At 35.2% G+C, this 123,531-nt stretch overlaps 17 protein-coding genes and 2 pseudogenes across 19 annotated transcripts in view; 11 read left to right on the top strand and 8 right to left on the bottom strand.

Moving 5' to 3' along the window:
• Nucleotides 1-9,131: 9,131 nt before the first annotated feature.
• On the top strand, nucleotides 9,132-13,886 carry LOC145614420 (sucrose transport protein). The gene is made up of 3 exons (XM_081669475.1): nucleotides 9,132-10,510; nucleotides 12,599-12,706; nucleotides 13,367-13,886. Exons 1-3 carry the CDS (start codon nucleotides 9,215-9,217, stop codon nucleotides 13,535-13,537), a joined length of 1,575 nt encoding a protein of 524 aa, XP_081525601.1. The 5' UTR covers nucleotides 9,132-9,214; the 3' UTR covers nucleotides 13,538-13,886.
• A 1,371-nt stretch (nucleotides 13,887-15,257) lies between these two features.
• Nucleotides 15,258-19,521, top strand: LOC145613061 (sucrose transport protein SUC2-like). Its single transcript, XM_081668120.1, has 5 exons — nucleotides 15,258-15,707; nucleotides 17,851-18,609; nucleotides 18,708-18,771; nucleotides 18,886-18,929; nucleotides 19,239-19,521. Exons 1-5 carry the CDS (start codon nucleotides 15,258-15,260, stop codon nucleotides 19,380-19,382), a joined length of 1,461 nt encoding a protein of 486 aa, XP_081524246.1. The 3' UTR covers nucleotides 19,383-19,521.
• Nucleotides 19,522-22,570: 3,049 nt separating this feature from the next.
• On the top strand, nucleotides 22,571-25,115 carry LOC145613281 (sucrose transport protein SUC1-like). The gene is made up of 6 exons (XM_081668358.1): nucleotides 22,571-22,981; nucleotides 23,393-23,845; nucleotides 23,952-24,257; nucleotides 24,377-24,440; nucleotides 24,552-24,595; nucleotides 24,732-25,115. Exons 1-6 carry the CDS (start codon nucleotides 22,571-22,573, stop codon nucleotides 24,873-24,875), a joined length of 1,422 nt encoding a protein of 473 aa, XP_081524484.1. The 3' UTR covers nucleotides 24,876-25,115.
• A 917-nt stretch (nucleotides 25,116-26,032) lies between these two features.
• On the top strand, nucleotides 26,033-35,462 carry LOC145613531 (embryogenesis-associated protein EMB8-like). Its single transcript, XM_081668652.1, has 14 exons — nucleotides 26,033-26,483; nucleotides 26,571-26,660; nucleotides 27,661-27,722; nucleotides 28,277-28,377; nucleotides 28,617-28,706; nucleotides 31,207-31,329; nucleotides 32,121-32,198; nucleotides 32,678-32,763; nucleotides 32,905-32,953; nucleotides 33,801-33,857; nucleotides 33,963-34,093; nucleotides 34,176-34,259; nucleotides 34,705-34,774; nucleotides 34,859-35,462. Exons 1-14 carry the CDS (start codon nucleotides 26,221-26,223, stop codon nucleotides 35,306-35,308), a joined length of 1,734 nt encoding a protein of 577 aa, XP_081524778.1. The 5' UTR covers nucleotides 26,033-26,220; the 3' UTR covers nucleotides 35,309-35,462.
• A 3,001-nt stretch (nucleotides 35,463-38,463) lies between these two features.
• LOC145615194 (GRAS family protein RAM1-like) lies at nucleotides 38,464-40,586 on the top strand. The gene has a single exon (XM_081670265.1). The coding sequence runs from the start codon at nucleotides 39,152-39,154 to the stop codon at nucleotides 40,511-40,513; it is 1,362 nt and encodes a 453-aa protein (XP_081526391.1). The 5' UTR covers nucleotides 38,464-39,151; the 3' UTR covers nucleotides 40,514-40,586.
• Nucleotides 40,587-41,852: 1,266 nt separating this feature from the next.
• On the top strand, nucleotides 41,853-44,398 carry LOC145615370 (uncharacterized). The gene is made up of 4 exons (XM_081670444.1): nucleotides 41,853-42,110; nucleotides 43,065-43,170; nucleotides 43,598-43,746; nucleotides 43,836-44,398. Exons 1-4 carry the CDS (start codon nucleotides 41,970-41,972, stop codon nucleotides 43,926-43,928), a joined length of 489 nt encoding a protein of 162 aa, XP_081526570.1. The 5' UTR covers nucleotides 41,853-41,969; the 3' UTR covers nucleotides 43,929-44,398.
• A 744-nt stretch (nucleotides 44,399-45,142) lies between these two features.
• LOC145613060 (cyclic nucleotide-gated ion channel 18-like) lies at nucleotides 45,143-49,277 on the bottom strand. Its single transcript, XM_081668119.1, has 8 exons — nucleotides 48,989-49,277; nucleotides 47,476-47,545; nucleotides 47,091-47,355; nucleotides 46,662-46,850; nucleotides 46,246-46,484; nucleotides 45,979-46,090; nucleotides 45,651-45,887; nucleotides 45,143-45,538 (listed from the first exon to the last, which is right to left on the bottom strand). Exons 1-8 carry the CDS (start codon nucleotides 49,275-49,277, stop codon nucleotides 45,143-45,145), a joined length of 1,797 nt encoding a protein of 598 aa, XP_081524245.1.
• Nucleotides 49,278-54,679: 5,402 nt separating this feature from the next.
• On the top strand, nucleotides 54,680-58,603 carry LOC145613059 (uncharacterized). The gene is made up of 7 exons (XM_081668118.1): nucleotides 54,680-55,027; nucleotides 55,401-55,609; nucleotides 55,825-56,319; nucleotides 56,506-57,540; nucleotides 57,661-57,808; nucleotides 57,897-58,267; nucleotides 58,355-58,603. Exons 1-7 carry the CDS (start codon nucleotides 54,739-54,741, stop codon nucleotides 58,601-58,603), a joined length of 2,796 nt encoding a protein of 931 aa, XP_081524244.1. The 5' UTR covers nucleotides 54,680-54,738.
• A 1,166-nt stretch (nucleotides 58,604-59,769) lies between these two features.
• On the bottom strand, nucleotides 59,770-63,852 carry LOC145613111 (protein SENSITIVE TO PROTON RHIZOTOXICITY 1 pseudogene; annotated as a pseudogene). The gene is made up of 2 exons (XR_014106866.1): nucleotides 63,691-63,852; nucleotides 59,770-61,522 (listed from the first exon to the last, which is right to left on the bottom strand). The product of XR_014106866.1 is annotated as a protein SENSITIVE TO PROTON RHIZOTOXICITY 1 pseudogene (transcript).
• A 2,076-nt stretch (nucleotides 63,853-65,928) lies between these two features.
• On the bottom strand, nucleotides 65,929-71,913 carry LOC145614611 (uncharacterized). Of its 2 annotated transcripts, XM_081669675.1 has the most exons (8): nucleotides 71,542-71,913; nucleotides 69,346-69,516; nucleotides 68,473-68,707; nucleotides 67,326-67,548; nucleotides 67,044-67,230; nucleotides 66,760-66,889; nucleotides 66,206-66,374; nucleotides 65,929-66,120 (listed from the first exon to the last, which is right to left on the bottom strand). In XM_081669675.1, the coding sequence occupies exons 1-5, from the start codon at nucleotides 71,851-71,853 to the stop codon at nucleotides 67,128-67,130; spliced, it is 1,044 nt and encodes a 347-aa protein (XP_081525801.1). In that variant the 5' UTR covers nucleotides 71,854-71,913; the 3' UTR covers nucleotides 65,929-66,120; nucleotides 66,206-66,374; nucleotides 66,760-66,889; nucleotides 67,044-67,127. The 2 variants fall into 2 exon arrangements, with proteins under 2 accessions (XP_081525801.1, XP_081525800.1); XM_081669674.1 differs by having other exon boundaries at nucleotides 65,929-66,374.
• A 956-nt stretch (nucleotides 71,914-72,869) lies between these two features.
• Nucleotides 72,870-77,314, top strand: LOC145613337 (dihydrolipoyllysine-residue acetyltransferase component 5 of pyruvate dehydrogenase complex, chloroplastic-like). Its single transcript, XM_081668422.1, has 5 exons — nucleotides 72,870-73,846; nucleotides 74,238-74,429; nucleotides 74,564-74,651; nucleotides 76,588-76,658; nucleotides 76,772-77,314. Exons 1-5 carry the CDS (start codon nucleotides 72,998-73,000, stop codon nucleotides 76,958-76,960), a joined length of 1,389 nt encoding a protein of 462 aa, XP_081524548.1. The 5' UTR covers nucleotides 72,870-72,997; the 3' UTR covers nucleotides 76,961-77,314.
• Nucleotides 77,315-77,526: 212 nt separating this feature from the next.
• Nucleotides 77,527-80,828, bottom strand: LOC145613336 (uncharacterized). Its single transcript, XM_081668421.1, has 2 exons — nucleotides 78,214-80,828; nucleotides 77,527-78,059 (listed from the first exon to the last, which is right to left on the bottom strand). The coding sequence occupies exons 1-2, from the start codon at nucleotides 80,750-80,752 to the stop codon at nucleotides 77,752-77,754; spliced, it is 2,847 nt and encodes a 948-aa protein (XP_081524547.1). The 5' UTR covers nucleotides 80,753-80,828; the 3' UTR covers nucleotides 77,527-77,751.
• A 617-nt stretch (nucleotides 80,829-81,445) lies between these two features.
• On the bottom strand, nucleotides 81,446-83,490 carry LOC145613057 (uncharacterized). The gene is made up of 2 exons (XM_081668117.1): nucleotides 82,110-83,490; nucleotides 81,446-82,006 (listed from the first exon to the last, which is right to left on the bottom strand). The coding sequence occupies exons 1-2, from the start codon at nucleotides 83,488-83,490 to the stop codon at nucleotides 81,531-81,533; spliced, it is 1,857 nt and encodes a 618-aa protein (XP_081524243.1). The 3' UTR covers nucleotides 81,446-81,530.
• Nucleotides 83,491-84,103: 613 nt separating this feature from the next.
• Nucleotides 84,104-86,100, bottom strand: LOC145615266 (uncharacterized). The gene is made up of 2 exons (XM_081670330.1): nucleotides 84,799-86,100; nucleotides 84,104-84,683 (listed from the first exon to the last, which is right to left on the bottom strand). Exons 1-2 carry the CDS (start codon nucleotides 86,024-86,026, stop codon nucleotides 84,205-84,207), a joined length of 1,707 nt encoding a protein of 568 aa, XP_081526456.1. The 5' UTR covers nucleotides 86,027-86,100; the 3' UTR covers nucleotides 84,104-84,204.
• An 11,001-nt stretch (nucleotides 86,101-97,101) lies between these two features.
• On the bottom strand, nucleotides 97,102-99,303 carry LOC145614931 (uncharacterized; annotated as a pseudogene).
• Nucleotides 99,304-105,184: 5,881 nt separating this feature from the next.
• Nucleotides 105,185-106,919, bottom strand: LOC145615510 (uncharacterized). Its single transcript, XM_081670585.1, has 2 exons — nucleotides 105,809-106,919; nucleotides 105,185-105,705 (listed from the first exon to the last, which is right to left on the bottom strand). Exons 1-2 carry the CDS (start codon nucleotides 106,833-106,835, stop codon nucleotides 105,230-105,232), a joined length of 1,503 nt encoding a protein of 500 aa, XP_081526711.1. The 5' UTR covers nucleotides 106,836-106,919; the 3' UTR covers nucleotides 105,185-105,229.
• Nucleotides 106,920-110,733: 3,814 nt separating this feature from the next.
• On the top strand, nucleotides 110,734-117,629 carry LOC145613162 (putative magnesium transporter NIPA4). Its single transcript, XM_081668225.1, has 9 exons — nucleotides 110,734-111,334; nucleotides 112,722-112,778; nucleotides 113,687-113,777; nucleotides 113,865-114,025; nucleotides 114,193-114,320; nucleotides 114,446-114,583; nucleotides 115,654-115,746; nucleotides 116,952-117,057; nucleotides 117,154-117,629. Exons 1-9 carry the CDS (start codon nucleotides 111,175-111,177, stop codon nucleotides 117,255-117,257), a joined length of 1,038 nt encoding a protein of 345 aa, XP_081524351.1. The 5' UTR covers nucleotides 110,734-111,174; the 3' UTR covers nucleotides 117,258-117,629.
• Nucleotides 117,630-118,910: 1,281 nt separating this feature from the next.
• Nucleotides 118,911-119,432, top strand: LOC145613054 (uncharacterized). Its single transcript, XM_081668114.1, has one exon. The coding sequence runs from the start codon at nucleotides 118,911-118,913 to the stop codon at nucleotides 119,430-119,432; it is 522 nt and encodes a 173-aa protein (XP_081524240.1).
• A 3,072-nt stretch (nucleotides 119,433-122,504) lies between these two features.
• The window catches only part of LOC145614631 (histidinol-phosphate aminotransferase, chloroplastic-like), a 4,089-nt gene continuing 3,062 nt past the window's right edge, over nucleotides 122,505-123,531 (top strand). Inside the window, exons 1-3 of the mRNA XM_081669692.1 lie at nucleotides 122,505-122,660; nucleotides 122,815-123,058; nucleotides 123,338-123,421. Of these exons, the coding sequence (XP_081525818.1) occupies nucleotides 122,825-123,058; nucleotides 123,338-123,421 (318 nt within the window). The 5' untranslated portion in view covers nucleotides 122,505-122,660; nucleotides 122,815-122,824. The remainder of the gene's footprint in view (nucleotides 122,661-122,814; nucleotides 123,059-123,337; nucleotides 123,422-123,531) is intronic.

Raw genomic sequence — 123,531 nt, 5'->3', positions numbered from 1 at the left:
TGCCAGGTTGCAGCAGACTAACCAGATTTTATATTTTTATGCTGAGGGCGTTTATTAATTATTTTGTGCTCCCGTGTGTGTCACGTGTCGCAAATCACGTATATGGTGTATATATGTCGTACACACATTGAATAGTGACGTGCATAATGATAATTATACAATCGGATGTATAGACCTGTTCTCTTCAGCTTAAGTTCAGTTTAGTTCAGTTCAGTTCAGCTCCGTTCAGTTCAAATCAGTTCAGTTCCCAATTTCACTCTCTCATAAACAAGTCATTTCAGGTTTATTCAGTTCAATTCAACTCAATTCAGTAAATTAGAACAAGCCTTGATAACATGTGTATACCCTACTTAGCTTTTCGCTTACAATATACGAAATATATATTACTAGTAGGAACATATGTTGTCTTTCATTTAATCTAGAAAATTTGTTCAACATGAGCTGGACTTTAGGGTATTTAATTACTATTTAGCTATCTACACATATGATGGTAGCCTGCCTATTATCAGACCTTATATTTCAACAAAAAATAATGTGGCCTACATATTATATACTTTCTCCGTTTCTTTATACTTACAACACTTCCCTAAATTGAAAATGTATGTCATAATTGTTGTAACACACTATAAAAGGAAAGTGTTAATGGTAAAAATTGCTAAACTTCGTTATAGGCCTTTATAGAGGTATCTGTATTTTTATCTTTATTTAAAGCTCATGGCCCACTTTTTATCAAAAAAAAAAAAAAAAAAAAAAAAAAAACTAATACACTTGATTATATTTCTAACAGCCTTTTAAACCCATTTAAAATGTATTTTATCACATGATATCCACTTTTCTTAAATATCTTGATCTGATAAAGTGTATGTTACAATTATAAAGAAACAAATGAAGTATATACTATATTGTCATAGATTTTTCTTATTTAAAATCTAAAGTAAGAGTATACTAGTTTATTTATTTATACAAAATTAGCATTTGATACAATCCTTACTAGTGACAAGTTCAATAGATCCATCATCTTAAAATTTCTCGCCAATTTGTTTCTCCTTAATTACATATGTCATATGTGTAAATCGATCATTTGATTCATCACACATTCACACATATATGTAAATGTCGAACCAAATACTATCTCTACGTTCTCCGTTGAGTGAAATTGTTTGACGACGAGGAGTCTCGTGATCAATAATTGTATCAATCGATACACTTATTGAATTATAAAAAATCATCAAAATATCTTATACACATTAAAATCTTAATAATAATTGTCGTGAAGTGTGAAACGTATTAAAAAAAATGGACGTGGTTGTTAAGAGTCTTAAGACTCAAGTTCAACGGTGCAAGTTGATCTTACGCTTTATTATTCAAATTGCAACGATATATATACATAGTAATATCTTTGTACTGTGGTGTTGACTTATACTGAGCTTCTAGTATGAAGGTCGTGCCAAAAACCATAACTACGCATTTGGAGGTTATCTATCAACTCTTACAAATCAAACTTCAATTGGCTGTAAATTGCTGGAAACTTTTTGTTTCTTATTCCTAAAAAAACATATCTTTAAGTATCTTAATTGTTATCTCTATAATTATGAGTTATGGTCATCTAGCTAGCTAGATACCTATAATTGACTATCTATAATTATATGAAGGTGTATGACTATTCAGTTGTGTCACTTAACTAACTAGAGTACGAGTTGGAGACATATAATTGAATCATTGCCCATGCCGTTGGTAAATTTATCTATATACGTCACACATCCCATCATCTGGAATATAACGTTCGGAAATAAATAATGTCACATTTTCTTATATAGTAATGGAATATGATAATGAACTTAAAATTTGCATAAAATCAATCACAAACTTACAAACATAACTTACGTTTTGTACCTTCTATTGATCTAAACTACCTACGACACAATTATAGCTGATGAGAGAAATTCAATAATCCAAACTAAATGTACAAATTTACTATAAAGAAGCCTATTAAGGACCAACGGACTAAATAAATTCCAGAAAACATGTTGGCGCGCGATAATTAAATTTTTAAGATATCATCCATACAAAATTACACACACATGTTTAAAGGTGCTCCTAGACATCCACCAAAGAAATCAGACCTACCAATTATTTCTTCTTACATGATTAATTTGGTATGTATATGATTATGTTTCTATTTCCACGTGATGGTGAAAGCCACTTACATACTGTAACCCTTAAGATGTATATTTGTGATGAACTGCAAATATCACAACATGTGGACTGCAAATTCGTGGTACAATCTACACTCTCATGAAGTCATGAGTAAACGTTCAACAATTCGATGATTACAAATATGGACTATTATAACTTTATAAGTCTATAACATGCTATTATACTTCTTAGCCTACCTTACAAGACTTTTCTCATGCTCACAAGTTCACAAATTATACTAGCTTGTTTTTGATAGGAACATTGCTGCGCTGTATTTTCCTACTTGTAAGACGTCATGGGACCTACCAAGTTGAGCTTGACACAATTGTAAGGATTGTATCTTTAAACCTTAAGGTTAGGGGTTCAAGCTTTACTACTACGATACTTTAAGGGTGGGACACTAGGACCTGTCCCTTAATTTCATTCCCTTAGCTCACTCTTAACACGTATTAATCATGTTATTCGTGCTCAAGTAGGCTAGGATTCCAATCTGATAGGACATTTTTTCAATTTTAATACAACTAACAACATCAACAATAGCAATATCACGGGACCCTATATGTTAGCTCGTAGAAATCCGGGGAAAAAAAAAAAAGAAAAAAAGAAAAAAAAAAAGCGTGATTTAATTTGTGAAGGAATATCACTGAAATTTCCTAGTGAATCTTTTCAATTCAATGATGAAGATGGATCAAAAACAGAAAGATTTGTCGTGTTGATTAGAAATTTTAGGGTCTATTGTCGTAAATTCCAAAGTTGAGATAGAATAAGTTAATTTAAGTAGCCCCATTTTTAAACGGTTGATCAACAACGCAGTCCATAAGTTGTTTGTTGATTGGGATCAATTGAAGTCAATGTTTTTGTTCTTAAATGTAAGCCTTTTTGAAAACAAATTCTGAAAATGAAATTAAAGCCCAAATAATGTTGAAGTGATGATGAAGTCATGACTTCATTATACCAATGAAACATGTTTTATTGTGTCATATATCTAATATACATTTAATATTTATAATATATATTTGCTCAATCAATTTCCCAATGCTCTCTATATCCCATTCTTACCATGTGTAGATATTAATGGAAGGGAGAAGCTAGAAAACTACTTCGTATTTGTTTTATTACAAGAGGAAAAAAAAAAAAAAGTTGGTCTTACAATTTCCAATCTATTCTTTTCTACTATTTTATGTTCATATTAAGAAAAATAAGTACTTTCTTCACTTCACTAGCTTTGAAGTTGTCTGTTCTGATTTACAGAATTGAGCTAAATTGAACTGATTGGAGCTGAACTGAACTAAATAGAGTAGCTGAAATGAATTGTTTATGGGAGAAGGAAATTAAAAGCTGAATTGAACTGAGCTGAACTGATTGGAGCTGAGCTGAACAGATTGGAGCTGAACTAAAATTAAGTTGAAGAGAACAAGCCCTTAATCACCTATGTAAACTTTTTGTATAACGAAAATTGTTTGATAATGAAGTGATTAATTTTAAAATATACTAAGTATATTGTATGTCTTTGAATTGTGCATTTAAAGTGAATAATAATGTCGATGAGGATAATTTTGTCAATTTGGTACATTTCTAAGCGCGTTGAGCCAATTGACAAAAAATAAATAAATAAATAAATAAATAAATAAATAAAAAGTCAAAATTCAAGTCCTACCATAGAAGTGCATGCCATGCCAAATTCATGCTAGGTGTGGATACATTGATATAGCCATTTGCCAATTTGCAAAATTTTGGCATAACTACTCATAAATACGATTACCCCTTCGTCTACAAATAATAGTCCATCATAATTTTTATGATCCATTAGGCTAGTGCGTCATAAATGCTGATGTGTACATACTTTTATGCTTACAGAATTAACACCGTACTTTTTTAAAATTTGGATTTATGTACAACTAAGAGTTTAAGATACAATTTCATCATAGGATAAAAGTAACACCCTAGAATTCGGGGTATAATATAGTATGGAAAAACACAAAAATCAAGAAAAATATGACAAAAGTCGTTCACAACTCCATACTTGATCTGGCTTCATGCATGCAAATCTTACAAATTTAGCAGTAAAAACTCGAGTACGAGTAACAAACTAACTGCATCCAATTAATTCATCAAATTTCATGCACAAATTTCTCTCTCATATTCATATATAAATCAAGATTTTAATAGCTACTAGTCAGAATTTGCAGTTTTTTTGGGGAATGCTGATGAATTCAAGATTGTTTCATCTAATGATGGATAAGGTCAAATGAATTGCCTTTGCCAGCCTACAATTTAAAAGAAAATTTAAATTAAATTATTTAAATTTAATGATCAATGTCCAAGTTTCATGACCTTTGTCGTTGAATAATTTATATCTTTGAAATATAACAACCTAAATATTGAAGAAAATTAGAAAATAATACATTGTAGACTAAAGTACACAATGCAAGTACAATCTATGTATAAATGTCGTTGATCATTCTGATTTCTGAATGAGTCTTCAAGTTCCTTGACCATTGTCAATTGTCATTGATCGCAGCTTGATTTCTTTCCTTGTTTCTCCTTCAAATCAAACTCAAATGATTACTATAGATTGCATAGGTACCTTTGTCGTACCTAATAGTGTACTCGTACAAGTGTTTTCTAAGTTCTAAGGTTTTGTTCTTCTCGACTTCTTTTTTGTCGGACCTAATTTATATTTATTGAATTTTACATCATTTTACTAATTTTATTTGAACTGGATAATTTTTTTTTCTGTTGAGCTTTACTTATATTTGTCAATATATATTTAAGCGGCTGAGAAATAAATTTTTAAGATATGAAATTGACGGTCCAAAAATCTATTTAGTGGCATTAGTGAGAGGATACTCTAAAAAGGAAGATTGTCTCCGTCTCATTGCCAATAAATAGAGATGATCTATTTCCACATTAAGCTCATAAATTTTTCTTGTTTGTATTGATCAATAGCATTTCTAGAAATAATGAGGTAAAAAATCAAGATTACTTTTCAAGTAACGAATATCAAATTCTTTTATTTTATTTTCTGCAAAAAAAAAAAAGAATAAATAAATTGAATTTCTATTATGATAGATAATAAGGGCTTGTTCTGATTTACTGAACTGAGCTGAACTGAACTGAACTGAAATGAATAGAGCTGAGCTGAACTGAACGGAACTGAATAGAGCTGAAATAAATATTTTATGAGAGAAGGAAATTAGGAGTTGAACTGAATTAAACTTATTGGAGTTGAACTGAATTAAACTGATTGTAGCTGAACTAAACTATATTGAACTGAAATGTAATTAAGCTGAAGAGAATAAGCCCTAATAAGGATTAACTTTTATATTGTTAATTAAGGGATGATTTGTTACGTGTCTCACACAAAATTAATTGGTTGTCTAAACTGGTGTACCCATCACTTGCTAACCATGTGACAAATATTTTGTTGCTACAAAAATAATTTGCTACAATATTATTTTAAGAAATGTCTAATTATACAACAATATAATGCAAATATTATAATTTCTACCCAAGCAAATTATTAAAAGTTTCCTCTTTTGCATGTGCAGTGCTCCTCCATGTGCCAAGGCTATTCATTTCTTACTAATTTAATCTATTTCAGCATTGTCACTCGAAATATAAGCCCTTAATAGTGACATCACATACAATAATTCTATTTATATTATAGTAATAATTCTATTTATATTATTATACAAATGGTCTAAAATTATAAAACCTAACCTTAACAAAAAAAGTGCTCAATCCTAATAATACAACACTAAACCTTTCTGACATAACGTCATTTCAGAATTTATGCAAACAAATTGAATAATGTATTATGTATATCAACTAGTAGCAGATAAAATTCTAAATAATCAAATAGGTAAAATAGAATTAGAATCAATTCTCCTGCCGTCTTTTCCTTTTTCTTTATCTTTCTTTTTTCCCTTTTGGTTTATTTCTGTACTGGTTTATATATTTAGAGGTTTATTCATTATTTTATGCTCATAATTTTGGTGCAATTTGCATAGTTGTTGAGTCAATGAATGACATAATATGCCAACAAATTATAGTAATTTATGCTATACATGCAATCATACTACTATGGAGTATTATTTTCCCTTCAGCAAGGGCGATTATTGATGGAATAACTTATTCTTTAAATAATTGATATAACCTACGTTTCACAATTCCAATGCTCTCGATTTTAAATTATTTGTTCTTTTCTAAAACATTATTTTACTTTTTTTTTTTTTTTTTTTTTTTTTTTTTTGAAACCAAAGATTATTATACTTCGTATTACAGAAGGCCGGGATGTAAAAAATATTCAACGTTGGTGTAGATTATCATTTCGGTCCATTTTGTTCCTTATGACTTCAACAACTATGATATATAGTTATAAGCACACAATATTATGCATGTTTTATTTGATGTGCTAGCTAACTAATATAGTTAGATTATGGCCTATTCTCTTCAGCTTAATTTCAGTTCAGTTTAGTTTAGCTTAATTCAGTTCGTTTAGCTTAGTTCAGTTCAGTTCAGTTTCGCCTAGCTTAGTTTAGTTCAGCTCAATTCAGTTTAGTTTCTAATTTTCTTTTCTCATAAATAATTCAATTCAGTTCAGCTCAGCTTAGTTCAGTTCGGCTCACCTTAGTAATCAAAACCGACACTAATTCTTACATAGTATTACTCAAATCACAAAATCGAATCTTAAAAATTGTGTACATTGTTTTTATATATATATATCTTGTTTACTTGTCCTATTTTTTTTTTTTTTTTTTTTTGAAGACTGTTTACTTGTCCTATAAAACAAAAGAAATGTGCAACAATTTTACAAAATATTGATAATACTCCTAGCTACAAGTGAATGAGTACAAACTAAACAATTTAATTTGTAATCAACTCCACACAATTTTTTGTTTATTGATCATAGTCATAAGGAAAGTCATACAAATACACTATATAATATAATATTTACGTATTTACACCCGCCCGAGAGATATAATAATGTTTTTTTTTTAATTTTCTTCTACTATCATATTTTATGAATTTTGAATACACACACTCTCCACACGAAAGCAACGCTTCACCATGATAGATTTGATCTTATTCCAAATCATTAAAATCTAACATCAATTTTTTCTACGGTACCAATTCTTAAGCAAAAGTAATTAATAAGCATAGTATCAAAGATTATAAAAAAATAAAAAAAAAATGTATACAAATTAAAGATCGATATATCCAATAGTATGAGAGCATTGAACTTATGCTTTTAAGTTACTACAAGTACTAAAAAGCCCTTATCTGACTCAGCTCCAGCCATGCATGTCACAAGTTACATATGAACAAGATCAATTTAATTGCCTTATTTTCAAATAAAAGTAACAAAAACAATATCTTATGTAATTAATTTGGCCCTCCTCAGCTCAAAGTTCCATCATCTACCAACAAATTCTACAGGAATTATCCACTTCATATGTTGACTTAATTACATACATCATCCATAATCTTATTTTATGATTTATTAAATTAATAATAATAATAATTTTTTTTTTGACCCAATATAATAATAATAATTAGGAGAAGAGAATATGAAAAAGTTAGTGACTTTTTCTTCTTCTTTATTTCCTCTTCTCTCACTGCTGCCTGATTCCAATTTCACATTTATGGAACTAGAACCACCCTTCTTTTTCCTTAGCAATTAATCATATTACAAAATTAAAGGATAAGATGTAATGAAATTAGCGTTTAAGAAGGGTGAATTTAATTTTTATTTATTAAAGAAAAAGGTATATATTACGTGGTCCTTCAATTTTGAAAGATCCCATTCTCTAGAAGCTAAGGATTATTTATCCATCTCACTTTTAATTACAACATGAACTACTACTTCGTACTCCATTTATTAGCTAAGTACAATTATATACCGTTTTATCATTTTTAATTTACAAAAAGAGTAAGGAAATGTACTTCATTTGTTTCATACTCACTAATTACATGTCATGAGCTTTGAAAATTAACATGACGATACTTTTAATTCTATCATATAACAACAAATTCATCGACAAATCATATGATGGCAAATAAACGTTAATGCTATACAAATTGCGTTATCGTATATTCTTTTGAGAGAAATTACGTAATCATCTACGAGTACAAGTATAAAATGTACTACCGTAGTAATTAATGATAGTTAAGAAAAACTAAGAACGAACATTAAAAAGTTAATGACTTTAATCCTCTTTTTTTACCTTTTGTGTGTCCGTTTTTAACTTCTCCTAGAAGTATAAATTTATGCCTTTTTTCAAACATACAGTAAATATGCCAATGGACCCCATTTTAGAAAATAAATAAGTAAATAATAATCTCCCTCAATAAAGCACAAGTAATATGTTCATTGGATAAGATAATTTTTAACAAAATGTTCTCCAAGAGCCCATTACCTATCAACAAATTTATCCACTTTAGATTAGTACTGTACAATTTACTAGGATTTTTTATTTTTTTTTTTTATTTTAAAACATTTGGGATAAATTAATAATTACTGGCAATATATTACAGTATTTTAGACCACCCTTATTTGAAGCAAGTATGAATTCACCAAACCAAACCAAGCAGAAAAAGTTTGGTGAGACTTTCTTTTCTTCACTAACATTAATTAATCTTGTATATTAATTATTATATCCATTAATAAATGTAATAATGATACACATTATTTCTCATTTGTTTGTTGAAGGTAATAATAAAAATAATGTGAAGAAATGAAATGAAGAATCAAAAAAACTAAATAGCTTTTTACACGTGTCAAAGATGATGTAAAAAATAATGTTACTCCGAAGAAACTTAATTCAAAACGGATAAGCCTATTGACCCGCCTAATGACCCCATCATACTCCCCCCACCCTTTTCCTCTCCTATATATTTTCGGCTTCACCAAACACTTCCTCCTCATATCTTAAACTCACCCACAAAAAAATACTACAAACTCTAACTGAAAGAAAAAAAAAAAAATTGTTGAGAGAGAAAAAAATTTAATACAATGGAAGGAAGAAATATTAAGAATGGTAATACCAATAAGATATCGGGTTCTTCTCTACAATTAGAGAAGAACCCGATATCTCCACCACTAGAAGTCGAGGCTACACTTAAGAAGCTCGGCTTGGTGGCGTCTATAGCGGCCGGGGTTCAGTTTGGGTGGGCCCTACAGCTTTCCTTACTGACTCCGTACGTTCAACTCTTGGGCATTCCCCATACTTGGGCCGCATACATCTGGCTATGCGGCCCAATCTCTGGGATGATTGTCCAACCTTTGGTGGGGTATTATAGTGATCGGTGCACCTCCCGGTTCGGCCGACGTCGCCCCTTCATAGCCGTTGGGGCGGCTTTGGTGGCCGTGGCAGTGTTCTTGATTGGTTTTGCGGCCGATATTGGCCATGCGTCAGGGGACCCGAACGGGAACGTTGCGAAACCACGAGCCATTGCGGTGTTCGTGGTTGGGTTCTGGATCCTGGACGTGGCTAACAACACCCTGCAAGGTCCATGCAGGGCGTTGTTAGCCGATATGGCGGCCGGGAATCAAACCAAAACCCGGTACGCCAACGCCTTTTTTTCCTTCTTCATGGCCTTAGGGAACATAGGTGGTTACGCAGCCGGCTCATACAGCCGACTCTACACCGTGTTCCCTTTCACAAAAACAGCCGCATGTGACATCTACTGCGCCAATCTAAAATCCTGTTTTTTCATCTCCATCACTCTCCTCATCATCCTCACCATCCTCGCGCTCTCGGTTGTCCGAGAGCGCCAATTCTCCATCGACGAAATCCAAGAAGAGGAAGACTTAAAAAACGCAACCGGTGGATGCGCAAGACTCCCATTCTTCGGACAACTAATAGGCGCACTAAAAGACTTACCAAAACCAATGTTGATCCTTCTATTAGTAACCTGCCTAAATTGGATCGCGTGGTTTCCATTCTTGTTGTTCGACACCGATTGGATGGGCAAAGAAGTGTACGGTGGTAAAGTAGGTGAAGGAAAGGCGTATGACATGGGTGTTCACGCAGGTGCCTTAGGATTGATGATTAATTCGGTTGTTTTAGGAGTCATGTCACTTAGTATCGAAGGTTTGGCTCGCTTGGTAGGAGGCGCCAAAAGGTTATGGGGTATCGTTAATATTATTCTTGCCGTTTGTTTAGCAATGACGGTTTTGGTCACTAAGTCCGCCGAGCACTACCGTGACACTCACCATGTGGCGGGCTCTACCGTCCCGCCGCTACCGCCTTCCGGTGTTAAGGGTGGCGCGTTGGCTATTTTTGCCGTGCTTGGTATCCCTCTTGCGGTAAGTAGTTCAATATTATTTCATCATGCATCTTTATTATTATCATTATTATTTTATTTAATGTTTATTACCTTTACCTGAATTTGTTAAACAATAATTTATTTTCCTAGTTTAAATATTTGTTTCCATGTCCGTGAAATGTTTCTTGTTTTAACTTGGCTACGTTTTAATCGTTTTTAAGTGAATTAAAAGCAATTAAGTGTATGTATTATGGTTCTTTAATTATGGTACAATCAAACAAGAGAATATTAATTAGGTGAGTGATTATACTTTGAATATGGTGTGAAGTGTGATGACCAACTTGCCTTAATTTTCTTGTGATTATGTATTGAACTACGAGTCATTTAGTCCTAGAGAATGTCTTTGGTTTTGTTTTTAATTTCATTAGAATAAATTTTTTTTTTTTTTTTTTTTTTTTTTTATTTGCTACTACGTAATAGAATCTTGCAAGTAGGAATGAAACTGTAATAGCGCAATTTAAGGTTTTTTTACGGATCTTCACAATGTTTATCTTATTTTCTCACTAAAAAACAGTAAAGATAAAAGAATGTTTTTGTTTTTGACTTAGTCTAAAAACAAGATTAATGAAAACGGTAAAATTGTATAAATCTTTGTGGTAAAAATAAAATTAGGAGATTTTGTGGTGTACGGAATATACGTTACTTCATTATCAGATCATGTTATTCCATTTTATAACAAGATAAATCAACTATTTACTTGACATGAGTTCACTAAAAATATGCCACTTTTTACATCACTTGAAACAACCTTCTCTAAATTTAGTAAATTATAAAAATAAATAAATAAAAATAAAAAAAAAACAATATTTTTTTATATACATAATTTTTATAAAGTTAGTGTAAAATTATGATAAGCTGACTGGCTCCCTTCCATGCTAAGTTGTTAGCCAAAAGCAACACCGTCCACGCTCAAGAAGCAAGGGAAGATGGGCCAGTTTTTCTTTTGGACTAAAGTGTTAGTTTGAACCAAATTAATAAAATTTGAAAAGTCTTCCTTAATTTAGTAACAAACGCCTTTTGAAATAACTACTGTTTTTGTTCTTGGCAGTTTTTGCCTATAGTCTAACTTCAACTTGTAGCTTTTCTGGCTGTTTTCGCGTCCATTTGTTCATATGACAAAAACAAACATTTCTTTGAGTTTTGAATTGTCTTATACTTCAATGACAATTGAAACTGAATCTGAATCTTAAAGAATTTCAATTTATAGGACATTATTGTGGTAGTATTAGCTTAGATTAGTTGTCCATATCGCAATAATTTATTAACGGATCGATTTTTTAGTTTCTATTTGATGTAAAAAAGACCGATGGTGGATAAATATATATATGCTGACATCATCAGTGTTTTCCGTATAAGTTAAAAGAATAAATTGGTATTTCAGACTACGTGTGTGTATATGTGTTATTCCAGGCCATCTCAATGAAAATGACGTATGTGCTTTTAATTTTTTTACCTAAGAATTGCAATATTTGTGAAATTAAAGATTTAAATACGACAAATATTCTGAAGTAGGTGCAGTATATATGGTTATTATTTACCTATAATAAATTGAATTATTTGTGAATATTAATTGATATTTACATGTGAAAAGAAGAAGATGAGTTGACAATTTAAGAAGACTAGAGAAGTCATCAGATTAAGATCAAGTGATAATTTTCCATGGATTATTCTACTTGTTTCTTGTATTCAAAGATTAACTAAAAACATAGGTCCATAAAAATTAATGAATGAGTCATGAAATTATAATTAATTAAGAGCTTTTTGACCGTAGAGGTCAGGTAACTGGATATAGTTGTTGGGATGTTTGCTAAAACTCAACTGTCTACTTTTTTAATTTCTTGGCTTCAATCAAACCACATAAACAAAGGACGAATCTTATCCAATTTTAATCTATCCTATCACATATATTCCATGACTTTATGTTAAGCTCCTTCTGGTTCAAGCTGTCGAATTTTTTATTTTTATTTTTTTCGCTTGTGAACATTAAAGACATACTCCGTGTATATGTGTATGTATATGTATGTATTCGAGAATACTTATTAATTGTTGTCGTTACATGTATTTACAGATCACTTTCAGTATCCCCTTCGCCTTGGCATCAATCTTTTCAGCAAATTCCGGTGCAGGACAAGGTCTCTCTCTAGGAGTTCTTAACCTTGCAATCGTTGTACCACAGGTAATTTAATACTTTCATACAACATCATTTCAATTGCTTTGACCCATTCGATTTTAATTTATAACTACTATAACCACATATATTAAAACGTACACGTTTTATCCACGATTTCGATCAATTATGTTGTAAAATCAATCTCTAAGGACCCTACAATAAGTAACATATATATGGATATGCCACATACCAACTTCCATGAAATGATGACATAGACTTATATTAAATTTGATCTTTTGCTTTCGATATAGTTAGTCGGAAATTTCGGAGTAATTACATAAGAACTTATATTTCAAGTTATTAAGTTGTAAGCACCGACCAAAAATTAAAAGCGTACATTTTATATGATGGTGCATTTTTAAGAAACAAGGGTCAAGTTGAAATCACCAACTTTTTTCATATTTGAAGCAAAAGATAATTAAAGATGTCATGTATTTGTGGTACTACGTTAAGGCACTACTATAATCTGGTGAAAAGGGACTAAGCAAAATCAACAACTAACTAACGAGAATATTAACTTTTTTCGACGAAGAGTCTAATTTGGGTCAAATTTACAATTTTAAAATGAAACTGTTAGTCCAGTGTCATAATAAATTAGTATGAGAAAGTGTCATGCATACAAGATTTATCGACTAACTTTATTTCCTGAATGCGTGGTGAAAACAGATGTTTGTGTCGGTAACAAGCGGGCCGTGGGATGCATTGTTTGGTGGGGGTAATTTGCCAGCATTCGTGGTGGGAGCCGTAGCAGCAACTGCCAGTGCAATTCTTTCCTTTACATTGCTACCTTCTCCTCCTCCTGATGCCAAGATTGGAGGGTCCATGGGTGGCCATTAATAAATTAAAAAAAAAAAATTATAGATTTGAAAAGAAAAAATTAAAACAAAAAGAAAAAAAAAGTTAACTTGCCTCTGTAATTAGAGAGAAAAAAAAAAAATTGAATGAAGCTGTTAATTTTATGCATGCTTCATTCAAAATGTAATTTCTCTCTACCTTTTTTTTTTTTTTTTTTTTTTTTGGTGTAACTTTTGTGACTTGTTTTTGAGATGATTAAGGAAGTGTTAGAGAATGGGGGATTGGCAAGAAATTGCTGGGGTATAAATATTATCCCTCTTTGTAATTTTCAGTAACATTTGATAGTCAGAAATTGAAAAATCAAACAAAATGAGTTGCTCTCATTTTTCGATCTCTTGCATTGTTTACTCTAATCGTGATTTATTTTGATTTGAGGATATTATGGTTACCGCGATTAACCAAATTAATAAGTGAACAAATGAAGTTGTATATAGTATAATTATTTTTTACTTGATACAATTAACAAGCTAAGGTAGCCAAGAAAGTGTTATGTGACTATCACCATTTATTCATTTATTGTTTTGTTAGAATGTGACAATCACTAATTAATTGCCCAAGACAACAATGCAAGTTTGAAAGTCAAAAAATATATGCAAAGAAAGCAACTCTTACCCTAACAAGTAAAAGAACTAACTCATTTAATTTAGAACGAACTTGAATGTTTGAAATATGACTATACGAGTAATAAGTTGCATTATTCGACGATTCTAGTTTGAGTGTTTGAACATTATTGCCTATTTTACCCTTTATAAAATCATCCATTTATTATTTTGAACTTTGAAGCACACCCATTTAAAGGTTGATCTTGTTCAATCAGGCTCAATTAGGTTTTTAATATAAAGGAGAAATTCAGCACCCTATAACCTACTCCGTATATTATTACTCCTTATATCTCCCTTCACTATTATTCCATCCCTAATTATGGTAGTGATCAAACATAAAAAATCTATCACTTAACAAAATAAATAACGGGAAAAAGTTCTCGAGACATGTTCAATTGATATTCCATCATAGCATCACTGACTCACCGACGATTATGACTTTGCACACCATGATCATGATATTATCTTATTACCAAATTTAAATTTAAGATATTTTAAGCATGCACACTTAAAAATCTAATAAGATCACACATAACAAAAAATTTCCAATACTCCCGTATAATACATTAAATTTTTAATATTTTTTTATCCACATAAGCCATCAATGGAGAGGTATAACATAACATATTACTCCTCTTTACCTTATTTCTTCCGCTTCATCTAATCTAAAATAGTTTGTTTTACTCCGTAGGTAACGTTTGATTTCTTACCATAAAAACCTCAAATTAAGATACAAAATCCAAAATTTGACCAACATTTAATAATAATAAGGAAAATTATGAAGATAATACAAAACATAATTGGAAAGTCCAGCTATTCACATTGCAAAATGCAGATTCAATCAACCAATCCATTAAATTCATATCCAATTTCCATATATAAATCATATACTTTACAAAATTACTCTTATCCCACGTCATTAATTTTAACTTCCCAAAATTATGGACCATACTTTTTATATAAATACATCCAATTTTATCTCTTTTCTATCTCAAATTTCTTACACTAAATTCTCAAACACATTTTTATTGCTTCAAAAGTAATCTCATTTTTTCTTTGTATTCTTTGAGACTTTTTCTTCGTAAAAAAATTACAAAATTATGGATATAATTCAAGTGGAAAATCAAGAAAACGGGCCAAAAAAGGGTCCAGAAAGCCCAACATGGAAGTTAATATTGGTGGCATCAATTGGAGCAGGGGTCCAATTTGGTTGGGCCTTACAACTTTCTCTTTTAACCCCATATGTCCAATTACTAGGGGTCCCACATGTTTGGGCCTCATTCATATGGTTATGTGGCCCAATATCTGGTATGGTGGTCCAGCCCATTGTAGGGTATAGCAGTGATCGGCTGAAGTCAAAGTACGGTCGCCGGAAACCGTTCATCTTCACCGGAACAATATTGATATGTATCGCGGTGATGCTTATTGGGTTTGCAGCCGATATCGGGTTTAAGTTGGGTGATACACTTGATAAACCTACTAAACCTAGAGCTGTTGCTTTCTTTGTTCTTGGGTTTTGGATACTTGATATTGCCAATAACATGGTCCAGGTAACAATTTTTGTTAAATTTTTATTTTTGAGTATAATGTCATAAAAATTTGATTTTTATGTGATTTTTAAAGTTTTGAAATCAATTTTATCTATAGAAATACTTGTGTGGACCTGGTTCACAATAATATTATTGTGGACCCGAGGTTTATACACACGCAACTGACATTATATTGAATATAGTGACCTTTATTTTTAACATAGTAACTTTATTTTTAACATAGTAACCTTTATTAAAAGTTGTATAATGTTTAATACTATTGTGAACTTGAAGTACGACGTTATAACCCTAATTTTAACATAGTGACCTTTATTATTAATATTGACCTTATAAAATATTTTATTAAAAAAATTAACCTCTTATAGCCTATATATTACTAAAAAGACTTTTATTTTCAACATAGTGACCTTCATTTTATTATAGTGACTTTTTTTTTTTAATAAAACAATCATAGTTTCTCTAATGTTAGTGGTCCACAATAAATTAGTGTGAACCAGGTCCATTTAAGAATTTGTATTTTATCTATTGGTACATTTTTTGGTATAGTAATAAAGTGTGATTTGTCTAGTTTATTACTCCAATATTTAAGGTTAGGTTGAAAGGAAATAGATTAGATTAGATTAGATTATGTACAACTTGTTAAGGTGTTAAAATCATACAAGTATCGTTTCAAAAAAAAAAAAAAAAAAAAAAAAAAAAAAAAAAAAAAATCATACAAGTATTAATTTGGGTACATTTAATTTGGTGCTATTGGCCTATTGGGTACAGATGGATCTATATAACAAAGTTTTGGATGAGGATAGATTTAAATAAGTACTCGTATATTATTTCTTCAAAAAATAAAAAAAATAAAAAAAAATTGAACCTAATATAAATCGTACTCGTATAAAATTAATTCAAATAAAATAAAATTTAATGTTCATTATTCTTGTCGGCTCATAATTTATCAAGGTGTATGCAAAATAAGAGAAGATCTGATCCTCCCATCAACTTTGAGATATTCGAAAGGTACCAAATTGTGTTGTGTGCATATAATCCTTATAAATTGATGTTTGGCAAAATGGTGTTTGGTAAACTTTTGATATTGAAGGGTTTTACAATTGGAACCGTTTATTCTTCCCACCACTTTCACATCATCGAATCCATTTATTTGTAACAATCTTTTATGTTAGATAGATTCTCAAAATTCCTTCCACAAAAAAAGTGTTACTTTGTACAACTAAAATATTATATCATGAAATAGTTGTAAATCTTATTTGGAGGGCGGTGACCGATCACCTTTCATAATATCTATAATCCAATTTCTCAACATCTATATGTTTAGTTTTTTTTAAATAAAGTATATTAGGTACAAAATTTGATTAGTTGAATAATTGAATTGTATCTCGTAATTTATATATAACTTTTGCTCTAGTTTTTACCTAAAACATCTCAAATTTTTGATCTAGAAGTAATCATGAGACGATTATGTTACATTATTACTAACGTGTGACGTAGTGCAAACGTTATTGATGTGTAGAGAATGTCTATTGCTTTACTTAGGGGTTAGGTTAAAGGACCACGAGAGATGCTACATCACCATAATATTTGTTTTGTACAAAAAAAAAGGGTCTTTAGCTTTGCATATGTTCTTAGCTGATATGAAATATGACTGGTGCAAAGCATAGTTCAGTTGATCTAGAAATGATGAGATGATATTGTCATTCAACTAAATCATGTGAATTGTTCACATAAATATGGGTGGTCCTTTATATTAGTGGGTAAATATGTGATATAGATGTTTCCAGCTAACATGTACTTGGTATAAATATGACCAAAAAGGAAGAGAATATATGTCCATTACTAACATTTTAAGGACTACATACAAATACATCGTACATGATTAATCTTAATTTAGAAAGAAATAATAATTATGATGCTGATTTTTGCCTACATGTTAGGTAGAATTTATGAAATCAAAGGTTTTGACATTATTATAAACATGATGGAAGTGACATAATGTCGTAAAGTAATTATAATCTATCGAGGTCACCATATAATTTACGTGGTAAAAATCGAATTGGTAAAATAAGTTTATATCTGTAAAAGTAAATACTCGTATTCAGTTTGGTTTTAACACGATTATTATGTTTTTGTGTTGTAGGATCCCGCAAGAGCTTTTTTGGCGGATCTTTCAAGACACAACCACAGGCAAATGAGAAAAGCCAATGCATTCTTCTCATTCTTCATGGCTGTAGGCAACGTCTTAGGCTATGCAGCTGGATCTTTTAATCGCCTCTACAAGTTTCTCCCCTTCACCCTTAACAATGAATGTGAAATATATTGTGCCAACCTTAAAACATGCTTCTTCATCGACGTCGTCTTCCTACTCATCCTAGTCAGTCTAACCCTCTTCATGGTCCGAGAGCCCGAGTTCGAAATAAGATCCGAACATGAGGACCCGTTTTTTGTTCAAGTCAAGTCAACTATTCGTAATTTGGGCCGGCCCATGTTGATGCTCTTCCTAGTGACAGCCCTAAATTGGATTGCATGGTTCCCATACTTGTTATTTAATACTGATTGGGTTGGTAAGGAGATTTATGGGGGTAATCCTACTGGGCCAGATGCCCAAAAACATGTATATGATGACGGTGTTAGGATTGGGTCATTGGGCCTCATGTTGACTGCGGTTACTTTGGGCCTTATGTCATTGACTATTGATCCTTTGTCAAAAGTGCTTGGTGGTGCTAGGAGGCTTTGGGGGGTGGTCAACTTTGTCTTGGCAGTGGCGTTAGCGTTGACTGCCGCGGTCACAAAGATGGCTCAACACGCAAGGAGGTCGTCACCACCAGGGTCCCCACCGCCTCGTGGTGTCTTGGCCTTTACTTTGACTCTTTTTGCTGCCATGGGCATCCCACAAGCGGTATGTGTTACTTTTTTAAAAAGAATTCCTATAGCATATTATGTATAGTACTTATAATAATAATAAAAAAAGTAACATTTGGACCATTTTCGACACAGATTACCTTCAGCATTCCATTTGCTCTAGCATCAATGTTTTCCTCTGATTCCGGATCCGGCCATGGTGAGTTTCCTCAGCTAAATTACCACTATAACTTAGTTTTCAACTTTTGTTTATCTTCTTTACGTTGATATCTTGGATCACATATAATTACAACAAGAATCTATATTTTTCTAGGGCTTTCACTTGGAGTATTGAACTTGGCAATTGTCATACCTCAGGTAAAATTGATTTGTGGTTGCACATCTTACAATTATACAAGTATATCATATTATACACTCCAATACTCTCCATTCAATTCATTTCAATAAACTTGTTAAATATACCAAAATTGTTATGATAAAAGTCTTAAGTACAAATATATGTTGATCCGACATTCATTTTTCATAGCATGATCTATTATATACATAGAAGAAAGTTGATATATTTTTATGAAACAGTAGCACAATTACACAAATGTCATAAGATATAAATGTGCATAAGTACTAATAATACTAGCTGAAATCATATGATTTATAATATTGAAACAGATGTTCGTGTCACTGATAAGCGGACCGTGGGATCAACTGTTCGGAGGTGGTAATATCCCTGCATTTATGCTAGGAGTTGTGGCAGCATTCGTCGATGGAGTTCTTGCTTTCACGGTGCTTCCTCCTCCGAGTTCCAACAGTTAAATTGAGATCGAGACAGCGTTAACTATATACAGTTTAAGTTGCTGGACCTTAGTTATAAGTTAGTTTTTATCTTTTATTAAGTTGTATTTGTAGAAGATTAAGTTACTCTATATGGTTTTGGCTAAGTACTCAATTAGATTAATGGTTTATCAAGTCATCTATAGTAGTGCATTTGATTCATCACCTGATATTTTATTGTACTTAACTTAAGTATCCCTATCAAAATATATTTGAACTCATTCTTTTAATTGAAGTCATCTTATATAATAAGTTAATAACCCAAGTTCATATTACGGTTAGTTTAGATAAGTTTATATAGTTAATAAGTTGAATGTTTATACATTGCCACAATGGTTCCAAGTTCAGCCTACAACTTAAATAATTTCTTTTTTGAATTATTTTATTACCCAAGTTGATCAAAATTAATAATTTTTTGAGAAATAGATAATTTTAGGTCTGGATAAATAGATAAGTCTAAAAAAATTAATTTAGATAATGATAATCCAAATTTAATTTACTACTTAAATACTTTCCAATGATTATTGAAAAATAAGTTCAAGAAGTGAAATTTTGAAATAGCAATGCAAAAAGGTTTACCAAATTTGTTTTTATTAAAAAAAAGTGAATTACAAAATGAAAATATAGTACTTTAACCAAGTTGTTTTTCATCTCTCATTTGAAGATAAAAATGCACTACAATTGAGATCTTTTGAAGCTTGGATATCAGAAGTGGAAGCAAATTCTGTCCTTGTACGTTGATCTTGTAAGCAATTTACAAAGCATAATAGTTAAATAGTTGATGACTTTGATGTCACAAGAAAATAAAAGTAGGAAACCATAATTTAAAACACTAAACACCATCACATAAGGCTTAACATCAATGACAAACTACAACCATTGTAGAACATGTTAAGACACAAGGTATGCCTCTATGAAATCCAAACATCCAATTATAGGAATAGAAGCAATTTATTTACTAGTTGCTGAATAAAAGCATATAAAAGTAATTTTTAAATACACCCAAATCTTGAATGAGTAACTTCTCTGGAAGATAACCCTTAGATACAGTGCATGGAAAATTTGGATGGTACAAAAGTTGTATTATAGCTTTCAATTCATTCACCCACTTAACCTTCCGATAGGGAGAAGGATGTTCAAGAAGAAAGTTGCTGATTTCTATAAACTCTGCAGATTCAGTAGGTGCCGGAGGGAGGCGTAATTGGAAAAAAGTGATCTGTCCAGAAAGTCAGAATGCCTTAACCCCATCCACTTGATATTGACGTAGTCAACGTCGCTTACAGACAAATCTCAACCACCATGCAACCGAGGTACCTCCTTAGGTGGTGTATCCAGAAAGTCAAGAGCTCAAGATCACGGATATCCATATCAGTTGCTGCAACGATAGGCAAATCTGGTAGACATATCCTAAGATTCTTAAGGAACAAATAGCTAAACTTATCCCACTTGACGAGAATAATTAGAACATCATGGACTCAATAAAATTTCGGCATTATCTGAACATCAGGCTCTCCACCGCCACACAAGATAATGCTAGGAAATAATTGACAAAAATGGTCATCCTCTATCAAATGATCAAGTACAATCTTTAAGATCAAGAGGAGTCACTTGATAATTAAATTTATGTTAATATTATACTTTTCCATCATTATTTAACCTGTGATATTATTTTTGGAATAAATTAGTTAATATGATATGACATTTACATAAAACAAATAATATTAAATTTTTTTATGACGTGAAATTATTTATAAATTAACAAATTACGTGAAACATGTATGTATTATGTTGCACATGTTTAATTAACTGCTTTCGTATACGTGTTAACATCCCACTGAACAAACGTGATGTGTTTAGTGAAGATATCCTGTTTAATTAGTCAACTGAACATACTGTTGTAATATATCGTGAAATACGACACATTTGGTTTGCGTTTCGGTAAATTTCTAATATATTTACTCAAATATTGTTCAATATTGATTTGTACTATCTTCGTCTAAGAGCCACAAAAGCAGGTGATGAGACACATTTGGTCTGCGTTCGTTTTGGCATCTTTACTCATATATTGATCAATATTGATTAACATTTGTTTTGCAAATTTTATACTATCTTCGTTAGAGAGCCACAAGAACACGTTTGTTCTGCAAATTTTATACTATCTTTGTCAGAGAGCCACAAGAGCAGGTGATTAGAATTGATCTCAAGATCTCTTGGAATCGGGGGAGGAGCTTTAACAACTTGAGCTATCCTTCACTCTCACTAAAAACATATATAATTATTGGGTGGTTTATGATTCTCATCATGATTCACTTATGCGTTAATACTATTAACACTTACTCTACTTTACAATTACTTTAAAAAGTAAATAATAAAAACCAATTAATGTAAAGCTTCTCGAATAGGTGCTAAAAAAAGAAATGCGCGTATTAAAAGTGGAAGTTTGTTTGTAATAATCCTATTATGATGGAAGTAACCTTCGTACCTTAAAAAGTGAATGTTTATCCGAATAACACCTCAACAAAAACCCAAACAAAATAGTGGTTCAAAGTAGAAAAAAACACTCCTATAAAAAAGGAGTTATTACTAGGTTACATAGTGAGAATCATATTTGCACCAAAAAAATTAAAATAAAAAATAAAACATAGTGAAAATCATTTCTAAAACAAGATAATGTTAGTTTCACTCCCCTTAAAATGGAAACCATGTGAGTTTAATTTATCCAACTAATCCTTATCTATTTTCAGTACTAAGATGTCCGTGTTTATCTCCGTTATTACTTATTTTCACTCTGTCTCAAATATTATATATTTGGTTTACTTCTCTCTAGCTTGACACAATTCAATTGATAATAACCTTGTTAATATCACAATTCGTTACATTCTCTCTTCCTCATCTACATATATACCATTTAATCTACAAAAATTTCCCATACACCAGTTACACCAAATCAATCTACAACATCTATATTGTCTATAGCCAGCTAATAACTAACCAATACTTGCGTACATTCAATTTGTATCATACAAAATTACAACCTATATATTTTTTTGAAAACAAATTACAACCTATATAGTTTCATTAAATTTTTTTTTTTTTAATTTACCAAGTAAAATCAAATTAACTTGGTTAGAATGAGTTCATCAGATGAGCCACAGGCTGTTGAAAAACACATGCTAGTTGAACCAACACCCATATGGAAGCTCATAGCCGTGGCATCCATCGCGACGGGGGTGCAATTTGGATGGGCTCTACAACTCTCACTTCTCACCCCTTACGTCCAACTTCTTGGTGTTACACACACAATGTCGTCCTTGATATGGCTATGTGGTCCGGTTTCCGGGATCGTCGTGCAACCTACGGTTGGGTACACTAGTGATCGTTGCACCTCGAGGTTTGGACGTCGAAAGCCTTTTATTACTATTGGTACTACGTTGATCTGCCTGGCTGTGTTGTTGATTGGGTTCGCGGCTGACGTAGGCTATAGTTTTGGTGACAACCTTCAGAAAAAGACTAAGCCTAGAGCTGTTGTTCTTTTTGTTATTGGCTTTTGGATCCTTGATATTGCCAATAACATGGTTCAGGTTTGTCATTACAAATTTTTTATCATCAATTTTAAAGTTAATTTCGATTTTATTTTAATGCTGATCACAAAGTTATCAAAATCGAGATTCTATTAACTTTAAGAATCAAACATGTTAGATCATCACATTTGACGTGATTGATAAATTTACGACCATTTGTTAGACATCATCAACATTTTAATAATACAATTTCTAATCGATCTTGATTTGATACTTATTGTTCAGATTTCGATATATGTACCCAATGAGTAATTTACCTAGACGAAATAGATCATCAATTTAAAAAAGTATATATAATTGAGTTAGAATGCGCTAATTTAACTTATTTTATATCAACAAAAATATGTGAATGTGTCTAGTAATATACGCGATATTATGAACAATAATGTGTTTTTGAAATGATTATTGCAGGATCCAAGTAGAGCATTCTTGGCAGATTTATCAAAACATGATCATAGAAAGATGAGAATGGCAAATGGTTTCTTCTCATTTTTCATGGCAGTAGGTAATGTTTTAGGGTACGCGGCCGGATCAGCCTCAGGCTTGTACAAATTCCTCCCATTTACAAAGACGACTGCCTGTGACACATATTGTGCAAACCTCAAAACATGCTTCTTAATCGATATCGTTCTACTCGTAGCTGTAGTTGTGATTGCTCTTGTTGCCGTAAAGGAGCCTCCGGTTGAGAGAATTTTTGATGATCAAACCCCGTTTTTCATCCAAGTTAAGACCACCTTTAAGAGCCTTGGAAAGTCTATGTGGTGCCTATTCATTGTTACCGCCTTTAATTGGATTGCTTGGTTCCCTTTCTTGATGTTTAACACCGATTGGGTTGGTCTTGAGATCTACGGTGGTAATCCACAGGTAAATTTAATATTCCGACTTTAATTATAACACGTCTTTTTAAGGATATACATAATATAACACGTAAAGCATTTGTGTAACGTTACATTGGTGCTTTGTTATGTAGGGAAATGCCGGCGAAAAGAGATTATATGACATGGGAGTAAGGACAGGAGCATTAGGGCTAATGTTGACAGCATTGTCACTAGGATGCATGTCACTTTGCATAGATCCATTGTCAAAATTATTAAAGGGTGCTAGATACACATGGGGTCTTGTCAATTTTATCTTGGCTGCTTCTTTAGCTGGTACACTACCATTGACTAAAATGGCCGAAAAAGCTAGGAGACATAAGCCTCTTCATGCTGCTCCTTCTCCTAGCATCAAGAGTGGTACTTTGGCCCTCTTCGCCGCCACTGGTATTCCACAAGCTGTAAGTATTACTCCCTCCGTCCATAAAAATACTCTATATCACTTAACTTGGCTAAGTATTACATATATACTCTCTCTGTCTCGAAATATTAACCTTTATACTCGTTAACCTTGTAACAGGCTACCTATAGTATTCCATTTGCATTGGCATCAATGTACTCGTCTGACAATGGCGCTGGTCATGGTAAATTTATATTACTTGTCATCCTATAATTTCATAAGAAAACATCATTGAATTGAATGAATATATACCTTGGGATCGGACTAATTTTGTTAATTTCATTAATTTCCTCAGGGCTTTCACTAGGTTTGATGAATTTGGCAATTTGTGTACCACAGGCAAGTTACAATAACCCCTAAAATATATCGATATTGTTAATGAGTGCCTACACGGCTACACTTGTTGCATACAATGTACTCGTTGTATACAAGACCTACTAAAGCTGGACTAACTCGAATTTTCTCCCTATTGCAGATGTTTGTGTCATTAATAAGTGGACCATGGGATAAAATATTTGGAGGAGGGAACTTACCTGCATTTATGCTTGGCGCAGTCTCAGCAATGATCAGTGGAGTTTTAGCTCTTACTATCATACCTCCAACAGCTGGCAATGCTTAATTCATCCACTTTTTATTTTTTAATTTTTTTCATTTTTATTTTTATGTATTATTTTCTGGTTTAGTCCATTTTCATCCCTAATTAGGTTGAGGGTAATTCTCTCCTCTAGCTTAGTGGGGTAAATTTATTCACAAGGCAAAAATTACTTTTAACTGTGTACAGTAGAATCACTTACACAGACATTTTTTGTTTGTACTTGCTACCATTTTATGGTCTTAGCTTGATTACAATGAAATAAAAATAAAGATGAAGACTTTTTTGAGATTTTACTAAAATTTGTTCCAGTCATATATATTCAGTTTTGTAGCTTTTGATATCATTTATTAATTAGAGTAGTTACTACTTTTCAATCATGTTAAATTTCTGAAAAATGGAGGTTTATCCTAGACATTATTAACAATTGACAAGAGACAAATGTAAAAGAGAAAGGGTTTCAATTCCTTCCAACTACAACGATCATATCAACACTATATACGAAATATTATATTAGATGTGACATTTTAAACCTTATCACTTTTGTTTCAATTTAATTAGCAAGCTATTCTAATCAACAAAAATCACATTATGATAAATCATGATCAACTATGGTAGTTGAGAATAAATCAACGAATTGAAATCAAACAACTAAAAACTCATTTGTTCAAGCAAAATCTACAAAACTATCGGTTGGAAAACTTGTCATTGTGATACATGGTGTTCTTACTCTGAATTGAGAAGGATTTCAATGTATAAGCCATAATTATGTAGCTCCCATCCTAAATTTCTCAAAATCTTTAAATTTAGAATATTTGAATTAGAAATGATCACATTCCATAAGATTTTCACTGATGATAAGGTTTGAATCAAATATACTAATATAACATCTTTGAATTAGATTTAACATCTTCGAAATTCATACTTAATAATCTAAGTTTATATTTGATGTAGAAAAAAATCACAAAAGACAAACTATGTATGAAATTTGATCTCAAATCTTCACCCCCAATACTTTAACCAACTTATCTAGCCGACTTATATGATTTTATATTCCGTATTTGTAATCCAATGTCACCGTCCATGAAGAATTCCAAGTCCATGAACCATGTGTGAATCCAATCAACAAGCCCAAATTCAGAAATCCGAATACAGTTACACGTAATTGTCAACCACCCAAACTACCAATAAAAAGCGAAATCCAGAAAAAAGGAAATCCACCAAAGCTTGTTTTTGTCTATATTTGCTTCATTTCCAGTTTCTTATGTCCATCAATTTTCTTACTTAACTACTACTGTTATTAAATCTGGAATTAACAATCCCAAATTCCCAATTTCAATTCACTATTTTCAATTTCTAGGGTTCTTCAATCATGCATAATTCTTCCCCAATTTCTAACTTCAATTCTCACTCTCCTTATGAACTAATATTTCAAGCTCTTCTTATGATCCCAATTTCTCACTATTTCATCGGATTTGCGATTATTGTTGCTGTAATTTTGTATAATTTTGTGGAATGGCATTTGATTCGTGACATTTTAACTGGATTTAGAGGTCAACCAATTACCTTGACTTTCAATTCTGAATCCAAACTTTATGAGGGAGTTGTTTCGAAGTGTCGAATTTTACATGGCAGGTTTAATTTTCGATGATTTTGATGTTGCAATTTGATTAGGTTTTGATAATTTGTGTTAATTTGTTGTGTTGTTTTATTGTTTTGCAGATATTTGGCTACTCCTTGGTTAGCTAGTCCCCATATTCAAACTACTTTTTTGAACTTTTTTGGAAGGCCCCCTGTATTCAATTATAAAAGGTGAATTTTTTTCCTTCTATTTTTTCTAACAGTTGTTTTGGGTGTAGTAAATGATTGCTAATGATGTTAAAGATGCATTGTTTGGTGTTCATTGGTTGAAGGATGCTAGGATCATGGTTTTAGAGTGACAATGTTGTTGTGAAATATATGTTGATTATTGTGAAAGTATTGTTGTGATGATTATGATCATAATCATCATATGGTTATCATACTCTTAGCTTTGTAGCTATCGAGTGGGGACTGAGGAATAGGAGTCTTACTTACATTTCGGTTGTGGAATGATTGTTTGGTAGTTAGGAACTTTATACTTCGTTTTCTTGGTAATTGAGTTGATTATGATGTTTGTTTCTATTAAGAAACAATTTGAACTGAGGAATAGAGAAATGGTGAGGTCAGAATATCTAGAGGTGTACTCCTTCCTGGAGTTTAGTATGATCAAGAGTGAAAAAATGTTACAACATCAAATACAGAAAGAAGCTAAAGTGCTTCTGTGTTCAGAAAGATGAATTCAGGCCTAGAACAGATGTAAAACACAATAACTTCCTGTGAAGTGTTGTCTGCTTGTTCGCAGCCTTAATCTTATTCCCTTCACTCTGTATTCAGAAAGATGAATTCAGGCCTAGAACAGATGTAAAACACAATAACTTCCTGTGAAGTGTTGTTTGCTTGTTCGCAGCCTTAATCTTATTCCCTTCACTCTAAATAAGTTTTTTTTTTTTTTTTTTTTTTTTTTTTTTTTTGTATAATCTAGGCACATTAAAGATGCCAAGGTGTTTCATTATGTTTTTTTCATGACAAATTTATGTTTCGTATATGTTAAAGTGATCTGGTTCTTTCTTACCCCTTTAGAAAAAAAAAAAGAAGAAAGAATTAAAGTTATCTCGTTCTTTTTTTTTGTAACAAGTATACTCTTTCTCTATAGGGTTCATGAGGTGTTTTTTATTGCTAAGTTTTGAGGCTTATGATTGCTAATGATTTTTACTTGTCTTTTTAATGTCAGACAAATGTTTCATTTATCTGATGGTGGAACAGTTGCTCTGGATTGGCTTATGAGTTCTGACGGTAATCCTACTAATTTAAAATCCCTGGACTATGCAAATTCACAATCCAAAGAATTTAGTTGAGCTTTGTTTGCCTTGCCATCTGCCACTCTTTCCCCCTCAGTTCCTTTATTGTTGTGTTTCTGGACGTCTGATTTCCCTATGTTGTTTCCTTTGGATATTAGTTTCTTCATAAGATGAGATTGTGGCTTTTTTTATTATTCTCCTTCTTGCATGGTTATTCTACATTTGAGCTTTTTTTTTGTGGTCTCTGTTCCACTGCCTGTCTCGTTTTGTATGCATGGGGATATGCTGGTTATGTGTGTATCTGAAAAGTCCAAAGACATCTATGTGAGATTAACTTGTCAAATACAGTGTGAGAAAAGTCCTTTTTGATTCTCTTTATTGAAGTTGGAATTTTGGTGATTCAGACTGTAGTGCTTCATGCTTATACTTTTTTTTTTTAGTACTTGAGTCAGTTCTGCTGATTTTCCCTACATTCTGCATTGCCTTTTGATTTCTTGTTGTAAAGGACATGTATATGGGCTGATAATTGTCTATCTGTTGATTCTTCAGTGATGGGGCATGCAGTTTACATTGATAATGTTATTCCTAAAGATGATAAGACTCCTATTGTACTTGTAATCCCAGGTCTAACAAGTGATTCTAATTCACCGGTAAGTTGTTTATCATGTTTAGCATTTTAATAGTTGTCATACTTTTAAGAAGCATATCAATTTCTCAAGAAGCATATCAAATTCTTATGCAATAAACTAGAAAATGCATAAACTTATAGATATCATAGATTGTATCTACGTGAATGTCTATGACTTTTTCCTCGTTAAACTCCCTTTTCCCAGTTGTTATTATAGTGAAATGATTGATTCATGGTTGCATCTGATGATGTATCCTACAGTACCTGAAACATCTGGTGTACAACACTGCAAAATGTGGATGGAATGTTGTTGTAAGCAACCACAGAGGTCTTGGTGGTGTCTCTGTCACTGTAAGTTTTGAACAATTTTGTTTATTCTTTTTTCCCCTTCTATGATCTTTGATTCACAATCATGTTTTGCATATTCAGCTACTTTTTTTTTTTTTTTTTTTTGAATGGAATTCCAATTTGGAGAATGGTGATGCTTCTGAATTTGCTTTATAAGAAATCTGGCAATGATACATAGCTTGAAAGAATTTCTTATAGGAAAGTTGGCAATGTTGGCATTGATTTTGCTTTCTAATAAATTTGGCAAATGGCTCAGAAGTTGTGAAAGTGTGATGATAACACCCATTTTCTTTGGTGGAATCCAAAGAATGGATACTACGTACTAAGCATGATTTTGGTCAAAAAGTGGAAAATAGAGTAATAAAGGTGGTAATATGAAACAGCCACATAGCTTAACCAAACTCTTTCTTAGCCTCTTAGGACTTAATACATCTACTGGTAGGATTGTTATGGTTCCAAATCAACTCATATGACCCTAGGGGCTAGTAGATATCCCACAAATTTATTTCTATTTTGGAAAAAATTCTCGAAATTGACCGGAAAGTGTGGATAGGCTTTTGTTTACGACAATTTTACACTTTTTTAATTCCACAAAGGAAACACATCTGGGTGCTTTTTATGGACCCCATGACACCATGAGAATCCATTTGGGTTGTTGGAACCATCTGTTTTGTCTTTAAATTACCAATTTAACCGTTTACAACTTATTTCTCCCTTCATTAACTCAAGGCCACCCCGAGAATCTATATGACCGACTAGTGGTCATATATGGTTCCTATCAACATTATATGACCTCGTGATGCATCCCCTACAATCCCGAGAGTTTTCGGCACCGGGTCCCGAAACCTTCAAATTTGGTCCAACTTTGTGGATTGTAGCCTTCTGTTTTGGACAATTTTTGACTTTTCCGAGATCAGTAAGAGAAAAAGGTTGGGGTGTTTCCCATGAACCCCATAACACCTCGGAAGCCCATTTGGGTGGTTGGAACAATCCACTTTGCTCTATACTGTTAATTTAGTCGTTTATGTACACACATCCCTTAATTAAAGCCACTACAAGCCTTTATGTGACTGACTTGTGGTCACATATGGTTCCTACTTCCTAATAATCTTATATGAACCTGAGGTGCATCTCTTACCATCTCGAAAGTTTTGACACCGGTTCACAAAACCTTTGAAATTGGTGTGAAAGTGTAGATTAGCCCTCTGGACAAGTTTCAATTTGGAGGATGGGTGTGGCTCAATAATCTTTTGCATATTCAGCTACTTAGATTTTTTTTTCCCTCCGTTTTGTAAGATGAATGGCATTTTAATTCGAAGGACAGTGATGCTTCTAAATTGCCTTTATAAGCAATTTGGCAATGGCATGCAAGGCCGGCTACTAGGAGGAGCTCATTGAGCGATCGCTCAGGGCCCCCCTTTTGTGGGGCCCACATATACTAGTATAAATTATTTAAATATCTTTTTTTTTTTTTAAAAAAAAAAAACCTGTTCCTTGATAAATTTATGTAATGTAGTACTAATGACAAGTGTAACTGCTTCTTTTTAATCTAAAGATGAATCAAAGATAAATTTTATTAGCTTAAGTGATTTTTTTGGGTTCAAATGGAGGAAATGAAGAAGCACTAAAGCAGAGGTTTGGTTTATTTGCTTAATTTTCTTTTTGTTTTGTATTTTTAGATTTTCATATTTTCTTTTATGTGAGTTTTCATTTTCCTTTTTTCTTTTCTACTTACTCTTTTAGTTTATTTGTTTGCTTTAATTGCCTAAATTCTACTTCGTATTATGTTAGCTTTAATTACTTAATTTCTCTTCTATATTATTTTTTTCTATTGGGTTTTGAATCTTGACATTTTCTTATTAAATTAAAAAATGAGGTATTGGAAATATAGTTTGTTAGGGTTTGATTGATGAATTTGCTTTAAAAAAAAATGCATGTAGGACTAACTATAATCAATAATTTTGGTGACCTTTATATAATATAAAAATTTATGAAATACATTCTCATAATTTAGGGGCCTCTTTTAAGATTTCGCTCCGGGCCCCTAAAATGTCCAAGACGGCACTGATGGCATGTAGCTTGAAAGAATTGCTTATGGTGGTCTACTATTTCTTGTCTTGTATTCGATGTCTTTGTGGATGCTGGTTGTAGTATTGAATTGCATGAAGTTAAAATAGAATGTAATTCTCATGAATTTTAGATTCTTTCTTGTTAATGTTGATAGGATTTTAAATGATTCGAGAAACTATAGATATTATTTTAAATAGTTACACCCCATTAAATGTCAACCGACAATGTTATTTTTTGGGTATCTCTGTTGTCTACTTAGCTTGTTTAATGATCTTGTTTGTGTCTGGTGCACGATCTCACTTTATTTCGATTCTTCTCAACTTGTCTCACTCGTGAATGTGCTGTTTTAAATGGATCTAGCTGTGCCGTTCCCCCCCTCTTTTGTTTGTGTATATATCTAAATTTTAACTATTCCTATATGGCATTGTTTCAGTCTGACTGCTTCTATAATGCTGGATGGACAGATGATGTTCGCGTAATCATTCATCATCTACATCGTGAATACCCAAGTGCTCCTCTTTTTGTTGTGGGAACCAGCATTGGAGCCAATGTTCTGGTATGTCTGTTGGGAACATTTTGTCAATTGTTATGATTTTGTACATAGATTTTAGTATTCAAGTGAACACTTTTTTTCTTTCTAGTTTTTGTTATTTCGTATCATCTGATATTTAATATGAAATTTTCTTTGTAAAATAGACACCTTATACTTAACGAAACTACCTGAGCTCATACTTTTCTCCTAGGTAAGCAACCTCGTTTTTTATGCATAAAAAAACCTCATTGGCTAGTACAAACTTTCTGCTTCGGTTATCTCATCTCTGGAAAGGTCGCTGACAATTATTTTGTCATGCAGAACACCTTATGTCGTTTTTTTTTTTTTTTTTTTTTTTTTGGTAAAATAGTCAAATATATTATCTCATTGAAATTTGCAATGAGGGTTCATAGTGGGAGAAATGCATCAAATTCATGTTGCTTTCAGCTTAAACCTGCCATTTAGTGGCATCATTATTTTACTACATTCAATTGTAAAATTAGGCAGAGTATCATAGTTATAAGGAGGTCTCTGATGAATTATTCCCTTCTAAAACATTTATTTGTTCCTCTCAACTTTGAAAATTTTGGAAGTAATAAAAAAACTTACCTTCTAGACGCATGGAAGATGTTGGAAATTTGCCTTCTGCTTAGTTTATACTTTATACATCTCGTCATATTTCTTTTTCCTGTTTTCTTACAATATTGTGGTGGATGATAACTATAAGATTTGCTTTATCATCATTTTTGGGGATCACATTTTACCATGAATTTTATATTCCATTCTAGTATCAATGAGGTTTTAAATTATTTCAGGTCAAGTTCCTTGGTGAAGATGGGGAAGACATTCCAATTGCAGGTGCTGTTGCTATTTGCTCTCCTTGGGACCTTTTGGTAAGTTCTTTTTCTTCTATGGTACACATTTTATATAACAAAACATCATAATTCACTCGGTGGGTAGTTTACTTGTACAAAGTAGAAACGCAACTATAAGCCTTCCCCAAATCGCAGGTTTGTTTGATAGTAAATATAGACCACGGTCCATGGATGGGGGTTATAGTTGATGAAATGACAAATTCTGATCTGTATTTGAAGAAATAGGATTGGAGCATGGAGAAGTTCTTGGTTTGTATTTCTAGTTTATGTTCAGGGAGGGTTATCTTCACTTAGATATTAGCCTCTTGGTGGGACAAGCCAGTCTGCCTGTCTCCTATAGTCCTATGTGGTTCTTTAGCTTTATATTATGTGGTTTATCGTCCTGTGATTATCAGTTACAATGAATATTATTTCATTGAGTAGGTTCCCCTTACAATATTTACTGCTTATTTTACATCAGTACCTGTTTCTTCACATCTTATTGTATCCTTGCACAGATTGGAGACCGGTTCATTGGTCGTAGACTTGTCCAGAAATTGTATGATAGAGCTCTTACCATTGGCCTGCAAGGTTATGCACAGTTGTATGTCCTTTTAGCTACTTCAGTGTGATCTTGGTACTAAAATATGGTTTATTATTCTATTTGATGGTGTCCAAAGCATCATGATAATGCATTGCTAAGAGAATATTGAATATTGACTTTGTTTGCATGCTGCCCTTGCAGGCATCAACCCCGCTATTCTCGACTTGCTAATTGGGAAGGAATTATAAAGGTTTGTATTTCCAATGAAACTAATAATTCATCTATGGTAGTTTTTGTGAGCCTAGAGATATGATCATATCAGAGCTGTTAGTAGTCTTAGTACCACCTTATATTATCCAGATTCCAAGTTGTAGTCTTCATCATTAACATTGAGAATATTCTTTATGCATCTCCTCCTCTTGTCTACCCATTGCTGCTAGCCTGCTGCTCTCTGATTCTTTTAATTGGTTTGCAACATTTTGATCAAATATTAGGCTATGCCAAACTGTCATCTCTACCAGAAAGCTTATCATCAAAAACTTGTCAAGCAAGGCCTTAAGCTTATGCTCTAGTTCACATTTGCTGTATCTCCATGCCTTCGCAATATTATAATTAACAGGCATAAGTATTCATATCTTGAACCCACACAGATTTAAACCACTTACTTATCATTGCTATAACTGATCGTCATCATTGTGTGGTGGTAGCTATTAAGTAATGTCTTTTTGCCTCTTATGCGGCAGTTTAATCATTTACTTGCATGTTACCATAATAGATAGCTTGGCCTCCTATCTTTTCTTTTCAAGATTTTGTATGCTTGGTTGTTCTTTCCTTCACCATCCTTGCATTTGTATAGCTGATCCCAGATAACAGGGTGGGTTGTCCTTGTTGACCTTGTGTCATAGTCTCATAGACTCTTTGGTAATTAGTGTCTGCAATAACAATAACTCAATAAGTGTGTATCTGGATTTTGCTCTTTGTTTTGATCATTTGATGATTTAATACCCCGCGGAGTATCATCATTCAATAGGTTCCTGATTCTAATGATATTGTTTGTCACTCTTTACTGATGAAATTTCTTTTTGCATGCATGATAGTCCCGTAGCATCCGAGATTTTGATAATCACGCCACCTGTCTTGTGGGAAAGTATGAGGTAGCATTTGCTTTAGAGTTTATTTCTCTAGTGCTTACATATTGTTTTACATTACCCCGTCCTTTTGTCTTTCTAGTTACTGAAATCATCCAAACACGTTCTCAGACTGTCGACACGTACTACAGGCGAAATAGCAGTACTAACTATGTGGATAAAGTAGCTGTTCCGCTACTCTGCATTAGTGCTTTGGACGATCCTGTTTGTACCAAGGAAGCCATTCCATGGGACGAATGCAGGTCTTGTCGGCTATCATTCTGCCAATGAGTTTGTGACTCTAGTGGGTTGTAGTGACTTTTTTTGAATTACATGTTTATACAGGTTAAATAAGAACATTGTTCTAGCAACGTCACAACATGGTGGACATCTTGCCTTCTTTGAAGGAATAACTGCTTCCAGCCTCTGGTATTCAGCTGCTGCTCAATTATTTTGATACAATTAAATAATTTTGTAAGCTATTACGGCTTCTGAGAAAAGTGAAACTTATCTGACTGATACTCTGGTTAGCCAAATTCCACTAGAGCTACCCTTTTTTCCAGGCTGTTATGTGCAAATCCTGTATAAGAGTGCATTTACTCCTTTTTGAGCCTCCGTTACATCAGGGAGGGTATAGGTTTGGAGGAGGCTGTACATGATGCTAATTTGTTATGTACAATAATAAATTTGGAAATAGTATTGAAAAATGTCGTGTGTTGCATAGAAGCTGATAGAGGGGTATAATAGCGCAAAAATTCAAAAACTTATTTGGGTTAAAAGTTGCATCTAATCTGGGAGGTGTGACATGCATGAGGGATAACTGGATAACTTTAAGGCATTGCTTGTAGGCTAATGAGGTTCTGCATATCTGCAGGTGGGTGAGGGCTGTCACTGAGTTCTTGGGTATTTTACACTCAAGCCCATATATGCATAGACAAAAGAAGGTGAATGCCTCTTTTTTTTTTGGGTTCTTATCTTGTCTATCATGCTTTGTTGTTCCATTTTCTGAAAATTTTGTCTAATTTCAGGTGCAGATCCCTGACCCGATTCCTTCGTCAGAACCTTCCATAGACCAGAGTCCATATATAAGTGTTGCAGAAGATGGGATGGTTGCTGCTGTAGCCAATGAACCAACAAGAACTGATGGGTTTGAAGATTCCTCTGAGTTTATTAAACCAACCATTGCAATGGCTAAGGAGGACCAAGATCAGCAGCTGAGAGAATCAGTGCCAAATGACGTTCCTTTAGAAAGTCAAACCCAAGAACAGAAGTCCAGCACCTGCGATGCTCCTTGTCATAGTGCAACTTCTCTTATTAAGCGGCGTTTGGAACAGCTTACTCGGCATTCTAGAAAATCTATATGGTTGCTCGCTTATGTGGCAATTGTTACAAGTTGGCCCTTGGTGGGTTCAGCATTCTACTTCTTTTTCAAAAGGAAGTTTAAGAACATATCGCCTTCCAGACTACAGAAAAAATAATGACTCAAGCTGGTAACTATTTCCAGAATTCTGTACGTGTCTTAGTGCCTTCTGTAATCCTTGCGTTATTAACATGCTAAAAACATCTATAAATTTATTTATATACTCTTTGCAATATTTCGGTATATCTGAAATTTTGTTATTTTGCAATAAATCTATCAGTGCAAATGGTTATTTTGTAGCCTGCATTTTCTTATTGCAAGTACTGCAGCATGACAATCTGCATTATGTATCATCAAAATGTACCTATCTGTGTGTCCTAGCCCCAGCTTACTGTATGTATATATGTAAGGTTGCTGAAATTGGCTTCAACTTTTGTACGGTCTCTCAGATACTCTTTCACCAGGATATGTCGGCAAACCTACTCTTATCTTTGTAGATCATGGTCTCTTTTGGGATTAATTTAAAACATTCGTGGTGTTTTAGTGGAAGAGTTGCTTTTAAATTGGATAGGAAACAATTTCTGGTGTTGACTATAGTTAAACCCCAAAAGTTGCATGATCCATGCTTTACTTAATCAGATTTAATATCCTTTCTTTTATATAATAATTCATCTTTTAGGTTTTAAAATGACTAAAGGTAGTAGATTGCTATCTTTTTCAGATTATGGATAGATTGATGGTTTACTTGAGGTATAGAAAAATAATAGCAATTATTAAGTATATAGAAATATATGTGTAGAATGGTTAGTGACTATGCCCCCTTTTCATTTTTATGAAGAAAGCGGGCATTCGAAGATTATGCGAGGAAATTACGCATGCGAGGAAGATCCAGACATGATCTAACAAATTCCTTAATATGCCGCCATGTCCTGATAAAGACAAATGTTTAGGTTGGAAATTTGTGAAGAATTGTAGTAGAGATCAAAAGTTCAGGTTGGACAAATGATGTGAGAAACAGAGTTTTCTACCTATTATCTGATAGGTGTACTTTTAGAAAACGAGACAATATCCCTTTCACCAAATGAACGAATATACCGAACCTATGTAGAGAAAAGCCACTAAGTGTGGCTTTACAGTTACAGGATCAGTTTTTTATTGCCAACAGATTTGGCCTCTGACTTTTTCGAATGAAGTTGAGGCAGTTGTGATTGGATGTGATATGTTTTTTCATGTAAAGATTCCTCCTTTTCGTTGTCCTCATTATGATGTTGAAATATTTTAATAATCAGCTGTGTTTAGGGTTTAGGGTTTAGGGTTTAGGACTCATACTATGTTAAGATCATTTTATGCTAGCAGACTTGACTATATGTGTTCTGAGACTTTGCTTGAAAACAGAGGACATGTCTTTCAAAATCTGTTGTTTCGAATTCAGTATATGTTTCACAGCTTCCCTTTCAGAAGATGCTTCCTGATGTATGTTAGTTACTGTCAAAGGATTGATTAGAAGAGTCCTGATGTGTTAGTGACTGTCTAAAAGTGATTTACATTGGTTTTGGGATCAATGATGCTTGATTTATGTTCATAGCCTTTAGGATTCTGGTCATTTCTAATAGTGATGCATATCTAATGTGAGTGACTTGTAGTACTTTGAATTTACGATATTGTGCAGAATGTTAAGCCATATTTTCCTATTATTCAGTATATATCTGTTTTGACCAGTGAGATGTAACTGCATAAAAAACAAGGCGAACAATTTAAAATCACTTAAACGATTAATAATTTTCTGTTTGATTAATAATTTTCTGTTTAGTCGAAATTGGGTGGAGAGAACATGGCCGAATTTCTGAATTTGAAATAAATCATTATTGGTTTTTTGACTTGGTCATCTTTAGAATCAAAATATCTCTTTTTAGTTTGATACTTCTTGCTGTGCTGCATGTTGTCATTTTAAATAGTTTCCTGATGCCCTTCGGATTGCTCCAACCTTCCTAAGATCTAGAAAAAGATGCTGTTTATCAGCTCTTCTTTCATAGTACATTATTTTTAAGGTATCTTATTCTTAGGTACTCTTTGGAGGAATACAAGCAGTAAAATTTGATACTTCTGACCTGAATATCCTCCTCCTCAATTGTGGAAGAGCTATATATTTACCCAATCTTAGTAAAGTGACAGTTATGTGCTAAATGATGAAGGCAGTCCATCAAATAGATAATAATTACTAAATTATTTAGATTTAGGACACTGTTATTAGAGAACTGAAAGTTGACTTTTCTTCCCCTCATTTCTATTGGTCACTTAGAGTAATTGTGTATCATTAAGTTTATACTTCTATTTTATTTTTGTTATGAATGTATACTGTGTTCTTAATTGTTCAAACTTTGTTAAAGAATGTGTAAGAATACTTCGAATAATTTGTAGATATTTTCAATTACAGTCATTATCTGGTACAGGAGCTGACACCTAACCCTTTCTTCTATCTTAATTATCTTAAAATATGGTTTTAATCATTCTCTCTTGCTATTAAGGGGCAAAACTAAACTACAATAATGTCCTCTTATTATGAGACATATTTGTAATTTCTTAAGGCTAATGACCTCGATGTATCTATGTCGCTTTGGAGGTCATATAAACCTTTCAGACTCTTTCAAATGAATATAGACACCTTTACAAACCTTAAATTTCATTCGCCTCTATCCTTATCTTGTACGTTCAGAATTATATTTCTTAAATACTTTACAGTTATCTCTTTACTTTGTCCATTTCCTGTGTATCGAAGACTGCTGATTTTTCTGATTTTGGATCATGATAGACTGAATCACAATAATATTTTAAACTACTTGTGCTTCTTGCTTATTGTGAATACTGAATAGAGGTTAGGTGTTTCGTTTCAGATTAAGGGTCAATTGAAACAACTCATCTCATATTATAGGATAGTTGCGTAAATTTGACACCATACTTAGAGTATCAGGAATATCAGGGTAGAGATATTGATTTTTTCTGTTTACTCTTAAAATGCTTTAATTTCTACCTTCTGTAATGTTTCACCAGTATCTCTCTGACATTTTTTTAGTACTTAAAACTATATTCCCATCACTTGTTGAAGCACATTATATGAAAGATGCATACACTTAATCATTTGTGCCCACATTTTTAATTAAGTAGACTTGTTGGTTTCATATTCCTTCTTTGACTTGTGAAGGCGTGTGTGATTCCCAATCATCAACATAATATATTGCAGAAAATCTGATTCTGAATGTTTGCTCGAGTGCCTATACTGTGACCATTGGTTGAGTAATTTTATAAGGTAGACTGTTTTTGCTGATTGAACTAAACAATTCTTGAATACTTAATTTGTCAGAATCTGTTTGAGATTTGATCTCCGCTGATTGATATCTTCTGTGTCATATCACGGTGGTTGAGTATTTTAATCAGCATTTTTTGGAACGACTTGAGTATTTTTATTAGCAAATCTAAGCAGTATTTGTAGGCAAATGTTGCATATCTCAGAGACAGGTAGGTAAGGTTCAACACTTTTCTTGCTGTTTGTCCTTTGTAAGTGGCACTTCTTGCTTTTCCGAGCTACCAAAAGACTAGTAAATAAGACCCTTTGCACACTGGCCCTTTCAGGTATTGTTTATACTAATTGGAAGGGCTTAGCTGTTCAATGACCCTAAATTCTAAGACAAGGAACCAGTAAAGATTTTAGATACTCTTCCTATATATTAGTGCTTTTGGTGACCTCACTAACCTGAAACGTAAAACGAAAAGCAGGGTCTTCAATTATATATAGATTCTCCTTGTCCTTGGTGCTAATGATAAAGAATTTGTGTTGGGTTATTCCATTCTGCTTTCTATTCTCTCCTCATTATCTTTAAAATTTTCATTATTATTCCTCGATTTCTGAGCTTTCTTAAGTCTGCATTCTTCTGTAGTTCTGTCTGTTATTACAGAATCTGTTACGATGAATGAAGAGGTTTTGAGCCTTAGCTTAGCTCCTGTCGGTCACTCTGACCATGTTGAGAGGACACTGAAGAGGAGGAGGATCGATGATTCTCATTCTGTGACAAGTTCAGTTGAAGACTGGGAAGAAAAGATTTTCAGGCTGCTTGAAGAGAGACAGAGAATGCTGAACATTGAGCAAAGAGGAAAAGATGTTCAAGAAGGTTCAGGTCTTCATCTAATTCATTTATTGCTCGTAGCAGCAACATTAATCAAAGATAATAATGTCAGTTCTGCTGCTGATAATGTGATGGAGCTCTATCGATATGTTTCAGTAACTGGTGATTCAGGACAAAGGGTTGCTGCTTATTTTGCTGATGGGTTGGCTGCAAGGCTTTTAACCCCGAAATCTGCATTCTATAACATGGTAATGAGCAAACCAACACCTGCAGAAGAGTTCATGGCTTTTACTCATATGTACAGAGTTTCTCCGTTTTATCAGTTTGCTCATTTTACTGCCAATCAGGCAATACTTGAAGCATTCGAGGGGGAGGAAGAAAATAATAACTGGGCGTTACATGTGATTGATTTCGACATCTCACATGGTTTTCAATGGCCTTCTCTTATGCAGTCTCTCTCTGAGATGGCTACTGCTTCAAATCGGTTAGTATCACTTCGTATTACAGGTCTTGCAAGAAGCTTGGAAGAGCTGATTGACACTGAGAATAGATTGATAAGCTTCTCTAAGGGGTTTCAGAATATAGCGTTTGAATTTCATGGGTTGTTAAGAGGATCAAAGCTCGTCAACCTTGAAAGGAAAGAGAACGAAACAGTTGCAGTAAATATGGTTTTTCACCTCAGTAGCTTGAGTGATATCTTAAAGATTTCAGAAACCATGACAGCCATACATTCTCTAAACCCTTCAATAGTAGTTTTAGTAGAAAGGGAAGGAAGTCAAAACAGTTGTGGTATCCTCCCAAATTACGTCGATTCTTTGCATTATTATGCTGCAATGTTCGACTCCTTGGATGATTGCCTACCTTTAGAGAGTGCCGAGAGACTGAACATAGAGAAGAACCATCTCGGGAGAGAGATCAAAGATCTGATAGCTTCCGAGGATGAAGTGAAGTGTTCAAGGTTTGAGATAATGGAGACATGGAAAGGAAGGATGGTAAGTCATGGGTTTTCAGGAATTGAACTGAGCTCGAAAGCAACTATTCAGGCGAAGCTTTTATTGAAAATGGGGTGTCATTATCATCCTCATTTTGAAGGGAACTCTGGTGGTGGCGGATTCAGAATTTACGAAAGAGATTATGGGAGGGGTATATCTCTAGGCTGGCAAGATAGGTTCCTTATAACAGCCTCTGCTTGGCGTTGTATATGATTCATAATTTTCTTGTAGAGTTCATTTATTATACAGTTATTTGTAAACAATGTCTCTCAAAACGAGTTTGAACGAACGCAATGATTTGGTATTAATTAAATCTAGTTCACTTTCTCAACTAGCTGTTGTTTAATCCTGCTTCCATCAGATTTCAGACATGATGCACGAATAGAAGTGTATTAATGTTAAGGTATTGCCATTATAAAATGATAACTGATTAAATTAGACTTTGAATTATAAGATGGAGCGTGTTGAAGGGAGGAAAAGAGGAGGGATGAATCCACATAATATGGTGTCTCAAACATGGGTTTGAAAACTATTTTGTACTTCGTATTAAAAATTGCAACATGGTTCTCAATGTTGGATTTATGGCTTTAAAACATTTGGGATGTAAGCATGTAACGGTTTGTTTCTAACATCTACTAACCCTCCATTGTAACTCTCCTTGGTAGTGGTCAAAAATCATTGATCATTTTATTTATCTCATTCAATGCATTGTTTGTCTATATGAGACTTTAAATGGAGTATAAAGAGACATAATAAAATACATAGTAGTAGTTTCCTCAAAAAAAAAAAAAAAAAAAAAAAAAAAAGATAGTAGAATAGGGTATGTGTGTGGTGAAAAAAAAAAACAAAAAAACTATTGTCCTTAACAGATTAATTAGCTCCATTGGATGTTCACTCGAATTGTTTTCCAAAGTTCGTACATTTAAGCTATGATCGAGCTGAGTTGTTCTGAACACGATTATCTAAATTCAAATGGGTGCCACATACACATACATGGCCCTAAACCCTTATTACTAGGCAAAAATGTTTCATCCTTTGCTAATTTTATATCCCAATATTGCACTATAAATCTATATCACACATTCGTCTATATTTCACGGCTATTTGATAAAGAAAAATCATCTTATATGAAGAAAAATAACTTATTAACGTGTATAATTAATGAACCTCAATTCCTTATATAATTATATCTATTGCCTTGTCTTATAAGCAATGATAAATGTATCTCTAATCAGTAACTTTCTTTATACGTAGTATTAAATATGTCTTACTATTGGCTACTTGAAATGTTCCTTATAGATTGATTACAAGGAGATCACCTTAGAGTAACAGTATAATAAAAATAAAAATAAAAAATTACAAATGTACAAGTATATTTTACTCTATTAGAATTTGTCAAAAAAATACTCTATTGAAAGCATCGAAATAAGCCCATCCCAAAATAGCTCATTAATGAGAAAATGAAAGAAATCGGCCCAACTAAAAGCCCAAATAATAAAAAGAGTAAATAATCTTTGTGATTTTCCAGAAACTACTGAAAAATTTTCGATTTCGATTTACAATTACACTTTCGTTTTGTTTGTTCTACACTTTACTGGGTTTCAAAAATCTGAAACTTGAAGAATTCTCTGCTAAATTTCTGTGAAATAGTTTCTTCAATTAATCAGCAATGGATGAAGTGAGATCAGCAATGGAAGATCATATGAATCAAATGGCGGATCTTATTCAGAAGTTTTCTGATGAACTTCGTTCTGGTTTCGCACCTGCTTATGATAATTTCATGGGTTTCTTCCACGCCATTGATTGGAAGGTCTCCCTTTTCTCTCTCTTCAGTTGCATTTAATTTTCCTCAAATTAAATTTGATTGATTATAGGTTCACTTTGTTCTTGGATTTGTTACTTGAATCAGCTTAATTTTTGGTAATTTATCACCCAAGATCTGAAATTTGATTATGCTTATGCTATATTGCATCTGAATTTTATTTAAAATTAATAAATTGTTGATTGTAATTGCTTGACAGTTAATTGTTTATTGCTGTTTTGATGAGAAGAGTGTAACTTGGGAGCTGTTTATCTAGTATTGCTATCTTTGTTTTTATCTTGCTGTTAGAAGATTTAGATTCTGAGATTTTGCAAGAAAGATGCAAATTTTCATACTAATAAGGCAGTGATGTAGTTTTGTTTATAATGATAATTAATTATGCAAATTTCAATTCTATGCTGAACATGCTAAAGTTGCTTTCTTTTCGTTCATTGAAGGTCTCACTAGATGCTTTAGGGGAATAAACAAGTTAGATAAACAGTAATAACAATAATGTATCTTTTAATCTAGTGTGCTTGCTAGAGAAATCAGCTAGTGGTTAATAATTCTTGATTTAGGCATGTTTAATATGATCAACCAAAGAGGATGAGTAATCTTTGGAAAGTTGTTCTATATCAGCTGATAAATTTGTGAAATGTAGAATGAGAGGCAAGAGAACCATGTTGCTCCGTAAATTTCAGTGCTTTCATTATTTACGCAGAACTATTTCAGTATTTCTGCTTGCTCCTCATTCAAAATTGCCTGTTACCAATATGTGAAATTTAGTGATTTGTCTGCATTTGCTTGCTTCTTTATTCTTTTAATGTACAGATAATGCCTTTACTAAATCATTGTGGTATTCCTTTTATCTCAGATGCATTAGTGCTTGTGCTCTTATACTATAGGCGAGATTTTCTCATATGCTCTTTTCATTTTTTATTAACGCTGAAATGGTCTATGCAGGAGCCGTGGTTGATGGGATTATTGGGATTCTATGTGTTTCTGTTGCTAACTATTATCTTCTCCAGGAGACATGTCAACTTCCAAATGTGTCTATTCCTTCTTGCCTGTATGTTTCCAACTCTCTAATTGTATTCAATTTTTGTGTCACATCATGCCTTATTGTTTTATTATATTTTCTTTGAGCAGTCGGAAAATTTTTATAACCACTAACCATTTGGGCCAACTTGGTCCTTTTGTTGTTGTTGTTGTTTGAGGGAGGTGGACTGGGGTTGAGGGATTAGATGGTAGGAAAAAAAGGATTGAGCATACTACTTACTTTCCTTATTCTGTCACTATTCTTTGACAATTGTAGGATGATATTATGGATAAATGTTTTTTTTTTTTTTTTTTGAGCGACCAAATGATGCGTCTTCTTCCCTGCTTTAAAGTTATTGTTTATGTAAACAGAAATAGTTGCTTCATATTGGACTTCAGGTAGGTTTTGAGGCTTGTCACATTTGTGCACTGTCTAACATGATTGCGTTCTGCTGCAGTGTCCGGTGTATATCTTGCTGAAAGATTGAACCGGTTTCTGGGTACTCACTGGGAAAGTTTTGCTACTCAGAACTATTTTGACCCTCATGGACTTTTCCTCTCTGTAGTGTGGTCTGGCCCGCTTCTCATAATTGCAATGTTAATATTGGTTAGTATTCTTCATTTGTTTCTAGCTTTTCCAATGCACTATTCTTGATAACTTCTGTTTTGATACTGCCTTTTCTTCTCCAATTACAGATAAATACCCTCTTCTCATTGTGCCATCTGATTGTTCGGTGGAAAAGGGCTGAGCTCAGACACCGTGCAAGACTTGAGAAGAAAGAGAATTAGGTTTGTATTCAGTACTATGTCGTCAATTTACAGAGGTTGTTCTGTTGATGGATGGCCAAAGAATGCACAGTGCAAGGTGTATGGTCGCAAATGGCCCCCTCTACTTTGTTCTCATACTGAACCTCAGCTTAACACGAGCTGTAAGTTTTGGATTGCTAGGTCATGGTCTTGCAACACCTCTCTTGTTCCTGGTGTTTACCTGCAGGCTGCAGCCAAGTGAACTAAGTTCTTCTGAGTGTATTATTTACATTTAGCTTGTCTCAAAAAGAAAAAAAACCCAAGAAAAGATGGTTTTAGCTAAATCTCATCGGCGCTAATATTTTTAGAATTCTTAGAGTCCATGACTATTTATGAAATTTTCGATCGTGGATGAAAGAAATGGGTTTTTTTTGGTTATCTGTTCAACAATTTGTACATTTTCTTAATACTTGATATTAATGCTAATTAGAGTTCCTCATATTGATTCTTGAGATTGAATAATGTAACTTGATCACAAGTTTTTTCTAACTCAATCGTTCAGATCTGCACTCGATGAAGTGCCTAATGAATTGGAGACGGCTGAGGTCCTTCTGTCCTTGCTTTTGTTCCAATGATCTTATTTTTAACATGTATGTCCTCGTGGTCTCCTCTGCAGTATCCAGTTTTGCATGTAGGTAATGGCTGTAACTTGATCTGTAAGATGAAAGTGGAGCTTAATTAAACATTATACAAGGGTTTTTTTTTTTTTTTTTTAATAAGTTAATTGTCAGTAAAAAAGTTGAGGTCTGCTCATTGATATTTACAAATGATCAATGCCTCATGAACTTATGTTTTTAATTGGCTTTATTAAATAGTTTCAACTGGGAAACCATATACTCCCTCCATTTCTTATTTCTTGCAACATTTGCCATTTTAGAGTGGTTCACATTTCTTGTAACAAACTTATTTTTATCCTTATTTGGAAACTTTTTTCTGTCAAAATGACCAATATACCCTTACTTGCATTTGCATAAAAGCATGCCCTTACTTTTTATTAATTATGCTTAAAAACTTTTGACTTGGGAACCGTGCAACCCCCCTTTGTTGCAAGAAATAAGAAACGGATGGAGTATCTGCAATCTTATGTCATGCTGCAAATGATTGATGATTGGCCATTAACATGAAACTCTGTGAAGTTGTGAGACATAATTGCATTTGCATAAAAGCATGCCTTCATCTTGTGGTCTTGCCCCGAACTAGACAGCATAACGTTGAAAAACACGGCGGAATTTCCCATTGTGATGAAACTGGATAGCCAAGAGCTTCACATCATCAGCTCTCAGAGAAAATGCATCGATACTGGTAAGGCACTTAATTGTTTGAGTTGAAGGTGGGAGGTTCACAGTTGATGTAGTAGGATGTGAACACCATACCAGCAATTCTTTCCCACACAAGTCCCCTGGTCCAAGGATAGTAGGTGGTCCACTGTTGTTAGCCGTAGAAACTCCCAACTGACCACTGTATATAAACAAAATTTGCAGAACTGGCTCGCCTTCAAATGCTACATAAGTGCCTTCATTAATCGAGAATGTCCGTAAGTACCCACATAATGTCATCACAAGATGATCGTCCATCTCTGAAAATAGTGGCATCTGAAACAAAATTGCAGAAAAAATGACGTTATTTATATAACCTACGATTGCTGATTCTGAGGGACAAAAAAAAACCTTCGTAGATACTGAGAGGAGGGAGTTGGAAACTGACAGTGCGGATGATCTCTAGATACAACTCTCTCCGAATCTCATTTCTTATATCCCAAGGAAGTGAATCTAAAAAAGTGTGATCATTGATGCCTTGAGTGGAACTCCATTCAGATTGAATAAATTTTTTGACGTTTTCCTTTAAATGTTTAGGTAACTGGTGATGCTTCATCCATTCCTCTACCATCCTTTGTCTTGCTCTTTGCCTGTCTTCTTTCTGCTCCGTGCATTGCAAGCCAGTCTAGCTAATGTAAGATCAAAGAAAACATATAGTCATTAATTTGGAGCTATTGATCATCTAACAAAGAAGGGAGAAAGTGAAGATTTATCACCTGCATTCGGGCTAACAAATCTCCAAACAAAACAAGACCAAAGATGACTATAAAGAAACTGGCGATTGTATCTATGGGGTATGAGCTAGCACTGAAAATCTGGCCAAAGGAGCTGCATCAAACGGAAAAATCATATGCACAGTTTTTAGTCCGAAGTTTTACCTCTGATTGATAACGGTGTTTACTAAGACAAGACACAAACAATGCAGTAGTATGTTTAAGCATGTCATTCAAAGGTACAGTGTTAGATCAACAACCATTTTGTACCTTAAACTCTTTAGTCCCCAAGCCAAGCAATATGTATACTTCTGAATCAAAGTTCTTGTGCCAATCTTGGCTGTGAAAGCGTCTGAAAGTATTCCAAACTCATAACCATACTTTTTATTACAAAGAGTGAGCAATTCATCCCACACAAGATTTGCTGCATCAGACTCCCTATCAGTTACTGTTTTTCTGCATTGTAGGGCGGTAGAGATGTATAAATCATAATAGCAGGCCCCCATGCCCTGCGTTACCAAGTACCAATAATGAGTATATGCAGTACATATTTCTTGAAACTGTTTAAGAACGACTCATGTTTTGCCATTATTTTTTGAGATTATCATAATACAAACAAGAGCTTTTAGAGGCAGAAAGAGTACCAAATTAACAACTAGAGAAAAAAAAGGGGGGAGAATACTGACATGGCCGGTCATAATGAAATAGAAGAGGTTTAGCAAAGCGCCTGCCCAGGCATTCTTCGTAAGAACACCCGTTGATGTGGCTCTATGATAATGAGGTGACATGGCTATGACTCTGAAAGGAAGCTGTACAAGAATACCGTATGTTGCCAACGTTTCCCATGCTGACGAATATTTCAGTCCTAGACAAACCTGACAAAAAAATGACTAGCTATAAGTTGTGCAGCACACATAATATAAATATGAAATCTATTGTTATATTGCTTCCCAATTGAACAACCATCTCTTCAACTCAAATCACATCGATCTGCTTTGAGCATCAAGATCTCCAACCCAAGGTGACTCCTTTAGTCGTCCTGGGCTAACTAACATTATTTGGCCTTAATACCACCCAATGCTATGCTATAATCAACGGGAAAAAAATTAATTTACCTGTGGAATTTGTAGTACAGCAACCAAATCAACTATAAATGATGTCTTTGTGTATCTTGTCTCCTTCATAAGCTTCTGTCTCTCGACTGGTGTAATTTTAGGAGGCGTACACATAGTGCGTAATCTCATGATCATACTCCCAAGGAAGATAAGATCTACAACACTTCTTAAAATGGCTATGCGGACTCCGAAATGCCAATCCATGTACAAGGAATTCTTGCCTCCAAGACTAGGAATATAAAAGAAAAGGAAGTCCATGAATAAGCTGCACACACCAGCCACCAAAATACATAGCCATTGAATCGAGATTTTGCAATGAGGGTCAAATTTTGTCTTCCAAATCATTTTACTTCTTCATTAAGACTAATTGGACATAATGACATACAGAATATGATTAGAGGTTTGAGGAATCCAAAATTGTTGTTCTCTTTTAGAAATGTCAAGAGAAAACGTTGCTGAGACAACCAATAATAAGGAGAAAGAATAGATCACCCTTCCAAGTGGCATTGTCATATTCCTCTTAATTTTTTTGGAAATTAATAGAGGAAATTGCTAAATGAATTTCACTTATTGACTCTACTCCGTATTTAATTAACACATATCACTTTATTTTCTTCTATGGCATAAACCATAGTAATAGGGACAGAAAGAGAATTTCTTCATAATTTAGGCCCTGTTTGGTGGTAGCGGTTAGCATTTTGACCAGTCAAAACACTACTAGAAAAAATTTGAAAGTGTTTGGCTTGGTAGTGATTTTAGTAGCGGTTAGCGATAGAGGTAGAGTTTAGGTAGCTTTTCTCAAACGTTAAAAATAGTAGCGTTTAGAAGTAGCGGGTAGCGTTTGACAAATTTGTATTAATTTTAAAACAATGTTTATATGAATTTTGATATATTTTGGTATTGCAACCGCTACTTTTGCCAAACATTCATACTATCAACCGTTACTTTGACAGCTAATCTCTACCCACTACTAATTGACCGCTACTCGCTACCTTAACAGCCAGTGGCGGATTCAGGATTTTACGGGTGCTAGGTCACCGTTACCCATCGACCGCATACCAACCATAATTAATGCATTAATATTCTAAAAGTTAATTAAAAAAAGACATTCCAAAAATATTAAATGTTACGGGGAAGAAGAAGGATAATGACAAGTCACTAATGAAACTACCAAAAAATTTTCTAAGAAAAGACATTCCAAAAATATTAAATGTTACGGGGAAGCAGAAGGATAATGACAAGTCACTGATGAAACTACCAAAAAATTTTTGAACAATGACTTTAACAATGTACCAGTTTGAGAACTAAGTAGGTAGTGGTAGATATATGTAAAAAGGAAAAAAAAAAAAAAAAAAAACCGTTGTCCTTAGGAGTCATACCCATAACCTTTGGCAAAAAATACAATGCCTCCCACCATTACAACACTAAGCAATTACTTGTATAATTGCATTGTTAAATGTTTATATATTACATCTTCTTAATGCAAGAAAAAAGGAAGGAAAGTAGCTTCCCCTAGGAGTCGAACCAGTAACTTTAGTCTAAAAATATGAAGCCTCCACCATTGGACTACGGAGTACATATCATTATTAGTTGCAATATTTAATATTTAAACCTTCTCTGTTTTTGTGCTAGGTCACGTGACCTACCGTGCACAAGGGTGGCTCCGCCACTGTTAACAGCTACCCGCTACTTGACCGCTAAAAACTACCCGCTAAAGAAGAAGTAAATTCCAAGCGGCCTAAATGTTTTTCTCCTTTTAGAGTTGCAAATTACTTGTACTTGCAGAGAATAAACATGATAACTCACAACACATTCTCATCCTCCCTCATAAAGTCGATTTTGATAACTCAATCTATGATACATTTTGTGTACGATCATGGGATTTTCCACACTGTTACTGAGGTTGATAGAATTTACATTTCGAGGTTTCTTATCATAGCTCATGTAAATGCGAGAAATGAGCATCAGTGCACCGATTCCTATCAGTACCCCAGCAGACCACCATGTTGCTGCCTCGTTATATAGAGATGAGAGCATCATTTTAAGGAGGACCAAAACCCCCGAATTGGAACGTTTAGATGTTCTCATTTTTATTTTCTTTTCAACTGGCACATAAGAGCGTTGTTCGCGATTGTATACGACAAGCAATGCAATAATATATGTAGCCTCCACTACCCACGCAAACATTGATTTTGTAGTGCTTTATTATCAACCATTACCATGCACTCATCTAATTGCACCCTTCGTAACTCGTAAGTAGGGATGTCAATGGGGCGGGGCGGATGTTGGCCTTCCCATCCCCATCCCCACCTAATATTTTCATCCCCATCCCCATCCCCACGGCGGGTCCAATTTTCATCCCCATCCCCGCCCCACCCCCCACATGGATATCCATCCCCACCTTATCCCCACCAAAGACCCACCTAATCCCCACCCAAGATCCACCTAATCTCCGTATCTCAAATAAACAATCTTACATAATTAATACGAATTATAAAATAAAACATTCTACACATATTTTTGTGTTATAATATAAGTGTCATACAAAGTATTATAATTAATATTGTATTTCACGTAATTATTTATAAATAGTATAAAAGTAAGTAATTTTACTTTAAAAGATATATAGATGTGGGTATGAGGTGGGGATGGGGTGGGTATGAAGTGGGGCAAGTGGGGCGGGGCGGGGATCGATGGGGCGAGTACAACTTAAAATCCACCCCCGCCCCATCACTCATGGCGGGTATGGTTTTTATCCCCATCCCCGCCCCACCACCCGCCAAACCGAGACCCATCCCCGCCCCACTAGGGCGGGGATGGGGCGGGTCTCCTACTTGACCTGCCCCACTGACATCCCTACTCGTAAGTGAGCCTTAACCGGCTATACGCTATAAAATGTCTAAATTCTAAATGTACCATGCATTTAATCATAATAACTACTCCCTCCGTCCCCTTTTGATAGTCCCTTATGGATAAATTTTAGTCCCAAGATGTTCACCTAGAGCTGTCAAAAGTTGACCCGACCCGAAATACCGACCCTAACCCGACCTGACCCTAACCCGTCTGAACCCGAAAAAAATGGTGACCCGAACCCGACCTAACTCGACCTGAAACCAACCCTAGACCCGAGTATTTGAGACCCGAACCCGACCATGAACCGACCTAAAGAGGACCCGACCCAAATGTGACCCGTAAATTATTGACCTGAACCGAACCCGACTCGAACCCGAGAATGACCCAAACCCGATGTAATCCGTCAAAACCCGAATTCAACCCGACCTGTTTCTTACCCGACCCGAGTTCAACCCGACCCGTTCCTAACCCGACTCGAATTTAAACCTGACCTGTTACAAACCCGACCCGAAATCAACCCGACTTGTTATTGACCCGACCCAAATTCAACCCGACTTGTTATTGACCCGACCCGAATTCAAACTCGACCTATTACTAACTCGAATTTTAGGATTTAGGAATTTTTAGGATAAAAAAAATACTCCGTATTGACTATTGAGTTTACTTTTTTTCAATTTATTAACATGGATTCCAATTATAAAACAAAAGTGGTCTTTCTCATCTTACTTGACTTGTCTCTTACATAATTCTCGTCAAAGAAAAACTGAACTGGACAGCAGCCAAAAAAAAAAAATTAAACAAAAAAATAAAAAATACACGGGACCCAGACAATAGCAGGTTTTTATCATCTTACTTGACTTATCTTTTATTATTATTATTATTTTTAAGGGAATTCAAATTTTATTATTCACTTGTCTATTTAATATTTTTTTTAGAAAATGTTTTAAATTACATAATTTAATTTGGAGTTTTAAAAAATTAAAAAATTAAAAAATTAAATGTATCTGGACCCAATATGACCCGACCTGATATCAAACTTAAACCCTATTAATCCAATATTTGATACCTAAAATCGAACATGACCCGACTTGATTTTTATAACCCTAGAATAAAAATACTTGAAAAGGACCGATCTAATTATAACTCGAAAATTTTTGACTTGAACCACACTCGAGACCGACTTGGAAATGACCCGACATGATTATAACCCGCAAATTATTAACTTGCCAATTTGAACTCGAGAATGACCAGACAAGTTTAAATGACCCAACTTGATTGTAACCCGCAAATTATTAACTAAACTCGACTTGAACCCAAGAATGACCAGACTTGGAAATGACCCGATTATATCCCGCAAGTTTTTGACTTGAACCGAACCCGACCCGAACCCGAGAATAACCCGACTTAATTATAACCCGTAAATTATTGACTTGAATAGAACCCGACTCAAACCCGATAATGACCCGACTTGATTATGACCTGCAAATTATTGACTTGAACCGAACCCGACTCAAACCCGATAATGACCCGACCTGATTATAACCCGAAAATAATTGACTTGAACCGAACCCGACTCGAACCCGAACACGACCCTAACTCATTTAAACCCGTAAAAACCCGAATTTTACCCGACTTGTTTTTCACCCGACCTTATATTGACCCAACCTAAACCCGACCCGAGATGACCCGACCCACTCAAACCCAACCCATTTACCTGAATTGACAGCTACTACCCCATTTGCTTTTTCCAACAACCATTAATATTAAATTTTTACTTAAATTCCCTTCAATTTGCAACAATACTTGTGCAAATTTAGCTTTCTCATGTAAATTTTGTTTTCCAATGTACTTTTATTACTTTCTCTCTCTACTTTTTTGCATACCCAATCTCAATTTACTTTTTCAATATACTTTAACTATTCTTATTTATGTTTATTAATTTCCGTGAAATATGCCCATAAGGGACTATCAAAAGGGGACGGAGGGAGTATTACATAAATTCTGAGTTTTAGGAATTTAAATTAGTTTTAGAAACAGCTGCACAGCCACCGCCTAAATCATACAATCATATAAAATTAGTACTCTGATCTTTATACTTAAATCAATTGTTGAATATTATTGTTAGGCACAAAATTTTAGAGTTACAGAATATGATAATTTTTTATGCGAAGTACTCCCTCCGTCCCAAAAATAACGACTCATTTGGGTTGATTACGCGGGTATTTAGGAAGTTAAGTAAAAAAAAGTAAAAGTATATTGGAAAGATAAATTTACATGGGGTTTGTAAAAAAAATAGAGAGAGAAAATAATAAAATAACATGGAAAATCAAATTTTTATATGGGGAAGCTAATTTTGCACAAATATTGTAGCAAATTAGTGGGTGTTTTAATGCAAATGGATCATTCTTTTTGGGACAAAGTTTTGGCCAAATGGGTCGTTCTTTTTGGGACGGAGGGAGTATAACAATATGTGACATGCAGTGAATGTATCCATCATTCCTCCCTTTCGTTGGCTGTTATGTAACATTCAGTTATGTAACTTATCCATCGTCATGTACTCCGTCAAAACAAAAACGCTGTATAATAAATTTATTACAGTACTACGACTGTACTACTACCTCTGTGTGTGTGTGTGTTTTTTTTTTTTTTTTTTTTTTTTTTTTAATTTTATTCATGTACCAAATTCGGATACACTCTATCTTGTAAAAAAGCAAAACTTGTGGTTATTCATGGTTTAAGTAGCCTATATCGCAGATCATACGACTGATACAAGTCGGAAAGTAAAACATACCTTGGACTCAGAGGTCGCGTCTACCTTTAATCTTTTGAGAAACACTTTTAGTAATTCCTCTCTATCTATCTTACAGAGTAATATGAAAATGAATAACTGATACTCTACTTTCAAGTGTTGAATTTGACAGTCACATTCATATATCAATATGGAAATTTGACCAATAATATACTTAATTATCACTAAGTAAAAATTATAAATTAAAAAGCTAATATTGGGAAAATTATACATTGAAACATTTTTAACAAGTATTTACATAATTATATTTCATCTTATATATATGTATTTATTACTGCATTGGTCAAACTATGTACAAAGCATGTGAATACAACAAATATCAAAATAAAGCATTTAAAAGTGTTGAAATATATCCCACCAAAGAACACATGTAAGAGTCTCACATTCATAAAACAAGTGAGAAACTACTCCTTCTATTGCCATATATGGTTTTGGGATGGAACCTTCTTTGGTCTTATGAAGTGAACTCTTTGCTTGGAATTGATTCTCATCACCTTGTTAGGAGTAATGCAAGTCGAAAGATTCAATTCGATCGATTGTATTAAGTTTTTTGATGTATTAAGTTTTTTGATGATAAGCCTCTTTATCCTGCTTTGCCCGGGGGGGTAGGGCGGTGAGAATTAAGCTTCTCATCAAGGTAGTAAACTCCCTATTTTTCGTATCCCAGTTTCCCTGCCAGGGCGAAGCTTCAAACTTCTCCGTATCATTATTTACCCCTGCGCGCCCGATAGGGCTAACTTGCCCGGGCAGACCGGGCAAAGCCTAAAACCTGGTTTTTGAGCTTTGCTTGTCGCGCCCGGTAGGGCGGACTCGCCCTGGCAGACCGAGCGGACCTTGCAAGGACTTGAGAACGCGTTTTTGTTCGGGTTTTGTTTCCTTATTCTTGATTCCTTTTCATAACCTATAAATACCCCTGAGCTATTATTTTTTACATAGAGAGAAAAACACAGAGTATTGTGAAATCCTAAACACAATAAACATAAAACCATTCCCATAAAGGTCTGAGTAGTTCTTGAAGGAATTCCAACCTTCCAATCGGGGTACGGAGTTGGAAGGTAGCTGTGTTACCCTTGGGGAGCATTCGTCACTGAGAGCCTCGTACCAGTGGTGGCGAAATACGCTTTTAGGGCAGCCGTAAAACGCGTCACAGCTTATATGAGATCTGCAATGGAGTATTGTATTTTTGCTCTAATTTCTTTATTATTTTCATGATTACAACATCTTATTTCCAACACACATGCCCTAGCTAGCAAGGTAGCGGGTAGCGATTATTGACAAATTTTAGTTACTTTTTAAATAATATTTATATGAATTTTGATATATTCTAGCATTGGAACCGCTACTTTTGACAAACACTCTATCTATCAAATTTTAATTACTTTTTAAATAATATTTATAAGAATTTTGATATATTCTAGCATTGGAACCGCTACTTTTGCCAAACACTCATACTATTAACCGTTACTTTGACAGCTAACCTCTACACACTACTATTGACCGCTACTCGCTATCTAAACAGTTACCGCTACTCGACCGCTAAAAGCTACCTGCTACTCGACTACTAATAGCTACCCGTTACCGCTACTTTTGCCAAACAGACCTTAGTCTAGGTCTTGAATTATAAATTTTCACTCATCTATGGATCTGTCTATTTTTTTTTTTTTTTTAACTCTTCAGTGTAGTTCGGTATAACCTGATCCAATCTTAGAGCGGCGAACAACCTTAGACTATTATTGAGTATTAATGTATTATCCATAATTCCATAATCCATACCAAAGAAGGCAACTATAGTCCTATAAGATTGTATGATTGAGAAAAAGTATCCGTTACAAAAACACATTTAACGTCCACAGTTCCACGTTTTCAAGATTCAAAAGTTAAATTTTCAAAAAGCTGGAATCAACAAAACCCTCACCATTTCCTCTCCTATATTAAAACCCCCCCAAAATCCTCTCTCTTCCACTTCCGATCATCATCACCGGCGCAATGGGAAACCAGAAAGAAATGCAAATACCAGTATTCACAGTTTGGAAGAACAACGCTATCCTCAAGAACATTTTCTTAATCAACTCCCCTCCTTCTGTAAATCAAATTCAAACCCAGCAGCAAAATGATGAATTCTGTAAAACCCATCAAGAATTTGAAGAAACATTAGTTGTTGGGCGACACCCAGATTGCGATATTCGCTTAGAACATCCCAGTATTAGCCGTTTTCATCTCCGCATTCACTCTAAACCCTCTTCCAATCACCTTTCTATCACTGATTTATCTTCAGGTAATTCAATTTTAGCTCTGATACTTTGTAAAATTCAATTCAGTACTAATTATTGTGTTTATTTGTAGTTTTTTATTTGAATTGTTATGGTATTACTCGAATTTTCGAAGTTGATTTTGTGGGTTTGTTTTGTTTTGCTCTGTAAATTGTGTTATTTGGTATAATAAAAAACATGTGAGTTTAATGGTGGAAACAATCTTGAAATTTTTTGGGTATTTTGATTTCATTTTATGAGGGTTCAATTTCTTGTGGGTGTTGTTTATTTGTAATTTCTATGTTCATTTCATTGTGATTATTTAATTTTCTGTAAGGTTTAGGGTTTAAGAATAATGTGGGTTTTGATTTATAATGCAATTTTGGTGTTTGTGTTTAGTGCATGGAACTTGGGTGTCAGATAAAAGGATAGAACCAAATATTAGAACAAGGATGAATGAGAGTGATAGTTTGAGGATTGGAGGATCGAGTAGGGTTTACAAGCTGCATTGGATTCCATTGAGCCAAGCTTATGATGTTTCCAACCCTTTTGTGCCACCCTTGGACTTCGTGCAGTCGCAAGAAGATGAGGATGAAGGGATCATCAAGGTGAGATTAATTGCACTCTATATCTATTTTAGTATGTATAAGTTTATTGATTGTTTGTTGGTGATAGCTGACTAGATGAAATTGAGATATACAATGAGATCGACATTGGATATAATGTATATTTGCCTGTTAGCTGGAATTGGACATCTAAGCTATGTTTTCTCTAATCCTGCCTAGATATAGCTCTTGATTTGGTTGTCATTTGTAACTTTTAGGATGAGAATTCACGAGGACAGGAAAATGAGGAGTTACAAGCAGTTGATTCTGTTTCAAAGGGTGTAGAGTTTGGTGATTTGTGTGATGATAATGGACTGGATATAGAGAAAGTTGCTCAAAACACAGACGAAAAAGTTATGCCAGTGGACAGTGAGTGTGTTGAATTGGAAGGCACTGATATGGAAGGCTTGATGTCTCTATTTCCGGATGAAAAATCTCAAGCGTTGTTTGCACAGGAGTTAGTGGCTAATGAAAATGTGCAACATTTGGATTCTGCTTTAGATGGTTTGGTGCCTTTATTTCTGGGTGAGAACTGGGAATGGGTTAGGCAGGAAAGGAAGTATATGGCATGTCCCATGGAAGAAGAATATTTTCAGTCAGTGAAGCTTGAAGACGTAGGATCTGTTGGTTCTGTTTTGGAGGGCTTGGATACCTTGTTTTTGGATGAAATTACTGAACAGCTTATGCAGAAAGATGAGGATGAGATTGTCAAGGTGAGATGATTTGCACTCCTAATATTCTCTTATATTTCTATGTTATTGATTATTTGTGGGTTAGATAGATGACTATGAAATCGAGAAACGCAAAGAGTTTTAGGACATTTTTATGGTCTTCTTTCAATACATTTTCCTTCATATAGTTACTGATTTTGTGTTCATCATGTCAATTGGGTATCTTAGGATGATGATCCTCAAGGAAAGGGAAATGAAGAGGTACATGCAGTTGAATCTGCTTCAAAGGATGTGGAATTCGGTGTTCTATGTGATGATGACGAATTGGTTGGAGAGCAAGTTGCTCCAAACACAGAAGAAGTGTGGACTTTCTGGTGTAGATCACCTGCAGCGCTGACATCACCTCTTGCCACTAATGAGGCTCTTCTTTGCCCTGACAACAATCACCTTGATATAGAAAAGCAGTTCCCAGAAATAGTATCTGATACTAGAGTATTTTCTGAAAGGATTTCTTTGGAAAGTGTCAATGTGAATTCATCAGTCAAGGAACACAATGAAGGCAAGCTTTGGAGTTTTTGGTCTGGAAATATGGGGGTGGAGTCTTCAGTGTGTTCATCATTGTCTGATGCAAGCTTCTTATCGGAGTTTGAAAACAAATCATCGAGAAATGGCTTTGATAGTCCACCACTCAGCTCTATTAAAAGGCCATTTGGTAGTCCTTTGATAACTTCAGGTCAGAAGTCTGCAAGTAGCATTTGGTCCCGAAGAGGTAAATTACAAAGTTCTCCCCAGATTTCAACAAGCATGTCTGAAAGAAATAAAAAGAGAAGTGGTCAGAAGGTTGTCAAGCATGAACCTGTTACTAGGGCTCTCTTTCATGAAACGGAAAGCCAAGAAGAGGAAGAAGTCTTTACTCCAGACAAAGAGAACTTTACCCCTAATACTCACAAGTCCATGAGAAAGTTGACTCTGTTGAAAGAAGTAAAAAATTCAAGTTCAGGGAAATCACCCCTTTCAAAGATGATTGGAAGCCCAAAATTCTACTATGAGGACAGCTTGTCTCCTTCATCAGATAAAGAGAATTACTCGCCCAAAAAATCTCTGGAGAAGAAAACAGCACACCGTGCTTCTAATCAAGCAAAATCATCTAGGCTGAGGGAGAAAAAACATGAAAGGATGCCTTTTCAATCCCTTCAGGCAGATTCACCTCAGAATAGTATATCTGAAACTTGCATTGCTGGTGCTGCTAAAGTCTCAAGCAAGGTAGGCAAATGCTGCACTCCCTTTTTTTTTCTTTTTTTTTTTTTTTTATACTTGGATCTCTTTTTATTGTAATTTTGTTATTTAACGAACTCTTTTAATTGTTTATTCCTGATACTTCAGACTGATGTACCGGACAAATGCTTTGGAGAAAAGACCCGAAAATGGAGTATGCTAGTGGACACTACTACTCTACTGAACAAAGAATCAAGAAAGGCATTGCAGCTGCTTGAAGGTCTCAAGGGAACTCAACTCATCATCCCCAAAATAGGTAAAATGAACTGCCTGTTATTTACTGCTCTTACTATAGTAAATCAAATTGTGAACCTTCTATATGTAACTGTTGCTTGTTTTGCCAGTCATAAAGGATCTTGCTTGTTTGAAACGACAAACGAGTTTCTTCAGAAGAAACACAGAGGTATCATCAGCATTAGAATGGATAGAGGATTGCATGATTAAATCAAAGTGGTGGATCCATGTTCAAAATTCTACAGAGGAAGGGCAGTCTGTTGCAATAACCCCTCCAGCATCACCTTACTCTCAAGTCAGTTGTGGGACAACAGCAGGCTCCTTTTCCTTCTCTGCCCTTGAATTTCGAGCAGAACTTCTCTCACCCTCTACAGAAGATCACGTACTTGACTATGCACTCAGCCTCAGGAAGAATAAGAATGACGGACAGCTTGTCCTTCTCAGTAATGACATCAGTTTAAAGATTAAGGCCATGTCAGAGGTAGCCAGCAACTAAACTGCTCCTTTAAATTATAGTCTTATTCTATACTCTTTCGTTATCTTGATGCAAGTTTGCATGGCATTTCAGGGTATAATCTGTGAGCCGGCTGAGGATTTCAGGGAAAGTTTGGTGAACCCATTCTCTGAGAGGTTCCTGTGGGCTGACAGCTCCCCAAGAGGTCAAACCTGGTCTTACTCAGACGACTTTGTTCTGAGAGAGAAATTTTATCCAAGCTCATTGAAGATGACACCCAAGGCTATGGAGAATGTCAAGGGCCTGAAACTGATATTGCTTCATAATTCACAGTATTATGAACGAATGACTGCAATTCATTAGGTGATTTAGCTTCATAGCTGGGCAGGGCAGGTTGTGTAAAAAGCTCAAGTTTGGTCAAAATCAAGGCCTCAAATTTTATACTACGTACTTGAATGTATCAATTCCCTTGATGCTCAGTCCTGATAATTTTCTTCTCCCTAGAAATAAATAAACTCGTTCAATATGAATCCCCTTTATTGCTATTCATGCTAAAAACAAAAAATCTGATCTCTCTCTTACTCAATGACGGGCATATTATTGCAAAATTCCTAAGACGTTCTAATATGGAGGTCTGGGTTTGATTTTCATCCATTCTTTCACTTAAAAAACTTTTGTATCTGAATTATTTTTTACAAAAATGAATTTGGTTTTTGTAAGCTTCTTAGTCGTCAATCTGAATTTGATTAGGACAAAATATCAGTAGAAAACGACCAAAATCAGCATCCCTGTGCCCAACCAGTGACCAAAACCAGTCCAACCATGGCCCAACCGGCTCGAAAAAAATAAAATAAAATAAAAGACAAAAAAATATTATTCAAACTAAATAAGACTATAGTCTTGTTTTGCCTTCAAAAAAAAAACATTAGTTTTGTTGTTTTTTTTTTTTTTTTTTTTTTTTTTTTTTTTTTTTTTTTTACAATTGACCAAATAAGACTACATTAGTCAAACCGTCTATAATTTTATTTTAATTTTCACGAGTAACTTTACTGAGGTGCATTGGTGGTGGGTTGTGACTCCTGGGCCAATGTGTCTTTAGGCTTGGCTAGACCTAACTCACAGCTGATCACACTGGGAGGTTCCTGCAGACTGATGCCTGATAGTTTCCGAAGAGGCCATGCGACATTTTTGGAGAATGTGAAAAAGGTCTGAAGGACTGAAGATGACCCTGCATCATAATTCACAGATAATTTTAAACAAACTGCATTGTAGTAGCCCAGTTTGGTACCTATATGGCTATATGCAGCCCAAATTTCCGATCAACAATTTGATAGTTACTAAACTGTAATTTACAATCACTTCTATATCATGTACTTGGAACCTTTAAATTCAAATGGAAGGATGGTAGCTAGAAAAGCAATTTAGCTTGCTGGATCCCATTAGCGACTCCAACATTAGATTGAAGCCGAATTAATGAAAGAATGAGGCATCCTTTCAGAAAAAAAAAATGAAAGAATGCAGCAGAGACATATCTGTAATGTGCAATGATCATATATAAAGCATTTATTTAAGCTAAGGAATTACAGGAGCTTGAGTCCATCCAATTTGAAAACAAGTCAGGATGATAGAAGCTCCTCTGCACAAAAAACTAAAAAACGCCAACCAATACTAATGAACGTCGTTACTGACACACATCATCCCATCCTTTTCTTCAGAATTGAGGAACGAAAAAGAACTTGGTGAATCGTCAAAATTGGTTAGTGGAAAATCTTGAAGCCCACCAAGACTATATTCGTAATTTAGCAGAGAGAAGAAAGGATCATCAACATTCCCCTTTCCATCCATCATAATCTGTGCACCATTTTCATTAGTACCATTGGAGCCAAAGCTAAATCCCATATTTGCAACAGTGTTTGTTGTTTCACTGTTATCTGAAAGATTTGATGGCACGGATGTTCCTTTATGTTCCTCAGAAGGAATGGCTGGAGTATGACCCTGGAAAAGAGCAATATGCCCAAAAAGCTTGTCTTTTCGAGAGAAAGTTGTTCCACAAGAACACAGCCATTTATCCCTGCCACAGTGCTTTTCATGGGTCTTGAGATCAGCAATGACAGAGAATTTCTTGGTATGGCATCTGCTACAAATATAACTCTTGTCGCAGTGAGTTCTCTTATAATGATTTTTCACACACAAAATAGTTTTCAGAGGCTGAAACTTTTTATGCTCCTTATTCCTTTTGCAACCTACAAAAGGACAGGAATACCTCTTCAAAAGCACCTTTTCTGAGCTAGACTCCTTGTTTGGCTTTGCCAGGGCAGCCGGAGTTTTGTACTCATCCCCATGACCTCTCATGTGCATCCTCAAATTAGCATCTCTTTTGAAACCCTTCCCACAAATGGTACAGAAGTGGGTATGGGGTGCGAGAATTTCTTCCTTTTCTAATTGCAAGATTTCATATGATCCAGGAGGAAGATGCTCTTCTTCCTTGCCATCATCATCATCTTTTAGTTCATGATCTTCTTCCATGTTGTTGCAGTTCATTTCAGTTACACAATTGGCCGTTACCTCCACCTGGTTTGACTGCTCCACTGGTTTAACTTCACCAACAGCTTGCTTTACTTGCCCTATGTTGTTTTGCGACATCATGCTGGTACCAACAGTTGTTGCTGAGGGAAAAAGGGTCCTATTAAGAAGCAAGCTAGAATTAGCAGCAGAGAGGTTATGCTTCATTGATGGAAGTAGACTACCAGCTGCTGATATCAACTGGACTATAATTGAAGTAAGATCAGCTGTGATAAGCTGCTGCTGCTGCTGAATAATAACTTCTTCTTGGTTGCCAGGAACTTGAGCTTTTCGGCCAACGATCACATGAACTAGCTCTTGGAGTTGGTGGATTTTTTGTTCCAAGAAAGAGAGATTATTGAGCATTGCTCTTGGGTCAAAGTTACTACCATCAGGCATCTGATTCATATGAGCCCCATCTTGGTTTGGAATTTTGCCCTGGTTACTTGGATTGCCAACAAGCAAAGATGAGTTCTCGGAAGGTTGGTTAAATTTGGAGAATGAAGAATCTATTCTCATGCTGTAATCAAGTATAGAAGGATCTTCCCACTTTGACGGTTCCTGAGAAATAAAATTGGTGAACGGCTGATTGTTCAGGGATGCATTCTGCTGCACTTCGTTCCCAAAAGCTGAAGGGTCAGTCCAATTTTCTGAATTTGGCCTATCTTTAACGTCCATTTTCAAATTCTAATCAGGTACAAATTTAACAGATGGCCAAACCTGGATTAATCACATAGAAACATTATTATTATTCTAGTGAAAGAAAAATAACTGCACGTCCGCACAGATTAGTAAAAATAACAGTGCAAGTGTTTGGGTGGATCAAAAATCAAACACTTCCATTTTACATAGCACTAGACAACATCAGGGACCTCAGAAAATGAATTCATGACAAATTGTCAAAAAACAACCCTTGTTTTGATCCACTGATATACTTTGTATGATATATGATATACAGTATCATTCTGCACTTGCAACAATATAGTATGTACAAAGCCTGAAGAAGCTAAAATAATACTATATATCAAGTTAGTAACCATTTCAGTAGTTCAACTGTTGACAACATCTGGTGAGCAAAAGAGCAAAAAAATCTTATCAGCCAACGCAGCTAATAAAAACAAAAGTTCATCCTAAAGCAAATAGACTTGCTCTATATTTACGATAGCCATTCAAAGATTTGATATTTTTCCTCAGTTGTTCTGCACTTCTAACTCTTTCAACAGTTACACAGATTAGGTGGTAGATAATTGCTGTGGAAGTCAAGTTAAACTTATCTCATACATCACCCTTTTAAATATTCTCCTTTTAAATATTCCCCATGCGATAAAAAATAAATATAAAAAACCATGTCAATAATTGCATTTCTTTCATGTTTAAAACACCCAAAAAAACCAAAAATAAAAATAAAAAAAAAAAATAAAAAAATCATGATATCCTCCTTTATTCTCCGTTATCTCTAAGCTCCAATAATATCACATTTCACTTACACAATAATGATATCTACAATATTCCGTCACTCTTATGGAAGAATAAACACCATTCCTCTGGGTTGCTGCGCCAGGGTAAATATAACGGTTCAAACTATGGATTGGTCTGTAAATTTGTCATGAGATACAAGCCATATAAAATTTTAGAGCATTTTAGTCTTCATCAAGTAAAGACAAACTTGCATTAATATAAGCCTAGCTCGTTTTGTTTCCAAAAAAATTAAAAAAAAAATATAAAGACAAACTTATTAATTAACACAAATCCCCACCCCCATTCCCCCAGGTGACCATGTCCCCTTTCCCCACCCCAAAATTCCTGGCTTTGTATCCAAGCTCTACCTTATCTTCCAAACAAACCCAACCTATCTTCAAAAACCTGAAAACTCCGTGAGAAACTGAAAACATTAGAACAGTAAGAATCATGATCTTCCAACAATAGGCATCAAAGCAATACCAGCTCATGGGAATAAAAGGCAACAAGGCCAACAATAGGCTGCTACTCGTTACACCCATATGACCTATTTCAACTGCAGAACCAACCTGGTTGAGCCTAGCCATCTAGCCCATCCATACTAGATACTCACAGAAATACTCTTAAATAGTATACTCTATCCATTATAGTGGATTATTCTCCTCCCATGTGATTTACCCTCATTTTGAAGGATTTTAATCTTCTCTATTCTTTCTTATGGTTCTGCTCAAAATTTTATACTATAATTGTCATCATCGAAATTAGATCCGGCCAGTTTTCCATAAGAACATTAAAGATTTTAAAAAGACACCCAAAACGTCCGGAGATCAAAGGAAAACCCCAATTCCTACAACAAAAAAAGGTGTCATACAAGTACAACCACCACCTACATAGATACTCTTGAATCATGATGCAGGTATGGGGCGGTCAAGATGTACACAACCTTACCCCTAACCAATCAAAGACAATGATGCAATTTCTGAACAACATACAATAAAGGATCATTATATTATGACCTCAACATCCAGAACCAACTTCTACTAAGCATATAATATATAAGTCCTTCAAGATGTATCAATTTAACTCAAAACTAGCAAAAACTACAGCAACCTATGACACAATTTCATTAAAAAAATTAAAAAAAAAAAAAAAAAAAATCATCAAAATTCAGCAAAAGTTCAATAAAGATACAAACTTAATCAAATTTTAAGGTCGACCCACAATTAAAAACACACAATTTCAAGAATGTCAGCAATTAAGTGCACAAAAATAAACATCACAGATCTTTCACCTTCACAAAATTCCAGAAATAGAACTTAAAACAAGTACATCAAACAATTTAATAATAGATAAAATAAATCAACTTTATGAAAAAAAAAAAAAAAAAAAATCATCTTTTGTATAAGGAGGTAAAAGAAAGCAGAACTCACCAGATTTAGGGTTGCCCAAGAATCCTTTTTGTCAGCTCAGAGCCCTAATTTCCATCCAAATAAGAGAGAGAAAGTTACCCAGATGTTGAAAAGAGGAATTGAAGTTCAACTAGATCAATTAAATAAGCACCAAACAAATCAAAACCAAAGATAAATAAATATAAAAAACAATTTAAAAAAAAAATAAAAGGGATTCAATGTATTAGTAGCAATTTGGCAGCATTTTATGGTAGTCCCCCCGCCCCAAGCAACAGTAATACACTATGTGGGACCAAGATGAGTCAACTATTTGATCATCACCGTTAATTTTCCACTACATCAAGTCCAAGTCTCAATCACCACCGTTTGTTGGTGGGTCTCATTCTCATAAAACATGATCATCATGATTCACAATTTTATATAAAAACAAAATTAAAGTAAAAAACTAAAAAAGGGATAAACTTTTTATTACCCAGATGATTAAAGTTTTGATCTTTGAAATCTGAGTTGATTTCCCACTTGATAATTGATATTCTAATTATTGGAAGAAAAAAAAACAGAGCAATTTTTTTAGAAAAATATATGTAAAAGTTATGATCTTTGGAGGTTGCTAGGAAACCATGCCACCTGCGAGGAAGGTTCAGAGTGGGAGAATCGATGAACAATTGAAGTTAATTGGAAGTAAGCAAAGTCAAAGTTAACAATTTAATACTGCCAGCCTTAAGCTAATCAGGAGTTAATTAAACCTATTAATTAGTGAATTATTTTGGTTAAGTTTTTGTCGTTTGCTCTTTTTCGACCAGACACAATCACATTATGACACAAATGAGTGAAATGACCAATAGTTATGAAGTTTGAAAATAATTATACTTAGGGTTTGTTCTCTTTAGATTAATTTCAGTTCAGTTAAGTTTTTAATTTTCTTCTCACATAAAATATTTAATTCAATTCAGCTCAGCTTAGCTCAGCTCAGTTCAATTAATCAGAATAGGCCCTTAGACTGTATTGGATTGTCAAGTTTCATCATTCTAATTCAAATTAAAAATTGCCCTTTTTGGATAAGTTCAACTTAAAATTGCAATACCTAAATATTTACATTATTAATAAAAATTACACGTAGAAATTAACAACATTTTAGTTTTAGATAATAATTCCTTATGATGTGGTCATAAATAAAGTGATAAAAATGATAAGTAGGGTTTAGCAATAGGCCACAACATTATATTATATGGTATAATTATTACATTAATTAGTCAAAACAGATAGAGTTTCAAATGTGGATGCAAATTAAACATATACAAGTATGTAGATTAGGGAAAGATTATTTTTATAAATGTAATATGTGATCAAACTCAATTTAAACTCGCTTAAATATAAAACTCAAACTTTTTCCCCGAAAAAAACTCCAAATAAATATTACCCGCTAACTTTGTCACTTTGCTTTAAAAAATTTTAATTACAAAAAAGATGATGCATACTTTATAAAATGTCCACACTCCACTTTGATGATTAGTGTGGGAAGGGTTTTATTTTTGTTGAAGGGGTGAATTATTTGATACAGTACGAAGTACTGTTTGTTAGTTGTTGCATCTTCTCCTTGCTTAGGTCATCTCAATCCAATTAGAGACTAAAATAAGGACTTTTTGATTATCTACAGCATACCCAGCCAATTGCCAAACTTAGGTGGGAAACTAGTAGCACATGTACGATGTTAGTTTAATTAGCCAATCTTTGAGAAAAGTTAGATACAAAACTCTTCAAACAAGTGAAAAGTCAAGTTATTCTGACCACATATTGAACTTAATCTTGAACTTTTGCTTAATAGAGAGCTTTTCAATTGAATATTCAATAGATTTGCCAAACAAGTCGGCCAAGTCATTTTAAGCTTAGTAAGTTCATAATGGATTTCAAGTACATTCGAGTATTGTATATATTGGTTTACTGGTTACTTTAGTGTCGAAATGAATTAACCATGAATTAACTTATACAAGTAATTCCGAAATTCTAATTCCAAAGTTTCGTTCAAAATCTATCTTGTTTAGCCCCAAACCAAAAAAACAGCTAACCCTAAAATCCGTGTAGGGTGGTCACACCTTTCGCCCAATCTATAACCATGCATGACTAGACTAGCCTAAAATGATAAGTAATTCTATAACTATCACACAGGGTACTATCTTTTTCCTTGCCATTCTTAAAGTATCTTCAACCAGAAATTGGTAGGTCCAAAATTCCATCCAATAAGAGATGAAAAGATGAAAATGAAGCCTTAACAAACATGTTTGTAAAAGCAATGGACCCAAAAATGAATAATATGACTAGTCCCTCCCAAAATATGACATTTGCAATGACGAAATTCTGATGTCCACGGGAGCCGCATGCAAACGTCTTTACCACATATTTTTCCACGACTACACCATCCTAATCTCACACAAAAAATTTCCAACTTCGCAACTGCACAAAAGAGAAGACAGCTGAACGAGTAATGAAAATGCCAAATAGGATATACAAAGACAACTTTGAGCAAACAGAGCAATACCCCTGTGCTTGATACATATCGAGCCAATGAAGTAAGCAACAGATATATGACAACGAGTTCAGGATTAGACCGGTTGCAGTGACGCATAAACAGGAGGGCTGCGAAAGATTTTCTTGATCTTTGGCTGTTACTTGTTTGCTTTAAGCAATAAATGGAAAACGGGTGACACCTACAGCGACAATTAAGAAAAATAAAAATACACATCAAAAGCGTGATAGTGAAGGAATCAATAAGGCTGGTGAGAGCACAAACATATTATCCATCTCTTATTTCTGATTACGTTGAAAATGAAGCAAAATGGACAGCATGCAAGGGCCAGCTTTTTAAAATCGATAATGTAAGAACACAAACACATAATTTTGCCTTTGGTCTAAAATGAATCTATGCGTTTGTTGGAATGCCAAGGATCTATCATGGGTACTTGAGGTGTGACAAATAGTGGTAGTAACATAGAGCAACAATCAAATTTACTCGGAAGGTAATAACGATCTTTTAAGCTCCAGTTGCAACTGCATTAGCAGGCCAAAATATAGGTTAAAAGATTGTGATCTTACCGATCCGTTTATCTTCTCTCATGCCATCATCGAAATCATCATCTTTTTTCATTTGGATTACCCAAGCAGGTCTTGTCACCAACAGATGGCAAGAATGGTACAGCAATAAATTACTCAAGCACCCTCTCACCTGCAGGAATCAAATTTTTTAGTGACAGAACATAAGCAATTACAACATAGGTAAATTTAATCAACACTTCAATTTAAGGGTGTGGATGTGTGGGTGTGTTGGGAGTTGGGGGGGGGGGGGGGGGGAATACACTAATACAATGAATAAAACAAACCTTAAATTTGGATATACAGCATATACTTGCATACTCGAGTTTACCATATTGATCAGCAGGATCCTACATCTGAGAATTGAGGATTTAGCTTCCTCTCAACAAGTTATTCAGACTTGCTAGGGAAACCGAATCATTTGTTGTGTCTCTTTTGGATAACCACTCTTCTTTAAAATGCAGATCAATGTCCCTAGAATAAAGCCACATGATCAATCTTTAAGATCTAACTTCTACAGCAATTAAAAGATATACACAACTATATAGTATTGTCATGAGTCAACTCACCTCCTCAAGGAAAGAACTTGGTAGTTCCTTCTAAGCTCAAATGTGTATTTTGTAAGGGCTTCTTGGACATATTGCTTTCCAACAGTTCTCACAGCAGCTGCATTCAATAAATTCTCCAGAGATCCATGTTTTTTAATGAGTTTAAGAGCAGTCTTCCTACCAAATCCTGAAACCAGATTCTGGATTCCAGGAACACCATCAACTTCATCACCAATAATGCATCCTACAAAATTGGAACTCCTTCAGAAAATATTTGTAAGCCAACCTCAAAATACTTATCTGTGATGGAATTCACATTGATGATTATACTTGTGTCAATCAAATCTAAAGTGAACAAGTTCTGAAATTGTATACTTAGTAAAAAAAGAAAAACCAACAGACTCAGAAAAATTTACTAGCGGTGTTCCTTTTAGATAGTTAAATAGTGCTCTTTTTACTGTAAGGGTAAATATTTTAAAATTTCAGTTCACATACATCTACAATATTATAGAAACATGTGTCCTGGTCCTCCTGCCCTGTACAATAGTAGATTATTCTGCAATATTAATGTCCTAACGCAAGCAAATATCAAACTTAGAAAAATTAAATGTTCAGATTAGCATCATAATCACAGCATTTCTCCTTAGAATCTACTTGATGACAAATGCCTTCTAACCATTCCTCCCAAGCTTCATAACAGCTTCAACAAATGCAAAAAGAATGCAAAGTAGATAGCAAATTAAACAGGGAAAATATGCAAGAAAGTCATTTTTGGTTGATGAAGATCCCTAGATTCCCTACAGTAGATGCTACCATGAAATCATGGCTATTCCTGGTGAGAAGTTTTTACATCATTTTGTTGATTTGCTTCATGTAGTTTGTAAGTGGTTCAGCTTGTTGTTGCTGTTATGTATAGGATTGGTGATTGTTTTGACAGTAGGGGACTTCCTGGAAATGACAGTTTTGGGCCATACTCATGTTGAAAGGATCCTGTATTTTTAGGAACACACCCTACACATGGGCAAGGCTCTATGGGTATATTTGCATGCAAGACCCTTTTGTTCTTTGCCATTTAATGATAGCAATAGCAGGAAAGTCATAAGTTGCAAAGACAGCGAAAATAGCACATGTTAACTGAAGATAAAGGGAAGATGATCAGAAAGCTCACGTAGACTTAGATCAGACTGCGGGTCACAGCTATATTGAGCAATATAATGCTTCAGTGTATAAAAGGACCACCTTTCGAGCTCAGGCACTGGTTGAACAAGTTGCACATTTTCTGAAATCAATTGTTTGAAATCTTTATCAGGTGAAGCAATGACCACCCTCTTTCCTCTATCCGAGACTTGGCTAGCAAGGGTAGCAATAACATCATCTGCTTCCTGACCTTCAAGCTTCAAGACCTGTATGACATTAATGTTTAAATTTAATTAGCAAGCTTCCTGACCTTCAAGCTTCAAGATCTGTATGACATTAATGTTTAAATTTAACTAGCAATGATAGGCATCGAGGATCAGAAATCTTGGTTCCCTGTACAACCTCATTTAGAAATCCAACACTAATCCTTCAGTTCTATTGTTTACAGATATGAAGTCTACTATTATTTTAAGATATTCAATTATGTCTAGCTGAAACCAGCAGAGATAGAAGAGGGAGTAAAAGGAAAAAAGCTACACACCATCACCAATCAGTCCACCACCTAGGCACCTAAGACACACACACAACCCCCACCCAAAAGAAGGGGACTGAGAGGAGTCACAGTGCCAGGGATAAAGGAAGACATTGATGTCCTGTCCTTGAGATTCTTAAGCAAACTATATGGTTTATCAGATCAGAACAAGGGCGGTTACCATTCATTTTTGTTCTATATTCCATTTCCTTTTTCTTTGTTTTTCTTTGGCCATGAGAGCATTGATGCAACTTTAAACTAAGGAAACGACATATTATTTTATGATATTCTTTAAGTTACAATTTTACAAACGTATAAGAGATTCAGAAAAATCAGCACAAACAAGTAAAAGGAATACTATTTTCACCTTACCGGCACATTACAGTCTTTCAGAAAATCTACAACAGGTTTAAGTGACCTTCCATTTGAAAGCTGTTCGAATCCCTTTGAAGTATATATACGCCTTAAATATTTGAGCCTGTGTGCTTTATAAGATGGTAATATTTGTTTGCGGTGTTCATGGCCTCCTTCCCCATCGAGTACCTACCAAAGAACAGATCTTTTCCAGGTAAAAATCAACAGCTTATACATAAAAAAGTACCATATCAATAAAGATATTGTTACACAGGAAAAACGTGTTTCAAGTTCCAATGCAAACTATTCGTTGTTTCCCTGCCAAGTTGTTATCTTTCTTTTGAAACATACACAGTCTCATAAAAGATAACCATAGGAAAAACACTTCTTAAGTGTTACAGCAACACCTACTCAGCAGCGATTGTTGCACAATGAGTACAGCATGACAAAGTCAATACTTGGTCCAATGTACATGGTACTAAAATATCCATCGCAATAGAAGCCTTGTTCAATACTTGGTAGAACAATGGTCCTCAGGATATCATCTTAGTGTGAGCAAAGATTTTTTTATACTTCACAGTCAGCCTAAAGTATATTGAAGATTATATTTACAGAAGAATTGACCTTAAAAGAATTACTAGCATAGTAGCATGTACTAAGTAGCATACCCATTTCCTTATATTCAAGCCCACCTTTTTTGTATAAGACCATCCCCAAGATAATAAAACTCTTTTCTTCTACAAAACTCCGTAAAACTTTATTCTTAGTTGTATTTCGCCCATCCTTCACTTCAGTCTCTCTTCAATATTTCATAGCATTTACAACTCAGCCTATTGTTCGGTTGACATACAAAATCATATCATACAGTTAAACACCACCAAATTGGGACATTGAGATTCATGAATGTACAATTTTTAATCCATGATTACTCTTTGCTATAGATAGTAATATAAAAATTATAAGCTCCCTTGCATATAATCAATCAGTAAAAAGTTTCATCTTTTGGAGAAACTAAATTAAGTGGATGGGCAAATCATTTGACATCCCAAAAAGGAGCACTATTAAGTAAACATTGTAAGATAGAGGAAGTAAGTTAATGCTTAAACTAACTATATGAAAATTTCAGTCAAACAAATGATTACATTCACCTCTAACCCTTTTATAAGTTAGAAGGACATGTTTCATCAATTGGCATATTTTGAATTTAAGGCAACCAATGAATCCAATACAACTAACAGTCAACAATCCAGGTTTCTTGAACCAAGATCCAAAATAAATCTGAACTTTTACACAGCATCCATCGAAATATTAAATTGACTCGTGTAGCATAACCCATCCTTTGATGGAGACATTATAAGACTAATAGGCAACGAAATTTACATTTCATAGTAAACATATTCTTGTTCTATTTCTTACACTTCTACATAAGCCGTAGCAGCTTAGCTACTGGCTTAAATTTATACAAATGAAAGCAATCTAGTCTAGCAACAAAAGTCAAATTTAGCAAGATATACCTTACATGAATCATATTCATCTATAAAAACAAGCTTAAAATAAATATCCACTCCCTTCCTTCAAATTTAAGAGCGCATTGATCAATGCTGGTTGAAACACAATCTATTATGCAAGTAACATAAAAAAAAAAATTAAAAAAAAAAAGGGGTATTCCGTAAAACATTGGTGCATACTTCCCACAAATTCCGATAGGAACACTGGCCGCCGTGGCCCAAACAAAAGTAGGAGCATTGGACTTGGAAATTACATATTAAGGCACACCAACTTTTTAGGTTTCAATAAAAATCATACTCAATGAAATTTCTACCTAAAGCTCTCAAATTCAACTAGCAACTCCCCTTCAATGATAAAAATTATTCTTAGCACTCTCCCATCATCCTTCATTCATGCCTTTCCTATTAAATTCAGCAGCCACACTACATTTCTTTGGGGAAGCATATTATCTGATAATTCTCAAAACTCATATGCAACAAAGATTACATAAGAAAGTACATTAACCAATTAAATGAACTTGAAAAAACAATCAATTCAACTCTTTTCTACCAAAATTCTGAAATTGAAATTCATATCCACAATCTCAAACTCAACCCTATTATCATAACATTGATATTTAAACATCAAAATTCCAAAATATTCATCTCAGCTCAAAATCAGTACAGCAGAAGAATCAACCAAAGAGATTAGGATAGAAAAAATTACAGCAATAACAGGATGATTAAGGCTGACTTCAGAAAAGAAGAGAGAAATCCAATGAGCAAAAGATTGTAAACTGGGTGAACTCCCCTTGTAGCAAATAGGGTTTACATCCAAAAGGAATACCCTTTCCTTAGTTTTTGCTAAATTTTCAGGAATTGAAGAAACCTTCTCAGCAATTGTTTGGGTATTTGAAGAAATTGAGGAAAATACTTGGAGTTTCTTGTATTTCAATGGTGATTTGGTGCTCCATTTGTTATTGTGAGGGAAAGAGAGAGGTGTGTGGAAGTGTAAGATGGGCGCTGCAATGCTCAACATTTTCTCACTTCGCCCGCTAACAAGATAAGAAGAAGATGGTTTTGGTCTTAGTTTGGAGTCTTTGCACTACCGGTGGCAGTTGGCAAAGGGAGGTGTGCGAATGACTGACGGTTTTTTTTTAAGCGTATTTAGAGGTGGCAATCAGGTTGTTTGGATTGACTTAATTTATTCATAATCGTCTTTATATTTTGTTGTCAATTGTCAATAAATTTATTATGTAAAAACTATCATTGTTAGTCTAGAAGGTTGGATTTGAAATCAGGTTCACTGATTTTGATTATAGTTTGAATGTTGATCTTGTAATTTGGTGCAAGACAATCTTTTCATGTCTAGAAATCAATTAGGAACTCAAACTTTATATGCTCTCCAAATACTCATAATAGACTATGTATCAACTTTCTAGGTCTTATGTTTACCTTGAACACTTCCTACTTGCCCAAGTGTGTTCAAAACATTCTAATTTTACAAAATTAGTAACTCGCAAATTGAGACTTCCCTAAAAAAAAAATTTACTCTTTACAAAATCAACATCAAAAGGTAGAATTACACATATGAATGAATTGCATGTCAAAACCTTAATCACCTAATGTTGTAAGACTAACACAAATGAATGAATTGTGCCAAAACCTTAACCACCTAATATGTTATGCTCGTATAGACATATTCACATACACTTCCTAAAATTCTACAAATTTATAAGTTTCCCAAGTATAAAGAGAGTTACAAATAGTAATCTAGCAGAGATTTAATCACATGTTTTAGGTATTACCTTCAAGACTTTAACCAACTAAGCTAGTTGACATCCACATAACTTATAATTAAAATTTATAACGACTTATTACATATTTACATGACTCATTACTCCATACTTATTAGCATTAATATACCAAAGTATAATTAATTGAAAAATAACACAATTTGCAAAAAAAAAGATTTTCGCTCCGGCAATAACAAGAATGATCAAAAACAGGTGAAAGTTAGTTCAATTTTCGCTCAACTCTTCTTTCCCCTGCTATTTCTCTTCGATGTAATCGAGGCTCTGTCAAACCAACTACAACACTCTCTTCACTCCCTTCATTCTCTTTCTCTCTCTTCTCTGATCACACTAAAAAAAAACAGAGTAAGAATTACAGAGCTTTCAACAATGGCGAACCTCCTAAATCTCAAAACCACAACATTCCTCCCATCATCCCATTCTCTCCGCCACACTCAACGTCACCCCACCCACCTCCTCGCAACCCGACCCGCAACCCGAATCCGGGCCAAAATCCGCGAAATCTTCATGCCTGCACTCTCCTCCACCATGACTGAGGGCAAAATCGTCTCTTGGATTAAATCTGAAGGCGACAAGCTCTCAAAGGGCGATTCCGTTGTTGTTGTTGAATCTGATAAAGCTGACATGGATGTTGAAACCTTCTATGATGGGTTCCTCGCTAAGATTATTGTTGATGAAGGGTCTTCTGCTCCTGTTGGGTCCGCCATTGCTCTTCTTGCTGAGTCCGAAGCCGAAATCGCTGATGCCATTGCTAAGGCTACGAATGCTTCTCCTCCTGCTTCTAGTTCTTCGGAGTCTCCGCCATCAAGCGGAGCTCCGGTAGTGGAAATTAGGGAGAGTGTCAAAGCTCCGGTGGTGAAGGAGGGAGGATTGAGTGTTTCGACTCATCCGGCGTCGGAGGGAGGGAAGAGAGTGGTGGCGTCGCCGTATGCGAAGAAATTGGGGAAGGAATTAGGGGTTGATTTGAGGAGTGTGGTTGGGAGTGGGCCGCAAGGGAGGATTGTTGCTAAGGATGTCGAGGCGGCGGCGGCGGCTGCAGCTGAGAAGGTTGTTTCGAAGGATGCTCCGGTGGCGAAGACGGTGGAGTTAGGGAAAACGGTGCCGTTTACGACAATGCAGAATGCTGTGAGTAGGAATATGGTGGAGAGTCTTGGTGTGCCTACATTTAGGGTTGGGTATACTATTACTACTGATGCTCTTGATGCTTTGTACAAGAAGGTTAGTTTTCAATTTGATCATAATTTGATTAATTTTATTGTTAGGTTTTAGTTTGATGTTTTAATCTTAATGGAATGATTGGTATTGAATGAATTACAGCTTGAAAATATTGCAAATGTCATTTTGATTGTTAGTGGAACAAATTATATGTTTAGTTGATTGACTAGAGGAATAATAAGCTTTGATCAGATGTTATGTTTAGTTTGAAGATAATTAATTGACTGAATTATGGGATGAATTGTTCTCTTTATGTTAATTCTAAAGACCATAAATAAGATGGTGTGATCACTGTTTTGGTATTTTAACCTGAATAATCCTTGGTTTAATTGATTGATCAGTGGGGAGTGAATCACTGAATGTTTGTTTTTTATATGAATGAATGAATGATTAGTTGAAGTCGAAGGGGGTGACAATGACGGCATTGTTAGCAAAGGCTACAGCTTTGGCATTAGTTAAGCATCCTGTGGTGAATTCAAGCTGTAGAGATGGAAAAAGTTTTACTTACAATAGCCATATTAATATTGCGGTTGCTGTGGCGATGGATGGTGGATTGCTTACCCCAGTGCTCCAAGATGCTGATAAGGTTCAATTCCTGATCATCATTACTATTTTATTTTTGGTTGAAGGGTGGTGATAGTTTTGCTAGTTACTAATTTAATTAGCAGTTTTGTTGAAACTGTCAATGTATCTAATTGTTTTTGTAAATTTTTTTCATAGGTTGATATCTACACACTTTCAAGAAAGTGGAAGGAGTTGGTTGACAAGGCTCGGGCCAAGCAGTTGCAACCTCAAGAATATAGTACAGGTACTCGGTCACATTACTCTGCACACAGTCTAGCAGTCTTCTTATAATGCATCCCCTTTTGAACAAATGAATTTAGGGTCTATTACTCTATTGTTGACAATCTGTTATATTTTCCCAAGATTGTATTTCTTGATGAGACTATGAGAGGGTCACATTACTCTGCATGTAGTCTACCAGATGATTTGGACGACATGATTAGCCAATTAGGCAAGAAATTTGGTCAGCAGTTTTAATTTTGTTTTTGATTGGATTGTGTGACATCCCTCATTTGTAATAATGAGTTTCGGAATAATAAAAAAACACCAATGAAGATCGTATACTTGTATAACAAACCATCTTTTCTGGCTACTCACTGCCAATGCAACAAAATACCAAACTTATCACAATACCAAAACAAACTCATTCCTAGGACTTTATAGACCTATTCATAGGACTCTTATGGTTGCAAACCAACTTATATGACCCCAAGGAACACCCCACACATTCAGTTCAATTTTGGAAAAATTGCCCAAACTTGTCTCGGAAGCGTGGGTTATAGCCTTCAATTTTGGACAATTTTAGACTATTTCGGACCCGTAGAGGAAACGTGTTGGGGTTGCTCTCATAGACACCACAACACCCATGTAGTCCATTTGGGTGGTTAGAACCATCCGCTTTGCCTTTAAACGGCCAATTTAGTAGTTTAAAGCTTACGCCCTATTCATCAATACAAATTCACCACAAGACTATAGGTTTCAAACAACATTATATGATCTCCAGATGGCATCCCCTATGATCCCGAAACTATTCGATACCGAAACCCTGAAATTGGTCAAAATTGTGGATTGTTTTGGGACAAATTTGGACTTTTTGGGATCCAGAATAAACCATCTACTTTGCCTTCAAACAATAATTATGGCCGTTTTATTGGACACCTCTAAACATTGGCAAAAGCCAAAAGGTCACCTTGGGCCTTTATTGACCAACTAATGAACGTACATGGTTCAAATTAACAATATGTGGCTTCATATGTATGCCCTATGATTCAATAATTGGTCGGATAGTGTGTATTATATCCTTCAATTTTGGCTTCTAGAGAATAGTTTTTGACCCTACAAGATTATACATCGAGGTGTTTCTTGGGGACTCCAAAGGGCCTCGGGAGGCCGACTTGGTCCAGAGGCATCTCATTCAAGCATTGGGAGGCCTACTTGTTGCTTGGGGGGTCATGTTGTATAAGATAGTATCTAAATTTTTAAAACATTGTTCTCTAAAATTCTGAAGCCCATCTTTTCCCCTTTTTTTTCATGAAGCTGCAATGTGATAATGATAATGTATGAACAAGTTGAACATGCAGATAAAAAGGGATTGGTAAGCATTCAATAGATTATTTATTCTCCTTTGGAGTGGATGATAGTATCTAAATTTTTAAAACATTGTTCTCTAAAATTCTGAAGCCCATCTTTTCCCCTTTTTTTTCATGAAGCTGCAATGTGATAATGATAATGTATGAACAAGTTGAACATGCAGATAAAAAGGGATTGGTAAGCATTCAATAGATTATTTATTCTCCTTTGGAGTGGATGGTGTTATCAAATACACTTTAGAGTAGTAAATTCAGATTTCGTTTTCTTACACATGTCTTGAACTTCATTTCTCAAGTGGTGCAAGTTTGAATTTGTATGGTGGAATTTGGTGGTCAATTGGCATTTGATGATCCAGGTATTTAGAAAGCATTGTAGTTTCATAGTGGACTCGAGGCTAGGCTCTTTGCTATTTCAGGACATTTATGAAAGTGTTTTTTTTTTTTTTTTTTTTTTTTTTCTCTCTTTGCTTTGCAGATTGCAGTAATCTATGTCTTTAATGTACAATGTACATCTTGTATATCCAAGCATCTGAGAAATTTATTATTCTTGTAATCTTGAGATTCTCATTGTGATACTGGTAATTTACTCAGGTACTTTCACTTTATCTAATCTTGGAATGTTTGGTGTGGACCGCTTCGATGCTATTCTTCCACCCGGAACTGTAAGTTCTTTGAAATGGATGCCCTTTTTTAAATAAAATAATACATTTATCTCAAAGGTTTAACATTGGAAGCAGAACTGATTGAATTTTCATTTGTGAACTTAATATTCCAGGGAGCAATAATGGCTGTTGGTGCATCTCAACCAAATGTCGTTGCCAGTAAAGATGGTCGAATAGGCATGAAGAACCAGATGCAGGTGAATGTTACTGCTGATCATCGTGTTATATATGGTGCTGATCTTGCTGCTTTCTTGCAAACTCTAGCTCAAATTATTGAGGATCCTAAGGATCTGACACTATAGTTTACTCCCTTCTGAATTTAATACATAACTTCCAAGTGTTGAGATATTCATTCCTCAAATGATGCTTCCCAAATTACAAGTGCTGGTAACCCATGTGGAGATTTTAGTATACATTATAAGCTTATTACTGGATTACTGCTGGAATTTTTTTTGAAAAAATTCCCTGTCTTGTGTTTTTCTCCACTGCTGGTCTCCTATGAATCCTGAGACGTCTGGATTGTTGTTTGTCCACCATCATTGTCAAATCTGTTTCATGTATCATTGTCTTTTTATAGTTCTAGCACTATTTGTGATATTTAACCATAGGAACTATTGACAAATAATGTCTAATATAATGGCTACCTTGATTCAAAAGTTCCTACTTCCCATTGAAATTCCTTTTTTGTCAGCAAGTAATGTTGTTACAGATTGCAAAATGTGCTTCTATATATTAACAAGACTCGTTAAATACCCTGTTCCACTTTTTGCGCCTGTGGTTTTTGAAGTATCTGGTACATTTTTTGCTGAGTATGTATCTTATGATCTACTGTTTAAATGAAGAATATTCTGCAAACAATATATGATCATCTGTTAAAGAGAATTCATTGCATATATGAAGCAGTTCTTATTGCTGTGATAGGGATTTCTGTTTATCCTTTCATTTCTAAAAAACACATTAAAAAGAATTTGGTGATAGATGCGTACAGATAGCTACGTATATTTTAAAAGCCATTACCAAGGCCGTCTTAATTTCTTGGCTAATTCAAAATTGACATTCTATAGTTATTAACCCATCTTCTTCTAGGCTGTGGTCATCTTGCATTCAACAGCATCCTTAGCACACTCTTCATCTTTGGCCTTGCCTCTGATGAGGCGTTAATGCAAGCCAGAGCAATTTTTAGTACTGCTAGCATCTGGCTTCTTACTGATGGTGATGTCCGACTGACTCTGAAGTCGAGAATCCGATCCCATTTTTGTGGCTGTGTTGAATTTCTGAGAACCCACTTAGCCAATTCTGTCCCCTCACTAACTGCTTGCTTTCCTGTTAGAAGCTCTAGCAGAATCACCCCAAAGCTGTAGACATTTCCCGCCAGTGTCACCCGCATTGTGTAAGCATATTCTGTAAACCCGAGAAAGTTACAGTTTGAATTTTAGGAAATCAACCAAAACAGAAAGTAAAGTCCAATTAAAAACATATTAAAGCAAAAAAAAAAAAAAATGCATAACCTAGGTAATTTAAGATGGAAAGACTGAATAATATATAGATTTCATACCTGGTGGGATGTAGCCAACAGAACCTGCCACGGCTGATAGGCTGCTAGCGCTCTTTGAGGGGTCAATCACCTTACAAAGCTCGATATCTCCAATCTGCGGCTCCTTTGATGACTTGAGCAAGACAGTTTTGCTTGAGAGGTCAAAAAGCAGAACTGGACCGGTCGAACATCCATGGAGAGAGGCCAGGCCTTGAGCCACCCCGACTGCTATACTACACCTACTCACCCAATCTAAAAGAGTTCCTGAACTTCTATGTAGGGAATCAAACAAAGTCCCTTTGAATGACATTTCATAGATGAGAAAAGCACTATCTGCAGCCAGTGTATAAGCTAGAGGAGTCATGATGTTTGAACTGCTCAGCTTCCCTAGAGCCTCTAGCTCCTGCCCAAAGCTTCCCTGGTTGCTCGGTTGGAAAATCCTGTCGGTGCAGTTGAGTTTCTTGACAAAATAGCTTACTCCTGAGGGCATGACTGCTTTGTAGTAGGTCGAAAATTTGGTCTTCAAGACAAGATTTAATGGGTTTGATACTGCTTCCATGGCTTTAGTAAAATCAATGTTTGATTTATGGGTGCTGTTGGTTGTCAAGATGTGACTTTCTATAGCCAGAGGGACAGGAAGATCCGGTTGTCTTGACTGAACATCTATATCATGAACCTTGTAAAGTAGTCGCATTGAGAGAAAAACCCCAAGAATCGCGATCAAACCACCAAAGAGAGCTGCACTAACTACCACTGCAATTTTGACAGCAATTGACATTTTCTGGTGGTTGGTGTTTGGCCTATCTGGTGGTGGATAAGAAAGACCTGAATTTCCTATGGTATCTACAATGACAGTGTTACGAAATTTTGGAATAACTCCAGAGAGATTGTTATTGTCAAGTAACAACCATGTTAAGCTCACCATTCTAGTTAGAAAGTCTGGAATCTCACCAGAAAATCTGTTGTTGGAGAGATCCAAAATCTCCACGGAAGTCATCAGATCAAGTGATGCTTCGGGGATTCGCCCTTCAAATAAATTGTGGCTGAGGTTCAGAGAATACTGTAAATTTCGGGGCATTGGAGGAATCTTCCCACTGAGATGGTTTTTCCCAAGCTGGAGTTCAATCAGCGAATTCAAGTTGCCAATGTTTTCTGGTATTGGACCACTGAAATTGTTCTCCTGCAAATGCAGGTATCCAAGTTTTCCCAAGTTTGAGATGGAAGGAGGGATTGGACCGCTAAGCGAGTTCCAGCTGATATTTAGGCTTGTCAACTTGGATAGCTGGGTGATTTCACTAGGAATATTGCCAACAAAGTTGTTGAGCTGAAGACTCAAAACTTGAAGCTGCTTCAAATTCCGCAATTCTGTTGGCAAATTCCCAGACAGTTTGTTATCAGCCAAGTTCAACAAGCTTAACTTGTGACATGAGCAAAGATCAACAGGTATTGTTCCATTCAAGGTGTTGTTTTCCAGCTCCAAATATACCAAACTCTGAAGATCACTGAAATTGATTGGCAGAATTGTTCCATGCAGTAAATTGCCTCCCAATCTCAGCCTAACCAAACTTGAAGAAACATTCCCAGGTATCGTTCCAATCAACCTATTGTAAGAGAGATCAACTGTCTGCAAGTTTGGTTGTGACAATAGATCATTTGGTATTGACCCACCTAAGTTATTATAACTTAGGTCCAAGTTCTTCAAAAACCTTGTAATCCCAGATGGTATACTGCCATGAAAACTGTTCCGATTGGCTGCAAATCTCTGTAGTCTTGTGTTATTGGAAAAAATGTCGGGGACCTCCCCGCTTAGATTGTTACCCGATAACACTAGCACTTCCAACTTTGGGAGCTCCTGAATTCTATTAGGAATCATACCGTCGAGCTGGTTCAAACTAAGATCAAGAACGGTCAGATTTCTGTAATCAGCAAGCTCTTCTGGTATAGTGCCTTGAAATTTGTTGGCTGATAATTGAAGTTGCTCTAACCCCTTGACTTCTCCGAAGTTTGTTGGAATGGACCCAATGAAACTATTTGAGCTAAGGTTTAAGCTTTTGAGACTCACCAACGCATTTAATTGCGTCCCAATGGATCCACTCAGCGAATTCTGAGATAAATCCAGGGCTTCTAAATTGGTAAAGCCATTCTCAAAAGAAGGCAGAGAACCAGAAACTCTGTTCCAGCTGAAATTAACTGATTTAAGCGTAGAAATATCGCCACAGCTCGATAAAAACTCACCTGGGATTGAGTTTAGGAGGTTTTTGGAAACATCAAGAACCTCCAAAGATGAAATTTGGCATACAATAGGTAAGAAACTGGAATTGGTGAGTTTCAAGCTAGAGAGAGAGATTTTGACAACAGAGCTGTTGAGGTTATTGCATGCCACACCGGTCCATGTACACGGGTCTTTGCTAGTATCCCATGAGAAAGAGGACACTTGGCTGTGAAGGTGGTCGGAGAGGTTGATCATGGACGATTTCTGCGTGGGAGATAGCTGTGCAGAAACCGAATTCAAGAAAAGAAAGAAGAAGAAGAAGAAGAAAGTGAAGCTGTCAATTTTCATGTTGGATAAATATGTTAGTGTTTGAAGGGAGGAATTAAGAATGAAGAAAGAAGAATCAGAACAGAGGAGCAAGACAGAGGTAAGAGTGAGAGAAGGAGAAGAGGTAAGGAGAAGACAAGAGTATTGGCGTGTTTGAAAAGTTGAATTGACTTGGAAAAATCAGGCAAAGACTTGGATTTTCCCTGTTAAAGTTGCATTGACTGAATTGTGCTACATTACATTTAGGCTATCTATCTTTTCCTAAACCATTTTCCACGTTGATTAGTATTTTGTAACTGCATGACCCCATCTGATAGTAACATCACATGCATTTACGTATTTATATACTTTGTACGGTGTATAAGAATTAGTCTGATTACTTCCTGTATTTATGAATTTTTAACTTATTTTATCGATTTTTTAACTGGATGTTAGTTTCTTTTACCCATAATTGAAGGGGGTTGAAGTTCCTTCTCCTTCTGCCGGGTAAGGCACAGGGGAGGATATATTGGACTACCCATTTTTCTTCCATTTGTATGCATTTCTTTTGACATATTTTATAGTGTAGAATGTGTCCGTGCTTACGGGAAACTCTGATCACTCAATGCTGTGACAAATTTAATGAACAAACTGTCAAACTGATCTACCCCAGGCAAATTGGATACATATATCCAAACTTAATCTAGCGAAGTAGGTGGTGTGGTACACTGAAAATCAATGAAACATAATTTTATTGCATAATTGCATCTTGCATCTAAGATGAAGAGCTGATAAAGTACAGATTAATGGACTGCTTTATTTATGTCAGTGACCTCCTCTGAAATCTGGCAACATAAATAGCTATAGTTACATATATTCTGTTATATAAGCTGTCAATGAAGTTGAAGAAGGCGTATCTCCAAGTATGTTTTAATGCAAGAGTACCACAGACACCCCAAAATCCAAAGTAGAATCCAAGCCCCATACTCACGTACAACCCTATATAGAAGTGTTTGTTTTCAGCTTCTTTTCTTTTCGATGAGCTATCTCCTCCTTCCACAATACCGCAGCTGGTTGTAACTGGTTGTCCACAAAGCTCAAGATTGCCTACAAAAGCTTTCAATTTGAATTTCTGCAGCGTTGATGGAATCGGGCCAGACAGATTATTATATGACAAATCAAGGTAACTCAGTAGTCTCTCTGACCCGAGCATTGAGGGGATGTTCCCTGACAGCTCGTTGCCTGATAAGTTCAAATACGTGAGTTGCATGTCTTCAATAGGTGCTGGAATGGTTCCTGAAGTTGTATGATGATTATGAGAGTTAGAGAAGATATGTATGCAGCAATAGCAACAATATTGAACACGACATTTCAGTAAAAGAAAAGATTGGAATATTACCAGAAAATCTGTTGTTGGAGAGATCCAATAATTTCAGAAAATTCTGTTTAAAAAGTGATGGTGAGATTCTTCCTTGGAAAAGATTGTTACTGAGATTCAGAGCATATGCTGAATTTAGAGGCATGGGAGGAATATCTCCGCTAAGATAGTTGTTTCCTAACTGGATTTCAACAAGGGAATTCAAGTTACCAATGTTTTTGGGTATCAAACCACTTATATTGTTGTTTGAGAAATCTAAGTGTTCAAGGTTTGGCAAGTTTGAGATAGAAGAGGGAATTGAGCCACTTAAATTGTTGCTCGACAAATCCAAGTATAAAAGGTTATTCAAGTTAAAGATAAAATGAGGGATTAAACCACTTAACTTGTTGCTTGACAAATCCAGGTTTCTAAGGTTAGTCAAGTTAAAGATAAAAGATGGGATTAAACCACTTAACTTGTTGTTTGACAAATCCAGGTGTTCAAGGTTAGTCAAGTTAAAGATAGGAGGGATTGAACCACTTAATTTGTTGTTTGACAAATCCAGGTTTTCAAGGTTACTCAAGTTTGAGATAAAAGGTGGGATTAATCCACTTAGCGAGTTCCAGCTCATACTTAGGCGGTTCAAGCTAAACAGCTGTGTGAATTCATGAGGTATGTTTCCAACAAAGCTATTCATCTTAAGGTTCAACACTTGAAGCTGCTTCAGATTACCCAATTCTGCAGGCAGTTCACCAGATAACCTGTTTTTGGCCAAGTTCAAAGACAACAACTCCTGACATAAACCAAGTTCAGCAGGGATCGTACCTGTCAACTTATTGTAAGAGAGATCAAGATACCTCAGGTTGTTGCAATGAGGAAACTGCTCTGCTGGAATTCTGCCTTGGAAATAATTGTATGACAAATCAACTTCTTGTAACCCCTTCAAATTTCCAAAAAGATTGCTAGGAAATGACCCGGCCAAGTTATTCGAGCTAAGTTTCAAGCTTCTGAGAGCCACCAATCCATTTAAATGCTTCCCAATGCTTCCATACAGTAAATTAGAAGACATGTCCAAGGACTCTATGTTGGCAAAACCACCATTTCTAAAAGATGCTAGATTACCATAAAGTTTGTTTTGAGAGAAATTTACCGATTTCAGACTTGGAAGTTTGCCACAACTTGAGAAAAAATCATCTGGGATTGAACTTAGATATGATTGAGAAATATTAAGAACTTGTAGTGACTCAATTTGGCATGCAACTGATATAACACTTGAATTGGTGATAAAAATTTCAGAGAAATCGAGTTGAGTAACAGAGTTGTTGGTGCATGTTACACCTCTCCATGAACTACATGGGTCTGTGCTAGGCTCCCAATTGATAAAGGGTTTGTCATCCGGGAGAAGTTTGAATAGAGAAATCATGGTAGATTTCTGTGTTGGAGATATATGAGAAAAAACTAATAATGGACTCGAGAAAAGATACAAGATCAAAATGAACAAATTTATGGTGACGTATATTTTCATGTTTGTTTCCATACTTAAAAGTGTGTGGTATGTAGGTAGAAAACAAGTAATGACAATGGCTAATACAGTGAGAGTGAGAGAATGCAGATGAGGAAATTAAAGAGAAGGCATGCAGAATAGTATGTGTAGACGTATTTGACAGGTTGAACCGTTGAATATTCTTGGATTGACTTTTAAGTATAAGGGCAAAGACTTCAGAGGTTACTTCTTGTATGGTGCAGTTACAAAATTTGTACACTTTGAAATCATTATTGTAATTATTTACACGCTTTTGAAGAGTTCCACATTGGTCGGGCCATGAAATTATTAGTATGTGGAGCGGGTCAAGAAAAAAATATACTTCGTAAATCGATCTCTGAAATAGTAAATGTTCAACTAATATCTGGGAAGTAAGTGGGAACTGGTTAAAATCACGAAATCAGCTCATAAATTACAGAGGAAACAAAGATCATCTATGCTGTCAAATTTACTTCTTCATTAGTCCAAGACTTGGTGGAAATAAAACTTAACAAGCTCGATAAAAAGTTGGTACATTATTATTAATATGAATCACGAAAACATACGTAGCTGCATCCAAAATGAAGAGCTGATGAGAAACTACAGACTACAATTTTATGTCAGAGAATTCCTCTGAAATCTGGCGACATAAATAGCTATAGTTACATAGATTCTGTTATAAACGGTGTCAATGAAGTTGAAAAAGGCATATCTCCAAGAATGTTTTAATACGAGAGTGCCAAAAACTCCCCAAAATCCAAGGTAGAATCCAATCCCTATACTCACGTACAGACCTATATAAAAGTTATCTTTGCCTTCATTTTCTTCTTGTATGGATGGGTCATCTTCTCCTTCCGCAATGTCACAGCTGTTTGTTACTGGATACCCACAGAGGTTAGCGTTCCCGGCAAAACGATTATATCCAAATATTTGTATCGTAATTGGGATTGGTCCAGATAGGTTGTTGTTGGACAAATCAAGATAGCTGAGACGACCAAACCCGAGTTGAGAGGGTATATCCCCTGACAATGCGTTGCTTGCTAAGTTCAAATTTGAGAGCTGTGACATGCCTTTAAGGGTATCTGGAATATTGCCTGAAATAAACAACCCAGTTAAATTCATGAATATAAAAGGTTGTAGTAGACATTAACAAGCACTAAAGGTGGCATAGCAGGAAATCCAATATAAATTATGTTGAGATGTTATTACCTGAAAGTTTGTTGGAGGAGAGGTCCAGAATCTGTAATTTTTGGGGCATGAGAGGAATTTTTCCAACGAGAAGATTATTGCTCAAGTGAAGTTCAATCAAAGAATGTAAGTTACCAATTTTTGTGGGTATTAAACCACTTAACTCGTTGCCTGACAAATCTAGATATCCAAGGTTAGTCAAGTTTGAGATAGAAGGGGAGATTGAACCATTAAAATTATTGTTTGACAAATCCAGGTTTTCAAGGTTAGTCAAGTTAAAGATAATAGGAGGGATTGAACCACTTAAATTGTTGTCTGAAAAATCTAGATTTTTAAGGTTAGTCAAGTTTACAATAAAAGGAGGGATCATTAAACCACTTAATTTGTTACCAACAAAGCCATTGAACTCAAGATTCAACACTTGAAGCTGCTTCAGATCACCCAATTCTTTTGGCAGTTGACCAGATAACCTGTTTTCCGCCAAGTTTAAAGACAACAACTCCTGACACAAACCAAGATCAGCAGGGATCGTACCTGTCAACTCATTGTAAGAGAGATCAAGATATCTCAGGTTGTTGCAATTAACAAACTGCTCTTGAATTCTGCCTTGAAAATTATTGTATGACAAATCAACTTCTTGTAACCCCTTCAAATTTCCAATAAGATTGCTAGGAATTGACCCGGTCAATAGATTATTTCTAAGGTTCAAGCTTTTGAGGGCCACCAACCCATCAAACTGCGCTTCAATGCTTCCATTCAGTGCATTATCAGACAAGTCGAGGGACTCTAAGCTGGTAAAACCACCTTTATTGAAAGGTAAATTTCCAGAAATAGAATTCAGACTAAAATTTACTGATTTCAGCCTTGGAAGTTTGCCACATATGGTTAAAAAATCATCTGGGATTGAATGTAGATAGTTGTCGGAAACATCAAGAACTTGCAGTGATTGAATTTGGCATGCAATTGATATAACACTTGAATTTCTGATGTAGTAGTTGTAGTAGGTGAGATCGAGTTGGGTAACAGAGTTGTTGGTGCATATCACACCTTCCCACCTACATGGGTTTGTGCTTGCATTCCATTTGGGAGAGTTATAATAATAAACAGAAGCATAATTTTGTGGATTATGGAGAAAGTGAAAGAGGTTGAGCATGACTGATTTCTGAGTTGAAGATTGTTGAGAAAACACTAACATACTCCACAAAAGAAACACAAACAAAAGCGACGAGTAGTTCATGGCAATGCCCATTTTCAACTACGTGTTTGTTTCATCGACTGTGACAATGGCGTTATATAAAAAATATTGAGACTGAGAAAAGGGAGATGAATGAAGATAAGCAAAGGCAGAACGAATGAACTAACAGTATTGCCGTGTTTTAAAGGATGAATTGACTTGGATTGACTTGAAATAAATGAGAAACATACTTTGAAAAATCTTATACTTGGGCTCATGTATTGTATTCTCATTATATCTTCTAGTATACTCGTAGTAGACTAGTGTATCTGTATATCCACACTCCTGGTTTCTTGTACGAGTAGTTATTTTTGACAAGTGGTTTTTTGAGTAGTTGCACCAATACTAGAGGATAATCGAATTGGCACCTCTAAGGGCCTGTTCACATTTACTTAATTTCAATTCAGTTCAGTTCAGTTCAGCTCTAATCAGTTCAGTTCAATCAGTTCAGTTCAGTTCAGTTCAGCTCTTAATTTCCCTCTGACATAAAATATTCAGTTCAGCTCAGTTCAGTTTAGTTCAGCTCCAGTCAGTTCAGTTCAGTTCAGCTGAGTTCAGTAGATGTGAACAGGCTCTAAGTAGTGCTAGGAGTCGAAAATCGAAAGACAATAAAAGAGGTTTTTGGAAACATCAAGAACCTCCAAAGATGAAATCTGGCATGCAATAGGTAAGAAACTAGAATTGGTGAGTTTCAAGCTAGAGAGAGAGATTTTGACAACAGAGCTGTTGAGGTTATTGCATGCCACACCGGTCCATGTACACGGTTCTTTGCTAGTATCCCATGAGAAAGAGGACACTTGGCTGTGAAGGTGGTCGGAGAGGTTGATCATGGACGATTTCTGCGTAGGAGATAGCTGTGCAGAAACCGAATTCAAGAAAAGAAAGAAGAACAAGAAGAAGAAAGTGAAGCTGTCAATTTTCATGTTGAATAAAAATGTTGAGTTTGAAGTGAGGAATTAAGAATGAAGAAAGAAGAATTAGAACAGAGGAGCAAAACAGAGTTAGGAGTGAAAGAAGGGAGGAAGAAAGAAGGTGAAGACAAGAGTATTGGCGTGTTTGAAAAGTTGAATTGACTTGGAAAAATCAGGCAAAGACTTGGATTTTCCCTGTTAAAGTTGCATTGACTGAATTGTGCTACATTACATTTAGACTATCTATCTTTTCCTAAACCATTTTCCACGTTGATTAGTATTTTGTAACTGCATGCCCCCATCTGATAGTAACATCACATGCATGTACGTATATATATACTTTGTACATTGTACGAAGTATAAGATTTAGTTTTATATACCACCTATTTTATGATAAATTACTACGTAGTAGCTTTATGAATACAAGTAATATTTGACGTAGTGGTAAGAATGAGTTTGAATCCTACTAGTTGCGGTTTTTGTGAGTGGGGCTCCCTTAAATCCCCCACCCCCATTTTTATCTTTCTCCTTTCATCTGGTAAGGGTCGTATGGTAGGGAAATTATTACTGGACCCTTCTTTAGGATCTGTGAGAAACTAAGAAAGCAGATTGTTGTTGTAGCATAGGGGACTAGAGATCTAGAGGAGGACATATTATACACATTTTTCTTCCAATTTTGCACTCTGCATGATTTTCAGGGGAAAAAAAAGGTATGTACAGCATATAAGAGAGTAATAAGCAATTATCTCGTTAATTAATTATAACGCAGTAATCCTACAACAAAATCAGAAACAGAAACAACCCAAAGACCATCTATCCCAGGAAATTTTGTTTTATTTTATCTAAGACCACTTAAACATACGTAATTATATATTCAATCCAAAATGATGAGAAACTACAGACTACGAGTACAATTTTAAGTCTGAAATTTCCTCTGAAATTTGGCGATACAAATAAGTACAGTGACATATATTCTGTTACATGCTCTATCAACAAAGTTGAAGAAGGCACGTCTCCAAGAATGTTTTAATGCGAGAGTACCACAGACTCCCCAAAAACCGAAATAGAATCCAAGCCCTATACTCACGTACAACCCTATATAAAAACTATCTTTGCCTCTCTTTTCATCTTGAATGGAAGAGTCATTTCCTCCTCCTGCAACGCCGCAGCTGTTTAATGGATACCCACAGAGGTAACTATTCCCAACGAAAGCATCAAATCCGAATTTTTGCATCGTGGTTGGAATTGGTCCAGACAGATTATTGTAGGACAAATTAAGAGAGCTGAGACGACCAAAGTCTAACTTGGGTCCAATGCTTCCATTCAATGAATTATCCGACAAGTCCAGTGACCTTAAGCTGGTAAAACCACCTTCATTGAAAGAAGGTAGATTACCATCAATAGAATTCCCACAAAAATTTACGGATTTCAGCCTTGGAAGTTTACCACAAATGGTGATAAATTCATCTGGGATTGAATATAGATGGCTGTAGGAAACATCGAGAACCTCGAGTGATTGAATTTGGCATGCAACAGATAAGAAACTTGAGTTAGGTAGTCCATAGGAGAAGAAGAGATGGAGTTGTGTAACAGAGTTGTTGGTGCATATCACACCATCCCATGTACATGGGTTTGTGCTTGCATTCCATTGGATGGGATAATAATTACCATCATAATATTGTTGATCTTGTATAAGTTGAAGGAGGTTGAGCATGATTGATTTCTGAGTTGAAGATTGTTGAGAGAACACTAACATACTCCAAAAAAGAAACACAAACAAAATCGACAAGTAGTTTATGGTAGTGATGCCCATTTTTTAAGTACGTGTTTGTTTAATTGATTGTCACAATAATGGCGTTATATCCTGACAGGAGAACAAGGAAGATGAGGGGAAAAGTAAGCAGATTGGCAGAACAGTATTGACGTGTTTGAATTGACTTAAAATACTTGCTTTACTTATTTTACTGACTAATATTTAAGAAAACTTGTCACGATTATTCTCAACTCTGTTTTATACGCCAATATTAATTACAACTTTAGATTATATATTATATTAATCTGAAATTTATACCTTATCCGCCAATCTCAAGTCCTAATTTAACCAGTCGCTCAACCTAATATTACAAGTTATTAAACATGTAACAACATTCCGTCAAAAAAAAAACATGTAACAACATAAAATTAGTTTAGTTTAAAAAATAAATAAAGTTGTATATAATAAAAAAAATAAAAAAAAAAACTCTTTCTCCATTCCCTCATCCCCCTTCCCTCCCTGGATCCCCACCAAGACCACTAGCCACCACATAGTCCACCATGGCACCACTCCCTCCCCTTCCCCCACCTCCCCGCTCCCCTTTCCCAAAAAACTGCAACTCATCACACCAAACATTGACTCACCACCACCTCCGTCCTTGTCACCACTCGATCACTCACCACAAACCCACCACCAACGACGCAGCCCCACATCTCAAACGCCTGCCTTCTTTGCACTTCGCGCACTCAACGAACAAAGCTAGATTCGTAGAAGAGCAAGCCCCTTGCACAGGGCTCCAATTTTAAAGGATTTTTTTTTTCTTCCTATTCTTAGTTTTTTTTTTTTTTTTTTTTTTTTAATCACGTCTGTTATTTTCCTCTCTTTATTCAAAATTCCATATAAATTTCTACGATTTTTCAAATCCCTCCATCAATTCAGATTAGTATATCATAATTACATCAATTAATTCCATGGAAAATTATATATCATATGTCTCCATTCAAAGATTTTCAATGGAAACAAAAAATATACTCGGTCAAATTCAAATTATTTTTCTTCCATAACAATGGCAATCAATCAAAGTCTTAATCCCATAAGACCATAAGTGGAGTCAGCTAACATGAACCAAATTTGATTATTGCGTGTAGTCGTTGACATAAATCTTTCTCCTCCATCTCTTACGGTCTAATGCTTCATCCTCATACAAACCATATACCTCATATCCTTCCTAACTCCTTCCAAACAATTTATTTTCGGTCTCCCTGTTAGAATATATGCAAATATATTCAGTTGACTTTGTATATAATTAGTTTGGTAATTGTATTTATCCTAGCCTTATTTGTAGCTAGTTAGTTTCCGTAGATTACTCTTGTATATGTGTATTTATACTCAAAGTTTATCAATGCAAAGGCAACGATCAAATTACTTTCATGGTATCAGATTAGGGTTATCGATCCTAGCCTTCTCTTCACCCTCACAAACGGCCCACCTTTCTCACCTCTCTTCTTCCGCTGCTCATACTCACCATGACTGAAACCACCAAGTATCATCCTGCCTTGACCACAACAAATGTGAAATCTCTTATTCCCATTACCTTGGACAGCCATGGTATGTATCATTCTTGGGCTGCACTTTTCAAAGTGCTTTGTAGGGTTCATGATCATCTTCCTCACATTATCCCTCCTACGGAGGCCACGGAGCTAGCAGCCTATGAGGCATCCAAGAAGGCCGACCCTGCTTTCTGGAGACGCTTGGACGCGGCTGTTCTTAATTGGATTTACGGATCCATCTCCCATGACCTCCTTACTGCCATCCTTCTCAAGGACGACACTGCTCAGGGTGCTTGGGCTCGTCTTGAGTCCATGTTCCAGGACAACAAAGCATCCCGCGCATCTCACCTCGAACAAGAACTTGCTGACCTTGATTTCGAGAATTTTTCTTCAATCGACGGTTATTGCAATCACATCAAGTCCCTCGCTGATCGTCTTGCGGATGTTGATGCCCCGATTCCCGATACCCGTCTTATTTTGAAGATGACCGCCGGTCTCCCTGAAGCTTATGCCGGTACCGTGGATTATTACATCCACAATCAAGAGCCTCTGCCCTCCTTTGAAAGCTGCCGTTCTCGGCTCAAATTGGCTGAAAGAACAATTAAAAACCGGTTAGCCAGAGAGAACCACCAGCCGACCACCGACGACCCTTGTCTCCACTGCCGGCAGCAACCAGTCCTCCGAATCCTCGGTGCACTCCTCTGCTTCACGACCTCCCTCAAAGAATAGCAAATCGAAGAAGCAAAATTCCAAGAATTCTGCCAAACCATGCAATTCAAATGGTCAAGCCCAATCTCATCAAGCCCAACAGCAAGGTCCACCATTCTGGCCCAGCTCCTGGAATCTGTGGCTTGCTCAATGGCCCAACCCCCCATGTCCATATCCTGCGGCCTCTTGGACTCCAAAACCTGCTGCTTCCTCTTCTGCTAGTTCTCGGCCAGGTGGGCCGGGCATATTGGGCCAACATCCTCAGGCCTACAGTGCTATGAACCCATCTCCAACCGACATTGAGGCAGCCATGCACATGCTTGCAAACTTGGGGAAACCGGATAGCAATTATTACATGCATGGACACTGGTGCCACGGCTCATATGACCGCGGATCAAGGTATTCTTTCCTCTTATATTAATTCGAGCATTAATAATTGTCATATTGTTCTTGGAAGTGGTGATTTAATACCGATTATTGGTCATGGTAGTGCTACTTTGCCCTCCCCATACCCTCCCTTTACCCTAAACAATATGTTACATGCTCCTAAATTAATAAAGAACCTAATATCAATCCGTAAATTTACCACCGATAATATGGTTTCAATTGCCTTTGATCCTTATGGCTTTTCCTGTGTATGATTTACAGACGGGGGCCAAACTAATGAGATGTGACAGTACCGGTGACTTATATCCTCTATTTCCAACCAATCAAGCCAAATCTTCGGTCAATCATTCAAATTTCACTGCTCTTTCCTCTGATCTTTGGCATAGGCGTCTAAGTCACCCCGGAGATGTCGTACTTAGATCTTTAAGTAGTCAAAAATTTATTGATTGTAATAAGGCTTGTAATTCTTTTTGTGCTTCTTGCCCACTTGGAAAACTTTCTAAATTTCCTTTTAATGATTCTATGTCGCACACTACTTTTCCATTTGATATTATTCATAGTGATCTTTGGACTTCTCCTATTCCTAGTTCTTCCGGTGATTGCTATTATCTATTATTTCTTGATGATTACAGTAAATTTTTGTGGACCTATCCTATTGCTAAAAAATCACAAGTAAAACACTTGTTTCAATCTTTTCATAAGATAGTCCAAACTCAATTTGAACGTAACATTAAGACCTTTCAATGTGATAATGGCACCGAGTATGTTAATGGTACTCTTAAAGATTTTTTTAATGATCATGAAATGCTCTACCGTCTTTCTTGTCCTCACACTTCCCCTCAAAATGGAAAAGCCGAACGCCACATTAAAACAATTAATAATATTATTCAGACACTTCTTGCTCATGCTTCCCTACCTCACTCCTTTTGGCATCATGCTTTGGGAATGGCCACCTACCTTTTAAACATCACTCCAACCAAAGTCTTAGGTTATAACTCCCCTACTCAAGTGTTATACCAACGTAATCCACTCTATTCGGACTTACGTGTCTTCGGTTGCTTATGTTTTCCTCTTTTTCCTTCCACCTCTATTAATAAGCTGCAAGAACGTTCCACCCCTTGTGTCTATCTTGGCCCTGCACCAAGTCACCGTGGTTCAAAATGTTATGATTTAACTAATGGCAAAATTATTGTTTGTAGACATGTGAAATTTATAGAAACCGAGTTTCCCTTCTCTAAAATTCACAAACACACTTACAATGATTATGATTTCTTGGATGAAGCCCCTTCCGTCCTTCCTCCCCATTTGCGAACCACGCATGACACACCAGCCCAGCCCACTTCTCCACAAGTGCGGCCTGGTCCTCCTACCCCTCCGTCTGGGCCTTCTCTCTCTGGCCCAGCGTCTCTCACTTCACCAGGTGCTGTCACACCTCTTCAATTGGGCTCGCCCCAATTCGCTACTCAGCCTGGGCCCACTCCCCAAAGCAGCCCGCTAGCTACTTCCTCACGAGGTACTGGCACCCCAGCCCAGACCCGTGCTGCCACCTCTATACCACACACCACTCCACTCTACGCCACTCCAACCCTCCACCATCACCACATAGATCAGCAGGCCACCCACCACATGACCACCCGTGCCAAAGATGGTATTCATAAGCCTAACCCAAAATAATTTTCCAACCTAAACACGATGACCACAACCTCCATTTCTCCTATCCCAAAGGACCCGTTTAGTGCTATTCGTGACCCAAATTGGAAAAATGCAATGTTAGACGAATATAATGCTCTTATTGATAATAAAACATGGGTTTTGGTTCCTCGGCCTCCTAATGTGAATGTTATTCGCTCTATGTGGTTATTTCGTCATAAAAGGAATTCTGATGGTTCTTTTGAGCGGTATAAGGCTCGTCTTGTAGGTGATGGCAAGACACGGCAACAGGGCATTGATTGTGATGAGACATTCAGTCCGGTTGTTAAGCCGGCAACTATTCGCACTGTTCTTAGCATTGCTATTTCTCACTCTTGGCCGATCCATCAGTTGGATGTCAAGAATGCTTTTCTGCATGGTTATCTCAATGAGACAGTTTATATGCATCAGCCTATGGGTTTTCGTGACAAAGATCACCCTGATCATGTGTGTCTTTTACAGAAAGCTCTCTATGGCCTCAAACAGGCCCCTCGTGCCTGGTATCAGCGGTTTGCAGATTTTGTTACTTCTGTTGGATTTACTAACAGTAAATCTAATAATTCTCTTTTTATCTACAGAAATGGATCTGATACTGCTTATATTCTGTTATATGTTGATGATATCATTCTTACAGCATCTACTGACCGTCTCCGGACACACTTTATGGATCTTATGAGTTCTGAATTTGCAATGAAGGACTTGGGTCCTTTAAGTTTCTTCTTGGGCATTGCTGTCACCCGTAATGATGATGGTCTATTTTTGTCTCAGAAACAGTATGCTTCTTCTATCATTGACAGGGCCGGCATGTCAAATTGTAGTCCTTGTCCTACCCCTGTTGACACGAAATCAAAACTTAGTGCCTCTCAGGATGAGCCATATGAGGATCCCACTAAGTACAGGAGTCTTGCAGGTGCTTTATAGTATCTGACCTTTATTAGACCTGATATTTCATATGTTGTTCAGCAGGTTTGCCTTCACATGCATGATCCGCGCAATGCGCATATGGGTGCTCTAAAGCGTATTTTACGCTATTTACAGGGTACTTTATCTTTTGGCTTGCATTTGTATAAGTCTTCCATTGGCAGGCTTGTTTCTTATACCGATGCGGATTGAGGGGGATGCCCCGACACCAGGCGATCTACTTCAGGTTATTGTGTCTTTTTGGATGACAATTTGATTTCCTGGTCTTCTAAACGGCAGCCTACATTGTCTAAATCCAGTGCGGAGGCCAAGTATCGTGGGGTTGCTAATGTAGTATCCGATTCTTGTTGGATCAGAAACTTGTTGCTTGAGCTTTATTCTCCTATTCAGAAAGCAACTATTGTTTATTGTGACAATGTGAGTGTCATCTACCTCTCTGGCAATCCGGTGCAACATCAACGCACAAAACATATTGAGATGGACATTTATTTTGTTCGTGAAAAGGTCGCTAAAGGCGAGGTACGCGTGTTACATGTTCCCTCTAGATATCAGATTGCTGACATTTTTACGAAGGGACTTCCTCGGGTTCTATTTGATGATTTCCGTGCCAGTCTTAGCGTTCGTGAGCCTCCCGCTATGACTGCGGGGGAGTGTTAGAATATATGCAAATATATTCAGTTGACTTTGTATATAATTAGTTTGGTAATTGTATTTATCCTAGCCTTATTTGTAGCTAGTTAGTTTCCGTAGATTACTCTTGTATATGTGTATTTATACTCAAAGTTTATCAATGCAAAGGCAACGATCAAATTACTTTCACTCCCTCTCTTACGTTTAAGCCCTCCATGGTCCCACTCTTCGAACCGGTACACCCTAGTTTTTATCAAACGGTGGGTTATCTTCCATTATTCTTCAATCATCTATTCATCTAAATCCCAATTGATACACAATCAAACAAAAACAAAAACAAAAACAAAAACAAATTGAAGCAATTAATTTCACTCTTTTTTAATTCTTTTTTTTTTCGTAATTTTTTTTTTATTTTTATTTATTTATTTATTTATTTTTATCTTTTCTGGTTTTGATGAGGTCAATTGAAGCAATTATTTTTGTACGGCTGGTTTCTAATTCTTCTACAAGCCTATATATTTTTTTATTTATGCAGTATGTTCATCATTCCTATTATTTCGAGTTTCATAGCTGGCTGATTTTTTTTTTTTAATTTTGCAACTTGTTATATATGCTAGAATCTTAATTGTTTTTTTTTTTGGCCGTTGGGTTAGAATATTATATCATTTATTTGAAATCTTGATTGTTTGTATGGCCCTAGTATAATTGTTATCATTGTATATGTGACAATATTATTATAAATATAATATTATGATGTTATTATTATACTGTGTTAGATATAATCTTTTTCATCTTTTGTACAATTAGTATTATATACTCCTGGATCACGGTGCTCCACTACTCCATACCAAATATACTTGAGTTATTTTGCCTAAATCTTTTGTTATTTTGCTTAAAACCTTGTGTTATTTTGCTAAAATAATATGTTATTCACTTATTTACTTTAACATCATGTATAAAAAAAAACATGCATTTATTAAAATAACATGTACTTATTTAAAAAATAACATATATATAAATTGAAATAATAAGAGGTTCATATCAATGAATTTGAATACAGTGAAAGGATCAATATTGGAAAAAAAAAACTTGCAAATATAAAATAACATATACTTATTTTAAAATAAAACATATAAATTAAAAGAACAAGAAGTTCTTATTAAAATAACATAAATTTTATAAACTTGGAGGAGTAGCATAGAATTTGCGGTTTTGTATGTGGTTTGATTTCATTGTTATACAAAAGTATTTTCATTTTGTAATGTATCTACTCGTATATACTATATAGAAATTGTGCATTGTCTAAATTATACGGAGTAAATAAATAAAAAAGTGTACTCCCTCCGTCCCCCGATTGATAATCACTTTTGAAGAAAAATCACGGGAATTAGAGAGAATTAAAGAAAGTACATTGAAAAAGTAAATTTACATTAAAGTACATATGAAACTTAAATTTGCTCAAATAATTTTGCAAATGTTAGAGAATTTTGATAAAAAAAAAAAAAAAAAATATTAATGGTATTTTAAAAAAAAAAAAAACAAATTAACTAACATTTTGAATCACTAAAAACGGCAAAAGTGACTATCATTCGAAAACGGAGGAATTTTCACATTATTAAGGCGCTTTTTTCAATTAGAATTTAGGAACAGGCTCCCAAAATTTTTGCTACGGCCCCCAACAGGTCCGGTAACTTCGCCAACAACATCAGCAAATCAGTCACCGCAGCGCAACAATCACCAGCCTGAAACAAAATAGATGAAAAAAAAAACAAAAAAATAAAAAACAAAAATCATCAAATTAAACGAGCAACCACTCGCCCGGAACAAAATAACTAAAACCTCAAAGGGTTAGGGTTTAATTTTGGATTTGGGGATTTAATTTTGCTGGGTTTTGTGGTGATGGAAGGGGAAGGGGAAGGGAAGGGAAGGGAAGGAGGTTCGAGTGACGGCGACGGTCGAAGGGAAGGGTTATTGAGTTGACAAGCGGTTCTTCAGGCCCTTAAAGCTCTAGTCTCTGCTCTTCTGCTGCTATAAGCTTGAAGCATTCTGAATTATACTGTTAGAGCTAAACTACTCCGTAATTGGAAAAATGATTGATTGTGGAATTTTTAGCCTGAAATCAATAACTATGTTTCCAGTTGATGGGGAAAATAACAAATTATACTACCTCCGGTTTTTATTACTCACAACAAAGGAGTAACATAGGGGTATTATTTGTGAGATATAAAATATTCCTTTGTTGCGAGTAATAAAAACCGAGGTAGTATATGAAGTATCGTTTATCAGGGGCAAAAATGGCATAATTTGGTAAAGGTAAATTGCTAATACCATTACCAGTTTTACGACATCACCCCTAAAACTTACCTTTTTGATACCAAAATATGCCATTTTTGCCCACCGAAAATAATTTAGGTTTATTGGGTCCCTTTTATTTTATTTTATTTTTTTTATCTAAACCATTGTTAGTGAAGTCCTTGGTATATCCATGAGTAATGAGTATTACTGCAGTCAACATATCAATTTGAAAACCGTGATCATGAATTTTTAATTTTTTTTTTAAAATGCTGATATTGACCGTTAATAAGTAATACAACTATATAAGGATTACACTAGCTATAAATGGTAATTAATAATGATTTTGATGATTTAATTATCATTATTCTTTATACTATCACTTGTTAAGATGCAACTTTCTACACCCAGAAGGATGGGAAAATCTGGTTGTCTTGAGTAAACTTTTACATCATGAACCTTGCAGCATAGCCGCGATGAAAGAAAAATCCCAAGAATCGCAATCAAACCACCAAAGAGAGCTGCACAAACCACCACTGCAATTTTGACGTGACTTGAATTAGGTTGGTTGGTGTTTGGCCTATTTGGTGGTGGATAAGAAAGACCTGAATTTCCTTTGGTATCTACAATGACAGTGCTACGAAATTCTGGAATAACGCCAGAGAGATTGTTATTGTCAAGTAACAACCATGTTAAGCTCTGCATACTAGTTAGAAAGTCTGGAATCTCACTAGAAAATCTGTTGTTGGAGAGATCTAAAATCTCCACGGAAGTCATCAGATCAAGTGATGCTTCTGGGATTCGCCCTTCAAATGAATTGTGGCTCAGGTTCAGAGAATACTGCAAAAGTCGGGGCATCGGAGGAATCCTCCCACTAAAATGATTTTTCCCTAGCTGGAGTTCAATCAGAGAATTCAAGCTGCTAATGTTTATGGGTATTGAACCACTCAGCTTGTTCTCCTGCACATGCAGGTATTCAAGTCTTCCCAAGTTTGAGATGGAAGGAGGAATTGGACCGCTTAGCGAGTTCCAGCTGATATTTAGGCTTGTCAAGTTGGATAGCTGGGTGATTTCACTAGGAATATTGCCAACAAAGTTATTGAGCTGAAGACTCAAAACTTGAAGCTGCTTCAGATTCCGCAATTCTGTTGGCAATACGCCTGATAAATTGTTCTCAGCCAAGTTCAACAACCTTAACTTCTGACATGAGCAAAGATCAACAGGTATTGCTCCATTCAAGGTGTTATTTTCCAGCTCCAAATAAACCAAGCTCTGAAGCTTACTGAAATTGATTGGCGAAATTGATCCCTGCAGTAAATTACCTCCCAATCTCAGCCTAACCAAACTTGAAGAAACATTCCCAGGTATTGTCCCAATCAACCTATTGTAAGAGAGATCAACTTTCTGCAAGTTTGGTTGTGACAATAGATCATTTGGTATTGACCCACTTAAGTTATTGTAACTTAAGTCCAAATTCTTCAGAAACCTTGTTATCCCAGATGGTACACTACCATAAAACTCGTTCCGGTTGGCTGCAAATCTCTGTAGCCTTGTGTTCTTGGAAAAAATATTAGAGACTTCCCCTCTCAGTCTGTTTCCTGACAACAATAGCACTTCTAATTTAAGGAGCTCCTGAATTTTGGAAGGAATACTCCCGTTGAGCTGATTCAAACTCAGATCAAGAACGGTCAGATTTCTGTAATCAGCAAGCTCTTCTGGTATAGTGCCTTGAAATTCGTTGGCTGATAATTGAAGTTGCTCTAACCCCTTGACTTCTCCGAAGTTTGTTGGAATGGACCCAATGAAAAAATTTGAGCTAAGGTTTAAGCTTTTGAGACTCACCAACGCGTTTAATTGCGTCCCAATGGATCCACTCAGCGAATTCTGAGATAAATCCAGGGCTTCTAAATTGGTAAAGCCATTCTCAAAAGAAGGCAGAGAACCAGAAACTCTGTTCCAGCTGAAATTAACTGATTTAAGCGTAGAAATATCGCCACAGCTCGATAAAAACTCACTTGGGATTGAGTTTAGGAGGTTTTTGGAAACATCAAGAACCTCCAAAGATGAAATTTGGCATACAATAGGTAAGAAACTGGAATTGGTGAGTTTCAAGCTAGAGAGAGAGATTTTGACAACAGAGCTGTTGAGGTTATTGCATGCCACACCGGTCCATGTACACGGGTCTTTGCTAGTATCCCATGACAAAGAGGACACTTGACTGTGAAGTTGCTCGGAGAGGTTGATCATGGACGATTTCTGCCGTGGGAGATAGCTGTGCAGAAACCGAATTCAAGAAAAGAAAGAAGAAGAAGAAGAAGAAAGTGAAGCTGTCAATTTTCATGTTGGATAAATATGTTAGTGTTTGAAGGGAGGAATTAAGAATGAAGAAAGAAGAATCAGAACAGAGGAGCAAGACAGAGGTAAGAGTGAGAGAAGGAGAAGAGGTAAGGAGAAGACAAGAGTATTGGCGTGTTTGAAAAGTTGAATTGACTTGGAAAAATCAGGCAAAGACTTGGATTTTCCCTGTTAAAGTTGCATTGACTGAATTGGATTTTCCACGTTGATTAGTATTTTGTAACTGCATGACCCCATCTGATAGTAACATCACATGCATTTACGTAGATATATACTTTGTACGGAGTAAAATACAGAGTAATTAGTCTGATTTAATTTCTAAAAAAATACGGAATAGTTTTTTAATACGTATTCCTGTTTTTATGAATTTTATTGATTATCTTACTGCATTTTAGTTTCTTTTTACCAAACAAAATGGGAGGAAGGTAAGTTCTTTATCCTATATTTTGAATACACATTTTTATTTTTTTTTTCCATTTGTATACATTACTATTTACTTGCGTTGACATAATTTGTACTGTTGAATGTGTCCATGTTACAGCTTACAGGAAACTTCGATCTCTAATAAACTGATAACAATGTTACTTGTGAAAATACAGTGTGTGTTGAAATTTGATTCAGAATTTTTGTGAGACATACGGTTGAAGATTATTTAATAAAATAATGCACTCGTGAATACATCGTTAAAAATCTTAAAATACGGAGTACAATGATTCAATAATACTGTAACAAGTATTTCATAGAACATGAGAAACCTACTAAAACAGGTAGTATTCATAGAATAGGAGAAACTGCATACAGTTTTAACAAGTCTGAGAATTCCTCTGAAATCTGGCGACATAAATAGCTATAGTTACATAGATTCTGTTATAAACGGTGTCAATGAAGTTGAAAAAGGCATATCTCCAAGAATGTTTTAATACGAGAGTGCCAAAAACTCCCCAAAATCCAAGGTAGAATCCAATCCCTATACTCACGTACAGACCTATATAAAAGTTATCTTTGCCTTCATTTTCTTCTTGTATGGATGGGTCATCTTCTCCTTCCGCAATGTCACAGCTGTTTGTTACTGGATACCCACAGAGGTTAGCGTTCCCGGCAAAACGATTATATCCAAATATTTGTATCGTAATTGGGATTGGTCCAGATAGGTTGTTGTTGGACAAATCAAGATAGCTGAGACGACCAAACCCGAGTTGAGAGGGTATATCCCCTGACAATGCGTTGCTTGCTAAGTTCAAATTTGAGAGCTGTGACATGCCTTTAAGGGTATCTGGAATATTGCCTGAAATAAACAACCCAGTTAAATTCATGAATATAAAAGGTTGTAGTAGACATTAACAAGCACTAAAGGTGGCATAGCAGGAAATCCAATATAAATTATGTTGAGATGTTATTACCTGAAAGTTTGTTGGAGGAGAGGTCCAGAATCTGTAATTTTTGGGGCATGAGAGGAATTTTTCCAACGAGAAGATTATTGCTCAAGTGAAGTTCAATCAAAGAATGTAAGTTACCAATTTTTGTGGGTATTAAACCACTTAACTCGTTGCCTGACAAATCTAGATATCTAAGGTTAGTCAAGTTTGACAACTCCTGACACAAACCAAGATCAGCAGGGATCGTACCTGTCAAGTTATTGGAAGAGAGATCAAGATATCTCAGGTTGTTGCAATTAGAAAACTGGTCTGGAATTCTGCCTTGGAAACTGTTGTGTGACAAATCAAGCTCTTGTAACCCCTTCAAATTTCCAAAAAGAATGCTAGGAATCGACCCGGTCAATTGATTAGAGCTAAGGTTCAAGCTTTTGAGAGCCACCAACCCATCAAACCGCGCTCCAATGCTTCCATTCAGTAAATTGGTAGACAAGTCGAGGGACTCTAAGCTGGTAAAACCACCTTTATTAGAAACTAGGTAAATTTCCAGAAATAGAATTCCCACTAAAATTTACTGATTTCAGCCTTGGAAGTTTGCCACATATGGTTAAAAAATCATCTGGGATTGAATCTAGATAGTTGTAGGAAACATCAAGAACTTGCAGTGATTGAATTTGGCATGCAATTGATATAACACTTGAATTTCTGATGTTGTAGTTGGAGTAGGTGAGATGGAGTTGGGTAACAGAGTTGTTGGTGCATATCACACCTTCCCACCTACATGGGTTTGTGCTTGCATTCCATTTGGGAAGAGTCGAAAGACCATAATAATCATCATAATCATAGTATTTTGGATTATGGAGAAAATGAAAGAGGTTGAGCATGACTGATTTTTGAGTTGAAGATTGTTGAGAAAACACTAACATACTCCACAAAAGAAACACAAACAAAATCGACAAGTAGTTCATGGCGATGGCCATTTTCAACTACGTGTTTATAAAAAATATTGAGACTGATAAAAGGGAGATGAGTGTATCAAGATAAGCAAAGGCAGAACGAACGAACTAACAGTATTGACGTGTTTGAAAGGATGAATTGACTTGGATTGACTCTGAAAAATCTTATACTTTGGCTCATGTGTTGTATTCTCATTTTACTCGTAGTAGACTAGTATACCATACCTGTATATATCCAATTCTGGAATTCTGTCAACTTATTGTAAGAGATCAGCAGGGATCAGCTAATCCATAAACCAAGATATAAATAGCTACAGTTACATAAATTCTATTATATAAGCTGTCAATGAAGTTGAAAAAGGCATATCTCCAAGTATGTTTTAATATGAGAGTGCCACAGACACCCCAAAATCCAAAGTAAAATCCAAGCCCCATGCTCACGAACAACTCTACATAAAAGCTTCTGCTTTCATTTTGTCTTTGTTTCGATGAGGCATCTCCATCTTCAACAACGCTGCAGCTGATGTTCATTGGATTCCCACAAAGGTCACGATTTCTGAAAAATGCTTCATATTCGAATCTTTTCAGCTTGAATGGAATCGGGCCAGATAGATTGTTGTTGGATAAATTAAGAGACCTGAGAGGCCAAAACCCAAGTTGTGAGGGTATTCCCCCTGACAAGCTGTTTCCTGCTAAGTTTAAGTATGAGAGGTGTGACATGTCTTCGAGAAACTCTGGAATATTACCTGAAATTGATCTAGAGGTAAGTTATACTATTAAGTAAGATTTGTCCAAGTATGTGTTTGACATTCACCAAAAACATTTGATACAATGAGGCCTAATCGAAAGTTGAAAAACTTAATATAATGTTGGACACGTTATTACCTGAAAGTTTGTTGTAAGAGAGATCCAATATCTGTATTTTTCTAGACATGAGTGGAATTACCCCACCAAGAAGATTATGGTTCAACCAAAGTTCTATCAAGGATTGTATGTTACCAATATTTCTGGGTATTAAACCACTTAATTTGTTGTTTGACAAATCCAGCTTTTCAAGGTTAGTCAAATCTGAGATGGAAGGTGGGATTGAGCCACTCAGCAAGTTCCAGCTGATATTTAGGTACTTCAAGTTTAAGAGCTGTGTGATTTCACGAGGAATCTTACCAACAAAGTTATTGTGATCAAGGCTTAACACTTGAAGCTGCTTCAGATTACCCAATTCTGTTGGAAGCTCGCCAGAAAACGTATTTCGCGCCAAGTTCAAATACAACAACTCCTGACATAAACCAAGATGAGCAGGGATGGGTCCTGTCAACATGTTGTTCTGCAGATCCAAATCCACCAAATTGTCAACTACGCCACTCAACATAGGTAAGATTGATCCTCGTAGAAAATTGTTTCCTAGTCTTAACATAACCAATCTTGAAGAAACATTGGTAGGTAGTGTACCTACCAACCTATTGTAAGAAAGATCAACAAGTGTTAGGTTCTTGGAATTGGCAAGCTCCTCTGGAATTCTACCCTGGAAACTGTTGCATGATAAATCAAGCTTTTGTAACCCCTTCAAATTTCTAAGAAGATTGCTAGGAATCGACCCGGTCAAGTAATTAGAGCTAAGGTTCAAGGTTTTGAGAGCCACCAACCCATCTAACTGCGCCCCAATGCTTCCAGACAGTGAATTATGAGACAAGTCCAGGGACTCTAAGTTGGTAAATCCACCTTTGTTGAAACAAGGTAGATTTCCATAAATATGATTCTGACTAAAATCTATAGATTTCAGGTTTGAAAGATTTCCACAAATCGTGAAGATATCTTCGGGGAATGGAAATAGAAAGTTGTTGGAAACATCTAGAAGTTGCAGTGATTGAAGTTGGCATGCAATTGACATAACACTTGAATTGTTGATCTCGTAGCCGGAAAGATGGAGTTGGGTTACAGAGTTGTTGGTGCATATCACCCCTTCCCACCTACATGGGTTTGTGCTTGCATTCCATTTGGGAGAGTTATGATAATAATAAGATGTATAAATATAATCTTCATAATCAGAAGCATAATTTTGTGGATTATGGAGAAAGTGAAAGAGGTTGAGCATGATTGATTTCTGTGTTGAAGATTGGTGACTAAACACTGATGAGCTCCACAAAGCAAGGACAAACAGAAATGACAAATAGTGGATAGTGAAGCCCATTTTCAAGTTAGTTTAAGGAAGAAAGAAGAATTACGACAAACAGAAGTAACGGTGTGTTTGGATTGAAGGAAATGGAGAAAAAGGAAGGGAAAGGAAATGGAGAGAAATGGAAGGATGTTTCTACCGCGGATATTTCAAACAACCACTATAGAATTTTCAGAAATGGAGGATTAAATTGTAGGAAATTGATCCCTTCAACAATGGAAAGATTTAGAAGGAAAACTCACAATTCTTCCCTCCCATTCCTTTATTTCCCTTCCGTCCTCTTCTTCCCCCTCCCCTTGTTTTCCTTTCCCTTTCATTATCCAAACATACCCTAAGAGTCAAATCAAGAATAGAGATGGAGGAAACAGGAGACAGAAGAGTATTTGCGTTTTTAAAAGGTTGGTTGTATTTACTTGGATTGGCTTTGAATAATTAGGAATTCTCACAAATTGTGCAATTAATAGTAATTATGTCTATATCTTAATACAATTACTAGAAAAGTAATTTCTTGTATTAGCCTTGTTATATACGGAAATGCTATACATAGCCTTTAGGGCTATATTGCCTATATATAAGCATTAAAGTTACACTAGAAAATCGTATAAATTTAGGAAATTATAAAAATATAAACACTTTTCTTTTTTGATAAAAAAAAATTAAAAAAAAAATATAAACACTAATTACACTGATTTGCGCATGTTTTTGTCATGAATTTTTAATTTTATATTGTATAATTTTCAAGAGTGTATTTAATGCTTATACGCAACCCTTAGGGCTACATACAGCATTACCCGTATATATTTGGTGCTAGTACATGTGTATTGACTTATTGTGCAGAGCGTAAATGTTCTGTTGCTTACTACGTATGCATTATATATCAAGTATCAAACATTCAAACTATCATGTTCTCTTGCTTACTATTCCTATACATTACATATCAAGTATCAAAGTATCACAACTTATCCTTCAATTCTACCATAAATGACGGTACATTTATTTTTCCTCTTGTTTTTTTCCACAAACAAACAGCTTGAAGGACCTTGATGCCGTGTACTTGTAAGTTGTAACGTGTTGAATTATAGATGAGTGCCAAGAATTCCAAGTCAATAGATCTATTGAGGTTAGTAACTAAATGAGTGGTGCTAAATCAGTGTTGGAATAATAATTCCAGGTCAAACAAAAGTTGGGATTTGAATTGAAGTTTCTTCTTTCTCCATTCACCGGTTAAGGAATATGGGAGGATATGTTTTTGTTTTGTGTTTTTTTTTGAAAAACGGGAGGATATGTTGGATACATATTTTCTTCCATTTGTATGCTATATTTTGACATATTATAGACTGCTGGATCAACAACTTTCCATTGAATATATCAGAAACCTGTAATCTATCTGAATATTTTAAATAAGGCCAAATGTCATGTTATGAGCAAACTGAGGACCGTTCCTACTAATAATTGAAACATAGCTTAGCTTATTTAACAACTGCATCAATAATATTGATCTGATAAACTACAGACTGTATTTATGTCAGAGACTTTCTCTGAATTTTGGCAACATAAATAGCTATAGTTACATATATTCTGTTATATAAGCTGTCAATGAAGTTGAAGAAGGCGTATCTCCAAGTATGTTTTAATGCAAGAGTACCACAGACACCCCAAAATCCAAAGTAGAATCCAAGCCCCATACTCACGTACAACCCTATATAGAAGTGTTTGTTTTCAGCTACTTTTCTTTTCGATGAGCTATCTCCTCCTTCCACAATACCGCAGCTGGTTGTAACTGGTTGTCCACAAAGCTCAAGATTGCCTACAAAAGCTTTCAATTTGAATTTCTGCAGCGTTGATGGAATCGGGCCAGACAGATTATTATATGATAAATCAAGGTAACTTAGTAGTCTCTCTGACCCGAGCATTGAGGGGATGTTCCCTGACAGCTCGTTGCCTGCTAAGTTCAAATACGTGAGTTGCATGTCTTCAATAGGTGCTGGAATGGTTCCTGAAGTTGTATGATGATTATGAGAGTTAGAGAAGATATGTATGCAGCAACAGCAACAATATTGAACTCGACATTTCAGTAAAAGAAAAGATTGGAATATTACCAGAAAATCTGTTGTTGGAGAGATCCAATATTTTCAGAAAATTCTGTTTAAAAAGTGATGGTGAGATTCTTCCTTGGAAAAGATTGTTACTGAGATTCAGAGCATATGCTGAATTTAGAGGCATGGGAGGAATATCTCCGCTAAGATAGTTGTTTCCTAACTGGATTTCAACGAGGGAATTCAAGTTACCAATGTTTTTGGGTATCAAACCACTTATATTGTTGTTTGAGAAATCTAAGTGTTCAAGGTTTGGCAAGTTTGAGATAGAAGAGGGAATTGAGCCACTTAAATTGTTGCTCGACAAATCCAAGTATAAAAGGTTATTCAAGTTAAAGATAAAATGAGGGATTAAACCACTTAACTTGTTGCTTGACAAATCCAGGTTTCTAAGGTTAGTCAAGTTAAAGATAAAAGATGGGATTAAACCACTTAACTTGTTGTTTGACAAATCCAGGTGTTCAAGGTTAGTCAAGTTAAAGATAGGAGGGATTGAACCACTTAATTTGTTGTTTGACAAATCCAGGTTTTCAAGGTTACTCAAGTTTGAGATAAAAGGTGGGATTAATCCACTTAGCGAGTTCCAGCTCATACTTAGGCGGTTCAAGCTAAACAGATGTGTGAATTCATGAGGTATGTTTCCAACAAAGCTATTCATCTTAAGGTTCAACACTTGAAGCTGCTTCAGATTACCCAATTCTGCAGGCAGTTCACCAGATAACCTGTTTTTGGCCAAGTTCAAAGACAACAACTCCTGACATAAACCAAGTTCAGCAGGGATCGTACCTGTCAACTTATTGTAAGAGAGATCAAGATACCTCAGGTTGTTGCAATGAGGAAACTGCTCTGCTGGAATTCTGCCTTGGAAATAATTGTATGACAAATCAACTTCTTGTAACCCCTTCAAATTTCCAAAAAGATTGCTAGGAATTGACCCGGCCAAGTTATTCGAGCTAAGTTTCAAGCTTCTGAGAGCCACCAACCCATCTAAATGCTTCCCAATGCTTCCATACAGTAAATTAGAAGACATGTCCAAGGACTCTATGTTGGCAAAACCACCATTTCTAAAAGATGCTAGATTACCATAAAGTTTGTTTTGAGAGAAATTTACCGATTTCAGACTTGGAAGTTTGCCACAACTTGAGAAAAAATCATCTGGGATTGAACTTAGATATGATTGAGAAATATCAAGAACTTGTAGTGACTCAATTTGGCATGCAACTGATATAACACTTGAATTGGTGATAAAAATTTCAGAGAAATCGAGTTGAGTAACAGAGTTGTTGGTGCATGTTACACCTCTCCATGAACTACATGGGTCTGTGCTAGGCTCCCAATTGATAAAGGGTTTGTCATCCGGGAGAAGTTTGAATAGAGAAATCATGGTAGATTTCTGTGTTGGAGATATATGTGAAAAAACTAATAATGGACTCGAGAAAAGATACAAGATCAAAATGAACAAATTTATGGTGACGTATATTTTCATGTTTGTTTCCATACTTAAAAGTGTGTGTATGTATGTAGGTTGAAAACTAGTAATGACAATGGCTTAATACAGTGGGAGTGAGAGAATGCAGATGAGAAAATTAAAGAGAAGGCATGCAGAATAGTATGTATAGACGTATTTGACAGGTCGAACCGTTGAATATTCTTGGATTGACTTTTAAGTATAAGGGCAAAGACTTCAGAGTTTACTTCTTGTATGGTGCAGTTACAAAATTTGTACACTTTGAAATCATTATTGTAATTATTTACACGCTTTGAAGAGTTCCACATTGGTCGGGCCATGAAATTATTAGTATGTGGAGCTGGTCTGAAATAGTAAATGTTCAACTAATATCTGGGAAGTAAGTGGGAACTGATTAAAATCACGAAATCAGCTCATAAATTACAGCCTTACAGGGGAAACAAAGATCATCTATGCTGTCAAATTTACTTCTTCATTAGTCCAAGACTTGGTGGAAATAAAACTTAACAAGCTCGATAAAAAGTTGGTACATTATTATTAATATGAATCACGAAAACATACGTAGCTGCATCCAAAATGAAGAGCTGATGAGAAACTACAGACTACAATTTTATGTCAGAGACTTCCTCTGAAATCTGGCGACATAAATAGCTATAGTTACATAGATTCTGTTATAAACGGTGTCAATGAAGTTGAAGAAGGCATGTCTCCAAGAATGTTTTAATACGAGAGTGCCACAAACTCCCCAAAATCCAAAGTAGAATCCAAGACCCATACTTACGTACAGCCCTATATAAAAGCTATCTTTGCCTTCATTTTCTTCTTGTATGGATGGATCATCTTCTCCTTCCGCAATGTCACAGCTGTTTGTTACTGGATACCCACAGAGGTTAGTGTTCCCGGCAAATGTATGATATCCAAATATTTGTATCGTGGTTGGAATTGGTCCAGATAGATTGTTGTTGGACAAATCAAGATAGCTGAGACGACCGAACCCGAGTTGAGAGGGTATATCCCCTGACAATTCGTTGCTTGCTAAGTTCAAATATGAGAGCTGTGACATGCCTTTAAGGGTATCTGGAATATTGCCTGAAATAAACAACCCAGTTAAATTCATGAATATAAAAGGTTGTAGTAGACATTAACAAGCACTAAAGGTGGCATAGCAGGAAATCCAATATAAATTATGTTGAGATGTTATTACCTGAAAGTTTGTTGGAGGAGAGGTCCAGAATCTGTAATTTTTGGGGCATGAGAGGAATTTTTCCAACGAGAAGATTATTGCTCAAGTGAAGTTCAATCAATGAATGTAAGTTACCAATATTTGTGGGTATTAAACCACTTAACTCGTTGTGTGACAAATCTAGATATCTAAGGTTAGTCAAGTTTGAGATAAAAGGTGGGATTAAACCAGTTAGCAAGTTCTGGCTGATAGTTAGGTGTGTGAGGTTGGATAGCTGTGTAAATTCATGAGGAATCTTACCAACAAAGCTATTCATCTCAAGAAACAACCCTTGAAGCTGCTTCAGATTACCCAATTCTGTTTGCAGTTCACCAGATAACAAGTTGCGCGCCAAGTTTAAAGACAACAACGCCTCACACAAACCAAGATCAGCAGGGATCGTACCTGTCAAGTTATTGGAAGAGAGATCAAGATATCTCAGGTTGTTGCAATTAGAAAACTGCTCTGGAATTCTGCCTTGGAATCTGTTGTGTGACAAATCAAGCTCTTGTAACCCCTTCAAATTTCCAAAAAGGTAGCTAGGAATTGACCCAGTCAATTGATTAGAGCTAAGGTTCAAGCTTTTGAGAGCCACCAACCCATCAAACCGTGCTCCAATGCTTCCATTCAGATAATTATGAGACAAGTCGAGGGACTCTAAGCTGGTAAAACCACCTTTATTGAAACTAGGTAAATTTCCAGAAATATGATTCCAACTAAAGTCTATAGATTCAAGCCTTGGATGTTTGCCACAAATGCTGATGAAATCATCTGGGATTGAATCTAGATAGTTGTAGGAAACATCAAGAACTTGCAGTGATTGAATTTGGCATGCAATTGATATAACACTTGAATTTCTGATGTAGTAGTTGTAGTAGGTGAGATCGAGTTGGGTAACAGAGTTGTTGGTGCATATCACACCTTCCCACCTACATGGGTTTGTGCTTGCATTCCATTTGGGAAGAGTCGAAAGATCATCATAATCATAATCATAATAGTTTTCTGGATTATGGAGAAAATGAAAGAGGTTGAGCATGACTGATTTTTGAGTTGAAGATTGTTGAGAAAACACTAACATACTCCACAAAATAAACACAAACAAAATCGACGAGTAGTTCATGGCAATGCCCATTTTCAACTACGTGTTTGTTTCATCGACTGTGACAATGGCGCTATATAAATAATATTGAGACTGAGAAAAGGGAGATGAATGAAGAGAAGCAAAGGCAGAACGAATGAAATAACAGTATTGCCGTGTTTGAAAGGATGACTTGACTTGAAATAAATGAGAAACATACTGTGAAAAATCTTATACTTGGGCTCATGTGTAGTGTTCTCATTATATCTTCTAGTATACTCGTAGTAGACTAGTGTATTTGTATATCCACACTCCTGGTTTCTTGTACGAGTAGTTATTTTTGACAAGTGGTTTTTTAAATAGTTGCACCAATACTAGAGGATAAACGAATTGGCACCTCTAAGGGTCTGTTCACATTTACTTAATTTCAGTTCAGTTCACTTTAGCTCTTAATTTCCCTCTCACATAAAATATTCATTTTAGCTCAATTCAGTTCAGTTCAGTTCAGCTCAGTTTTGTAAATGTGAACAGACCCTAAGTAGTGCTAAAGGAGTCGAAAATCGAAAGACAATAAAAGAGAAAAGTTCAAGAATGAATTTTTTCGAGTAAAAGAAATAAATACTCCGTGATTTTATATTTTAACTGCCTAATAATGATCCTCTTGTCTCATTTTAAATTATCTTTCGCTCTCTCATCTCTTCCCACAGTAATTTAGTTATGTTTTTCTTGATTTTTTTAATTTTTCAACATACCCAACTTAAATAATAATTTAATATATTTAACCTTTTCTAATTTTAACTCCGAGAAAATTTTTATTGCACTTGAAATTTTGTATTTTCACTCTCTAGACTTTTAGAGTCATGTTCATATAGTCTATTGGTTTTGTTATAATATTTAGCCATTACAAGTACTACCTTTGATCCAAATTCCAAAGTTGCGAGTAATTTGAACCAGAGGTAGTATATCTCAAAGTCATTTTAGTGTGTATAATCTCATTTTTAATTTGAGTTATGCTGATTGCTGAATTATTGTATCAAAAAACGTTAAATTTTGAATTTGGTCTTATTGGATCGGATCGGTTTTTGACACATGTGCCCCACCCCCTATGTTAACAGCTTAACACCCTGATCTTCATTCTTCTCAAATGACAGACTGAAAAAAAAAAAAAGAAAGAAAAAAAAATCGAAAAGAAGAAAAAAGTGAGAAAACCCCTTTAACCCATCGTCTCTTTGTGTCTCTCAGCAGGTCTTTCTCTTTCTTCTCCTTCTGTAATTCTGCAATCAATGTCGGTTCCTTTCACTTAGATCTCCCCTGAACCCTGATTCCCTACTTCTCAACCTTCTCTAAGATCCCACCATTTCTTCCCTCTTTCAATTTCTGCGATTTCAAACATTTTTGTTTAACTTCTTCAAAAAAGAGTAGAACATTTTGGGGTTCGAACAAGATTGAACTCGAATACAATACTGATTTTCTGAAACTGGGGTTTTGTATGCTTATTTTCTGGGTTGAGTAATTGAACTCATCACCCATTTATTTACACTGTATCAATTGTAGTTTGTGTGTTTTGGAGAGGGAAATCAGGGTCTTGAATATCTAGAGCAATGCAAGAATCTGGGGAAACTTCTGGAACTTATAATGGGATGTCTTCTGATAATATTAAAGGGTTGGTTTTAGCTTTATCATCCAGTTTTTTTATTGGGGCTAGTTTTATTGTCAAGAAGAAAGGGTTGAAGAAAGCCGGATCTAGTGGCGTTAGAGCAGGTATTTATCCTAATTTCTGCAATTTGGTTATTGATACATCAAATTTAATTGTATACACTAATTTTTGATTTGTATTTAATACATTTAATTTGCTCATACTTTCCCCATTTTCTGCAATGGTATGCTATTTTGAATTAGGGTTTTTGATTTTACTGCCTACGATTTTTGGGATAATTTGTGGCATTTTGGATTTTATTGGATTCTGAGGTTCTGGGCATTTCTATCATTTTATGCTTTTCCGGGTTTTAGAACTGTTGAAGTTTGGATGAGTGTTCATGGGTTAGGGGTGAGGTTGTGAATTGGACCTCCTTAGACCTTGATGACGTGGAATCGGTGCCGGGTTGTTGTAGTGATAATGAGCAGTATAATGTTGAAAGAATGATAAACTCCGCCTCCCTGTGATAAATGCTATATATAATGTGTAATAAAATGCCATATCAGGTAAAAAGAGTGCATTTATTTCTGAATTATTTGGTTTGTAGCTCTGTAATTAGTATGGCTTGTTGGGATTTATTCAAGGTGTAAATTTTATTAATGGTAATCAAGCGAACTTACGAGAGTTGTTACTGTTTTAGGAACTCTGACATTCTTTGGGGATTACCTGAAATAAAGATTTTTCTTTGGAACGGAAATCATACAAAGTCCATTGTATTGATTGTGGTGCTTAGCTTAACTTGTTTATATGCAAACTTCACTATTAGGTCTATTACACCTTGTTTGGTTGGGTGCAACTGTACTAGGCTACAAGCTAGCATGAGAATTTCAACATCATTAGAAATAAATCAAGTTCCACTAGCGGCTAGCCTTTCAATTTTTGTGTACTAGAAGGCTCTTTATGTAACTACTTCCTACACGGTTTATGATAAGTTGCTTTTTACATAGAAGGGCTAGATTAATGGAACTTTCAATGCTTTTTTCATGCTAAATGTGCCGGTTCCCATAAACAGGTACTTGTGTAAATGAATGAGGCTAATTTTTTCGTTTTGCAATTACGTCAGGAGTTTTGAGGAATTCTCTAAACTTAATTCTTTAACCTAAGATTTATGCCTAATTTGAACCTTTTGCCTGAATAGCTCATTGCACCGGAGGAGTGGTTTTGTTTATGGTGAGTTGGTAAGATTTGCATTGCTGTTCTTGAGTATTCTTTAGGCATTTGACAAAATTGATCAAATTTCTATTTCTATTTTGATGATTGACTGATAGACACGTGACCATCATTTGTGTGTGTGTGTGTGTGTTACCGTTGTGAGATGCTACAGAACATGGGTTTTGCTGATCTTAACAATTATAATAACTGGCCCAATGTAATACCTATATTTCATTATGTCCATGTTAGTTGATATCTGCAATACATATTGATGATACTGTTTCCTTTTAATCGTTGCAGGTAGTGGAGGCTACTCGTACTTATATGAGCCACTTTGGTGGACTGGCATGTTAACTAGTAAGTGCATTACCCTTTTGCATCATGTTTATTTTTTATATTAGTATTATTTATAGTTGTGATGTGCCTTTCGTCTGATATTTCCCATTCCCACCTTCATTAGTATTATCTATAGTTGTGATGTGCCTTTCGTCTTATTTTTTCCATTCCCTTAATGGTTAGAGAAAGCATTCTTTTATCTGAACTTGGCGGTCTGAAAATAATGAAGATTATATAATTGAAATTAAAATATTCATTTATGTAAATGTTAGAATGTCAAATAAATTTTTGGCTGTTACTGCCTTATTATTGATAATATTCATGTTCAACTGTCCTGCAATTTTATGTACTCCACTTGCAAGTCTGATATATTTTTTTCACTAGTAAAAGATGAAAACGTTATGTAGCCTGTTTTTGTATCAGGATAGTCTGTCCATTCTTGCTTTCTTGCGGTTCTAGCCCTATTCTCCTATTTGAATATTTCTCTGCAAGAATTCTGTTAACTCATTGAATGGAAGGATTTACTTGTTACTCGGACTCTTCATTTTACTCAAATGCCCGTGTCGGATCCTCAACCCTTGGTCATGAGTATGAGACTTGGACACTTCATTTTAGTTCAAAATCATAGAATTTTTTAACAAAATGCCTGGACATGGGTACCCGAGTCCGAGTAACATAGATATTTAGTGATCAAGAAGGGTGATATTCTCATTTTTTGCTAAGATGAGCTGTTCTAATTTGTTTTTGCCATTTTTCACATAGTTTAGATGTTCTTATATGATTTTTTTCTTTACCCGAGTCATTTTATTCATTTCACACATTTACTTTCATGTACTTCTTGTGGTCAGCCCATTTAAGGACTTGAATTTGTAACTTGTTCATCAAGCCCTTGCTTTTTAAGGTATCTGATTTAAATGATTTTGCTGCAGTGGTTGTTGGGGAAATTGCTAATTTTGCAGCCTATGCTTTTGCACCAGCTATTTTAGTGACTCCACTGGGTGCAGTCAGTATCATCATAAGGTAAGTAGTTGGATTCAATCAGGCTTGTTTTTCAGGTATATGTTGATTTTTTGTTTATTGAAGTGTTTGCTTATGTGATTGCTTTAGTGCTACCCTTGCACATATTATTTTGAGAGAGAGGCTTCATATGTTCGGGATACTTGGCTGTATACTATGTGTTGTGGGCTCAATAACGATTGTTTTGCATGCACCACAAGAGCGCCAAATTGAGTCTGTTGCAGAAGTATGGGATCTAGCCACAGAGCCAGGTTTTACTCTGTTACCATCTAGATTATCTATCAATCTGATATTGTTATAAAATATAAACTGGCAAAGCATATATGAAAACCTCAGTTACACACTTATGTTTACGTTCTTGTGTGCTGGCTCTAGAGATTCCACCACACCTAAATGTTACTCTCATTCTTTTTTGCAGGTTTCCTTGCATATGCAGTTCTGGTGCTATTAGTAGTTTTTTTCCTCATGATTAACTATGTCCCACAATATGGGCAGACTCATGTGATGGTCTATATTGGAATTTGTTCGCTTGTGGGGTCTTTGTCGGTATGTAGGTGGCATTCTTCTACCTTCATTTTTTTTACAATGTTTATATGGATTATTTTGTAATAGCTTTTTACTTTTTCTTATAACAATGATTTGTGACAAGTTTTTACTCTTTTTTACTACAGGTCATGGGTGTTAAAGCACTTGGAATTGCTCTGAAGTTGACATTCTCAGGAATGAATCAGCTGGTATACCCTCAAACATGGGTATTTGCAATTTCCGTGGTATCTTGTATTATAACGCAAATGAATTATTTAAACAAGGTAATCTTCTTATGCTATATTGTGAAGGATGTATGATTGGTGATAGATGCTAGCTTTCTGAATTTATCTTTGGAACGTACTCAACACGTATTTTGTGGCCTGGTTTGTTATGAAAGAAATTAGTGGGCTGCAATGGTGACTGAAAAATCTTTTTTTCTTCTACTGACCTCGTGACATGTTCCTACATTTCCTTTTTTTAGTTTTTTTATATATTTATATGCTTCCATCAAAGAAAAAAGACTATTAAACCTTCATATCCATCATTGGTATTGCAAATGAGAAAGTACAACGTGACAAGGAAATTAGATATGCGTTGTTTCAAATCGTAGTTGATATTGATGGTTGCATACTTTTAAACTCCTTTCTTGTCTTCAACAAAGGATCATTCAACTTTTGGCAACTTACATGTTTAACTTTGAATCACTTGCAAGCCCTCGTGGTCGATAACCACTCTTAGGTCCCCCCTCCCCTTCCTTATTTGCAATCCATTTGATGTGATTCCTCAATGTTGAAACCAGTGCTCCTTGAATTACGTTGAACTAGTACTTTGATCCGTCCAAGCTATTTGCCATATTAGCTATTTTTCTAAGTTTATTTGGAAATGCTTATGAGAGCTTTAATGCCTACATGTTAACATTAACTTTGGGAATCTATGAGAAATCTTTGAATTCCTTGTTCAGTTGGGTATGTGTTAATGTCTATGGTCTTATCAGTCGCTAGATAAAGTTTACATGTTAGTTTTTGTTTCTTAGCCTTTTGGACATCTTGAGATGATTGCGTTTTTACCTCTGTTAAGATAATGTACTGTTAATGAACATGAAAGATATCCCTCTCCCCCTGGTTGCTTTTTTTTTTTTTAACTCTAATGTATTTACACTGTAAAATTGATGTTACACTCCATGTTATATTGATACTCCACGTTGCATTTTATCTATGATTTGGTGTTCATGATGCTGTTGTTTGTGTCTTTGTAATTATGTAGACTTATAGAGTATGACATTGTTATTTTTTCTATCATCTATTCTTTGACTCGACTGGAAGAAGATTATGATCTTGTCTTCCATGTGCAGGCACTTGATACTTTCAACACGGCTTTGGTGTCACCTATATACTATGTGATGTTCACGACTTTTACCATTGTGGCTAGTGTTATTATGTTTAAGGTAACATATCTTGTTTGGACTGAATTCTGAAGTTATGCTTGGAGGGGAAAGAAACATGTTAAATGATTGTGATTTAGCATTGATCTCCTTATATAGATGTATTTATAAATAGTAATTAGCAAGCTAAGAACTTAAAAATTAGAATGAAGTGCAGCAGCTCGCAAAAAATGGTGCAAGCAGCCTTTCCAGTTTCCATATTGTTACATTTTGTTACTTGGTCCCGTAGTGTAGTTGCAATAAAAATGTGTCTAAATCCCTGTGCTTGAACGTGGGATGTTTTCCTGACAGTACAATCTCTTTGAGTTATTATATTGGTTAGTTTGTATGTATGTACTTGGGAAAATGTGGTACCTAGCAGTGCACACGCTCTTTAGGGTATATTGTATTCCCCTGGAAATTAGCAAGACCAGCAGAATATACCAGTGCCAGAACAATGAACTTTTGTGAACGACCCTTGATTTTTATTTTGGGGGTGGTTTTTGACCCTTTTTTGGTTTTTTTTTTTTTTTTTTTTTTTTTTTTTTGGGGGGGGGGGGGGGGGGGGGAGGGGGTGGGGGGGTGTCAAAGTGGGGTTTTTCGTTTTCCTTTGGTCGATGCCAACAACTTGACACATAGGGTCAAGAAAAGATGTACTTTTTTCAGATATGGGAAGATTTAGTTTGTTGGATCTTACTGCCAGTAAAGCTTTTAAAGTGAAACCTGGTCAATTTTTATAAAATAATAGTATATGGCTCTGAAACCGCTGCTTTGCAAGTTTGCTTAATGATAATGAAGCTACACAATTAATTTTGCCACAGTTCACATTGACCAGTCCAGGCTTTTTCTTTCGTGTGTATCCCTTTGTTATGCTTGTATTGTGGAGAGATAGGAGCTGAATAGTGTTAAATGAACTGTGGTCTTTCTGAGAGAGAATTTGGCATTGAAGTTGTTCATCGGTGCTAAATTGTGTCATCCTTCCTTCAAGTGGATGGGCTATAGTATTAAAATAGGGTTGAAAACTATATGATTTGATTTTAACTTAGTGTTCAGATTTTCTACGTTGAGGGGCAGTATGACAGGATGGGTGATAGTATATGTGCATAAGTGCTTCTCAATCCATTTTACCACTTTTTTGTTCTATCTCGCAAGCACAAGACCTTTTAAAGTCTGAAGTATCTTTATTATTCCCACTTCCCAGATTGAACTTAGGTTTGGTTTTTATGCAGGATTGGGCTGGACAAAATGGCAGTCAAATCGTCACAGAGATGTGTGGATTTGTAACAATTCTGGCAGGAACTTTTCTTCTGCATAAAACGAAGGACATGACTGATAGTATGCCCTTGTTCACTTATTTTCATTGGGATTTTTTTTCTACTTTTTTTGTCTGTTATATCTATTATTCTCTCATCTGATTTTTCCCTTCTTCAGGCCCATCATATTCATTCTCACGAACTCCCAAGCACTCGAACATGGAGGAATTTGATCTTGAAGGTGCCCCTCTGGTGAACCAAGAATTAGCTCGTACATCATAACAAAGCATGTTGCTTCAAAATCTGCAAGCGCCCTATGGTATATCATTAGAGTCGGGGCTCTCACGTATTTTAGTTCAAGTGACTGAGCTCCCATTCTTTCTGATTAAAAATATCAACCGCTCAGCCAAGAAGCACACAACTCAGGATTGAAATCAATCAGGCTGCTTTGCTTTAATGCACATGTCTATGAGCTCTCGCCCTCCAACCAATTATAAGAAATCTCATTCGGGCTTTAAGTGGTTGATGAAAGGATGATGAATGCTTTGTAGATAATTAAGATTGTTCAATACAACTTAATTTAGACTCGAGTGTGTTTCGAGGGGTGTATAAAGATAAAAATTCAGTTAATCATTACATTCATTTTTGTTAATGTCTACAAGATCCCAATGATGTCACCTTTCAAATTTCCAAAATGTCCCTGAAATGCCCCTGTGATATGCATTTCAAGCACGTCACAGTTATAAATCGTGCAAGCTGAAGCCTCTTACTTTGAACAAAGCAGAATGGTGAAAGAGAAATCATGTGAACTTCCTTGTACATTATAATGCAGGTATGACATTGATGGTTAGTAACTCCTCTTTCGATCATTTCACATAAACCTTGCTTTGGGTTATTATGTCACTTTCGAGTGCAATATATAAAGGGTGTGAATATCTCCACACATTTTTGATATGATGAGGGACGCCTCCAAATTCTACAGATGGCTGTAGCACAGATATTCCTAGATTTCTGATAGCTTTTAAAAACAAATCTACCACAAATAATCACATCAAGTGATAACTTGTATCAAACTTTTTTTAATGGAATTTGATTTCTTCTTATACAAAGCAAAATCATTTCACTATTCTTGTCTGTTCTCAACTTCTTCCATGTACTGGATTTTGTCATTGTTGTACTATATCATGATACAGAAATTTATTTACTCTCAGTGTACTAAAAAAAAAAAAAAAAAGTAATTAACTGACGTGCAAAATAACCAAATTTAGACGTTTTCCTCAATTGATCTTTTATTAAAAGAACTTAATGTTACGGGACGAAATAATTTTTTTTATTATTCACTGAATTTTTATATCATACTTGTTTGAAGTGATCCTATTTAAGTTGAAAAGAATAGGGTCTAAGCATTGCACGAAATAATTTTAAAGATCAAACACCGTCACCGTAATCATTACTCAATTGAGTGTACGCCTGTACTACCACTAGTGTAGGAGATAATTAGTACAAACTTCAAAGATAAAAGAAGATAAAGTCTATTAATTTTAGTTGCATTAGTATTGACTTGTAGACCTAATGGCAAGAAATTCTCCACTCTATAACACTAGAAAGCATTGACATTAGTCCAACCCAAAATAATAAAAACTATTTTCTCTCTCTTTTTTTTAAAAAAAAAAAAATAATTAAGTTGGTAAATGCTGTTGTGCAAAAGGTAAATCATGGACTTTAGAGTTGAGTTCTCTTTCTTTGTGGGACCCTACACTATATATGTGTTAGAACAAACAGCTATGACATTCACCAAGAATGCTAAATCATTTGAGTTTTCATAGCAGTTGAACTACTAAAACTTGTGCTTCTAAAATATCAAAACAAAACCAAATCCATTTCCTTAAAAAAAACACCATTTCTTTACAAGAACTACTTGATCATCTACAGCAAATGGAAATAGATGAGTTCACCTTCCCTACCACGAATCCGAACAATAGTCCAATCGATTCTCCTCCTTTATGGCGGCTCTCTCCTGCAGCCTCTCCTACGCCTTCCTATGAAGAAGCAAGAAAAGAGCTCAAGAACGCGAAAATAACAGAAAATGGTAACTTTTATTCTAGGAAGAGTTGCTCATTTTTAGAAGGAAAGTGCTTGACTAAAAGATCAAAATTGGGTGGCAATAATTTTAATGATGATCAAGATCAAGAGAAGATGGACATGCTTTGGGAGGATTTGAATTATGAGGAATTATTCAAAAATAAGCGCGATCCAAGGATGATTGAATTTCATGGTAATTATCCTAAGGGAAGTAATGAAGTTGTGCAATTTGGTTGTGTTCCTACACCATTCAAGTTAGTAAGAACAAGTGCTTTGAAGAATACTAAAAGTAAGAAACCAAGTATGTTGCTTTTAGTTAAGGTTCTTAAAAGGCTCTTTGTTCTTCAACAAACTACAAAGAAGAGGTCATATTGACTAATTTGTTATATAATTAGATTTTCTTGCAATTTGATCTCACTATTATATATATACATACATATAACTATACTTGATTAGTTGATTGTATAATATATAGTTCGTTTGGTTTGAATTAGTAGCTAATTTAATTCAATTTCATACTGATAGATATAATATATGTTGTTAAATGTTATTTACAATTTAGCTTAGATTATGAGTTATAATAAGCATACATATTCTAATGGGTTATTATTTGGTAATTATGTAAGTAAGATACTAATGCACATTGGATATTTTTTTAAATTAAAGGAGAAATTTCGGGATTTTGCAACAGATGATTAATTTAATTTGTTCTTAATAATTATATTGTGTGATTTGTTTCATGATCATGATTGAGTTATAACATGCAAATTGTATGGGGATACTATAAACAATCATACGTTATTTGATTTACAAAATAAAGTAAGAGCAAGTGGTTGAATGGTTCAATTTTAAATTTACATACATCATAGTCAAACTCATGATAATTGATGAAGGGATGTTATGATTTCATTTTAACGTTCATCTCATTGCTTCATTAATGTCAAACTCATGATTGGAGGGGTGTTGCTATGATATCGTTGAAACTTTGATCTCATTGTTTTATTATTTACTCATGATTAGAGGGGTATCGTTATGATCTCATTAAGATGTTTTAGTCTACATTCAATTCACCTTATTTTCACTTATTATAGAAAAAATTGGTCAAAATTAATTCGCGGATGAATAAGATTTATTTAATAAGTTCATTTCACAATTTAAATAAGTTCTTTGGGAAAACCTTCTTTCAATTGTAGAAAGACAGACGGTCAAATCCTTTTAAAACGATAATTACTTGAACACAATAAAATATATACATACGTTTGAAAACTTTTGTTGAAGTTGGTCGACATTTTCATGAATTGGGCTATCATATTGGTTAACGTAAGTCAGGTAATTATAAACACCTCTACATAGGAAATAATTGTAGCAAATAACCCCTTAATAATATTATTAATTCTCTCTCAATAATGTAACAAAAGAATTTAAGACAAGTTGATTCCAAATTTCCAATATGATCTTTCTAAGTCATTTTTGACATTTGCAAAATCTTTTGTTCAAAACTTCTATTGTGAAGCAGTGATAAAATGGGCCCAACTTAATAAAAACATACGAAATTACGAAGTTGTTTATTTATTCTCAAGGCTCCACCAATCTTGTATTGTGTTTTGCTCATTTCCGCGTGATGACCGCAATTGATGGAGGGACAGGGAAACAGTCTTCAAATTTTAAACAACTTAAACGCTACTATAGCTTCTAAGACTGAATTATGGAAAATTCTTTTGTACTTCGTATTATTTTCTACTTATTATTGAACCTTCTTAAATGGTACATGCTCTGCAAACTAGTTATCCCAAAATTAGCCCATAAAATTGGATTATAATCTTTAGTCTTGAACAATTTTCGATTTTTTTGAGCTTTAAAAGTAAAAGTGTGGGTCCCCAAGACACCCCAAGAGGTTATTTGTGTATTTAAAATGGATCATGATGCCTTAAAGCCACTATTTTACTCGTTTTCAACTTACACTCATGTTATTATTTCAAGGCCACCGCAGGATTTCATATAGCTGACTAGTGGTCATATATAGTTCCAAACATACTTATGTGAATTTGATATGCATCCTCTACAGTCCTAAAATCTTTTGTCAATAAGTCCTAAAATCTCTAAAATTGGTCCAAAAGCATGAATTTTGACCTTTAATTTAGGAGAATTTTGGACTTTTTTGGACATCAAAAGAATGTTAGTCAAGGTTCTTCCTAGGACGCCAGTACAATGAAGAGTATGTTGCGTTCAGGGGGAATGATTGGGGGGCCGTGGGCTTACAACACGAGGATGGGGCAAGCAACCTTTGCCTCTTGGCAAGAGGTTTGTTGTCCCCCTCCTTTCCGGTCCGGTCGCGGTACCACAGCACTCCGGGAGACCAATTGGGTGGTTGAAACTATTCACTTTGCCTTCAATCCGTCAATTTAGCAATTTATGTACATGTCTTATTTAATTAAAGCAAGATCACCGTGGGGCTCTATGTAATGTAATCGACTATTATATGTGGTTCTAAACAACATTATATGACCCAAAATAAATATCATACAGTCTTAAGATTTTTCGAAAATATATAGATGAACTATTATCTGATATGATCCAAACCAAGTAGTCTCAATTCATAGCTAAACGTAGACCAGCTATATCTTGCCAAAGTCACGCATAAAATGGACCACATTTGACATTTGTAGCTGTTGTAGGTGAAATTATAGGATGATTAGCCCATTCGTGAAGTTGGACCATGATATACATGAACATTATCTTCAAATAGTATCCTGAATTTCAATTGGGCCTCTTTAACAAACCCAATATGATTCTTTTCCTGTTTTTGGAATTCTTTGTTGGCCAATTTTATTTCTTACTCCCCACTTTTTTGAAATGGCCTTTCCTTTGATCTCAAGGGGCAAGTGAATGAAGTGATTATGAAAACAACGTGAATATGGTAGTATTATATACACTCGGGACTCGGGTGCATACTGCACCAAGGGAATTATTTGATCATTATGATAATTATTGCTTATGTTATCATCAAATGAGCAAACAAATACCCTTAGGTGTACCGTACACCCAGATATATATAACAATCTCTTTGAATATGATGTTTTTTTTTCCTTTTTTTTAGGACATGAATATGGTGTTTATAGAGTATATAAATCAACCTATCTAAAATACCTACACAAATATTTATTTTTACTTTTACAACGGCACACACAAAGTTATTTTATGTGGAGTAAAAAAGTTTTGTCAAACTACCTCAATTGATATAGTTGGATTTTTTTTTTTTTAAAAAAAAAAAAAAAAAAAAAAAAAAAAAAAAAAAAAAAAAACCCTCCTAGTGAGTAGTGACTAATTTTAGTTGCCATTTGCTTAGTGTTGACATAATGCATGATGTAGCAATTTATTATGTTTATTATTGACAATTTATAATTGCATTTTTTCGTCCAAAGAAAAAAAAAACGAATCTTTCAACAACTTGCGATAACACATTCACAAAGATCAGGCCTTTTCAAGTGTTTGTTGTCTGAACTACAAGTCTACAACTACTCCGTCTTATTATTGGAATTCAATTTTCAGGGTTTAGGGTTTCATTTCTTCTACCTTCCTTCTCTTCTTACCACTCCACTCCAGGTAACATACTCTTCATTAATTAGTAATTCATCACATTAATATGAGACAATCCATCTTTATTTTATGTGGGTTTGATTTGGATAATTTCCTGTAACAAATCATTAATCAATCAAATTTCTGGAAAAAAGAAAGCTAATTTAGAAATTTTATGCAGGTTTAATTTAATGGGTGTGATTGATTTTTGCAACACTTCTTCTGCTTGCCTGATTAAATCAAGAAGTTTTGGTCAACCCAGTTGTGGATTTGAGGTGAATTATCAGAGAAGGGTAATTTCAATGGCATCTACATTGCCTGTTAAAGAAGTGAGTGAAAATGGCCAACCAAAGGTTACTGGGGATTCTTTTATCAGACCCCATCTCAGGAAATTATCTCCTTACCAACCCATTTTACCTTTTGAGGTAAAAAAAATCACTTACTATTCTGTTTTTGATAGTTTCTTGCTTTTGATGATAAGTGATGAACAATTGATTACTTAGATGATTATTTAATTAGAGCTGATTATGTTTGATTTTGTATATATATGTTGAGTTTTATTGGAATTTGGTTGGAATAGAGTTATGTAATTGTTTGATGATAGAATATAGTGCTAAGTTACTGTCATTTTTTCTGATGAGATTGGAAGAGTGTAATCTATTATTAACAATGTAGCTACATCTACTTGATTGCATTGGTGATAGGTTTTATCGACACGGCTCGGTAGGAAGCCTGAGGATATCATTAAATTGGATGCAAATGAGAACCCATACGGTCCACCTCCAGAGGCAAGTTATGCAAAAATGAGTTTTACCTTTGCTGATTGTTGTCTGCATTGGTGTCTTTAAATATAATTTTCTGTTTATAGAAAAAGTGCATTCCCTTAACAAGTTTAGAT

This window comes from Chenopodium album, chromosome 25, assembly GCF_948465745.1.
Source record: "Chenopodium album chromosome 25, dcCheAlbu1.1, whole genome shotgun sequence".
In the NCBI taxonomy this organism is placed as follows: Eukaryota; Viridiplantae; Streptophyta; class Magnoliopsida; order Caryophyllales; family Amaranthaceae; genus Chenopodium; species Chenopodium album.
Note: the sequence above shows the minus strand (reverse complement) of the source record. Positions and strands in the feature narration are given on the sequence as shown.

Excerpts from the sequence above, each read along its gene's own strand:
- LOC145614420 (XM_081669475.1), top strand. The coding sequence starts at position 9,215 with ATGGAAGGAAGAAATATTAAGAATGGTAATACCAATAAGATATCGGGT. Across the intron at positions 10,511-12,598 it reads TGCTTGGTATCCCTCTTGCG|ATCACTTTCAGTATCCCCTT; the intron begins GTAAGTAGTTCA and ends ATGTATTTACAG. Across the intron at positions 12,707-13,366 it reads TTGCAATCGTTGTACCACAG|ATGTTTGTGTCGGTAACAAG; the intron begins GTAATTTAATAC and ends TGGTGAAAACAG.
- LOC145613061 (XM_081668120.1), top strand. The coding sequence starts at position 15,258 with ATGGATATAATTCAAGTGGAAAATCAAGAAAACGGGCCAAAAAAGGGT. Across the intron at positions 18,772-18,885 it reads TGATTCCGGATCCGGCCATG|GGCTTTCACTTGGAGTATTG; the intron begins GTGAGTTTCCTC and ends ATATTTTTCTAG. Across the intron at positions 18,930-19,238 it reads TGGCAATTGTCATACCTCAG|ATGTTCGTGTCACTGATAAG; the intron begins GTAAAATTGATT and ends ATATTGAAACAG.
- LOC145613281 (XM_081668358.1), top strand. The coding sequence starts at position 22,571 with ATGCTAGTTGAACCAACACCCATATGGAAGCTCATAGCCGTGGCATCC. Across the intron at positions 22,982-23,392 it reads TTGCCAATAACATGGTTCAG|GATCCAAGTAGAGCATTCTT; the intron begins GTTTGTCATTAC and ends TGATTATTGCAG. Across the intron at positions 24,258-24,376 it reads CCACTGGTATTCCACAAGCT|GCTACCTATAGTATTCCATT; the intron begins GTAAGTATTACT and ends ACCTTGTAACAG.
- LOC145613531 (XM_081668652.1), top strand. The coding sequence starts at position 26,221 with ATGCATAATTCTTCCCCAATTTCTAACTTCAATTCTCACTCTCCTTAT. Across the intron at positions 28,707-31,206 it reads TTGGTGGTGTCTCTGTCACT|TCTGACTGCTTCTATAATGC; the intron begins GTAAGTTTTGAA and ends GCATTGTTTCAG. Across the intron at positions 31,330-32,120 it reads GCATTGGAGCCAATGTTCTG|GTCAAGTTCCTTGGTGAAGA; the intron begins GTATGTCTGTTG and ends AAATTATTTCAG.
- LOC145615194 (XM_081670265.1), top strand. The coding sequence starts at position 39,152 with ATGAATGAAGAGGTTTTGAGCCTTAGCTTAGCTCCTGTCGGTCACTCT.
- LOC145615370 (XM_081670444.1), top strand. The coding sequence starts at position 41,970 with ATGGATGAAGTGAGATCAGCAATGGAAGATCATATGAATCAAATGGCG. Across the intron at positions 42,111-43,064 it reads TCCACGCCATTGATTGGAAG|GAGCCGTGGTTGATGGGATT; the intron begins GTCTCCCTTTTC and ends TGGTCTATGCAG. Across the intron at positions 43,747-43,835 it reads TAATTGCAATGTTAATATTG|ATAAATACCCTCTTCTCATT; the intron begins GTTAGTATTCTT and ends CTCCAATTACAG.
- LOC145613060 (XM_081668119.1), bottom strand. The coding sequence starts at position 49,277 with ATGTTTGCGTGGGTAGTGGAGGCTACATATATTATTGCATTGCTTGTC. Across the intron at positions 46,851-47,090 it reads CTGTACTACAAATTCCACAG|GTTTGTCTAGGACTGAAATA; the intron begins GTAAATTAATTT and ends TTTTTTTGTCAG. Across the intron at positions 46,485-46,661 it reads ATTTCATTATGACCGGCCAT|GGCATGGGGGCCTGCTATTA; the intron begins GTCAGTATTCTC and ends TTGGTAACGCAG.
- LOC145613059 (XM_081668118.1), top strand. The coding sequence starts at position 54,739 with ATGGGAAACCAGAAAGAAATGCAAATACCAGTATTCACAGTTTGGAAG. Across the intron at positions 55,610-55,824 it reads AGGATGAAGGGATCATCAAG|GATGAGAATTCACGAGGACA; the intron begins GTGAGATTAATT and ends TGTAACTTTTAG. Across the intron at positions 56,320-56,505 it reads ATGAGGATGAGATTGTCAAG|GATGATGATCCTCAAGGAAA; the intron begins GTGAGATGATTT and ends TGGGTATCTTAG.
- LOC145614611 (XM_081669674.1), bottom strand. The coding sequence starts at position 71,853 with ATGTTGAGCATTGCAGCGCCCATCTTACACTTCCACACACCTCTCTCT. Across the intron at positions 69,517-71,541 it reads TTAATCATCCTGTTATTGCT|GTACTCGATGGGGAAGGAGG; the intron begins GTAATTTTTTCT and ends GTTCTTTGGTAG. Across the intron at positions 67,231-67,325 it reads CAAGTTCTTTCCTTGAGGAG|GGACATTGATCTGCATTTTA; the intron begins GTGAGTTGACTC and ends GCTTTATTCTAG.
- LOC145613337 (XM_081668422.1), top strand. The coding sequence starts at position 72,998 with ATGGCGAACCTCCTAAATCTCAAAACCACAACATTCCTCCCATCATCC. Across the intron at positions 74,652-76,587 it reads ACCTCAAGAATATAGTACAG|GTACTTTCACTTTATCTAAT; the intron begins GTACTCGGTCAC and ends TAATTTACTCAG. Across the intron at positions 76,659-76,771 it reads CTATTCTTCCACCCGGAACT|GGAGCAATAATGGCTGTTGG; the intron begins GTAAGTTCTTTG and ends TTAATATTCCAG.
- LOC145613336 (XM_081668421.1), bottom strand. The coding sequence starts at position 80,752 with ATGAAAATTGACAGCTTCACTTTCTTCTTCTTCTTCTTCTTTCTTTTC. Across the intron at positions 78,060-78,213 it reads TGTTGGCTACATCCCACCAG|AATATGCTTACACAATGCGG; the intron begins GTATGAAATCTA and ends TCGGGTTTACAG.
- LOC145613057 (XM_081668117.1), bottom strand. The coding sequence starts at position 83,490 with ATGATTTCTCTATTCAAACTTCTCCCGGATGACAAACCCTTTATCAAT. Across the intron at positions 82,007-82,109 it reads CTCCAACAACAGATTTTCTG|GAACCATTCCAGCACCTATT; the intron begins GTAATATTCCAA and ends ATACAACTTCAG.
- LOC145615266 (XM_081670330.1), bottom strand. The coding sequence starts at position 86,026 with ATGGGCATTGCCATGAACTACTCGTCGCTTTTGTTTGTGTTTCTTTTG. Across the intron at positions 84,684-84,798 it reads CTCCTCCAACAAACTTTCAG|GCAATATTCCAGATACCCTT; the intron begins GTAATAACATCT and ends TGTTTATTTCAG.
- LOC145615510 (XM_081670585.1), bottom strand. The coding sequence starts at position 106,835 with ATGTCTTCTAATTTACTGTATGGAAGCATTGGGAAGCATTTAGATGGG. Across the intron at positions 105,706-105,808 it reads CTCCAACAACAGATTTTCTG|GAACCATTCCAGCACCTATT; the intron begins GTAATATTCCAA and ends ATACAACTTCAG.
- LOC145613162 (XM_081668225.1), top strand. The coding sequence starts at position 111,175 with ATGCAAGAATCTGGGGAAACTTCTGGAACTTATAATGGGATGTCTTCT. Across the intron at positions 114,584-115,653 it reads AAATGAATTATTTAAACAAG|GCACTTGATACTTTCAACAC; the intron begins GTAATCTTCTTA and ends TTCCATGTGCAG. Across the intron at positions 115,747-116,951 it reads CTAGTGTTATTATGTTTAAG|GATTGGGCTGGACAAAATGG; the intron begins GTAACATATCTT and ends GTTTTTATGCAG.
- LOC145613054 (XM_081668114.1), top strand. The coding sequence starts at position 118,911 with ATGGAAATAGATGAGTTCACCTTCCCTACCACGAATCCGAACAATAGT.